We start from the raw sequence: 137,717 nt of genomic DNA on the forward strand, positions 1-137,717 counted from the left end.
TTCAAAATGTGTGCACATTTTGATATTGGTGGAGGTTTCAACCAGGGAACATAACAATAACAGGAAGTGCTTTACCTTCTGGGTATGTTTGTAGAAGGTTCGATTCTCGAGTATGGACAAATTTGGCATATGTTTAAAGACGTCTTATAGAATGTATTATTTTCAATATTTACGTCTGCAGCATCAAATTATGTACCTATTGATGTTTGTCATGTAAAAGCAACACATTTCAATATTCAGGGGGCTTTGTATCTCTCGTGTTTAAGTCCTAGTTGGTCTATGGTGATTGGTTTTCGCATTTTATTATCTTATTAAATTGTTGTATCGTTTCATTAGAACAAGAATATTGTTACCTATGTAAAATAACTAATGACAGCTAGGACAATGAATTTAAATAAATAAAATACTAACCAATACCACCTGCAATTTGTATTCTTAGTTTAACGAACACAAATAAGTATCTACAACTGACAAAGTTTAGTCTGTACTATTTATGTCGGATCTCATCACCCTACTTCCACCCTTCACCACTGATATCCACAGTGCCCAATACAGTTACACAATGCAATTTGTATGTGATCTTTTATTTTAGCCAAGTAGGGATGGGTGACCATTATAAATATTTTGGTAGGTACATGGGTCAATGAAAAATTGGATATCTCAGAAAACAAAAACTAGAATTAAGATCACAAGGAGTGCCTTTCTCAAAATGAGACGCCTCCTTAGCAATCAAGACCTTAAACCTACGTCTGAGACTGTATATAGTTTGTTATTATGTTCTCTCAATTCTTTACTTCAACATGTCAATCAAGGAAAGATCAATGGTAAGCGTAGCAGAGGACGATGCTGCATTTCGTGGCTTAAGAACCTCCGTGATTGGTAAGAGTGTAGCTCCACTGAACTGTTCCGGGTAGCAGATGACAAAGCTAAGATCGCCTTGATGGTGACCGACATCCACTAGGGGATGGCATAATAGAAGAGAGATGGGTACATGTTATGTTTACATAAAGAGGTCAACCCAAATCCAATTCCAATAAAAGAAGATGCCATGAGGTATATCGAGGACCAAAGAAGCTATTTTATTAGAATGTATGACGTACAACACTAAATCAATTGATAATATTGGAAGAGTATATTTATATATAATATAAAAACAAGTTATGCTAGTGCTAGTAACCAGGGGTTGGCAAACTTTTGAACCAAAGGAGCCAAATATGAGTGGCACAACGGTTAAAAAAATTTCGACAGCCATACGTATATTTTTTATAAATACGATTTATTTAAATGAATTGATTACATTTTATAAGTGTTTATTTATGAAGCGAAGATTTCCCAAATAAAACTAACGTAAATATATGTTTTTATTGTTGAAATTATAAATATAATTTTTACAGAATATGAATTACATACAATTTTCACACATTCCTTAAAACTAATGTGAACAATGACCTACTTTCCTTGCATTCCTTTGGAGAGTTTCTGTACGTTTGGTATGCAACTTTTAATTTCAGGCGCGACTCGAAATTCTCATCGGTTATTTGGCTTCTCTAAATGCTATTTATATTGTTCATGTTTGAAAATGATTGTTCACATACACATTATGTAGACTCGAATATGAGTTAGGAAAGCTATTTCATGTATTAAAAATCGTAGTATCTACCTTATGTCGATCTTTTAGAGCGCTCCACTTGTGTTGTGAAATAAAATTGCATTTTTCTCTCTCCAAATACTCAATTTTAGTGGCAAGACCTACAAATTTGGAGCTCCAAACCTCTTTGCTTGTTAAATCCACCAATAAAATTGTATTTCAAAAGTGCTTGTGTCAATATCAAATGGAGAAAAATTTTATTTGTCGGCTTCTACAATGGATGGATTTAAAACAACAATCATACCTTCTTGCATCAACCATCACGGAGGAAAAATTAGTCTCGCGATAATGTCATTATAAATAATAAGTGTAATAAATCCATGATAAAAAATAAAAATTGTGAATTTTGCAAAAGTTTTTGTAAAAATTGTGAATTGGGAATTTGGCAAAGAGCCGCACGCCAATACCCAAAGAGCCGCATGTGGCACGCGAGCCGCGGTGTGTGACCACTGCACTAAACCAATTGAAATTCTCTCCATTAACATTTTATTTTTAAATCAGGGTTTCACTGTGGATGCCTCATATTATAGTTACCTCCGTCGAGCATCAATTAAAAGAAAAAATAATATTCCATAGTAAGTAAGCGATTTCAGAAATAAAACTACACTTTTTTTCGAAACATATTTTATTTTTACATGAAAATGGAATGATAACATTTAAAAACTCGTCTGATATCAAACCTTATCGTAATCAACAATAATTTGGAGCCGCAACATTGACAGCAGTAGTATGATGATCAAAAAGTCTTGTAGTCAATTACATCTTCATTCTTACAAATTATAATATTATCTTGTATATCTATCTAGAACTATCATTAACTTCATTGATTGGATAAACACAATGTTTAATATAATGAGAATTAAATTGAAAAAAAATAACTTAAGACAATACAATAACGCATTTAAATAAAATCTTATTAATTATAAAGACTGTTTTATTTTAATAAAACTGAAAATGGTTAAAAATAGAGTACACTTTTGTAGATACTATGTAATAAACTGCCAACAAAGTATAATGGGTAGTTGAAAAATACACAAGATCTTTGCAATATAAAATATTATACTCAAAATTCCAATGAAATCTCACACATTCAATTTGACATCTGCCATAGTCAATATTTCAATCAACGTTTCATATTAAGAACCTTTTATCATGTGAAATAATATTTTAAATGCATTTTAAGCACAATGTTTTCACCATATAATATTATTTAGGTCATTAATCATAATATGGAGAAAAAGAATAAACAAGTGACCATAGCAATAGCGGTAATTTTACCAAACGCAATAACAAGTGGCATCGTGAATTTTGTTGACACCGCGTCGATGCATTGAGTAGCATACTGAGGTAAATGAATATCAACTGCGTTAAATGGATAACATTGGAGAATTTTGTCTATGTTGATTAATCGTTGTTATAGAAACAAGTAAATTTATATTTTCACTCCTAAGCGGACCAAATGATTCTCCGCAGAGTTGAGGTTACATTAACTGATTAAAACTTTGGACACTGAAGAAGCACTTGGCGCATAATGACCAGGCGGCCGATCGATGTAATTAACGTACATTTTAAAGGTGGTAATTAAAAAATCATTATCTAGTCGGCAGCGAATGAGTTAACAGATGTTTATAATGAGAAATAGTTGGGATCTTTTATTTGAACACACACATTAAAAAAAACATGTAATTTATGCTAATGCAGATCCGAAACCGCATTCACAGCTTGCATTAATTACACCACCATGGGGCTACTCGAGAGTCAAGCCTCATAAAAGCAAAGTAAAGTTAGTTAAATAGAGTCAGAAATGATTTTTATCCCTACTACTGAAAAAATTCAAAAACAATTTTAAATAAGAATTAATTAATTTACTAGAATAATAATAAATCACTTTTAATATTTGAATGAATAGATACGTAGTAATAATAATATAAAGACGAGAAAATGTTAAAAATTAATAGTTTGTAAGATTTACATACACAGCAATAAGAACCAACCATACAAGTTCAAAATTTTATGATAATAGTAACCAACGTATTTTTTTATATTTTTCACACATACAATACATAATTATAGCATACCTATTGCTTTTACATACACACCCTAATAATTAGCAATCATATTGTAGAAATGCAATTATCATTAATTGTAAATCAGTATAAAAAATAGAATCTCTTCTACGCTAGTGCTAATCTATTTCTTTACATATGATGAGAATTAAAAACACAATACTTGAGGTTTATATTAATTTTAATAATATTATAAAAGTAGATAAAAGCACTTTGAAGATGAATAATTATAAATTAAATTTCTGATATCCCATTTAGTTTATTACAAAGTAGTCTTTGTGTTGACAATTCCAGAAATAATAAATAAATATTTAAATTAAGTCTGGGACAATATTATTTCATACTACTAATATAAATACAAAATAAACAAGTTGTGATTATTTTGTGCGTATATAATAATTGTTGTTGTACAATTCTACATCTACAATAATATATTATTTCTGTTTGTTTGTGCACATTTATATACGAATATTATTATTTAATGCAAAGAATAGTCTATTGACACCGTCGAAAGATAAACAAATTAGTCAATTTCCAATATGTGTCTGTGGGTCTATTCTATAAACAAAGCGGCAATCAACGGCTAAAGTGATAGATATTATCACTTAATCATATTTATGTATTGAGGTATTATAATTATTACAATAAGTTAGCCATCTAAACTGTCAAAACTGTCTATCTCGCTCTAAAAGTTAACACAGCCAAGAGAAGGGATGTTAAAACATAGCACTTTTTGACGGTTTCATTTAGACAGTTAAATTATTGTAACAATTAACTGCCTCAATATATAAATATGATAAACTAACGCCGATAGCCGTATTGTGTATAGAATAGCTTCGCTGGTATCGCCACGAATATGAAATAAAGATCGTTATTATCGCGCATTTATTAATTTAATTTTAAAATATTTCACATCTTGATGAAAAATTGTTCAAAAGGTTTAGAGATTGGATTTTAGGTTTAGCAGTTGTTCGATATATAGATGATACGGATATATCGGAAAATGAAAGATTATTAAATATAAATTATTAGCTGTGTCTTTACAAAGAAATAAAAGATTCTTAAACATGTGTAATATGATATTACGTAAATGCAATTAGCACAAGCTTGTCTATTTATTTAACAATCAGAAGGACAAGGCATCATTTAAATATCAATTTACAACAATCATACATAACAAAAGAAATTACCAGACCACTGACAAAAAACATATCAAATTATTTAATTTGCCTTCATTGTTGCAACATGTTTGGCCATTAAAGAATAGAGCTGTTCGGAATACAGCCTAGGGCTAATCGACAAGACAACAAAAAACTGACAAGAAAAACCAAATCTTCAGTCATTAATTTTTCTAATTCAAAAAAATTATAATATAACACGAGAGTTGATTTTAAAACTGTTCTGTGTGTCGATGAAATACTTAGTGGATACAAAGATCATTAAGAATATTATTATTTGATGTGAACAGCGCGCTGCATAACACCTCAGTTACACAACAAACTCAACCATATCATGCATGAGATATCGAACAAGTTTGTCCATAAGAGATTCTTGGTCAAATAACATTTTTAAAAATAAAAATGAAAGGAATTAATAAAGCCTTTTAAAACTTTTTAACCAAGTACGTTCAAGTACAAGTACGGCGACAAAATCGACCCAAGATTGATAATAATTAGGTACTGTGGAAGTGCATTGCACAGTACCAGTCAGAATGATGTTACTCAGTATCAGTAGCGAGATAGGCTGTGGAGGTTCGACATAAATAGTGCACACTAAACTTTGTCAGACATATTTTTTTTTATTCATTGAACTAAGAATAAAAATTTCAGATGGTTTTTGAAATTCAGTTAAACCCTTCCTAAGCAAACCATAATAGACGAAAAATATTCTTCTAACTATAAAATATCTAAAATTATGTATGATTTAATGACATAATTTTAGATACTTAATAGATAGACGAATATTTTTTGGCCGTTATCTATTACGGCTTGGTGTACGCAGAGTTTAATTGAATTTTAAAAACTAACCAATAATATCGTCAATTTGTATTCTTAGTTCAATGAAAATAAATAAGGCTGATTTTCCAGTCACGCTTTCCTAATAAAACTGATTGCTAGCATCAGCGCCCACCGTACGTGACGCGCGTCATCCTCGCTGACTGTCAGCGCTGACAGTCAGGGTGACTGGAAAATGAGCCTAAGTATGACTGACAAAGTTTAGTGAGCACTATTTATGTCGGATCTTCACAGTCTACTTTCGCAACTGCCCAGTGTCAACAGTATTAAAAAAAACAACAGAAGAATAATATTATATTACATCCACGCTGAGCCAAAGCAGACTAAGGCAGTAGAAGAGGAATTCAGAGAACATGAAGATATATATTATAATTGTCATGGCAAATTATATAAAACTACCCTAAATATTAAAGCAATAATTTAAATGACTGACATGCAAATTAAAACGTCAATAAAAATAATAAAAAAATACCTTAATCGAAATAATAATGATTATCCATTGAAATTCATTATAGTTCATTGAGTATAATATATAAAAATTATTCATAATCATAATATCTAAATAAATGACATTATAAGGCAGTGATATGCATGTATTCAAAGTTGAAATAATTATATAAATTAAATATAAGAAGAATATAAACAAAGAATACAATAACTAACTCTATACCTCGGTTAAAACATAATAAAAGTAATGTAATTAATACATATTGATCCATCGATAACTAAAGTAAACTTCTAAAAAAAGAGATGCTTAAATTTCAATTCTGGCAATATTATTGCAATATCATAAATTGACATTAAATATATTTATACAAATTCTAAACTGACATCCAATAGCCGGCTAAATATAAATAAAATTTGGTTCATGGAAATCCCATTTTTTATAGAAATATTATTATAAAAGATGTCAACTTCAATTTCATTGTATTTCTATGTAGAAAGCTATTAATTATTGCAGTAAAAGAAAGCTTTATGCCATAATAAACTGATCATTACCACAAAACCATCAATGACATAAAGGCCTTAGTAGCAACCATCTTTTTTATAAGCCGTGGAAATTAGTTTGTACCAACGCATCATAATACAGTGAAACCTCAATAATTTTAATTTGGCCATGTAAGTGGTGCATATGTGCATTCCCTTTTTATAAACACGGCTGCAGTATACAAGGTGGTCAAGTTTATAAAACGCAGTTTAACGGGCAATCTTTTATTTTTTTAACTTTTATGGTTGCATTTTTTATTCTTATTGTTTATTACATAATTTTTCCGTTTTGTTTGTTAAGTAAGTTAAATTGTTTTGTTTTATTGATTTTTTTTTATATCATCATCATCATCATCAGCCTGAATCTATCCACTGCTGGATGAAGGCCTCTTCAAGTTGCTTCCACTTCTCTCGGTCCTGTGCATTGCGTTGCCACGTACTTCCGCAGAACTTTATCATTTCATCGATCCAGCGGCCTCTAGGTCTACCTTGTGGACGTTTTGTACTTCTTGGATACCACTGGATGACTAGATTTGTCCAACGATTGTCTCTTCTTCGAGCTATGTGTCCAGCCCATCTCCATTTAAGGCTTTTAATAAAATCTATTACATCGCAAACCCTTGTCTGCTTCCTTATCCACTCATTCCTCTTTTTGTCCTTTCGCGTTATGCCCAGCATGCACCTCTCCATACCACGTTGTGCTACTCTAAGTTTCTGGATCTCTCTTTTACTTAGGGTCCATGTTTCACACGCATATGTCATCACGGGAAGCACACACTGGTTGAACACTTTGCGTTTTAGGCACAGTGGAAGGTCACTTTTGAAGACATTATTCAAGCGGCCAAAAGCACTCCAGCCTAGCTTTACTCTGCGAACAATTTCATCAAATATACATCCATCTATAGATACTTGTTGTCCCAGATAGATGTAGCTTTTCACCTGTTCGAGCTGAGTGCCATTGATGAGGATCTCTTTTTGGCCTGCAAAGCAGTTGAACATGACTTTCGTCGTATATAAACAAGCCAAAAAGATCCACCAAACCAGGTTGAATGTGTTTTTAATAAAAAAATAAGTTATATCTTTAAATCTTGTTTTTTGTTAGTCCCTTCAAAAACGTTGTCAGGGTTTTACTGTATTAACAACCCTACAGTCCCTTATTAGAGCAATAATTTACTGTTTACTGTTAAATAATAATTAGGGTAAATTGTGTTGAAAAATCATACATACAATTATTAATAAAATTACTGACTAAGTAGAAGTACAATTCAATACTAAACAAACATCAACACAACAAAGATTAATATTGATTCCAGTGTTGTTTTTCCTATCTAAAAATTATCTTTTACATCCTAATCTACGATTGTAAAAATTGTTTCAGTACAAAATTGTAAATTCGCATATCAAAATTGACTTTAACGTACGTACACAATAGACGCGTGTAACTTATTAATTATATCGTTTATTATAAAATTGGAAATTTATTAACTCATGTAAAGTACCTACATACTAAAGGAATTAATTGCTACATTCAAAACTAATGTAAAAAATCACAATTTCAAATGAAATAAGTGACTTCACATATTTGACAATGTATAAATAATACAGTATATCTTCTCTAGTAAGAAGATATTTAATTATCAATACATTGCCAAGTTTCTTGTTTCACTGTCTCGGAAGTGAAACGAAATAATACTATGTATGTCAAGACATAATACAAAATTGAGTTTCTATTAAATTTAAAATCATATACAAATACGAGAAGATGCTAAACTTTAATCATAATTCGTGTCTCATTCAAATCAGTCATATTTATTTTTAAAAATCTACCACAGAATGCATACTTATTAAAACAATAGTTTCTGGGATAATAAACGCCACATGACCGATATCAAAACAGAACATGGATGATGATGATTATTATTGTTTACTTAATTGGTCACATCTATCGAAACTGTTAGGTTTAAATTACAACATCCCCCAGACACCATTGCTTTTAAAAAGAGTCGAACAAAATCGAAAACCAGCGGCATATGCTCCGTCGAAGGTTACCAATCATCAGAACCTTTGAACACGCCGCTTCTCCGACCCTCACCCGGTTATCGGTGGATCGTCACTGTCCAGCTTTTTACTCAACTCCGAAACAACTTCGGTATATATCAGAGGATCCATATTTCTACCGAGCATGTAGAGAATCCACCAGTCTCCGACATCTGTCTTCTTCGAGATGGCTTCGGCCATGTCCTTCGTGATCATGCGGTTCCTCGCTCTTAACAATCTCGGTCTGACTTCCGGCAGAAATATTATCATTCCTCTGTACACGAGCAATATGCAAAGCACGACGGCGAGAATGATATACCAGAACCATAAAAAGATGTAAGTCTTTTCGTTGACGATATTCAGCGGCAGTATGCACAAGCTGTCATGCTTTTGTATTGATCCTGACGCACCATACTTGTGGAATATACATTTTGTGACGCGAGGGAATATGTATATCATCGGGTCGATCCGATCTTCTTGCGGTTCTTCCGTCAGGTGCATAACGCGGAGTCCGTACGACATGAATTCCCCATTGAAGAAGCTGTCCATCATCCACAGCTGCAGAATTATATTGATGAGGCACAGCGCTTCGCAGGCCCAGTAGCGGAACGCGTACATCTTGTGGCGCTGGAAATTGAGAGAAAAACATTGATTAGTAATGATGTGACTTAAATAAAACAGAGACAGAAAAAAAAGATTTAAATATAATCAAGAATCTCTATGGTTCAATCATATAATACGACTCATGTGGTTGGTGGTTGGTGATCACAACCTTTGTCTTGTGGATCAGCCTACATAATATTATCTCTGTGATTGTGATTCACAGGATTCTAACCACATCCTTCGAGATTCCTGAAATATGAATCAAGAGTGTAAGACTATTCAAGTCGGTTCAACAAGCTGTTATTACAGTGTCCAACATGATTTTTTTGGAAGGTAAACTAAAAAAGGTGTCATCCTCGGTCCGGTGGAATTCTTTTTAATATTAGGCTTAGGCATAAAGCCCACCAAAACAGCGCTCGACGCGCTCACTACTGAGTAGGCCCCCTCCCACCCGCGCATTACCCTTCACCTATGTAATAAGGGGCCCAAGAAGCACAAAATAATTATTATTACAGCGTCTCTCATAACAAAGCAATAAAAATATTATATTATTTCTCGGGGCTTGTAATTAAAATTGGACACGCAATAACTAAACAAAGAGTACACTGTTCTTATATCATGGCTTCTCACCCGTCTTATCGACGACGCTTCGAGGAGCGTGATTTTGCTTGATGTGTTCAATGAATGGACTACGTTGTATTTTCGTTATTTCGTATCGCTGAGAAGCGAAAAACGGTGACTCATGGGGCAGGCGGGCACAAGGCGTCGTCAAATCCAGTGTGCGCTGGCGTATTTGATTACGTTGTATTTCCGATGATTTACGCGCCACTTGTAGAAATTTTTCGCGAGCGCCCCACTCGCTGCGTCAATGGGCTTTATGCCTTAGGCGTAAAACATCGATTTGGGTTAAAAAAAAAAATGGGATGAAAGTTTGAAAAAGAAGGTCTTGACTTTCCGAAAAAGTAAAAAATCATGGGGAATATATTATTATTATATTCGCACAATAAAATATACTTGTATTGCACCACTGGAGAGTGAATAGGTGTATGTATCTACGGAAAATACATTTTGCCTTCTTTGCTGTTAAATTAGGTAGATATAGGTAAGAATATTTTAACATGAGTATACTTAATATTGTACATATTCTCATTCAAAAAAATGATTAGTTTGATGAAAGGTTATAATTATCATGTACCTAGTCATTTTTAAGGTTAACTAGGCAAAAACCAATATTTTCTCTAATATCACAATGACACACTGTTAGAAAAAATTTTCAGTGATAAAACATTATAATGGATCGCATCGTTTATTAGTTCATATCTAATTTTGACATATATACCTACTTAATAATGTCCAATGATAAAATTAGATAAGTACAATAAATTATTGTCATCAATTATTCATATTCGTTTTTATTGATATGTCGACAATTTCTTTAGTAATGTCATACTTTACTTGACAGATCTGAAATACGTGACAATAATAGTCGACCATAGAAACATCAGCCACAAGTAAAGATTATTATTTGCTTTTTGAAAATAAATATTGTTTCGCTTTGTGAATTTTGTCCTTTTTCCATGTGACTAGTCTCAAAACTAAGTTTACATTATATTTTTAAATTGTGGTACGTTACTTATGTTTGGTATTATTTAGTTTATGTGAAAACTATTTTCTTAATGTTTGAATATTTGCTGTTGGTGTGAATTTTGACTAACTTGATGTGTGATTAATTCCCACAAAAAAATTGGAAAGAAGCTGCGCAAATGGAAAAATATTCTCGCGAAAAAATCAATGCTGAATAATAAAAATAAAATCGATAAATACGGAGTAGGTAATAGGGGCAGAACAATATAGGATATGGATATTAATCGGACATAGATCAACTATCAGAAACACAATCACGACAACCACAATCTGCAAAAATAATTAGGAGTAGGTATGTACATAAAAAAAACTAACAATTCGCGCGATAAAAATGAAACATAATGAGAAATACACATTATGATTGTTTTTAAATATACATTTCAATGTTATACTGACAATTATTATCACTATTTTACATTTCGGTTCTTTACCACAAAGGTAATCCGGTTAATTGATGGTAAAGTAGACCATGGCAAAACTGAATGAATGGGTTTTTTATGATCATTCGTAAATATTATGTTCTATTTATTTTTACATAAAATATGTAGGTGCATTTGTCAAAAGTCCTGAAAAAATGACAAAATCGAAAAGAGACTAGATTATTAGGAAAATACTTATTTTCAACCAAAGTTTGCATTACCAACTATTTTTAGCCTGTTTTGACGTTTTGTAGTTATGTAGGTATCTACGTGTGACATCTGCGATTTTTTTGGGATTGTTCATTTAATGTGAGTGTTTGATATTGCCACTGATAAGGACTGTGACAGAATACGAAATTTACAATCGGTACTGCGGCCAAACCGAAGTTAGATTCAATAATATAGAGATTTTAGAATTAAATAGAATACATGAAAACTATTAATAGGTATGTAGAGGTAGACGTGGGCCATTATCGGACACTCGGCAATCTTCGGCATTGTTGGCTGAACCGTTGATTTTGTTCATCCATCTTTTCGTTAAGATATTTCACGGGCAGTTTGTATAACTATCATAAATCGCCAGGTGTTCGAATTTAGAACTAAGCTCATCACATTATAAAAAGTATTGATTGATTATGTCAAAAAATACATAGATATTAGCATGCGGTGCCGTCACTCAGCGGATAACTTATACTTGTGGATCTATACACGGGCAGCATCCCTGCGTTCCCCCCCCCCCCCCCCCCCCCCCCCCCCCGAATTACCACCTTACCCCAGTGGCAAAGGGTGACTTTTGGAAAGAGGCAGGCTGTGGAGATCTGATAAAAAGAACACACTTGTCAGTTATACTTACGAGAAATAAGAGGATAATACGATATTACTACTAATGAATAGGTAGGTACTTTCTTCTTAAGTAAGTTCTTTTTTATTTTAAAAAACAGTCTATATTTATTAATACTTTGGACGCTGAAGACGCACATGCGTGTAATGACCAGGCGGCCGATCGATGTAATTAACGTGCATTTTAAAGGTGCTAATTAAAAAATCATTATCTACTCAGCAGCGAATGCGTTAATATTCGATTAAACCATAAAAAATATTTTTTTTAAATTATCCGATTATTAATTAATTTAGTTTTAGGCTCTGCGATCGGAGCTTACCTTAGTTCATACAATTCGATAGACTGGGCGGGGCTACGTGACGTAAAGTCCATATGAAAAAATTTGAGAATTATTTGAAACATAATCCGACCTTTAATTACGTCAAGACAGGTGGCGCGCTGTGGTATATTTTTTAAAACCTTTGCAGATTGTTTTGTAATTATCTGTGTAATACATTTCTACACATACGGCATCACTCGTTGGCTAAATAATTTATTTTATAGAATATATAATCAAGTGATCATATAAATAAGTCAATATGCAATTAAAAAATATTTTTCTTAAAAAGGTAGGCTTAAAATAATCGCCTAGTATGGAGTCTTGGCCACTGCCTTACCCATCGAAAACTTCCGAAAGTTTACAAATTCAGCATATCAACGAACATAACCGAGTCATATTAGTATTACTAAAAACTACTGGTTTACCTAACCTAGCACTGCACTTCACCTTGAAGAAAAAATAAATTAATTATGCTGGGTTGCTACCAAATTTTTAAATACCTTCAACTATGTAATAATGTTGTATTGTCATTCTTCTACTTTCAATATACCAAATTATTGTTATAAAATATAGATAATAATTTATTCAGTACAACAAGGGCCTTGGTCTATGGGGTTTAGTTAACCTTACCACTGTAAATCAATAATAAATTAGTAATTATCCTTGAAAAGTTCACACGAAAGTTAATTTAAACAAAATAATTGAATTGTATTGTACTTGTACAACTATATACATTTTCCGAAGGCTAATTCTCAAGAATATAACATCAGTGGTGGATTCGTTATATCAATTGTATAATTCATGATTCATATTTTCATATAGTTAAATATAAGTATATGAAAATATTAATCTACAGTAAATTCGAGATATACATATATTATAATATAATATATATACCAGTGGCGAAGGGTGGAGGTAGGCTGTTAAGATCCGCCATAAATAGTGCACGCTAAACTTTGTCAGTCATACGTAGGTACTTGTTTTCATTGAAATAAGAGTACACTATACAGATGGTGTTGTTTAGTTTTTAAAATTCAATTAAACCCTGCCACAATACATAATAGATAATAGTAAAAAAAATACTCGTCTATCTATAAAATATGTAAAATTATGCAATTAAATCGTACATAACTATGGATATTTTATATATAGAAGAATATTATGTTGTATGTATTATAGTTTGGTTTATTCAGAGCTTAATGAATTTAAATAAAAAAATAACCAACAATGTGTGTAATAAATGAATTCTTTATCCAACGAAAACAAATAAGTATGAATAAAAAAGTGTGCACAATTTTGTCGTATCGCCCAAAGTAAGTATACCAAAAATATTATGGTTTCGTTTAGGCAGAGTTCAATTGATTTTTAAAACCTAACCAACACCATCTGAAAATTATAGTTTTAGTTCAATAAAAACAAATACGTACGACTAACAAAGTTTAATGTGCACTATTTATGGCGGAACGGCCTACCTCCACCCTTCGCAACTGATATACTATACCTAAACTTAGAACAATATATAAGGAAACAGTCGATAATATGCTATCATGGTTTCTTAAAAAACTCTAATAGAAAAGGTCAGGACACAGATCGAATACGATAGTCGCTGGACAAATCCAGTATATAGTAGGTACCCATGAAGAATAAAATGTCCGGGTACCAGAGTACCTATACGCAGAGACCGCCGGATCGACAAGAGAGTCAAGTGCCTGGCAACGCAATGCATATCACCGAGAGAAATAGAATCCTATTGGAGAGCCCTTCAACCAACAGTGGAATCGCCGCTTGTACGGTGATAATTTGAAAACAAAATATGCATTTTTAGTATTTTTTTTTAAAATTATTTTGTACAAAATTTCATATTCAACCCAACTGCAGAAAGGGCTCGCCTTGTTCCATCAGGATCAGGGCCGTATTAAGAAGACAGACCCCCACATTTTTCGGTGTTCGGACACACACCTACTATAAAACCTCAATTTTGCCAAAGCCATAAACACGAATTTTCAATATCCAATTGCAATTTAGGTGGATTTCAACATTCATCTATGTATATGTTTACGAAATAATGGAATCAAGATAAGATGACCCAGATATCTCTCCTGGGGTTACATGTAAATTGTACGTATGTATTATATTTCACCGTAGCATAGTTCACCGTGAGCTGTATTACCGGAAAAAGATGACCTTATGGCATTGAGGTCAAAAAAATATGCATTGTACCTGGTGCATGGCAAACAGAAATTGAAGACCTGAGAATGAGAACTGGACAAAGACCAAATAATAGTGAATTTTACAGGAGAGCCTATAAACTGATTTTAAAAATATGAGTGATTCTATCATTCAAAAAGCGAATGTAACATGATAGTTAAAGTGGTTTTGAACAGTGGTTTTTTTTTAAATATGAAATTACCGAAAAACCAAAGAGATTGGACTCACTCTTTGCGAAAAACCGTTTTTAGACTTTTTGGTTTTTGTCCTGTTCTCATAATTATTGTTCCAATTTTATTAGCTTCAATAAGAACATACATTTTATATTGATTTGTATCAAATATCTGCTGTCATTTTTACTAGTAGTATATAGGTACGACTTAATACTTACGAGCTCCAAACCAGAGTTTTATATAAATTATACGATATGATTGTAATTCCGATTTACGTACCTACATATTTCCTTCTGTCTTTCCCCAGTATTCCGCTGGTATATAATATATTATATTATGTAGTTTGTAACTATATTAAATATACATGAATTGAATGAATATGAATACTATACGGCCATCTATTTCCGATACAACAACGCACGGTCAACTACCCATTTACGTGCAAATTTTTATTCTTCCCTCGCTGCGACATTCGAAACCAATGGCATGGGACCACTTTTTAGTGGAGGACCAAGTAACGGTCAATCGTGACAATATCTTTGCAACCCTCTATCATATTCGGAAGTTTTTTCGTTCGCATTACGTAGTCCGAAATCCACCACTGTAAATAACAACACATGCTGTTATTAATAAAGAAGAAAAACAACGATAATACAGTAAATTGCACGAATGTGTTTAATTCAGTCACACATGCGCGATGTAGAAAGGAAACGGAGCGACCACGTGGTCTGCGCATACAGCAACAATAGCAGACGTGCGCACGCCACACCGGAAACGGCTAATTCTCTTTGTTATTTTATTATTAGACAGATATATCTGACAACATCATAATATCCAATACCGACGGTTTGATTGAGCAGAGTAAAAACCTTGGTGGAATGATAATCCAGCGTCGAAAACTCCTTAATAAAATAATCGCTAATATTTACATCCTAACTAAAAAATGAATTTTATATCACATTATATACAGGCACGCACTCATAAAAATGATGTGAGGGAGGTCTGGGAAACTCGGTTAATAAAATCTAATAGTCGCCTTTGTTTTCCACATTTACCCCGCCTACTACTTATATCTTCAGGTCGCTTCAACCGCGAACCGCAGCATTTTTTCATGTACATTCTCCATAATCAGACACTCCGTACTGACAGTCTAACATCAATAAACATCTGAACTATACCTATAACTGAAAGTGCTCACCAGGATATTGCGAACTGTCGCATTCACACAGCGTAAAATTTACGAACCGGAGCGCACGTCAATTTTCTGAAAATATTGACATATGTAGTTATCTAATTCTATGTGCGTTTTATAAAAATAACTGTGTTAGATTATTTTGTTATATGACCTATCTAGCTCAAATGGTAAAATTGTTTTTTCTACGAGACGGAGCGATCATGTTGCCGATTTCGCGAACCGGACCGGCGCTCCGGTCCATTACGAGCCCTGCATCCACAAGTAGTTATTAAATGCGCATGGCCTAACGGTCGTAATTATTAGGATCGTTAGTGTCCGGGTGCGAGTCATGGACGCTAAATGTGAAAGCAGCTGAAATGGTGGATTGCTTTGAGAGAAAGATTCTTAGGCGGATATCCGAATGAATGAATGATGGTGGGAGTGGAGAATTAGGGACAACACGGAACTATACCGCTTATACGAAGATTCAAAACTCTCCAACTTCATAAAACTCCAGAGGTTAAACTGGGCAGGCCATGTCCAGCGCATGCCTGAGTCACGGATACCGAAGAAGATCCTCGAAGGAAACCCAGGGGCGAAAAGGCCAGTGGGAAAGCCACGTACACGATGGGGTGACAACATTACAAAAGATGCCAACCAGCTGCTAAAAATCATGAACTGGAAAAGACGTGCGGAGGACCGTTCCGGCTGGAGGACGGCGGTGGAGGAGGCCAGAGCTCGACTTGAGCTGTAGCGCTATCGAAGAAGAAGAGGTGTCCGTTTGTGTCGTCTGCGCTGTTTTGTCATTCAGACAAACCGCATCAGAATATTCAAGCAAACATTAGATTCCTCAGATGGTTGCACTAATTAATGCCACGGGTCTTCCAGTGGCCACCATCGTAGAATGCCGAAGGGATTAGGACAAACTCGTTGAGAAGGCTTTTCGACGACCAAATAACTTGGGTCACGATCCACAGTCATGAGGTCCCGACGAAAAAGAAGTAATATTCCATTTACCTTATTAATTTGTATTTTCCCCCCGTTCCAGGTGGGGGTACGGACGTGTGCGCGTATGCTTTGAGGTTACTGGCATCTCAAAACTATGAGATGTCACACCAAATCATCCAAATGTAACTAGCCCACAACAGACGCGATCAAGAATTTAGCGCCAGTCGGCAAATAAATGAAATGATAAGTATTTTCCGAAGCACGTTTCATTAAAATTAAAATAGTTTAGCAAATAAATTCAGACACCACATGTGGTGTCTACATAGCAGACATTTTCAAGCATTTTACTTCAATGGAAGGCATTGAAAGTGTGTGTTGTGAATAAGACAGATTCGTATGCTTCGATGGCTGTTCTATTTAGGGCTTAGGCTATAATGATATTATGTAATGAACTACATATTTTTCCCTTATTGCAAACATTATTTACTGAGTCGAAATCGAATATGACTTCCAAACGGCCAATCACCGATCTACACCTTTCAAAAAAACTGTCGAATCGAACGCAATTCTAAAGCGACAATATTCAATTGACAACTCAGAAAATTTAAAGAAGGCAGTCATATGATTCTGAAGAGGTTTTTTTTTAAGATATCGAAGAACTCTTTCCTAAACAAAATAATTCCAACAAATCTTGCTAACAATGCGTAGGTACGTACGAAGTGAGCAGAAAAATCAGAGAAGTTTAATATGTACCATTGATATAGGTACCTTCCTACTTGAAAAGTAGGTATACTAAGTATATAATATATAAATAAATTAAATTCGCTGTTTTATATAGTAAATAGAATAATTGATTAAGTGAATTTTAAATTTAGCCGAATCCATTCAAATTATTAAATTAAATGCACTTGCACCCCATAATTCCAATATCACATTGGATAACTCGGTAAAACATCGGAATAGCGTGGGGAAGGTTCAAGGTTCGATTCCGATTTACGATCGACCTATTTTCATGCGTCAATGTTATGAATCAATAAAAATGATTATCATTGTCTTAGACTCAGAATTAAATGGAACCAGATTATATTATATTAGTGTAGGATAATGTTTCCCAAAGTGTGGTACGCGTACCCCCTGGGGGGTATGGGAAGAGTTTGGTGGGGGTACGCGCAGCACCGGGCGTTGGCTATCAATACAACATCCATGCTGGAAGGTTTATCGCACGCGGAAGAAGAGCAATTGTTGGAATTAGCTTCAGACGGATTCTTGAAAAATAAATATAAGGAATACTTAAACAATTTAACATCATTCTGGTTGCAAATGCAACATGTATATCCAGTTTTAACAGATAAAGTACTGAAATACATCTTGCCTTTTCCAACTTCATATATACCTATGTGAAGTTGCTTTTTCATCATTTGTAGACATTAAGGCAAAAAAGGAACAGGCTTTTGGATGTGGAACCGCATCTCAGATTAAAATTAACAACTAGGGAACCAAATTATGATGATCTGTCTCAACATAAACAATTTCATTCTTCTCATTGATTATATTGAATGTTATTTATAATATAACTTTTATTTGTATTTTATTGTGAATGAACTTTATTTTTCGTTTATTATTATTTTATTTTTGTACTTTCTAAAAATGGATAAAATAAATATACTTTGATTGTTTAATAAAGTAGGTAGGTATATGCATTTATTTTTTTTTGACGAGGGGTACTCAGTGTTACGAAAATTATAGAAGGGTTACACAGATGTCGAATAATTGGGACGTGGGTAATGAACGCAACCGTCCCTTGTAAGGAGAGCCTTACGTAGTGTTCATATAAATAGTGTTATAATAAAATGATGTATTTCCAAAGGAGGCATGATGTCCAAAAAAAATCTCAAATCATCGTAGCGATAAACGAATCCAATAAAACACGGGCAGGACATCCACCTCTCTCGCTTGAAGACTCCGAAGCACTTTTACGGCCGAGTCGTTCAACCTGTCAAGCGAAAAAAAATGTACGATGGATACAGAGTTGTGGGTAGTTGGTCTGTCTGTACAGAGCAGCGGAAATCTCCGAAGTCACGATTCGCGAGTCGCGACCGCCGAGCAGTGGAAAAAAATATAATCAGATCTGTAATAACGTCACTTGGATAATAAATAATATAAAGTTGGGGTTCGAAAAACCCCGGCGAAATGCGGCGTGACGACAAGACGACTATCAGTGGTGGTAGATCTTTTAGGGCAATACTAATATCCACTGAAATATCATCGTAACCAGTACGTAAAAATAATCATTCTGTTCCATTATTGTGCAGTAATTCCTAGCCTTTTTTGTATGTCGAAACCATAGAGGTATTAAATTAAAAGAGGTGCAAGGAATCGGCTTTCTCATGCAGCTGAATGCAGCAGGCCAACAATAGCCGACAACTTACAAGAAATAGCAACTCGATAGAAAAAATTCAGGGCATCACAGAGGATTTACTTTGGTCATTACAACGTACTCATATAATATAATGTTAACGTTCAAATTTTGCCACAAATTGATTACCAGCCCACCTCACCATACTTTTTCACCATACTAGCCTGTTTCACCATACTTTCATATAACCTACCGCCCCTGGGGCGAAACCCTTGAGACATTTTAGAAAATCTCAGTGAACTGAATATCTACCTAACTGGCACACAGTGGCGAAGAGTGGAGGTAGCGTGTTAAGATCCGACATAAATAGTGCACATTAAACTTTGTTAATCATACGTATTTGTTTTTATTGAATTAAGACTACAATTTACAGAAGGTGTTGGTCAGTTTTTAAAATTCGATTAAATCCTGTCTAAATCGAACCATAATAGTTTAGGTATGCTATGGGCGATCCGACAAAAATAGTGCACACGTTTTCAGTCATATCTGTTTGTTTTCGTTGAATTAAGAATACATATTACTGTTGATTAGTATTTTAAAAATAAATAAGCCCTGCCTAAACCAAGCAGCAATCTATAAAAAATATTCGTATATCTATAAAATATCTAAAATTATGTATGGTTTAGTGGCACAATGCTAGATATTTTATGGATAAACGAATATTTTTTTCACTGTTATCTACTATGGCTTGGATTTGTCAGGGATTATTTGTATTTTAAAACTAACGAACACTATCTACACATTGAAGTCTTAGTTAAATGAAAACAAATAATACGTTTGACTGAAAAAGTTTAGTGTGCAGTATTTATGTCAGATCTTAACAGCCTACCTCAGCCCTTCGCCACCGCAGTGGCACATACCTAACTACCAACAACCAGCAGCTATACCTATTCCAATAAGTTAACTCCATAACATCTTTTCGTTGTTTCTTAATTCGAGATAACTCTGATAACGTCTGAATCAATACTGCATAAAGTTCAAGGCGGTTATCTAAATTTCAGTGAACACATCACTTAACACCTACTGCGCGTGCGTACACTGACATTTGTTTTATTAAGTGCCTTCGTCACTTTGACGCTTGATTAACCAAAAAGAATATCGATCAAATTGGGATTATGTATACCTACGCTATATCGTGGCAAGACTGGTTAGCGACCATTGTTGCACTATTTTAATATGAATAATATAATATCACGTTTATGATATATTATGTAATTACATTGGAAGCTAGCGATGGTGATACGGCCGCGATTTGAGTTTTCATTTTCCAAATCGCCGCAACTCAAGATATAATTGTTGTCCTTTCTGTTGTCCCATAGAATAAAAGAAATCCATGATGTTTAATCATAAATGGATATAACTGTAGTATCTAAAAGACAAGAAAGCGAGGTCTACACAAACAGACGTTATCGAACAAAATAATTTCGACTATTAGACCATGCGCATTTGATAACCACTCGTGGATGCGACATGTCGCAATAACTCGTAGATGAGCACCCGTAGTTATAGCTGCAGGGTATTTTTTATTAAACTCAGTGCGGTATGTTTGGGCATGGGTAATTAGTTGTAGGCGGGGTTAATGTCAGTGACACCAACTAGATTTTATTAATCCTGCCCCCTCCAGTCGCATTAAAAATCAATACTAAATTATTATGAATAATTTTTTCGAAATGGTACCCTACATCATTTGTAGTGTGCGCGCCTGCGCTATAATTTGTCAAAATTATGACAAATTTAATGACGATATTAATTTAGTTAGTTTGGACCTTATTGTTGATAATTAATTATAATATTACTTTGGGTTTAGACTTTTTCAATAGTTTCCAGTTCCATGAACGTTATGTTGCATACAGCACACGCAGATAGTCGCGCGTTGATGTCCCTTTGTGTACGGCAAAATACTCCTACAATAAAATTACAACCGCGAAATCGCTTTTTAAAATATGTATGTATAAGCAAAAATATTTCTTCAAATCGTTGTGTATCGTTTGTGGCTTTGTGATGAGTGAGATGACTGATGACTGATGAGACAGATGACCGGTGACAAACTACAGAGGGCAATTACGACAAGCATACATTGACCCATTCGAATCAAAAAGCGATATGCACAATTTACATTGTTTATCATAAATACAACTTACAAATAGAAATAGCCAGCATCTAGGCACCTCTATTATTTAGACCTGTCTGTAAGCCCTCAATAATTTTCAGTGATATCCTTAAGCAAAGTGCCGCCCTTAGGCAGACTTAGAATAATACCCTTTCAATTTTAGTTTCAAATATAATTCACCAATATATATTTTGTTTAATTGACATACTTACACACTATTGGAGAATTTCCGTAAAACCTACTCTCAAACTATAGTGGTGACGCGGAGATCTGCCCTGGCAGGTTTGGAAGCACCCTTGTGAAAATTCTGTGTGATAAACCGCATTTACAATAATATGTAGGTGTTACAATACGACAATATTATATAGGTACCTAATATAAGTTATGTTGTCAGGATTTTATGCTTTGACTACATATATTTTAAACTAACATAGCAATACTTTCTAATAAAGTGACAGCATCGTCTACTTCATCGAAAACCAAAAGTTGTAATATTTGTATCCGTTCCTTCATTCAGCGCCCATTATAACGTGCCGCCTCTTAGCAACGCATAATCTGCCTACCCACACGGGACGTAATTGATAATTTGAGAGAATAATCGAAAGTTGGTTATTAAGCGATGTATGCAGGTAAAGCTCTCACCCAATACACATTGTGTAGAGACTTTACAATATAAGAAAAATTCGCAAACCCTTACATAGATACAATGTATGTAGGTATGTACGCATCAAATATTATGGCGCGTCGAAGAACAATGGTCGCGCGATAATATTCGCTGCGTGTGAAACGGTGGTAACACAATAAATGACAGTAATATGTTCCGTGATGAATGATGATTGACTTCGCGAGAATATTGACGTGAGAACTCCGGTCTCGGGTTAAGAAGGGCTGGCCAATGTCTCTTAGTTATTCCGTCATATTATTATGAAACCATTAAACTGTCAGCAAGAATCGAATACCTAAATATTGAAAAAAACACAATTTTGAAAAACCTCATAACCATGCAATTACAAAAAAATCTAGGGGAAGACGTGAGTTCGAGTCCTACATGGTTAATCTTTTTTCAAGAATTATGTTTCTTGCCTGGTCCACACCGAAAACAAGTCGCGCGACAACTCGTTAAATTTTACGATAAGCATGATAATTATCGTAAAATTTACCGAGTGTCGCGCGACTTGTTGCCGGTGTGGCCGCACTTTTGGTTTTTCAACATTATGAAACGTTATGTATATTCAGTATTGAATTAAAAAAACATACAAGTATATAATAATGACTATGGCCTCAATGATGTATACCGATGCCAATAGGTATACCTCTAAAAAATGTTGAGACGCCACTGTCCAAGAAAGTCAGCAAATCCTATCTCTAGCCTCCGCGTGGCGTCCCCCGGGCAATGCAGATAATGTGCTGTATAACGCAACATAATATCTGTAGCTAATAGAGAAGGGTGCAAGGCGAAACTCTGGCGCCTTAAAACGAGAGACCTTTGGCTACGGGAAGGATCACCCAGACAGAAAAACCACACACCAACCCGTCTGGACAGCGTGGTGTGTTATGTCCAAAACCTTCATATGAAAACAAAAACTTCTAGAACCCGGCCCTCATTCTCCGGAGGCCAACCTGATACTGATCACGGCAGCGATCAGCGAAGGAAGGCAGAGGGTGCTAAAAATCCCCGGAGACCCGGAAAAGGCTGCCAACAGATGACCATTGCTACATATAACGCAAGAACATTGTCCAGCGATGCCAAACTTGTAGAGTTTCAAGAAGAGCTCCGGAATATCCACTGGGATGTTGTCGGACTCAGCGAAGTAAGGCGTAAAGGTGAGAGTATTATTACTTTACAAAGCGGACATGTGCTGTACTCCAAAGGAACCGATGAAGGACGCACGAGCGGTGTTGGATTTGTTGTCAACAAAGCCTGGAGGGACCGCATAGTCGAGTTCAACTGCATTTCTGACAGGGTCGCAAGCGTGATACTTAAAATCAATGCTAGGTACCGCATTCAGATTTTGCAAGTATATGCTCCGACACAGAGCTATCCTGATGAAAAAGTGGAAGAGTTTTACGAGGAAATAACATCCTTGAAAAATAAAAGTAAATGCCACTTCAACATCATAATGGGAGATTTCAATGCACGTATTGGATCATACCAAAGAGATGACGTAGCGGTCGGACATTTCGGACATGGCTCAAGGGATGGTAGAGGGGACATGCTTGTGGAGTTTGCTGAAACCAACAATCTTCACATCATGAATTCCTTTTTTCAACATAAACCTACACGTAAATGGACGTGGAGAAGCCCGACAGGAAGGACCAGCGAAATCGATTACATCCTCACTGACAGAAAATATACATTTTTAAACTGTAAGGTGATCAATCAGTTTAACACCGGCAGTGATCACCGGATGGTGAGATGTAAGATAAGATTGAACGTCAAATCAGAAAGATCCAAACTGCAGAAGAAGTCAAATGCTCGCGTATACCTGCAGAACAATACTGAATTCCAAAATGAACTCAAAAATGCACTATCGGCTTTCTTAGATGAGAACGAAACCGTTTCCCTATCCAACGCGGAGGATATAACGAATATTATTCTACAATGTGCAGAAAAAACAGGCGTAAAAAGCTCAGAAGTTACACCTTCCACCAAGCTTTCGAAGGCAACATTGAATCTTATGGAGCAGAGAAGGAAAACCAAGAGCGATAGACAGGCGCAAAACGATATGGAGTTTTCATCACTTTGCAAAACCCTCCGAAGGAAGATTAGAGAAGACCTTCGTAAATTCAATGTAAACCTCATACAAGCAATTGTGAAAGCAGGCAGAAGTTTAAACAAAAACAAGCAATGCTTGTCGATAGGAAAACGTCAAATCACAGCACTAAAAGCAAAAGATGGTTCTATCGTCAGAAATTGGGAACACTTGTTAAGCCGAGTTGAAGAGTTCTACAGCGATCTCTACAGTGATGACACTGACAATACGACTATAGACTTAGATCTTCAGAGAAATGGAAATTCGGAAGACCATACTCCCGAAATTACATCCTGGGAAGTAACCCATGCTTTAAATTACATGAAAAGTGGGAAAGCCCCCGGGGAAGACGGTTTAACGATAGATATCCTCAAAAAAGCAGGAAAGGATGCAAATGAAGTACTTGCACAATTGTTCACAGCCTGCATATGCAAAGAGGATGTCCCAGAGGTATGGAAAAATGCCAGCATTGTCATTCTTCACAAAAAAGGTGACAGAGAAGACCTAGCAAATTATCGTCCAATAAGTCTACTCCCTATTCTCTACAAGACGTTCACAAAAATTCTCTCAAACCGTCTGCAAAATGTACTAGACGAGAACCAACCGAGAGAACAAGCCGGATTTAGAGGAGGATACAGCACTATGGACCATATCCAAGTCGTCAGAGAAATCATAGAGCGGTACCAGGAATACAAACTGCCACTATGCATGGGTTTTATAGACTATGAGAAGGCGTTTGATTCGATAAAGAAATGTTCAATACTCGACGCACTCAGAAAACAAGGAATCCCTGGACGCTATATAAATATTTTCAATAATATATACAGTAGCGCAACAGCATCTGTAAATCTCCATAAACCATCGCGCAGATTTCCTATCAGCAAAGGAGTCCGACAAGGTGATACAATCTCACCTAAACTATTTACAGCTACCCTTGAAGACTTATTCAGGCAACTTGACTGGAATGACAAAGGGATCCCCATAAATGGAGAATACCTGAGTCATCTGCGCTTTGCCGATGACATAGTAATTTTCTCGCAAGACTCAGAAGACCTCCAAAGCAGAATGCAGGAACTCGCTGAAGTAAGCAACAAAGTAGGTTTGAAAATAAATGTAACAAAGACGAAAGTCATGTTCAACTGCTTTGCAGGCCAAAAAGAGATCCTCATCAATGGCACTCAGCTCGAACAGGTGAAAAGCTACATCTATCTGGGACAACAAGTATCTATAGATGGATGTATATTTGATGAAATTGTTCGCAGAGTAAAGCTAGGCTGGAGTGCTTTTGGCCGCCTGAATAATGTCTTCAAAAGTGACCTTCCACTGTGCCTAAAGCGCAAAGTGTTCAACCAGTGTGTGCTTCCCGTGATGACATATGCGTGTGAAACATGGACCCTAAGTAAAAGAGAGATCCAGAAACTTAGAGTAGCACAACGTGGTATGGAGAGGTGCATGCTGGGCATAACGCGAAAGGACAAAAAGAGGAATGAGTGGATAAGGAAGCAGACAAGGGTTTGCGATGTAATAGAGTTTATTAAAAGCCTTAAATGGAGATGGGCTGGACACATAGCTCGAAGAAGAGACAATCGTTGGACAAATCTAGTCATCCAGTGGTATCCAAGAAGTACAAAACGTCCACAAGGTAGACCTAGAGGCCGCTGGATCGATGAAATGATAAAGTTCTGCGGAAGTACGTGGCAACGCAATGCACAGGACCGAGAGAAGTGGAAGCAACTTGAAGAGGCCTTCATCCAGCAGTGGATAGATTCAGGCTGATGATGATGATGATGATATTGATTTAAATTCTCATTGCATTGGATCGGACTTTTGATTCAAATTAGTTTTAACAGTGTCAGAATTCGATCGATTTCAACTTTCGCTTTTTTCCCTTCATTTAATCATGAAAAAACTTTCGTGTTGGGTTTTTTAATTCTTACGACTTGGGACTTTGGGACTCTTAGGAATCGGAGTCGGGGTCGAATTTGGAGTTGGAGTCATATTTTTTTGAAATGACTCCTCCAGCCCTGAACAAAAAACCAAAACTTAAATCTGTTCGACTTGTTCGTTTTGTCATTTCCGGCACGTGCACGGACAGTTCAGTTTCCCAGAAACCAAGTCAATGTACGATGATAATAAAATTCTACTTGGGGCTTTGTACCCGCGCGTCAACTCGGTGTCGAACGAAGTATCATTCGATTTTTTGCACAAAAGTGGGTATTTTTGGTGCGAGTGAGGCGTGCAAGTCACGCTCGAGCGATCGGCCGATAGCCGCGCGACTATATTGCGTGTGTAAACGCCAAGTAATGCAGGAATTTTCATCAAAAAATGATAAAATAACTGTACGTGGTTTATTTTTTTATATGTAAACCATTATGTAAGGTGCGATGGTGATACAATGAGTTCTAACTGTAAAGAAAGGACATGGTGACGTTTACATTTTTTTGTCTCGATAACCTAATGGAGTGTCATGGACACTGGACGAGTAATTGACCAACAATGCCTAATATGTGTAATTTGTTTATATTTAATCCCGAAGTCTGTGCTACTACTACGTGCTACTACTAGAATCAACCAACCGATGCTTCTGCTTTCCGATAGTTAATCTATGTGAGATTCCTAGCTCGGCCGTTATCAGCCCGGTCTGCCATTAAGCCAACCTGATTCCGTAATCCCGAAAGGCCATTAAATACCATACAAAGGTTGTAAAATATATGGAAAAGCTAGGGAATTCTCTGAGACAGGTTATTCGAGGGGACAAGAGAGTTCGGTAATTTATTTCGTTATACGGGTACACGCAAGAGGTCTTGGGCAGAAGGCGAATATCGTGGCTACATAATCTACATAAGAGCGCAACCTCGTTGTTCGAGTTAACAGTCTCAAAAAATGTAGAATATCGCGCTGGTCACACGAGGAGGTGATACTTAAAGAATAAGGGTTTGTGATCAAACCAATACTGAATGCAGTATAATTTTCACATAGAAACCTCTAATAGTGTTTAAAAAAATACCATTTTTATTAATTCTGCAATCCGGAATAAATCTTGAGTGTCTCGAAGAAATTATTATTGTTCATTTAGTCAACATATGTCATATATCTAGGCATATGTATGTTCAAGATCCAAATACACATGTGAATTTCCCAGACGCGCGATTCGATCCCACCCCCCAGCTTCGCCTAGGGCGGCGGGCGCCTACTCTTTGCCACATTGACTCTAGAAATGTTACTATTTAATTTAGAGATATGATAATTCTTTGTCGATAGGTTTGAATCCTGAGGCTGGCAATATGACATTTTTTTTTTTGATGAGCCTGAAAATGTTGGCAGGACAATTTTTAAGTTGGAGAAGGAAAACATTTCTTTTACCACGGGAACAACTCGGCTATAAATCGGAGTTATCAGTTTTCAATGAATACGACAAAATATTCATCAGAATCACCACCGCCTTGCGCTAAAAAGAATTTTCCAGGTTTTTTGCAAGGCGGTTTCATAGGCCCTGGCCGAATTCAAATTAGCAATACCCGATGCGGGTAGAAGAATAGTTTTCAATAAGGAATATTTCTCAGCCGGCACAATTTTCATTTGTCTAGCATCAAGTAGAGTAGTTTGCGTGCCAAAGTCCCGAATGAAACCTCGATAGTACCTATATGGGACGTATCCATAAAGGCATATATAGAAAAAAAATATGACATATTGTTTATCAATGTATGTTTCGAATCAGAGTACCTATGGACTCAACATGTTGAGCAAATGGCAAACATCCACCCATATGATCGTCTTAGGATCGAACATGTTCAAAAAAAGACGTTGTGGAAGCTATCAATATGCAACTCTAGTTATTGTATTTTAACCATCCTCAAAGTGAAGAAAACTAGAATACATCGCATCGTAAATTTAAAATCAACTACAATTAAATTAATGTTACTTCTTGTGAATATAATATGCACAGTGAAACGCAAGTAATGATGGCGATCTGGGTAGATATAATATTATTTCATTTATAGGTTTGACACACATAAAACATTGAGTGGGTGTTTACTTATAATAGTAGCATTTATAGCGGGCTTACCTTGACATGCCTGAGAAGATAGTCGATGAGAACCTCTTTCTTTTCGTTCTTCTCCTTCTCCTGGCACAGTCCCATGTTCAACCCCATCACTATTGTCCTCATCAGCCCGCCTTCCGAGGCGTCCCAAAGGAACTTGGGCGTGTAGCACATGATCGCCTACGGGAAAAATAAACTCAGTTAAATACTATAAGAAAAAGTATAATTACATTGCACATTCTAAATGACTTTAAATTCTTTTCAAATATAATACTTATATAGATGTGTTTAAATCTAATCTTCAGATATATGGAAAATTATTTGAAACGTAGAGCTTGATAATTTTCATAAAATACCAACATAATATTTGTCTAATTTTAAATATATTTTATAAAAATGAGTGTATTAGATTTTTGTTACAATATGGCCTATTGGCCTACCTAGTTCAGTCGGTCAAATTATTTTTTCCACGAGACGGAGCGATAATCTATGGGGCGATCATGAACCGGTGCTGGCCTCCGTTCCATTTCGAGCCCTGAACAAAATATCATAAGTTCGCATCGAAATATCAAAGAAATAAAAGCAATAATCGTCTGTTTTTTTATATCTTATATTTAACTCTTATTGATATACCTAGTTCTTTATCTCTTGTATTTTACGATTCACGTCGAAATTATATCGATAATATAATATGTACATCAAACATAATTGCATTATTCTGGGACAAAGTATATGCATACAAAGAATTGCATAAGCCTCTGCCTACCTATTTATCCATATTTCGCTGTTTCCGGCTGTGAAGCTCGATGGAGCATAGGCGCCGGATATCAAATCTACAGCAATTTATTTCACGCGTTTAATTCCAGTTGTATATAATAAATGCATTAGGCAAAAATTAAGATTTAACAAACTATATTATTATATTGTGCATTTAACGGCAGTCGAGTATTCCACCGCGGACGATTCGGATGAATTTGCGACTATTGCAGTAGGTATCTGACACACAAACTATACTACTAATGAATACTAAAAGAATTTGAATTTCCATGCAACTGTCAATTACCTACGTGGTCGCCATGATCTATTCTGGGTCGGGACTGTTTCCTCGTGCCAAGCCTATCAGGCACCATTAGCGAGGGGTGCAAAACAAAAAGACATAGACATTTTCAGTGACGTAGGTACTGTGTATTTTGTTTTCGAAATTTAATTTTACTGTATAAACTTGTAAGTATGTATACTTATGTGTTTTCTGTCTTGTGAGGGTAATATTTGTTAGAATGTAAATTTCAAGTTGTGAACGTCTTGGATTTAGCATTATTATGTCCACAATGTTTTGTTTTCTTAATAAATAAATGCTCATTATGTGCTGGGTGATAAAAAAAAAGTTACAGTGGAAAATTTCCGTCAACCGTTAGACACCCCACCCCGTCTTGTAAAAACCCTGAAATTCTTTGTAGCGATCAAGTCAAAAGTTGTACATGGACAAAAAATGATATAGACAATCACTTCGAAACCGATGGAAAGGGTGGGTACAAGGTACAATATACCTATATCAAAATAAAGATTTATTGAGAATTCCGTCGTAAGCTTACGCCGCGTTACTCAGCCGAAAGGACAACGTATGTAAGTAAACTCTAGTGTTATTTATAAGAGGATTAAAGTTCCCTATATGTATCCTTCGCGCCAGACCACACGGTAATCGTGATCCACGATAACACGACATACTCCTTGAAATTCCTTTAAAAAGCTGTTTGCGGCGAGACGCGGCGGTTTCCTTCCATCGCCGGTTGCCGTCGAACCGAAATCTCCATAACTGCTAAACCGGTCGGTTAACTTTAACTACCCCTTAACTTAACTCATTCGGCCCAGGAATGTAACAATAATTATCATTTTACCAGTCTCCGCCCCGGGCATAATTGCAGTTGAAGAGATTCGGGAAAAAAATCTCACCCGAAATCTTCAGCTCGTTCTACAATCTAAAAGTTTGCAGTCGATTTATTGTAACAGATTTATAATGTGGTCGTGGATGCTGTTTCTATACCTACTGCGTTATATTGTGGCAGTAAATTAAATAAACCACGTAGACATAACTTTATTATACTAATAGTTTGCTATATCTATAAAACAAAATCGAACAGACCACTACCATTGGAAAATAATTATGCTGTAACAAAAATAATACTAACTGCCAAATTCATGCAATCCGATAACTTACTGTGCGTGGTGTTTTGGTGATACTTTTCCAACAACTTTGTATTCTTTGGGGGTCTCTAAGAATGGATAAGGTCAGCAGAATAATATAGACGCAAAACAGTTGTATTTATAAGGTTTTCAAAAAAAAAAGTGATAAAGTGAAATCAGTTAATTTTAATTGTGATTGCAAGATAACCAGGTACATTTTTCCGCAATAAACCGAACTAATTGAAAAAAATCTTTACCATATAATGTGATATAATCGGTTTCCACTATTTCATTGAATATAATATATTACTTAAGACGGTACTTCAGTGAAACGGCAAATAATTTTCATAGGCGCGACGAAATTTAGGACTCGCTGGCAATCGGAGAGCGAACGTCGAGCTGTGAACACGTCAATTTGTTTCGTGATTGCAACAGGGGGGAGGTATTAATTCTTAAATCGTGTAAAGATGACTAAAAAACGTTACCCATTTACTTGAAAAAGAAAACAAGTCAATGAATATATTATTGTTATTGTTACTAATAGAACAATAAACAGAACATTAAATGGACGCATGTTGGATTTATATGACAGATTATATTTCGTTGCCATGCCTCAACTGAGGTATAGCAATTGCAAACTAGATTCATTGTATCCATAATTTAAATAAAACTAATATGTAATATAATAAATATTGCTCGAAGAATGAGTTCATGGCCTTTTTTTATATATCATATCGACCATATCCGATCCTAATATGATCATATTATGGGCCTCCACAGAATGGAGGTTTTTGTATTAACAGATTTTTGTTTTTACGAGAAATGGATGTTAGCCACTTGCTCAACCTATTAGATTCATACTCTGACTATACACAAATTTAAAAACAATACGTGTACTTGCCAGACCCAGGGTTCGAACCTGGGACCCACGACGTTATAGGCCTTTTTTACAAGTAGATTATTGTAAGTATTACAAACTATAGTATACAGGCGGCCCTCAACTTTCGTACGTAATTGGTTCCTGAAAATGTGTACGAATCAAAAACTCTTAAGACTCTTCGATCTGTTCATTTGTTGGGCTTAACTAGCTTAATTTGAAAGTATGCATCGTTGTTGTGAGTTCTAGCTCCTTCTTCATTCTTGGCAACAAATATCTTTCCCAGAATCATTGTATAATCTCTTTCGTATCTGTTATGTTTTTAAAACCAATAATGTAACAGTTCATAATGTTATTATAACTTATACGATTACGTCGATCGGGTTAAACTTCTACCAGCAACAAGTATACCCGAAAACCTGGAAACAGTGGACGAGATTGTATATCTGGGATCGACCATTAGTGAAAAGTGAAGCAGAGGTAAGAAGGCGCAAACAGTTGCGAAAAATGCGATGACACGTATTGCCACTATATGGAAGAATCGGGGAATTTCAATTGCCACAAAAAAGATGCTTGCGCAAGCATAAGTGTTCTCCAAATGTCATGCATTCAAAATGCAAGAGAGTGGAAGGCAATTGATGCCTTCGAAATGTGTATTTCTTAGGTCTTAGATTCTTATACCCTGTTCATGCAATATTTTCGAATGCGATTTTACGCCAGATAGCGTGCAAAACGTATAATTCCGTTCATGGAAATTTTGTACATAAGCATCTCGCCGAACCCGAACACCTAATGCCCCTCTACCATAAGTTTAGCGAACCGATTGCTAAATTCGGCAGAGTCCATTTTTGACAGATCGCAACTGACAGCCCGCGTTTGTTGATAATTGTCATAGGTACTTGTTTTCTTCCGTATTTCATTATGATTCAGTGAATTATTTTGATTATTGTCTAATGGTATTATCTATTTTACAATTGATTCTATAATTGGTGCTTCATTTTATTCAATCATGAATGCTTTATTTATAGGTACTAAACATTGCTTTCGTAGATAAAGCTAATCTACAATGCCGCAAATTTCGTAAAAGCGGCGACGCTTTCAAATTTAAAAGTCTCGTTAGTAAATACACATCAGACGCAGATTCATGAAAATCAAATAAATATAAGTAATATAATATTTTGAACAACTCAATTCACATGATTATGCTGGAATCGATGTATGCATAATAATTATATAGTAGGTAGGTATACTATCACGATAACCATTTACAAACGTGCATGTACAAACACCGTTATTTGAATGGAGCATACTGGAACACGGCGGCACCCGTATATACAAATTCGCAGACAAGTGGGTGAACACTCGATAAGTTTTATTAGGCAATAAACGGTTCCGGCGTAAGGTAAGACCGTCATAAACGATTCGGTTCGGCTTATTTCCATGGATACCCTATTAGACAGAGCATATTATAACGAACCGGTCAATCATCCAGAGACTGCAGATAAAGGAACGGCCCTCGACAATACATCCGAGATGCATTCTGCAGTTGTTGGACAATTATTGTTGACATTGAGCGGCGTGCGCAACTCAAACGTATAAACGTGTGTGAAAATGTTCGTAGATAATGTCTTTTTTGGTTATACGTTTGGGTTGCGCACGCTGCTCAACGCTACGCCGAACGCGTCCACACTGGCCGGGGCCGAAGAGACTGGTGGTTTCGGGTGTTGGCGCGCTTGAGCGACCAAGTGAAGGACCTAACTGGGGGAAGCATTCACTCTGCCCCGAGAGAATCAGAGGATCGAAAAGAGTGGTAAGTCTAAGTCGCTCAAAAAATGACAACATTTGATATGGGAACGACCAAGAAGAGTATAATATTATGTAGGTACTTATAATAATGAATGTCTTTATTTATTATTGATTTTAATAAAATTAATACACATCCTCTAAACCAGAACAAATTTTAATATAAATCTATATTTGAATTACCTACCTAGGAGAGCGAGCATACAAAATGTTTTTTTTTTTTTTATATTTACTATTATGCGCTATCTCGTAGCTTCTTGTAAATTTATTATCTGGCCTGTTACATTCCTCTGGCGATTGCAGACGGGTCATTTCGTTCCCTGTCAGACTCGCCAGTACAGGCGAGGCAGGCTACTTCGAAAACGATACCTTGTACGGAAAAGTCGAGACACGAGTCTACTTTTTGCCTTTATCTTGCTCTGGAATAATTTTTACTCGCCTCGCAGATACGAGTCCAGTTGTTTGAACTGTACCATGCACTTTTGGCACAGATCATTATTATCACTCGATCAGATCGGCCGTGAGTTGTCAGTCTTGTTTTTGGCAAACTTTATGTGCACGACAAGGATTGGTCCAAACGATTGCAACGTGATTTTTAATTTGAGAAAAAAACTTATTAAATTATTTATTACTTACATAACAATGTCATATTATCAATATTATCGAATATATTTATTTATATAATAACAAAAGTAGAAAACGTCAATACCTATAACTTATATTGATAATAATAAGTACCTAATATGGACCTTTAGCTTATATTGATAATGGTATAAAAATAATTACAAGATAAAAAGAACTTTTTATAGGTATTCAACGTTTTAAATTTTCTGTTGAATTATTATGCTCAATATGCTCAAACTTGTACATGATATGAAGTAAATAAAAAACAAACAAACAAACAAACAAACAAACAAATATAGAATACTGAAATGTCATTTTGACATTTCATTTTGATGTCCATAGTAACGCACGTATATATTAATAATTTAATTGCTAGGACCCCCCCATTAGCAACCAATAATAGTATTTTACTTTTTAAGGATTTTTCTGAAATAAATTTCCATACTAAACAGAATTTACTGAAAATGAATTCAATTCTGCTTAAAGATGGCTAAAAGTATTAAAAGAATGCATTGGCATCGTGTTCTGGTATATTCCAAAAGTTTCAAATGTCTAGCTAGTCGGGAAGTTAGTTAAAAATCGAATGCAAGATTTGCACTGGACAAACAAGAATACGAGCTAATAAAAACGTTGTAATAAATTCGTTTTAAAAACTTTATTCACATCAAAACAAGATAATAAATATGAGAACAAAATGACAAGTTGCATCAATTAACTGCTGGTAATGTCTAAAATGAGAATTCTGAAGCAGGTCCACTCCAACAGCCTCAGCTGCCCCTGTATTTATTTTTAAAGAATATTCTCTAATATTTACAAATTTTATTTGGAACGAAATAAAGAGTGTATTAATAATTATAGTCCCTAGGGTTCCGCGAAATACCAGTTGTGGAACGCTGCTGTAGAACATGCCTGGGGCCCCGTGTCAGGATGCACGTAGTCTATGAAAATAACATTCAGCAAATGTCAAACAGTCACAGTTACAATTACATTGAATAAGATAAAGATGACGAGACTTGGAGTAGAAGTTGGTACTGACCTGGAAGAAGAGCACGAAGCAGACCCATTGGTAGTAGGTGTAGTACTTCTTCGCATCCTCGTCGTCGAAGTCATTATCGATTCCTGGGTGCGGTACGTGCTTGCCCGGAACGTACTGTTGAGAAAAACGATAAAAATTAATTAACAAATGTATTTTTAAAGATTGCAACAAAGGGTAATAAACACTAGCTGAGCTGATTCGGTATTTGCCAAACAAAAAGAGTACCTACCTAATAATAGTGCATTTAGTATCAACATACACAGTTAAGTATAAACTGAGGCCCGTTTCAGACGGGACACCAATGTCGCACTCGTATATAATAAGGAGGCCTTCGTATTAGAATAAAGGGGCCTTTGTATTATGTTTATGAACGCCCCATAGCTAATGAGTCAACGCTTGTCCGGTACACTTTTCCGTCGGCCACTACATTTTCAAGCCGCCGATACACTTGTTTTTATTACCGCAGCCAGTTTTATGTTCTAATTTATAACGCAAAATTATGCGTTGACTCATTAGCTCTGGGGCGTTCATAAACATAATACAAAGGCCGTTTTATTCGAATACAAATACCTCCTATCGAGCGCGACACCAGTGTACCGTCTGAAACGGGCCTAAATCACTATATAGGGGGCATATTATACAATAGTCGAATCGGGCGGTTTGTAGATAGATGTACGGTCATTAAATTAAATCCATCCAAACGGGACCTAGACCTAGCGTATGCGGATGGGTTAATTAAAAATGTCAGAGCACTCAGCACATCGAAATTCTTTGTAGTATATTAGAATATCACTCTTCCACGACCGTTGACCATTGACAGCATCGCATACTCTTTGAATCAAATGTATAACTCAAACAATTAATAACATAGATACCAATATTATTATTACTTGCTAGTAATCGAACCCGGAACCTACGACCAGCCAGTGTAATGAGTTGCGGAACAAGCGACATAATCTATACCGTATAAATATGATAATGCACTACTGTTATTATCTAGTACAGTGACGCGCAACTCAGTGTGCCATGTATTGTCATTGCCTATTGATAAAATTATTAAAGTTGCGAAAAAAAGTTCAAATAATTGAAATAATTACCTTGGTCCCACACCAAGTTTTCAGTGAAACATGGCAAAATGTTATTACCCACAGTTTATTAGTTTATTGTCATACAACGCATGGCATTGATGTACGGCGATGTCCATATATTGACCCAAGCTATAATAGCATGTAGTCTCAGCGATCTCACTAGCGCTGACACTAGGTTTTGTAAATATTTACGCAATGGGTATTCCAGGCCAAAATACATATGTTCGTGAACAAATGGGCAATGTAATTTTACTTACGTGCAGAAAAGTGCATACAGTGGCACATTGCGATAGCGTTAATGCGGATGCCCACAGTGCCAGATGAATCCATTGTCGATGCAAAGATCGACATATTAAATTTGCCTTTGGCTACCGCAATCCGCGAAGAGCATACATCATACATAAGTGAAACGGCAAATAATTTTCAACAGTAGGTGGGTCGAAATTTCGCACTCGTCGCCAATCGGAGACCGACAGCCGAGGTGTGAGCACGTAAATTTGTTTTGTGATGGCGTCGGAGGAATACGTGTAAAGATGACTAAAAAACGTTACCCATGTAGGAACTTTAAAAAGAAAACATGTCAATGAATATACTATTATTATTACTAATACAATAATAAACATAACATTAAATGAACGTATGTTGAATTTTTATGACAAATTATATTTCGTTCGCCTCTCGTCATGTTCACAATCTGCGCATCGCCTAGTCGCGATATTTTTAGGCCATGCCTCAGCTGAAGTACCTATAGCCTTAACGTCGCCACCACACAACTGATTAATACGATACGAAAGTCTCTCGCCCCATGGACCAAGGCTTTGAAGCTAATTTCGGTTTACGACTTAATGGCGGTCAGGTCATAAAACGCAAGAAATAAAAATCCCGACCGAATGTTCTCAAATATCACCAATGCGCGTTGCGTCTACGTGACAAACTTTAATACATATTATTATACAGATGTAACTATTGAATTTAACGTGTTCTTTAACACTTGTTTAAGTTTATCGCACATGTCACCAGTGCGAGAATTAAATCTAGTCACAGGGTCACAGCCTCGCCAGAACGTTAATCCCTGGCCGCCAGTCTACCGCGGCTCTATGTCCACATTTGTTTGTATTCCGCCGAATATTGACAAGATGCTTTAATCTAGATTAGGCATAATTAATAGTGTAGAGAAGTGAGAGTATATTATTATCCGCGACACCTTTGCCCTGTGTGGTCCGTGAACAAAATAGAAAATTGATTAAGCACTGATTAAAAGGTTGGGAATCACTAGATCAATTAAATTAATCATTGGTACGTCTAGCGTAAAACGTGGAGTGAGTAATAAAATTGATTTACATACAAATTTATGTATAAAATGTGTCATGTATGTATTGACACGTTAGTCACTATTAGTTAGGTACATCTTGTGTGCATATTAATAATAATATTCATGATTTATCTCTTATTATTTCTAAAAAGTTCTCGACAAACATTTATCACGTTAACACGTGCTTAATTTATGTTACGTTATCATATCGAGCCTGCGTCCATTACAATGAGTAGGTACAACACGCAGTGCGCATAGAGTTGGTTTTCGAGATTTTCTATCCCGAATCTCGAAAACAGAAATTTTTAACATTTCGGGAAATCTCGGATCTCGAGAATGTTTTCTCGGGTTTCGGGATTTCTTTATTATCAAATATTAATTGAAAAAACTTTTTTTAATTGAAATAAATTAACAAACTTTGAGTTTGAATTCGATTCTGACTGTCGTCTAGTATTATAGTCGTGCTTCGCTTGAGTTTTACCCAACATTTATCATGGACGTCACTTAACGGAGAACGATGCAGCCACCGTGTTTGAAGCCTCTGATCGTTCCAGTTTGGGTATTTTAAAACTATTATTTGATTCACTATTTTTCCAAGTATATAAATTGCTCTTTGATTTATTGTTCCCACTTTATTCCACACTGTTAAATGATTATAATCTTTCACGTTCTCAAGATCGTGTGGCGTCCAGGACTTTATTGTGTACATCCTAAATCATAGATTGCACGTGCCTTCAGCCGTGTAATCCCTTCTTGTTTTCTAATCCAATTTTACAGTTGTCAGTTGCGAGGTTGCAGAAGTAATTATTGTTCGGCTTGAAAAAGATCAGGTAATCCACGGCCCTTGCTTATGTCTCATGCTCTCTTTGCTTTTAACTATACTTTATACTTTACTTTATTCTATTCCTATTAAGAAACTCCTTTTATTTTGTAATTGTGACGACAAAGATCACAACTACAAAATACTAATATATCATTAGTGCGATGGTGTGATTTTAGTTCAACACAATTAAGCCAACGTCGACTCAAAATGAGCGCAATTTTTCAACATCAGGAAATTTTGTGTCTTAAAAGCGTACGCGATTGTCAGACGCAGCCATTGACATGTGTTTTCTGAAATTCTATTTTAATAAGTAATGTTTTGAATTATTTTTGTTTTCCTACTATTTGTTTTTCTTCTTACTTTAAATAAAACATTATTTTTTTGGAATTTGTCTGTTTTTACATTGATTTTAGGATTTTTTATAGGTTTTTTTTTTAATTTTCTCGGTATCTTAGAATATTATGTATATTTTTGTTTGGAAATCCCGAATCTCGATATTGAGATTTTCTCGGGAAATACCCAACTCTAAGTGCGCATAATGTGTACTGTCTGGGTACGAGAGAGAAACCGGGCTAAAGCGGAGGTACCACTATTATTCATATCGTATGTTGTTTTTCAATGTGTGTTTGGATGAAGAGCATGTACCTAGAGCAAACCAATTTACGCATAAACATTCGCCTATTCTCATCCGCGATTCCCTACCGTATTTGTCCGGAACAAGGTAAACAGAATAAAAATAAAATAAATACATTTTTTCTTATCAAACAAGAATACCCAATACAGTACCTACTTATTTCGTGAAAAGCAGTGGAAGAAGAGATTCTTTAGCAGGTATCTCAAAGACCATTGATCGACGTATGTGACAATCGGACGCTTGATCTGATACGCAATTATGTAACAGTCATCGTCGTGCGTCACGTCATGGAGTAAGGTGCATCTATTTCTATTATATTATTCATTTTCATTTAAAGCTAATTTTATTGCGTCAACTTTGTAATGAGTTTCACAGTTCACACTACAGCTGTCCGTAGACCGCATCCTCGTTGTGGGATGCCATAGAAATTATTTCTTGGTAGGTAATTTTCGGCTCATTTGAAAGCTAATACTAAATTAAACTTAATATGGTGACCAAACATCCTTTATCTTAGAAATTTACTTTAGGATTCTGCAGTAATCCTTTATTTTTCGTTTGTCACATCACTTTTGAGTGAATTTTTGTCAGTAGGTGCACCTAGCTTGTGGCGTTTTTGCTAGCGTTTTTTGATACCACCACCTCCAACAGCTTTTACATATCGTCTCTGTTCTGGCAGAACACACTAACTGGAGAATACTAGTTTTGATTAATTTGACTTTGAAGTTGTTAAAATGTTTGAAATGGTCTATCATGTGAGTTTATTAAGTAATCGTAAAAAGGTTGACTTTAAAATAAAGATTGTTTATTTATGAAGAAGGTTTCCGGACGGTAAAGTTTGAAATAAGGAACATTTTGGTATAACTAACTCAATATGTATTTTTTTCGAATTAGTGTCTTCTGCCAGAACAGTGACGATATGCTGAAAACATGTTAGATAATTAGTTTATCCACAGACCATCATTTATACGTACTTAACTAATGTAGGTCGGTACATGAGAAATAAAACAACATACTTAATATAATACTGTCATTTTAACTGTAATTCGTATATTATAGTATAGTGCAGTACCTATTGAATGTATACAGATAATAGGATAGAATGGGATTTTTTTGTGATTTTTTAGATAAGTTTCTGGGAAAATATAGTGTGAATTTTTGCCGTAGGCATGGCCAATTATTTTTCATATTTTTATCTTTTCTCAATAGGCGAAAAAAGATATTGATTTCGTTTTTGGTATAAAAAATCATTTTCACAAAATCTAGCGTTTTTCCTGCCAAATAGCTTGTTTTCGTACCCCGTCTGGCATGTTAGTTGGTAACACTGAATAGGTCTGAAATCTTTTGATAGTGTAAAAAAAACATGGTAGAAAATGAATTTCCCAAACACAATTGTTGTATGTCAGCATACATCGCATTTAGTTGATTTTTCACCAATATTTGTTTCAATTTTTTTAAGTAGCAAAACCTATATTTCGTATGCGCAGACATCGCATACAATATGATATGCATTTTTTAAATGGTGAAAATACTGAATTATGTGGCAGCTTTTATCGCATTAAAAATATTGTTTCTTCACCAGGTGAATCGCATTTATCGATTGATCGCAAGAAGTCATCGTATATCCAGATATTATTGCATTTAAATTTAAATGACTCTTGGCTAAAATGTGTCACTATAATATTTTTAAAGTGGTCAAACATTATGATTTTATGTCAGCATACATTGCGTTTAATTGTTTCTTCGCCAGAAAAAGTCGTACGCATCAATCAACTAATGTAATTTTAATAAAGATAAAAAAGATTAAGTATATTACAGTGGCGAAGGGTGACTTTTGGAAAGAGGTAGGCTGTGGAGAAAGCACACTTGTTGGATATATTTACCGGAAATAAGAAGATAACCCGACATTACTACTGATGGATAGGTACACAAAAATCGATGAAATTTCAAAAGTTCACTGATGGTATAAAATTAAGCAATTAATTTGAATTATGTATTTTCCTAAACATTTATAAACGCAAGATTGTAATGTAATAAATTGCAATATATTGTCATCTTTAAAAAAATCCGTTGTTGTGTAGGTATCTGTTCCATAATAAATTATAAATAAAAAATACGAGATTAATTATTTTATATTTTTAACAACAATCAATATTTATATGTGATTAAATCCCATAGAGATTATTTTTTTTAAATCATTATATTAATTATTTTGATTAAATATGCATTTACGTAATACGTAAGCGCTCCTTGAATAGCTTACCGATTTGTATGGGCCGCCGCAGACGTCTTGAAATTATGATATAATATAATATAAAAAAAACTTTCGATTCACGCGAACATAATCCATACAATATGTGAAGCGAAACAAGATGTCGCTTATTTTTTTTAAACTTTCGAGACATGCCATAAATGGTGCTTATTGAAATAAGGGAAGATCGTAAAATTATTATGACAATTATACGATAGATGTCGTTGGGCATATTGAATATAATATTATTATGTGAGTATAAAATTAAGAAAATATTTTTCTTAAGAAGGTAGGCTTTAAATAATCGCCTAGTATGGAGTCTTCGCTACTGGTATAATTATTCCAGAAGAAAGATGAAAATAATTTATACAAAATATATTTTTTTCTAATGAATCTTTGTTGGTTAGTTCTTTATTTTTTGCGGAAAAATATGGTCACCGTAACTAACTATAGGTAGGTACCACAGAAAAGAAATTTTTTTAAATATTTCTGAGTTCCCTGGTAGGTACCAAAAGTAATTTTATTTTCACCCGATATATTGAGAAAGATGAGTCCATGAAATTGTTAGAAATCGACATCCTACGATCAATAAAAGATTGAGTCATAAAAAAAATAACAGTCATGTTAAATACAATATTGCGAAGGTTACACAAAACTGAAACTCATTGTTACCATTATTATAATTATTATATTTTTATTTTTTTAAATACCGAGAAAACAGACAAGAGGGTCTATGTTGATGATGACAAATTTAAAATAAACATTATAAGGACATCATTATCTAATTTTACGACCATCACGAAAACGAACAGTAAATTCAACTCCTCGCAATTTCAGAAAAAAATGGTATTTTGAGGTCGCCGACAAAACAAGTTTATTCGACATGAAATGTTAAAAAGATGGTTCCATGCACCGAATTATGGATGCACACTGCATAGATTTAGGAGTGACGAGAGACCAGGTCCTGTTATGGATGGACGGCATGATATTATACTTACTATGTAATAAATACTCATATGATCTGTATCTTTGATTGGAGGGGGGCTAATGAGGATAGTGCTTGTGTGAATCTTGTAAACATTGTATTTTGAATAATATAGTAAAGTTATAGTAATTACCTACCATGCCTTTCAAGTAAAATTTAATAAATAAGGACATATTTGACTGATCTATCTTCATTTGTTTTCACACAGTATTCTACCACCATACGATGACTGTAATTCCAAAGGGCAGTATCTAGTGTTAAGGATGAAAGCGGGGGTCAGGATGGAGATGTGTACCTAAAAGAGCGGAGGAATATGTAGTCGCTTCTAGATTACCGCTACGACATACGCACTCAAGATTATAGAGCCAAGTTTTATATACCCACCTACTTAGTAAACTTATCAAACGTGATTCATTGAAAAGCGATTATTAAACAAAGGAATTCAATTAGAATATATTAAACAAAGACAATACATATATATTATAATTATATGACGATAGTAAAAAAATAACATAGCATCGGACGCAGACGTATTCCACGAAGCTGACTGCTATTGCAGCTATAATGGATAAATAAAATCCAATTGGAGATTATAATCGGATGCATTTGGAATCAAGTAAGACCTGCGTCGACGCAAAGAAATTAGTGTCATGACGTGTCTCAGCCCTAAATGCGAAACTATTGTTGCAATGTGAAAATAAATATCCAATGCAGTTATTTTCAAATACGAATTCTCAAGCACTGGCTTGAATTGGGTCTCCATGCGACGTAGATCAAAAACTAAAGACTAAATATCCCACCATATATATTACATAGGTATATTCTAGAACATTGGTTCTTAAGCTGGTTCGATCGAACCCCAGGGGTTCGGTGAGTCAGTCTCAGGGGTTCGGCGGAGATCAAGACACACACCCGACTCATATGATTCGTGATGACACGCCACGAAGAACTGAAGCAAGCAATTGCCACGCACTTAGATGAGCTTGCAAAGTCTCTCGACGGATACTTCCCTACAAGAGAGTCATATCCAGCATGGGTGAGATAGCCGTTCACGTTTAGTGTTGAGACAACAGATGTCAATGATGAATACCTCGATGAAATCATTGAAAGAGCCAGGTTCAACAGCAACTCTTCAGAACAACAACGCTCTCAACGTTTTGGTGTCAACAAATAGTAACATACCCTGTTATTGCTAAGAAAGCTCTGGAGATTTTCATACCGTTTGTTACAACATATCTTTGCGAGCAATCCTTTTCGAGGATGCTGGACATAAAAACGAAGAAAAGGAACAGATTTTGTTGCGAAAATGACATGAGAGTGGCACTTGCCAAGGTGAAGCTGCGCAATTCTGAACTGGTCTCTGAAAGACAGCAGCAGAAGTCACACTGATTTGCAGTAAATATTCATTATTATGTTTTTGTTTTTGTGTGAAAATCATGTTTTAATGGTTTTGTTCTTTGAACACAGTGATGTTGATGCACGGTTCATTTTGTGCACCTATGTTTTGAATTTTAAAAAAATCATATTTTATTTTTCCAATTAAGAAGGGTTCGGTGAATGCGCATATGAAACTGGTGGGGGTCAGTACCTCCAACAAGATTAAGAACCACTGTTTTAGAATCAGAATTATCTAGATATTCTCACGGTGACTCTTGTCCATTGGTATATCGCAAGTAACAACAGATCCCTGTGCAGTATTCAATCTATGTAGTCGTAGTCAATGTAGGATGATGTTTGTACTAACTCCTTAGCGCTATGTTATTTTAAATGCCTGATTTACAAATTGCCAATAAATTTAATCCCATAAAGTATTTTAATAAGATAAACTCGTTAAATACTAATTTTGGATAATTATAGCAGCCTGGTTAAACCGTGCTACGACATGACGATGTACAATTATGCAGTATTGCTATTTGTTTAGTTACAGCCACTGAACAAAACAACGAGCCAATAGATCATGTCATAAAAAAGTCGAAAGTGGTGAAATTAGGCCGCATGCTCAGGCATATTTCCAATCTTGTTCATTGATATCGATGGTCGATCAATAATGCCACTTGACTGCGTCACTTGTAGAAAATCAAATTCAATTAAATGACAATATCGAAAATATTAGCATAATCTGCACGAGTCGCGTTAGAAAAATGCCGCGATCCAAGTGTCGATAAAATGTTGCGAACCCCGACCATCGTTATTCAACCGGTGGTACGCAAGAGAACTGAGTTTCGGGTACCTAGTCGATTTGATCGAGCCTCGAGCACAAAATTCATGACTTTTTAAAACAATTTGCGAGAGAATGGCTCTCCAAAAGACGCGTTTTAACATGCCTATTTGAACTGAGCAAAATAAAATCTTACTGCATATCCACTAACTAACTACTATAAACAAACGTAATCTCCAACGACAATGATACAACCATAGATAAAGTAAATACACAAATGGAGTGTTTTTTTTTAAATAGAGAAATCTTGAAATATTTAGCAAAGAAATTTAAACTAATTCGAGTCGCTGAGAATGACGTACACGTCATCGTGGTATTTTTTCAATAACAGTCGATTCATCACACCACTACTGACCATCGCCATGCTAAAACTAGCTTCATTTTCAATCGATCTTGATACAACAGTATTGTTTTCAAGACAAGCAGTAAAGTAAAAGTTTAATTAAAATACTAAATTATAAATTAATTATTATCATGGCATTGGCATTTTCCGAATCATAACGAATAGTGGATTTCCTGTGAGAGTATATACTTACCATGTCACGTGATGCATCTTGGGGAAGAGGCCAATTTTACAAAACGTTCAAAATAATTATCACATATTACGACGAGTAGTAAAATATCGTCGGTACCTATTAAAAAAGTCAGATCTGAAATTTTGTCATTTACGGATTATTACGTAAAAGTTATTTAAACACTTTAAACATTTATACCACAATCACAGTTTTTTTACTTTGTTTGAAAAATTTCGAGATACTCAAGTTAAAAATGACGGATCTACCGAGAGTGTCCGAATAACAATGTCGGTTCTTACCAACCGACATTGTTGGCTGGGCGTGGGTGAGCAAGATGCGTCGGATCTGACAGTTGCTGCTATGTTCACCGGACAGACGGATGTTTTTATAAACGTTTAGAAAAGTTTCTATAACCCGTATTTTTATTCATTATGGCAAGCAATAGGTCACAAAGGATATTTGATGAAACATCTTTGATTGCTCGTACTGAAAAATAGCATTTTGCAGATCCGACTTTTTTAATAGGGACTGACGATATAGTAGACGTCAAATAGGGGTACAAAATAACGTTTTTTTGGGAAGGACGAACAAAAAAGGTTGAATAACGCTGTTGTAAAGAGATGTTGACTAGTAAGGTTTGATTATAATATATTATATTCATAGTATTAATATTAATTATTACTTATATATTATACTACATACCTACACTGTATATTTTTGCAATATTTCATATAATTAGCAATACAAATTAGCATTGCAAGTGAAGTTATTCATGTACGAAATAGTTGAGCGAACACCGAAACAATGTTGTTGTTGTTACCCATCTACCAATCTCGGATCATAAGACATTTGCAGTTAAAACTTAAGTTTTAACTAAAAGCGAGAATAAGGGAAGGATGGGCTAAATTTACTGAATCGCAAAAACCACTGCAACTCGAAACCTACTTCGGGCCATTGAGTAAAAAGTAAAGCATACTATCAGTAGAGCAAATAGCAGCCTATCCTCATGTGCTTTAAGGGAGGTAGTGGTCTACACTCTAAGTCTACGGGGTGAAAAATAGAGAATAACAGTATCGGTAAACTTGACTTGTTAAATGTAAGCATATTATGGTAAATATCGTTGGCAGAAATAAGGCGATCGAATCAGTTTAATCCATAATATGAGTAGATTAAATTGATGGATTGATGAACTGAATCGCTTTGATTTTCGAGATCCAAGATCCACGATCCAGATTGAACGTATACTAACTGCCATATTAAAGATATTTGTGTAAATATAATTCCCCATTTTTTAGATAACTGAGCATATTGATCATACTATAAAATACTCGTAGGCCAATTCGATCTAAAATTTAGAATACATCTTTATTTCAGTACTTGACTACGGCTACGTTGTACATCCGTAGATATTAGAGTATTTTGAAATCATTTTATTTTAAACCCGTGCATCATACATATAAATAATTTAATTTCAATGTAATATGGCTATGATATTTAATGTACATCCTATTAGGTAAAACTTTTTAGTGGAGTTTGTAATTGACTTGAATTCAAAGAACTATAGGTACCTGCGTCATGTTAACCACGATGGTCTTGTATATAAACTCTATTCTTTAAGATTGAATTTCTTCTCTTCTTTTTGTGCCATATCTGTTATCGGATGTCGGCGATGAATTCATCTATTATTCTGTCACTGATCTAAATGAGGATGGAATGCTGAGATAAAACAAGTCTTTAAGATTCTTGAACAAGTACGCTTTTCTTCTTCTAGTGCCTCGCTTACCGGATATATTCTCTTGAATGATAATATGCTGAGGTAACTATCTTTCGGGATGCTGCATTAAATCCCCAAAGAATGCCAACATTTTGGTTTTTATTTATCTTGATGATTTCTTTGATATTTTTCATGCTCAACATACGTAACTGTCTTTCCTGTTGATACGAAGCATACAATATTCTGTCAGTGACAAAGACTCCATACCAGCCGATCATGTAAAGCCTACGATTTCCAAGCGTTGTGACCACGCCTCCGCTCCATATAATAGGACTGTAACGACATAAGCATTTAACCAAACTCATTCTGAGTCCCAGGTATATATGTCGTGGCTACATTGTATTTTCATCATAAAAGGCAGGCCTGATCTTCTCGATTCAATAAATGGTAAAAATAATAAAAGAAAGGTGATTTTTATACCAGAAAATGTAATTTTAAAATGGCCCGTCCGCATTCCAGTCGCCGACTTTAAAATGCAAAATTGCAATCCGAGAGAAGCAGAGATGCTTCATTAATCATCATACCAACTTCAAGTTATTATCCATTTAATAAGTATCTTTGTATGCAGAACTATGATGCTAATGTCTCGTCGGCTGTCCCAATTCCATGGCGACATTCCCGCGGAAGACTTGACGTGCGAGATGATGATGATGATGAGGCCCGAGAGGTCACCGAGATATCCACATCACATGACTGATTTATGCGCAAGTGAAACAAATTGCCAGAATACAATTTGACGACGCTTGCGCAATTGCGGGAGCATCATTATTCCATCGCCGGCATTGCTGTGTATTCAAAGATGGGAGCTGATGATGAGCAGGGATGCCACGAAATAGAATATCACGGGATGCATTCAGCACTGAGCAGTTTTTGCCTCCAATGTTAAGTAGTTGAGAACAAGTTCCTTCTAACTTTCCAATTGTGTGTGTCATTATAAACTCATCTGACCAGAAAAGATATTTTGTTCATAGATAAATGTACTCGTCTAATTATTATGCCGTAAAGGGTGCCTACTTAAACGGGTACCTAATTATTTTAATGTAAATTACACAATTCTTACCCAATTTTGGTGCTTTATCCCATGAAGTACCCAGGCCAACCGATTACAACAATATATATTTCACAAAATAAATCTGTTTTTCTGCAACGATTTTATCTTTAGTTTATCAAAGAACAATTCAAAAATATATTTTCCACAAAATTTCTATTTCCAATTTTTTGCAAGTATGCGAACGTACACGTTAGCCCAGTCTCACATTAAAAATAGTCTAGACCGGAATATAGTCAAAATTCAAAACTGGGCGCAATGTTGCAACTTTCTTCAATGCGTATAGGCGAGGCCATGCCGGGGCAGTGACGCCACGCCCCTCGCTAGCCGAAACGAATGAAAAAGCAGGTCATTCACATGTATCAATGCGAGATTTTAGATTTATATCTGCACCCCATGGCGAGTGAAATTTGTTGCTTGTGACACCAGCTGTTTTTTTTTAACCAAAATGTCGCTAGGGTGTATGTTTTATAGATGGAGTCGCATCATCAAGAAAGTGACTGAATTAAGACTGACTGAAGCAACACGATCAGCGCAGGATCGCTCCAGATGGAATGAGACTGTTGGCAACGCATATAATTTCAATTCTATTTCCTTCGGTCGATAGTATTAATAGCAAATAATTTCATTGATTAACATCATCAGTAATGAGGTAAAGGAATATGAAGAATAAGACTCGGTCGTATGTTCAGGGTCTGGACCCAACACAGAAAGCAAAATCTCAGTGCAAATATCAACAATCAATCCATTTTTTAAAACTTGTCCACTATCAGTAAAACGAATCTCCCACACAAACTTACAATATCATGTGGTGAGTTAAATAATTATTTTCCATATACTAAATTCAAAGTAAGCGATTTTTATCGTTATTTTCGTGATAGGAGAAAATAAATCGAATGCTGAAATAACTGAACTACTTAGTTAACTATATGACATAAATTTAGAACGTAAAAGGGGCCACTGAGTTTTGGCACCAGACATTGTGTCTGGATTGTATACTTAAGATTAACATTGGATATTAGGGAAGCAAACCCAGAAGATTACAATGAAATCGACTGTCATACCTAGATCGCAGCAATGTGCATCTTCTAACAAATAATAAAATAAACCACGCGACCTCTGCCACGTATCGCCCAATTACTGTCAATCTTATCTTCCATTCCTGGCCCGCCCCGGAATAAAATGAAATTGACTCCAGTTTGCTTGTTCTGCGTCTATGGAATTACTTTTAATATTATAGTATTATACTAACATATTACGTTGTCCGCTGTTTGAATTTTGGTAGTGAGCTTAACACAGTAATAATTACAAGATAAAAATAACTTTTTATATACAACGCTTTTAAATTTTCTGTTGAATCATATAAACTTGACTTGACTAGCTTAAACGATCAAAAAAAATGTACTTGATAGAAATAATACTGAAATGTCATATTGATTTCCATAGTAACGCACGTATGTATTAACATTAATAATTAAGTTGCTAGGACCCACTTAGCAACCAATAATAGTTTTACTTTTTACGGATTTCTTCCGAAATAACTTTTCATACAAAACAGAATTAACTGAAAATGAAATCAATTCTACTTAAAGATGGCTAAAAGTATTAAAAGAATGCATTGGCATCGTGTTCTGATATATTCTAAAAGTTTCAAATGCCTAGCTAGTCGGGAAGTTAGTTAAAAATCGATTGCAAGATTTGTACTGGACAAACAATCACCGGACAAACAAGAATACGAGCTAAGAAAAACGTTTTAAAATAATACAGAATGATAATGCCATTTTTTAGAGTGTAGCCGTCTTCACTCTGTGCACAACTTGTCACCGTTCTTTGCGACAGCCCTGATTCATAATTCATAATTGACCGAATATGCCAAATCACGCGTTGGGCCAACAAACGCCTGACTAAAAAGAATATTAATTCTCTCTCACGTTAGTAATTCTGATACAATGGCTAAATAATTTAATTGAGTAGATCTATTACACTGCTCGACTGAATTTAATAATAAAAATCTCGTGTTAATCAAATTAGTGGGAAGAATTTACTATAACCATACCAGGGGTAGTCAACCTAGTCCCTACCGCCCACTAGTGGGCGTTCCGGCTTTCATGGTGAGCGGTAGAGAGTAGTATGTTTTGAAATCTAAGGTATGACTGGATGAAAAATCCTTTTACCGCACATATTGAAGAAGCTTATTAATAAAGCGACTTGCCAAGAAGAACTGTTAGAAATTAGATATGATGAAGAAATTAAACATAAAATCGATAGTGGTGGATATGAAAACCTATGGTAAAATTTAAAAAAAAATGCCTGTCTTATATCCAAATATATGGAAAACGATATTCAGTTTATTGACAGATACTTTATAAATGTTATAAAGTAAAGTTAACTTCCCTACTTTATATATCACTATTACTGTGGAACCGGTGGGCGGTTAGAAAATTTTAATACTAACAGAGATACAAAAATGGGCGGTAGGTATAAAAAGGTTGACTACCCCGGAACTATACAGTGATTAAAAGATTTGCGGCCTCAAAAATATACATAAATACCAGCTGATCAAATTTGGTTATTGTTATCGATAAATTATTGAACATAGGTCCTAGATATTCCGCTACCGATCCAACCAAAGCCGACTATTATAGTCAGGCAGGGGCGAGTTACGATGGTACCTATCTTCGAATGAAATGCAGTAACCCGTTCGCAGTTAATAAAATCTTCGATTGAACATTTCGTTCAAATTAATTAATGTATTAACATTTCACAACATTCATCATTTTCTACAAACAGTTTACCATATTGCAAGTTTAACAACTAGCACTACGACCGAAATTTGCAGCTTCGTAGGTACGATTTTTTTGACAAGTAAATATAAATACACAGGGAATCGAACCGGAACTGAACCGAAAACCGTAAAAACCGTTATTTTTGTCGGAACGAAAACCGGAGCCGAACCGAAAAAAAAATCCGGTTTTTTCGGTTCGGTACATGTAGGTATGTTTAAACACGCGCGTTAACATGATTTTATACCCCGTTTACACGTGCATGGATTTACTGCTAACAGTGCGTATAATCGCGGCCATAACAGGAAAATGCACGTGTAAATATGTATTATCCTGCAAGTTGCAAGATTGCATGCATGAATCAAACAAGTTGGAAGCTTCTGAATTTTCACGTGACAGTTGGGATTTGTTCGATATCTGCGTCTGCGTAGTAGAACGATAGTAGCGAACCTGCCGGGAAAAAAACGAACAACACACACTCATTTTTTTTGAGGTTAACCGATTTTCACAAATATAGTACCATAAAATGACAAAATCGCGTCTCGCTTACTCTTAAAGAATGAGATTGGTGAGACAGTCAGCACTTTTATGTGTAAACAGTTATTATTGCGATAGTTTAAAATACACACTATCGGTGCAAGTAAATCTATGCACGTGTACAAGCGCTATTATTCCCCACTTCAGTTGTCGTTTGTCAATGTATGGCTTCCGCCGTGCGGTGCAGCATAATCATTGGTTTCGGAGCATGGCACCGGACAATCATAAAGTACCATAACAATATGTTCTAAATTATGGTATCAATATATTTTTAATAAAAATAAAAACATTTAAAAATTAATTAAGTACTCGGAACTGAACCAAAAACCGTCATTTTTTTCGGAAGAATACCGGAGCTGACCTATATATTTTTTTTTACTTGAAACGGAACGAAAATAATTACAAGATAAAAAGAACTTTTTATATACAACGTTTTTAAATTTTCTGTTGAATCATATAAACTTGACTTGACTAGCTCAAAAGATCAAAAAAATTTGTACTTGATAGAAATAATACTGAAATGTCATTTTGACATGTCATATTGATTTCCATAGTAACGCACGTATATATTAATAATTCAGTTCCTAGGACCCCAGACCAGCAACCAATAATGGTGTCGAAATAACTTTTCATACAAAACAGAATTAACTGAAAATAAATTCAATTCTACTTAAAGATGGCTAAAAGTGAGTATTAAAAAAATGCATTGGCATCGTGTTCTGATGTATTCCAAAAGTTTGGTGGAAGTGGAAGTTAGTTAAAAATCGATTGCAAGATTTGTACCGGAAAAAATAACGGTCCGAAGCCCTGTGAAAATATACGAATGAAAATATTAACATGACGCTGGAGTGTGTTTCCGCGGTAGGTACGTGAATTTATTCAATTAACCACTGATAGAGCAATCATTAAATTGTTGAAAGCTATCAAGTACAACTAATATAATATTTATAATATTGTCCTGTTTTTATACTTTTACTATTATATAAAAAAAATATTTCAATAGTTACTTACCGATCAAACAAAATTGAAAAAAAAATGATAACAATTGGTGCAAAGATTTCAGAACGCGACGTAACGTTACCTCACTAATTAAGATTTTTAGTCATTATATTATTATACTTGGATACAGGACGTGTGTGTGGAATTTGGAAGTTATATCGATTTAACGTAACTCAGCATTCTATGCATATCGGCGTTATATTTTTCTAGTTACTACAAGAACATAATTTGATCAATGCACTTTTAAAATCGTGCAAGAAACACAATAAGACGTACTTCATTCACCTTGAAGAATAAAGAAACAAAAAAAAATACATCACAGGACACAGTACAATGTATTATAACAGGAATTTATGATATTTATATTGGTTATTTCATTATACGTAATTCAACATTAATTTATTGTTTGTAATGAATAAATCAACAGGTTAAGTACCTATTAATATTATTGCATTTAAGAAGGTATGCATTTAGTTTACATAATATTAATTACCTACAATGCGCCTGGGCTACATGTCATCCCACTACTAAAACATGATTAAAACGAAAGGTACTATTTTAACCCAAGGCCATCAAGTTTTACACCTACTTACATAGCATACCGCAAAGGAGAATTATCGATACTCATATAACTGCTTTTAAAAGTGCATCCGTGGCTAATGAAAATAGCCAATGGATGACATAACAACGCAGTCAAGTCAATGCAATCATAGTTTTAATATTATATAATTATCTTGGACCAGTGACGGGCTTTACAATCTACACGGTGCAGGAAGGTTGCATCTCTGTAATATTTATGTAAAATTTGATTATTTATTTTTAATTAAAATCGAGTCTCAATGAGGAAAAAATGTTGCATGTCATTTGTTCAAATACACGCAGACGGCAGAAGCGCTTCGAGACCACAATAAGCCGGGTACTCATTAGCGAGCCGTAACTGTAACCGTTGCAGATACTGTAACCAATTCTAGGTGCGAAATAATTATTTTTATTATGCTTGCAAATTTATTATTTGGCGTCCATACTAGTTACTGTATCTGCAACGGTTACAGTTACGCTCGCCAATGAGTACCCGGCTTTACATGTACAATATCTGATAATAATAGATAAGTAGGTTAAATAATATCTACTTATTTACCTACATTAAAATTATTCAGAATTATTCATGCATGTACCTACTTATAAGATATTTGGATCAGTTTTTAACAATCTTACGTTGAAACTATATAAATTTATAGGTACGATATTATTGTATTTCTAACTTACCGATTTGATTGTCATTCTCTTGAATTTCAGTAGTCTTTTATTACGTTGAAAAGGTGTTACAAATATTACATATTTATTGTGTTATAATATTATGTAAATAAAAATTAATGATTTTTTTTTAGAAACCATTGGTACAGTATTCTGTCATTATGTGTTGAAAATGACACAAATGCCTATGTACAAACAAAGAACATCTCAAAAATTCGGAGAAGATGAATAAATCTAAAAAATGATCCCAATGACCACCAAAGAATTTTGGTGGTGATTATTTTAAACGAGGTACGCTACATGATAATCGCTTACTCTGCAAGTATACAAGTGGTCGCGATCTTGTCGATCTTACTGCACGATTTTAACAAAGAATAAGGGTATCTGGGCATTTTCGCCAAAGTTTGTACATTGCGTTTTTGGCATGTCCCATGACTTTGATTGATTTTTTCATAGTTATTATATTATAAAATGTTGGAAAGTTATGTACTTTTAACATGCAAATTTATTAATTTACTCTATTCAATCAGTTAAATACAACTATCTGACCTGTATATATTTTTAATTGATTATTTAGATCGAAAGGTAGTGCGTTTTTACCATGTCCCACCCATAAATTCAAATAAACAAAGTCTGATTTCGTCATTAATTTTGAGTGTGTAAAATTAAATTCGTAGTGTTTTCAACAGCTTACATTATATATTTTTGGAAAATATATAGTTTTTTCGTAAATTTGTACCAATATTGAAAAAAAATCACGTTTAAAGTGTGTCCCAGGATATTTGAAAAAGTGGAACTCCACATTCCGTTACCACGATTTTAGCATGAAGGCGAAAAATTTTCACTATAAATATGTTTTTTTTTAATGTAGCAACATTTTTGTATAACACTGATCGCCATGTACACTTTAAATTGTTGGTGTGTGTCGGTATAGCTATCGGAACAGGTTGCTTTCTGGGTTGGTCATTTAAGAAGTTCCACTACTGTTACCACAATTTATAAGGTAAGAAAACACATATTTCTATTTCACATACTACACATATGGAGCTTATCTTTCATACTACAGATATAATAAAACATATCGCAGGTTTAACAATAAAACTAAGCTAAATTTTGGCTTCAAACACTTCTGAAACAGAATCCGTTACTTCCACTCCGAAACTATATTGGTGGTAACGTATATGTGGAATGTAAAAGTAACGAAATGGCATGCATAAAGTTGGGTTTACAGTGTGTGTTTAGTTCTTCATAGATTATAAAAAAAATTATTTTGTCTGTTCGTATGAAAAACAAAAATATTTTCATTAAAAAATATAAAAAATAACCTGACTATAATATAATAATATAATAAAGATTAAAAAAGTATGTGATATGTCTGAATACGCAAAAATAGCGCACATAAAAGTATGGAGATAAAAAAAAACAACAGAAGGAAAAGAAAAAACACCAGACTGAAATAATTGCGAGACAGGCACTGGCTCTGTCATACTCTTTCTGTTATACGCCACCAAAATTTTAAAACTTCTCCATACATTTTAGGCATAGAAATTTATAAAAATGTATGAAAAAGTATTTTTTTGTCACGTTTAACAGAAATGTGTACTCGATTAGATTTAATACCTAGAACTGTAGGTATTCACGAAATGTCAGAAAAGTACGTCTTGATTACAATCAACCTGTATAGCTACATTTTATGTTGATGAATACAATTAAATTTCAAGAAAACATAAAGTCGAACTTGGTTATTACGAGGAAGATGGGACCGACTGAATTTGCTTGTTATAAGCGTTACTCGTTATATCAGAGAATAGGTATTTTTAAATGAGCATGTCACATTACACAAAAAGCCGAAAATAAAAAATTTGGAAACCATCGTAAAAATCCCCGAAACGAGCATGGCATTCATAAACTACAAAAGAAGTTGTTTATTGTAATTAACGCTGGTAGGTACCTACGGACTTCACAAACCTTGGATTTTTCAACCATATGCGTGGATACTTTTTTATTATTGTCGGTGAAACACCAATAAGGTAGGTACTTAGACACTTTACTAGTGTCATAAACGTAATCCGACCCCGGCGGCATCCTGTCCAATCGGATTTTATTGCTTAGGGTCGAAATGTTTTAAAACGGTCGACACATTAACAGTATTTTAGCTCGGTATATCCGATAAGTTGCTCGTTATAACAGTGAAAGAATTAAATGTATGGCGAAAATCATAAACCAATTGTCAACAAATGTTTCGTTATTACATCCGAGATCTCGCTATGTCAGAGATCGTAATAACCGAGTTTGACTATAATTATTTTCGTAAAAGTTATATACTCCGTGCCGCGCTAGGAACTCGCGTCTGAATCCCTTGCTGATTTTTTTTTTCATATATTGTTAATTTGCTTAAAAATATTTTTTATCTGAGTTACAAATAATATAAATGCCAAATAAAGTTATGGTAATGTATAGTGTGTCAAAATTATTACCTACCTTATTTTACAAGTATTGTGAAATTTATTATAAAATATGTCTATTTTAGTGATTAAGTTTGATTTGTTTTGTTATTTTGACGCACGTTGAATATTTATCTGTCTATCAAAAAATTCAAATAAATTTCATAAAACAAAAATTTGTTTTTATGGTAACATGTAACTTAAGCTTTACAAATTACACTCCGTTACCATTTCGTTCCATTCCGAAAATGTCCCCAAAAAAGTTGAACGTTAACTATTTTTCATTTGATTATTAAATAACGAAACTTATTTATTTTTCCAATAAAATTTAGTAAAAGTGATTATTGTCTTTAAAAAAATAGCAGAACGAACATTGATTGGTTTTTTCAAATACTAAAGGAAAAATGCTCTGCCATTATAGACATAGGGTAACGGAGGGGAACGAAATGTGCCCAAGAATTAAAATTCAATAATATTTTTTGACTATTTGTAGTTTTATTTTGAAGTGTATGGTTTTTTTAATCTAATAGAGCTCTTTTAAGTGATAAAAAGTGTTTCATTCATGTTTTAAAAGCTAAGTTTCGTAGTCACGGAACGGAAACTTATTATGCCCAATTTCATAATAAAAATGATATAAATATTGTATTAATCAATATTTTGCTGAAAAATTGCTATCACCAATTCAGCAATAGAACAAGGAATCTGCTAGCTATATAAAAATGGTTAATTTGAGTGAAAAAATAATATTACCCAAATTTCAAACATGTACAAACTTTGGCGAAAATGCCCATCTATAGGTTTTCATTTAATACATCTATGGTTTTAATGATATGAATGGGTCCCGCACGGCTATTCTAAATAGATAACACGGAAAAACGTTTCTGTCATTTTTATTGCTCCAAAATAACACAGATATCACTCGAGCAATTCCATAAAGAAGGCGGTTTTCTACAATTGTTATCACAATTAACACGTCTTACTTGGGTAAAAAAAGTGTTATCAGTGTTAGTTCGCGGTTAACGCGGTCGGTCATATGCGGCCATGTTAAAAAATATCACGTTTGACAGTTAACTAACTTCCTGGGATAATTAAGTGACTGAATATGATATTATCAATAGTATCATAATATTATAATAACATAATATTATCATATTTATCACTTTTTTATTGGTTTTGGGTTAAGTGATATGTTAGATGTGAGAATAGCCCCGCTGATTAACTTTTACGATGAGGAAGAAAGAGGCAATCAGTTACTACACTGTAGTATTATTATGATTAATTTACATTAATCAATCAATCAATAATTATTACATAATAAAGACAGTGCAAAACTATGTCAATTTGACCCATGAACAATGTAATCAATATGGTAAGCAATCTAATATGGAGGCGAACCCATTCAAATCAGAGAATTACCAACCTGTCTCTTGAAGGCGTCCGGCATCGTGAAGGTGGACGTAATCCAGCAGAAGGTGTTGACGACATGCGTGGGCAGGCCGCTGACGATGCACTGGATCGGCCTGCCCACGTACTGCGTCGCCGTGATAATGATCGAGCACGTCAGCAGAAGAACCGTCGTGAAGATGTTGTGCAACCGAAACACAGCGTTGTCCGTACGGATGTCCTGCCACTTGAAGTACACCTGGAGACCTCCCAGCAACTTATACATCTTGAAGCCGTTGCTTTGCTCTCAATTACAAACTTTCTTCCCTCTTTCGTATTATTAATATAGTGAAATTTTATTAATTAGTTTAGACTTCAGTCTCAAAAATTCTTTGTTGCGTTTGAGTTTTGCCATGAACTCATCGATATGCGCAAATATTTGAGCTTACTATTTAATCTTCAACTTATTCAGTCTATGACGATTCTTCAATTATTTATATTGTCGTTAACGTGTAACGTTTTTCTTTCTGAAGTCTTAAAAATGGTGTATAACTGTATATTATCAAAAAAGTTAAAAATAAATCAGACTTATTATTTTCTTGTGATAATAAATTATCATTAATACAGTATTGCAGTATATTTTGAGTTGTTTTTTATGGAATGAATCGTTATCTATTACTAACAATGCTTTGTGCTATAATTACTTCAAGTATTTAATTTTCTTTAGCTATAATCATATAACAATTACAGCTAATGTAACGTTTACATAAAGTGGACGGAACTGTTGGTCATATTAACTAATAAAGAACACTGCGGATCCACGAACGTAGTAGATATAACATAAAATCGAATAATCGACCTATATTTTTTCTCGAAATTCTTTTTCACAATTGAGTCGATAAAAAAAACACAATAGAAAATGTTTTCACCTTTACAGCGTCGATTCACCACGCTTTATTGAAACTGGTGCCGCAGTTTCTAAAATACTTGTGTATAAAAACGTCCTACAGCAAATCGGTGACCACGATCACGCTCAGTCAAACAATTCTCGAGGTCCAACAGACTGCAATCGAAATTTCGCTGCATCGGTTCGGTCAAGTTTCGTTTTCTCTTCTTCGTCCCGCCGTCACGGGTCGATTTTCAGAAGCCTCTCAACTTTATAAATACTACGTCGCGGAAGATTTCTCTTGTGCATTTGATATTGAGGTGACTGTGGCGAGGCCGCACGATAATGACATGTTCAATTTTTTTCACTCCTGCGTCACTGGCGCGTGAAATTCTCGGCGCGTCCCCCGTATCTGAAACAATAGACGAAAATAATTGAACGCTTTGTTGAATAATAGGAGAAGATTACATTAATTTAATAATGTTAAAAAATAAAGTAAGTGGTTAGCATAACGAAGCAAAACTTTCATTTTAAGTCTGTAGGTAACATTACCTACTTACAAAAACATGTTAATACCTAATATTTTCATTCGTATTATCGATCTATAGCAAAAGCATGTCCAACTTTAACCACTGGAATCTACTATCCAGAATTAAAACCGACAGTGACCTCCCATATTCTCCCACTATCATTCGTCAACTAGATGTTTTAGTCAGAAATGGAAAATTTTACAAACCGGAGCGCTCAGTAATTTTACGAAAATATTAACACGTTCACCTAATTTTATGTGTACTATATAAAAAAAATATGTGTGTTGGATTTTTTGTATAGCTCAGATGGTCAAATATTTTTTCCACGAGACGGAGCGATAATTCGGAACGGCGCTCCTGTGCGCTCAGTTTTATTCTGGGAACTCACTGCACTCATCAAAAATCAAGCCATGCCCAGAGAGAGATAAATAATCGCCAACAATGGCGTCCTAGGGTGGAAAGAAACACCTACTTATAATTCTCTCAAGGATGAAATGTTATGTTATGAAAAGTTTTTCATTAACTAATGAATTTGAAGAGTGACACATGTAGATTAATTCTAAATGCCCATTACGCTGTCTCGTGGTTGCGTTTTTATGTATTTATGATCGTCCATTCCTCGCGCGGGATATCGCGCCGACCGGCTTCCACATTGCTTACAGCAAAGGGTTGACATGCGAATGGGGGGGTCACATGCTGCGTTCGGCAGTTCATGTTTACCATATTTTACGAGCCAGACGACCGGTGATTAAGGATAATAAACATTGTTATCCTTAGCTACCCTACCAGGGAATGGGACGATTTGGCACCGCGAACTGGCCTCCGCCGATTGGCCTCCGGTAATTGGCCGCCGGTACAATCGGACGCCGGCCCAATTGGACGCCGACCCAATTCGACGCCGACCCAATTGGCCTCCGGGAGGATTGGACGCCGCACAGTTGAATTAAATGCGCAAAGGAATAGACGTACGTTACGATTTGTTGGAGTAAATAAGCAAGTCAGTTTAATATGCTTCTATCTTCTCAGTAGTTGTACCTTATAAATTTCGCGCTTGACACATTTTTAATATAGATTAAGAATAATTATTATGCCTTATGATGTTTATTAAAAGAAAATAATTCTTGCCTCGCTAAAACTTAAAGATGTGCATAATCAATTAATTTATTGTCTATTCATGGGTACTTATTTATATTTACAACAAATATTAAAAATAATGTTAGATGTTAGAATGAAAATTACATTATATTTCAGCGTTTTATCGACTTAATATTATAATAAAGCTTAAACATGTATATTATTATGCATACATGCGTATTTTAAGATAGTATGAAATTACAAACAAAATATTAAGTAAGTTATCTGCTAAGTATAAATGTTTCAGTAGTTTGATTGATAAACAATTTAGGTACTGGGTGCCCGACGAAATCCCGAAGGCCAAAATCCCGAATGGCCGAAATCCCGAAAAATAAAAAAATGCAAACATCAATAATTGCGCAATTTTTGCAAAAGAGACAAAAACCCATTTTTTGTGGAAATATAAAAAAATGTAAAATACAAACATCAATAATTGCGCAATCGTGAGCGCAATTTTTGTAAGAGAGACAAATCCCATTTTTGCGGAAAATGGGTTTTTCCGATTGCGCAATTTTTTTCAGGAGAGACCATTTTGTAGAACGAATGAATTTTGTGTCTCTTGCAAAAATTGCGCAATTCACGATTGCGCAATTATTAATGTTTGTATTTTACATTTTTTTTATATTTCCACAAAAAATTGCGCAATTATTGATGTTTGTATTTTTTTTATTTTTCGGGATTTCGGCCTTCGGGATTTCGTCCGGCACCCAGTACCTAAGTAGTTTTTTAATCAAACTACTGAAACATTTATACTTAGCAGATAACTTACTTAATATTTTGTTTGTAATTTCATACTATCTTAAAATACGCATTTATGCATAATAATATACATGTTCAAGCTTTATTATAATATTAAGTCGATAAAACGCTGAAATATAATGTAATTTTCATTCTAACATCTAACATTATTTTTAATATTTGTTGTAAATATAAATAAGTACCCATGAATAGACAATAAATTAATTGATTATGCACATCTTTAAGTTTTAGCGAGGCAAGAATTATTTTCTTTTAATAAACATCATAAGGCTTAATAATTATTCTCAAACTATATTAAAAATGTGTCAAGCGCGAAATGTATAAGGTACAACTACTGAGAAGATAGAAGCATATTAAACGGCGTGTATTTTTGAAGGAAGTATTAATAGACAGTTTTGAAAAGTTTTTAAATCCCAAGTGTCAGAATTTTTAATCATTGGTAAGTATTTATTTTGAAGTGTCAGAATAAGGACGCCAGTTTTAGTGTGGAGGGTAAAATAATGTTTGAGGAAGTAATAATATTAAAAAATCGGTTGTAAAACTAAATAATCATTATTTAAATTACGCGTGTCAGTACATAAAACATATATCCATTATTATTATGATAATTTGACAAGTAAACAATTGTATATGGGACGCATAGCAATTTAGGGTTACCATCTCGCACGTAAGGGATATTTGTCTATGCTCGCACGCCAAATTCATGAATATTCGGTACAAATGACCATTATTGTGATTATTAAAAGAAGACCAACTAAAAAGTAATGGAAGGTGCACCAAAAGAGCGATAATTATATGAGCACATCACACAGATGACAGAAGATAACCTCAATTCCGATAACTTTAAACCCAAATTATAATAATTTAGTGATATTTGACGGTTTATAAATATTATGGAAATTAAAAATATACCTATTAAACTATTATTATCTAATTGAAATAACCTGTTTCATAAATTAATTCTATTGAAACGATTATGAATAATGTGTCTTCAATTGAAATTACGTGCAAAATAACTAATTAGCTTAAAGTTAAGTGATAGTTAATGGACTATTTCAACCTATATCTAATATACTTACTTACATATTTTTAAAGAAAATAATAATGAAAAATAATACCTCATTTTAAGGTTAAATTTGATTAAAAATGTTATATTGTGAAATATTATTCATTCAACCAAATTTTTCATACATTTTGAATGAGATTAAAATACCTAATATGATTGATCGAACTAATAAATCGATAATCGAATGAGTTTATGTGATATTAGTATTAATTCAAATAAAATAGCTACCTACTTTCTGGTTTTCATGTCGATTATAAAACAATTTATATTAGTATAAATCTTTTAGATAACGAACCTTTTAATGTCGAGACAATTGAAACATATCTATTACTTATCCCATATAATATCAAAATTACGGATATCGATAAATTATACTAAATAATTTTATTTACAAAATAAAAGGAATGTTATTGATCGACAATGGCTAGGCATTTTTTGCTGTGGGGAAAATATTGATATATTTTTATAAAATTTACAATAACCTGGTCACACCGTTCACCGTTGACATGACAAGCCAAGCGACCCTTCAAGTTGCCATGTATTTTTTTTTGTAAACAACTGAAGTCTGCCTTATTCTTTATTTTTTATGTCAAAAATAAACCTATAATAGACACATCTGGTGTACCTACCTATCTGTTTTCTTATTTTTTTAAATGTTAAAAATATATTATAATACACACTAGTCATACAACATAATTCTATAATGGAGCATGTATTTTCAATGGTCATTAGCCCAGTGTAGATACCTACTGAAAACAGTTTCTAATTCTTTCTAATTGATTACAAACTAATTCTGTTGTACCCAGAGCATAGAACCAACAGTTACAGCTGATGGCTAGAACGAATTTCTTAAGAAACCTGCTCAGAAGATCCACATTGAATTGTGGAGCCATTTTTTTAGATACATTCATTATAATAGAAAGAAAAGATACTTTTCTAGATTTCTAGTGCTGAGGAAGTCAACTGTCATCTGTCAAGGTACAGCATAACCATAGACGATTATGGTATTAGTCTATGATACAACTAACTCGAATATTAGTCTATGTTATAACCCTGGTTGGAATGACAGAGAAGAATACTATCTTAGAAAATTTAAAAAAGCGGCCAATTAAATTATTTCTGCCCAAATTTTAATCTATTCTGACACACAAATATTTATACTTGACATTAAACATTTTAATAATTCCCTGTGCTTGTTTAAATACTTTCCCATATATTATTTGAATACTTACCATTGAGCATTTTTTACTTCCTGCTGATTTTAAATTATTCCCTAAGATTAATAAAATACTTTTATTAAGATACTTCCTATTTTTGAATATTTATACTTACCGAATAATTAGAAGCCATATTAAACTGACTTGCTTATTTACTCCAACAAATCGTAACGTACGTCTATTCCTTTGCGCATTTAATTCAACTGTGCGGCCTCCAATCCTCCCGGAGGCCAATTGGGTCGGCGTCGAATTGGGTCGGCGTCCAATTGGGCCGGCGTCCGATTGTACCGGCGGCCAATTACCGGAGGCCAATCGGCGGAGGCCAGTTCGCGGTGCCAAATCGTCCTAGACACACCCTACCAGTCTATTATTAATCAATGTACATACAAATATAGATATAAGTACCTATATAAATAGGTACCTATATGGTATGTGTATATTTTTTTAACACTACAACAGGTTATGAGGCCCAATGATAGTAGTGTATTATTAATAGAAGTGGAACAATCACAAACACCCAGGCTTTTAGAAAATCACAAATATTTTGTGACCTCGCCGAGAATTGAACCCGGAGCCCCCGTAGTAAAGGCCAACGTCTTACACACTAGCCTACGAGGACCTTTATACTGTCTAGGTATGGAGTGCGGGGTAAAGCGGAAATAATAAGGTGAGGTGAGATAAAGGGTGATCACTGATCACTGTGCGTCGACAACAGCTGGTCGTTGGCCCACCGACCGCCCGTCAATAGACCATTGCGTCGACTTGCACTGGCCAGAATTACATAATAATATGCAACGTGCCTACATTCGATCGTGTACCTAATAGGTAGATATACTACGGAATTTCTAATTCCCATATAAAATACTTCATATGTACCTACTTCGGATTAGCGGCCAGCAATTGATTATGGTCGAAAGCACGGAATAAAAGATTGGAAGAAGTACAGATGGAAATCAAATTATGGAATAGAAGCAATAATGTATTGTTTAGGAAAATATTTTTTTTAAAGACTGGGTACATACAAATTTTATTAGCGGTCATATTTAATATTATGACCGCTAATGCGGAAGCCGAAATATACAACACCGCGCAGTTAACGTGCAGTAATTGATTATTCGGATGTAGAGCTCATAAAGTCATAATCTTCATGATCATCATCATGTCAATCAGCATTATCTTCCGGCCAGGCCTGGCCGAATAATGATTGTTTTAATTATCATTATTGTTAGAACGGACTAGAATAATTGCTGAACCTTGCTGAACCATACAAATTTTAAATGCTGTTCACACGAGAAGACCTAGGCAGGCAGTAGGCTTAAGGCTATACTTCAGTTGAGGCACGGTCTAAAAATATCGTGGCTTGTGCAAATGACACGTGCCGAACGAAATATAATTTGTCATAAAAATCCATCATGCGTCCATTTAATGTTATGTTTATTGTTATATTACTAATAATAATAGTATATTCATTGTCATGTTTTCTTTTTTAAGTACATACGTAAAGTTTTGTAGTCATCTTTACACGATTTAAGAATATTTTAATCCGACGCCATGACAAAACCACCTCGACTGTCGGTCTCCGATTGGCGACTAATGAGAAATTTCGTCGCACCTACTGTTGAAAATTATTTGCCGTTTCACTGAAGTACGCTCTTAATATTTATGACATTAATACATAATACATAGGTACATAAAAAAGATTTTGAACTTTAGAAAATGAGTCAGTACATATTATTTTTACTTCGGTATTAATTGTATTGCAAAGCGAAAGTTTAGTAACCTTATTATATACTTACCTACCTACTTATATAGGTATTTAATTAATTTATTATAAACCCTTAACTTTTCCGTACTGTGTGATCCATATGAGCCATAAAATTAAAGCAAACTCTAAGAATCAAAAAAGTTTAACACACCAGAACAACAAGTAGCTGGTCATGGTGCTATTTTTTGATAATGACTAATTTCTCATATGACTCAGTGAATGGATGCAAATGGCATACGAAAAGTTCGTATATTATAAACGATCTATGCTCGGCACTTGCATGGCGTATTAAGTTTCGGCTGTTACTACGATAGGTATGTCATATTTCATTCTAATTTGTAGACAGTAAGTATCTAGGGGCGGCAGGTTATATGAAAGTATGGTATAGCCGGCTAGTATGGCGAAAAAGTATGGTGGGGCGGGCTGGTAATCAATTTGTGGCAAAATTTGAATGTTAACATTATAATATGGGTACATTATAATGACCAAAGTAAATCCTCTGTGATGCCCTGAATTTTTTTATCGCGTCTCTATTTTTCGTATGTTATCGGCTATTGTTGGCCTGCTCCATTCAGCTGTATGAGAAAGCCGATTCTTTGCCCCTCTTTTAATTTAATACCTCTATGGTAAGTATAGACGAGTTTTTTGATCATTTAACGGTGGAATTTTTTGATAAATTGGTATCTTGACTTAAATATTAAGTACAATATTATTAGGTAGGTATGTCAAGTCGACACTAGTGCAATGCGTAAAGAAATAATCCTCGACTATTATAAAAAATGACAATGATGCATTTGTAATGGATTGATGATTAGGTACTTTACGTTTAAAATGTATCCTAGCCTTGATTGAACGTATACTCGGATCGTAATCGTTAATCGTACCTATTAATGGATATTAAGGTATAGTGTAGGTACACACTGAAAATTAAATTAAAATTAATAACTATTGCGAATAGCTAGGTACGAGGGTGGGTCAATAATTCCTTAGAAAAAAGCATTAAAACAGTTTTTATTTTTGTATTTTTTTTTTATTTCTCAACATAATCTCCTTGGAGCTCAATACACTTGGTTAGACGTTTCTCAATATTTTTTAAACCGTCAGAAAAATAAGTTTTCGGAAGGTCTAATATGTTTAATAACAGCTCTAAACTCAATTTTCTCCATTTTCCATTTTTCCATTTTCCACAAGCAATTTTTTTTTTAAATGTACGAGAAACACACAACAACCCGACCAATCTGATTGATACTTCGCAGCATACTGAATCGGTAGTGCCGCTGCACGAAAACAAACCGCTTACAGTACTAGTCGCGCCACCTGTCGGCTTTTCTAAGGACTTATTGACCCACCCTCGTATATTCGTAGTTCGCACAATAATTCAATTAAATTATGTGATCCCTGTTTCCTTCTTATTCTCCATCTTATTTACTAAAACCAACCTTTCAAATTTTACATGATCTTTCAACCATTTAACCATGCCACATCATATACTGAGCGATTTCCCCTGTAACAAATAATTAACGAAAAACAAAATGTAAATAAAAACATCAGTAGCCTGATGCTGAGTACCTTGCTACACGGAAGTACATTGGAACATGTATATGTTTTACCCAGTCTCTCAAAAGGTTACTGACCACTGATATAGACAGTGTTTGTTACTTTTTAAAATTCAATTAAATCCTAAATCCAAGTCATATTAGATAATAGTAAAAAAAAATTTCATTTATTTATTAAATATCTAAAATTATGCCATTAAACCATACACAATTTTAGATATTTTATAAATAGAAGAATATTTTTTATCGTCAATTGGTTTAGTCTAGTGACACGAACACGTTTAGTGTGCCACTGAGAGGACGCTCCCATAAGAAGTGGTACCATCCAACCGCTCGATCTGATCAAAATAGTCAATGTACCACCGGTTATAAAGTAATAAGCTTGCGACCCTCGACGAAGACGAGCCATATATGATGTATGAGTAAGTCCTACAGTTGCCCCGCAGGCCCCACTGCTCCTCAGGGTGAACTGTAGATGAGATAAGTCGGTCATAAGGACCATGAAGAGTGGTGGTAAGAATGTAAATAACGACGGAGTAATAATAAGGTAGTAATTAAAATTCAATTAATAAGATGCAGTACGAAGATTATGTGTCCTAATTAAGATGGTAGCAATAGGTATATAATGTTAGTAATAGATATTTCACCATGTTAAATAAATAATTGATAGGTATATAAATATTAAATTAGCATAATACTGTATTGGACTTCGAGTAGATATAATAATGTAATTAAAATAAATGGATCTAATATTGTATAATTGCGATGATTAGGTATTTGTCAGCGTGTGTAATTGTAAACCGACATTAATATATAAATCTGTACCTATAATTAGAGTATAATGTTGACATAGTTCGATCCACGAAATTAAGCTAGATAGTAATTAATCAATATTTTAATTAATTTAATTAGACGAGAATCGATCTAGACCTGAGCTCCATACGTAGCATCCACATAGCATCTAAAAACATTCGCGAGGTACCGAATACCTCTGACTTCTAATTTTCATCACTTCCATATTAAATATCACGCGCGGAATCGACGAATCTCGCGCGCGGACACCCGCGGATTTTCTCGCGGGTCACATGTAACATATGAGGAGCGGCTCTTGGAGCTGCGTTCGCCAGTCGGTAACCGGACAGTTGTCTCCCTCGCACAACTGGATCAATTCCCTATCCCGACCGCGACCGCAGCCTACTCGCTCATGTGTGGAGCCCCATCCTTGTTACGCAATCTGTGACGGCCGCGAGATCTCCATACAAACACATTATTAATGATAGCTGGAGCTGCGCGTGTCCGATCAACATAAAATTTGAAATGGCGTACGCGTCTACGGACCGCGGAGACTTCAGTTATTCCATAGTGCGCGTAACCATAAAGGTTCGCGAGATATAGAGCTCAGGACAAGATTAATTTTACCGCTTTAATTATAAGTTGATTCGATATAACCTTTATATGTATACATAGAGAATAAGACCTAGTATTTTAATAATTTTAATTTTTATCATAAATGTACACGTAGCGCGTGGGCGGCCCACTCATAGGTCCGAACTTGTGGCTCCCGCCACTCAGCCAGGGCGAGGCTTACATCGCAGGGTGTATACTCATATGCTAGCTAGAACGGTGACGAGCAGATTGAGGTATCACACTCTTCGATGCGTTGAGTTTTCGCTTGGTTAATTAAAATCTAAAAGTACAATACAAGCTAAAAAACGCATTCATTGTAGGGAGAGCTAAGCGAAATATCACTCTCAGCGGGATGCCGCGAAGGAGGATTTATACCGGCGGCCCGCGCCTATCGAATACCGTTGATAGCTCTCTCGCGACTTGCGGTTTCGCGGGGCAATCAATTTAGTCCAAATCTCATAGTGAAAATGACATGCGGATTTTTGACCCGTAAAACGCTCGTCCCAGGGGATGAAATCTCCCGATTCGAATAAAAACCCAGGATTTTCGAATTCTGTATCCAGTTTCCTACTGCTTCCAGGACCGGGCCCACGTCGGGTGTCGGTCTGATTTACTATACAAATTCATACAATTGTGCAAGTCTGCACAGGAGTTTGGGACCACCCAACTCCCCCTTTTCCTCCTGCGGGTAAAATTACCTAAAGTTGGACTTAGTCGTTTCGGCGCGAGTATTCGTTTATAAATACCTAACCCCGACTTAGAAAAATTTCGCGAATAATTTTTCGAATATAAATACCTATCTGGTACTTTAAAAATTTTCGAGTGAAAAGTATAATTTCGTACAGCGGTTCTTCAACGGAGGCCCTAAATCTTTTTCGACTTTTATCTGCTATTCATCGGGTCGTGTGTACCTGACTGTCAACTTAAGTTCAGTAGTAGTAATCTTTTAATACTTTGAATAATTGTGGAACTTTTCTTCGAATTAATATTTCTTCGTTGCGAGTGTTAATGAACTTTATCATCTGACGGATGACCGTATACCGTGCTTGAACATTTATGTGAATAACATTAACTTTCTGAACATTAATAATTATAATATGACGAACCATTGTGAACTTTGTGAACTTTTTGTGAACTTGAACAATATATGGACCATCTACCAACTATGAGTTTTTATTCTGACTTCCAACCATACGAAGACCTTGGCCTGTGACTCCTCTTGGCATTGACAACCTTCACTTCCATACCCTTGGAACTAGCCGCGGCAGTGGAGGGCCCCGTCACTAGTATTCACTTATTAACGTATAGTTGGTTAAAAATATAAGAAAAAATGCGATTAAACGACCACACCACCGCGAATTAGTTCTCGGTACACCGGTCACTAGTGCGAAAATTCGCAATACATTCGAATGTTTTGCATTGCACATCTCCCATTATGACGGCCAGTCAGTGCAACTCGACTCAACGGCCGATGGGTGAGCATAACCAAAAGCATGTGGATTGTATACTCAATACTGTCTGGGTATAAAGAGAGATGATGCGGGGTAAAGTGAGGGGATGTGGAATTGTCGCACGGGAGTAAAAAGCAATCACTGTGCGTCGAGTTGCACCAACTGGCCGTCGTAATAGGCGGAGGCTCTTATGGACATGATTGATGTTGAAAATGATGGCAAAATTATCATAATATTTAATATGTCAACTGAATATTAAATAATATGACGCAAGTATGTACATTTTTAGGCCAAATATCATTTAAAATGCACTTTTCTAACTGCATAATAGTATAGGTATATGATTCAGAGAGTTACCGATAGTGAGATTTTCGTAGCCGTCGAAAATCGTTGTTTCAGATAAGAGATGAATAATTAAAACATCAAAATTCATCATCATTGATATAATTTGTCAGCAATTTTCTTTTGAATATTAAAGGTGAGAATAATAAAATTGTCCTTTTATAATCTATAAATTCGTCAACAAAAGTGACACGCCCATGTGATGTTGCATACATTCGAAATTCGCTTTGGGTTATTTTTTGTGTCAGCGGTCACAGTGCGAATGAATAATAATTATTATTGGTTTGTACAATCCTTTATTTTGTAGTTGGCACAATAATTCAATTGGCATTATTGACAGCAGCATGCAGTCACAACTCACAACCTCACAACGTTTTCAAACCATAAAACTGAGTAAAAAAATGAAGGCCTATAAAAACGAATACAATGCGAGTCGCTATTAAAAACGAATAATCAGTATAATGCGAAATTACGATTAGCGACTGGGTAATATGCTAGCCGGTTTAGCGAAATGTGTCAATGCAGTAATAAACTATGCAGCAGCAACTAATAAAATACCTATCGCAAATAATTGTATTTTTTTTGTTGATAAGTACAGTAAGTATCACCAGATAATGAACACAATATTAAATACGACCAGAGTGTTATTTTATTAAGAGCGTACATAAGTGAAACGGCAAATAATTTTCAACAGTACCTATGTGGAACGAAATTTGGCAGTCGTCGCCAATCGGAGACTGATAGTCGAGGTGTGAGCACGTCAATTTGTTTTGTGATGGCGTCGGAGGAATATATTCTTAAATCGTGTAAAGATGACTAAAAAACGTTCCGCATGTACTTGAAAAAGAAAACATGTCAATGAATATAGTTACTACTTATTATTATTACGAATATAATAAACATAATATTAAAAGGACGTATGTTGAATTTTTATGACAAATTATATTTCGTTCGGCTCGCGTCATTTGCACAATCCACGCATCGCCTAGTGACGATCTTTGCAGACCATGCCTCAGCTGAAGTATATAGTCTTAAGACTCTTAACCATAGTTCAGATCAGTGATCGCCAAACGGTCGCTCGCGACGGCATTTTCTTGTTGGACATGCCTGGACTAAAAATTACAAATAAACATTATAAACAGAGTCAACGCTTTTCGCGTGCATACTGATGGTGGTGCTCTACTATATTGAGTGATGGCACCTTGGAAGGCTGAGAGCAACCAACGAAATACGATGAGCTCTAAAAGCAGGTGCTTGCGACGGATAATCGATGCTAGGTGGTATGAGTTTCAAAAAAAAAAACGAAAAGATAAAAGATCAGACGATACAGTCTTTCAGTACGTACATTTAATGTGTAGATGAGACGTTAATAATAAACGAATAATGTCGTATTTTACAGAATCATTGTGTGTGGCGTTTACTTGATAGATCAAAACCTTAGCCTTATGGTACGTTTACATTTGACACTAATATCGTCATATTTATGTATGACACCATATTCACTTAAGTGTAAACAGTAAGTATATTTGTATCTGCCACTTATTTTGCGTGTGTCGACTCTCACCTGCCACTTATTCAATCTACTTATATACGCAAATGTAAACACCGCGTATTCGACAAGTTCGAACTTGGAGCGATATATCACCGAAGTTGGACCACCGTCTACTTTTATGTCAAGTACCTGACACATTATTCGTAGTTTGACAGGTACCTAGTGAATTGCATATGTATATTTCTAAAACAACGGACAATCAATTATCATAGGTACACCATGAATGTATGCCCAACGTTTACGTTAATAAATGTACTGTAGCGATCTGTCAAAAATCATAGACAATGAGAAATAAATCGGATGTGCCGTGTTCTATGGATTTTGTTCGAAAATAAAATATCGCTTGTTCTCGGCACATACGATTAATTCTGATGCACTCTGTGAAGAAAAAATGCGCTTCAAATGGTATTACCTAATTCATTTTGGCCCACACCTGCACTCGTATTAGGTACGATAATATTATATTGAATATGCAATGACGATCAATGACGTTAATCGTTCTTCTACACATTTCTGAATTGTGTGTCTTTTTTTTTGGCAAAAGGTCCAATCTTGCAAACTAAAGTTCACAAATTGAGTTGGATCTTCGATTTTAAACTCTGACATTAAACGGAAGGCACCTAGTTCTTCTCGTCGCTGAATCCATTCCCGCATCCATCTAGACCATTTTTTCCTCCTTTTTGTTGCCAAAAGACTTATAGAAAGATAGAAAATAATAACACTCGCTGCTTTCTTTTTTAACATTCCCATATTGACAACTGACATAACGTTTTTGAGAAGTATACGAAATAAGTGTCCGAATAAGTTACAATACCATATGTAAACACCGCATATATTTATTCCAAATGTTGCCATTGAATAAAGTGTCGAGACTTTATTTCAACGAGAAGTATACGAGCATTTTATGTCAGATCCATGCAGGTGTAAACAGTAAGTGAATTTTTATGTCAGACACATAAAATAAGTATAACGGTATAAGTGTCAGATGTAAACGTACCATTAGACTATGATCAAAACACTCAAATTCTACCCCTCTCGACATAGGTACAGCGGCATTCAGAACCGGTGCCAGTAGAAAACCCGTATGGAACTCTTGATTTTATCCATAGATATGGCTCACCCTCATCTCCGTTCACTTCAACCTGATTAAATTTGCGATTACCTATCACTGGCAAATCAAGCAGACGAACATTGTCTTCAAGGATATGGACACGTTGCCAGACATGTTAAATAGGTACGTAAATAGGTGTCAAACCAAATAGATTCATGCTGCTGAACAACACAAAGTACTCGCTAATATATCTATCAACGCCTTCAGTTATCCATGAAAGATTTTACTAACGGATTCTAACCCCAATATGTACATACGGCCTGGAAACATCCGCCTGATAACATTTTTCCTCGATTAGATATCTAATTCGCAGATGCCAGCCTAATATTCGCTAATCTTATTTGTCAACTCCGCTCGGTGTGCTGTGATAGATTTTACAAACTTTTACCATCAAATTTAAGCTTTAAATATGCATTCGGCCTGGAAACATCTGCCTGATAAAATTTTTAACACGATTAAATATCTACTACGCAAATGGCAACCTTGTCAAATGTCAAATAGCGTACTGACATCGTATTTTTAATGCGGAGCAAGCTACGCCTTCGGTAGGTAAGTAGGTAATAAAGACGATTTGCACTTGGTTTACGATGCTTCTTTCGGATGCACAGGGTTCATTCCCCATAGGAACAGATGGTTTGAAATCAGTACTGAGCTCCCTGTCAAGACAATAAGACTCGTTTTTCACTAAATACTTTCCCCCGCGCACGCATTGTGTACCTACATAAAAACATTATACTTCTAATTTCTACTGAACCGAAATAAATCTGTTTTGCATTATCAGTTTTATTCCTGAAACAACGTCATTAAAATCATTACACACCTTCGCTTCCGTGACTCCATCCCTATTCGTCTGGAGTCTGGACCCACGAGGACGGTTTATTAGTACCATCCTAAATCATAATATTATTTTTTTACCATGTACGATCCTAACAGTATCATATGGTATAAGATTACCCAAACCTGGTTCCGGCCTAATTCCCGAAAAATAATCAAAATAGTGGATGTCACAATATAAGTAGGTACTTATGTGTATATAGGTACAATAGTATAATATCTATTTAAAAATACATAATTTATGTTAGTATAACCTGCGTTTACAGATATATACGTACTTATGTTTCCAACAATATTATATTATGACAGGGGGGCAAACTGCGGCCCGCGGGCCGCATGTGACCCGCTGGGTATTTTTTTGCGGCCCGTATCATTAATTGTATTTCTGATTACGAATAACTTTTTTATAATTTTTTTAAAAATATTGACAATTGATTAAAATTTGAAGAATTTGTTGTTTCATAAATGTATTATTTCAGTATGTCTTCCTTGCTCTCGTCTAACACTATGTAACCACTATTTTCTACGTTGAACATCGTGACACATTTAAATACTTTTAATTCCGCGTTGCAAGGAAAAAAATATATGCCCATGATATGGTTAAAAGTTTGAATGGATTTCAATTAAAACTTAAGTTATTCCTTCGACAAATATAATATATATATACATATAAGCGTGGAACACTTTCCAACTTTGAAGTTGCTGAATATATCAGAATATAAATTTGAAGAATATGGTAAAATTATTAAAGCTCTGAATAACGATTTTTCACAAAGATTTGGTGACTTCCTAAAAATTGATACAAGTTTAGCAATAATACGCGATCCATTTTTAATAGATATTAATAGTATACCGACAGAGCTACAACTTAAGATTATTGATCTGCAGTGTGACACTGATTTAAGAGAATTGCATCGTCGTGAAGAAATCTCCAAATTTACAATGCCCTTAATTCAGAGAAATTCGACCAACTTAAAGATTATGCAAGAAAAATGTTCGTTATTTTTGGATCAATCTATATAATGTGAACAAACATTTTCGATCATGAACCTCAATAGAAATTCTTTACGATCAAATATCTCCGATGCCCATTTACAAGCAGTTTTGAGAATATCAACTACAAAATTAACACCTGAATTTAAAAAAATATGTTAAAAAATGTACAACAGTTTCATTCTTCTCATTAATTTTTTGTAATGTTTATTTTTCGTGATAATAAATAGTGTATATCTAAAAATTGTATTTTACTTGCGGCCCGCCGCTCATTTTTAATTCTTGATTTGGCCCTCCATCCAAAAAGTTTGCCCCCCCTGTATTATGATGTAGATTGTAGGTACATGTACTTCAGATATAGATGCATAATATTATACATATATTTTACCTATCCTAAGAAGATCACATAGTGGAGGTTGTATTAACAGGTTTTTGTTTTTACGAGAAATGGATGTTAGTCACTTGCTCAAACAAGTAGGTTCGTACCTACTCTGGCTCCAAACACAAATAGAAAAAACAATGTGAATTTGCCAGATGCAGAATTTGAACCTGGAACTCATGATATTATAAATATAAGCCGCTCGGCCATCTTGGGCGTTCAAAAATCATAATATTACGCATAAAAAAGTGAGGTACACACGCGGTATCTTTGTACTAAGTGAGTAGAGTGAGTGGGATCCACGACGACTTCCTGAGTTGGCAAAATGACTTTTTGTGTATAATATCAACTCAGGTAAATGAATCACAAAATAAACTCTCATAAATATTATAACATACGAAACCGATACGTGCCCACGGTGCTCTATCGGTACCAAATTACGGAGGTAAGGAGTGGGAGCCACGACCACTTCCAGGGGTGGCATCATGACTTTTCGTGTATCTGTATGCTATCGTGTCAGGTAGACGAAATACAAAAGAAACTGCGTCCGTCATACTGTGTATACTTAACTCCACGATTAACTTGAACTATTCATATTAATATCAACTACCTCAAGAAACCTTCGTATCGGATACACCTAATTGATTAACCGAGTAAATTAATAAATAATGATCAGCTTCAATGCACACAACCTGCACATGCAAAAAATGAAATTATATGTTTTTTAATGAAATGGGTTATCGGTATTGGTTACATATTATTAAATAATTTGCGGTGAATACCAAGAGATAACCCACTACATAAATTCACAAAATTATCAATACTAAGTAAACACCGCTGAATCTCTTGAAAAAAATATTTATTACTTCAGGAAGTTTGGCCGGAAGGATGTGGACGCATTAACAAAAACATCTTGATTCGATTCTCAGATTCGTAAGGAACTGGAAAAATATCTACTTCCTGGTAACCAAGATTGAAATATACCATAAATTATGAACATATAATACCATAATATAATGTGTATTTTATGTATCTACCACAAGTACATACCTATACTACGGTGTAATCAAGGGAAACTGTGGTGAAATAACCTAGGAAGTATTAAGTACTTAATAATTAATTTAAATATTTAACGTAAGTATACCTAATAGGTATATTAATAATTTGAACAATAATACTCAATCGATATTTTTGCGGTAGATCTTGATTCACAAAGTGTTTCAAACCGTGGGCACAAATAGAAAATAATAACCATAGTCACTCAGTCACATAGCTTGCCATGCATCCGGATTTCAAACAAGGCTTCCTGCGTGTATAGATTTTCGTCCGCACTTCATTTCGGTAACTTCCAGTTCAAACTCAGCTCAAGCCTCAAACTCATCACACAGTCATCACGGTCTGGGCCGCGGTCAAATGCAGGTTTTGGTAGTGGTGAAAATGTACAAAATATATATAAACTCAATTAAAAACAAAGTGAAATACGCCCTATGTCATTGTTTAAAAGCTCTTTCACAGAAAGTACAGAGTAAGTAACAAAGTAAGGAGTTGTAGGCATAACATCAGCAGCTTTATTTAAATCTGCTGCGAGTATTCCGAATCGTGACTGTTCCGCGACAAATGATATCTTTATTCCACCCATCTTCGAATCGAGGAAGTTTCTCGCAAATGATTTCGCGGCCGGGACCTCTGTAGGCCAATACAATTTCTTCTTGTCATCTTACCGTCCATACAGAAATCGTATTAATTACACATTATTATAACTATTATAAGTATTGTAAATATGTTTAAAATTTACGTTTCCAAACGATTCTTGTCATGAAGATTTCGGATAGAATTATTTTTCATTTGTTTTAAACTTTGCAATATTTTTTTCTTGTCGATATATAATGTCAAAAGGTTCAAGCAAGTGATTTAATTTTCATACAATAACAATAATATCGTTTCATCAAAAATACCTTTCTGACTGATATCCTAGACCTAGGGATAATAAATAATATTATGTAAAAGTAATAATATAATCCTAGTAAATCATGCGTCGTCTGCATTGCGTCTGTAAACCCATTGAATTATTTATTTTGAAGAAAATAGTTACATATTATTATTTACCTGCGATTAATCAATGACATTTCGTATTCTCTTGTGCTCGTTCGCGTCTCAAAACGTAATAAATAATTTATTAAAATGCGCTTGTGGAAGAAAATTTTGCCAGGAATATTAGAGAAGTTGCGCAACCAATTTACCCTGTCGCACGAACCGTGGATCATCCCACGATACACCATCAGGTGTTTTTAAACATTTAAACCAATGACATTATTAGTGGACAACGCACTCAATGCAATAGCTAGCAAGTAAATTCGCGTATAGCGACATTCGCACATGTAATAGGTAGACGTCACGCAATTTCCATTATGCGATATCACGCATCGGGAATTTATAGCAATTTCAACTTTATTGTAATGGCGTTAGAACAGTGTTTCTAGTGTCAATGTTCATTTGAGCGAACCCGTTCGAACCGAACCATTCGGCAGACCCGACAAAAAGCATCGGGAATTTATAGCAACATCACCTTTATTGTAATGGTGTTAGGACAGATTATACCATTCGGCAGACCCGACAAAAAAGTGAGTGTCATTTTTTTCCAGATGCTTCGTCCATATATTAATGTCATTGATTTAAAGTTTAAACGATCGGTTTTGGTATCCAATCAGTCTCCGTTTCCGTCGAGCTGTCAGTTAAACTGACGTGTAAATTCAAAACTGAAGCGGCCGACTGAAACCAAAACGGAGACGGGACAGGATGAATTTTCTATCAGTTATCGTAGGTATCTATATCTTTAAATATAGGTAGGTACTGCATTACACCAACCAATATTATGTTTAGAAAGTACAATTATAAACATAATATTCATTATTTAATTACGTTGTCTTGAATAATGATTCAAGGAAGTAGGAACATTGCATTAGAATTTTATTGTCCTAATTTTATTATCCGAATCAATCTGAGGTTTTCCTCTTGTGCAGTTGGTTCCAACGAATTTTTATTTGTCATTTTATGGTTAATAAGTGGCATCCGCACCCACAATATTTATCTTCAAAATAAATTATTTATCTATAAAAATACCACTATTTTGTCGCTCCATAAGTAATCTAATGACAAATGAATGTCTTTCTTACAATTACGAATATTTTTGGAGCACGATAATACTACATAAATCGTCCAATTAATTACTTACTAAGTAAGTAAGTAATAGATATGTGCAGTTTTTTTCTGAGAAAAGTAAATTCGCTTTCCTCAAACTTAACCGACACACCTACTTCAGGTAAATTGGTGTACTTAAATATTTTTAGAATATACCAATTCAATTAAATTAAATTGCATCCACGATGCTTAGTCATGAATCGCGGGTTATAGATTTCTGGTAAAAATGCATGGCGTTTGTTCAATGTGTGTGATTAATTTAATGAAAGTAGTATGGGTAGGCGTTCGATTCCATAAAGAAATTTTCAATACTCGATGCAATCAGAAATCAAGGAATCCCCGGGCGGTAGGTACTTATACAAATATTTTAAATAATATCTATATACCTACTAGTATATACAGTAGCGCAACAGCATCTGTCAATCTCCATAAACCATCGTGCAAATTTCCTATCAGCAAAGGAATCCGACAAGGTGATACAATATCACTTAAACTATTTACAGCTACCCTTGAACACTTATTCAGGGAACGTGACTGAAATGACCAAGGGATCCCCATAAATGGAGAATACCTGAGTCGTCTGCGCTTTGCCGATGACATAGTAATTTTCTCGCAAGACTCGGAAAACCTCCAAAGCAGAATGCAGGAACTCGCTGAAATAAGCAACAAAGAAGGCTTGAAAATAAATGTATCAAAGACGAAAGTCATGTTCAACTGCTTTGCGGGCCAAAAAGAGATCCTAATATAGTATAGATAATAGTACTCAGCTCGAATAAGTGAAAAACTACATCTATCTGGGACAATAAGTGTCTATAGACGGATGTATATTTAATGAAATTGTTCGTAGAGTAAAGACTAGTAAAGAGTAAAGCTAGGCTGGAGTGCTTTCGGCCGCCTGAATAATGTCGTTAAAAGTGACCTCCCACTGTGCCTAAAGCGCAAAGTGTTCAACGAGTGTCCTTCCCGTAATCACATATGCATGTGAAACATAGAACCTAAGTAAAAGAGAGGTCCAGAAACTTAGAGTAGCACAGCGTGGTATGGAGAGGTGCATGCTGGGCATAACGCGAAAGGACAAAAAGAGGAATGAGTGGATAAGGAAACAGACAAGGAATCGCGATGTAATTGAGTTTGCTAAAAGCCTCAAATGGAAATGGGTGGACACATAGCTCGAAGAAAGGACAATCGTTGGACAAATTTAGTCATCTAGTGGTATCTAAGAGGTACAAAACGTCCGCAAGGTAGACCTATGGGCCGCTGGATCGATGAAATGATAAAGTTCTGCGAAAGTACGTGGCAACGCAACGCACAGGACCGAGAGGAGTGGAATCAGCTTGGAGAAGCCTTCATCCAGCAGTGGATAGATTCAGACCGATTACGATGACTCCAATGGATCGATCGGTCGAACCTGTAGATAGATAGGGCGCATAGTACAACGATCATTGACAGATTCCTAGAAACTAGGTAAAAAAAAATATTATTACAAACTCCCTTAAGACGATACTTCAGTGAAACGGCAAATAATTTTCAACTATAGGTGCGACGAAATTTTGGACCCGCTGGCAATCGGAGAGCTAACGTCAAGGAGTGGGCACGTCAATTTGTTTCGTAATGGCGGCGGGGGTATTAATTCTTAAATCGTGTAAAGATGACTAAAAACTTTACCAATTTAGGCTTGAAAAAGAAAACATGTCAATGAATATATTATTATTGTTACTAATAGAACAATAAACAGAACATTAAATGGACGCATGTTGGATTTATATGATAAATTATGTTTTGTTCTGCGCGCGTCGTTTGCACATTCTTCGCGTCGCGCAGTCACGATCGTTTTAGACCGTGCCCCAACTGAAGTATAGCCTTAAGAAACAAGTATTTAAGACAGTTGCGCGGAAAGCAAGTAATAAATAAGTATCTACTAATAACAGTTTAACCTTTTCGCTACTACGATCTTTTTCAAAACCCCAGCGAGAAATCCTACAATTTATAAATATTGAGGATTGCATGATTAGGTATGTACCTAAAAGCTTATCTACTATATTCCCAGTTCACACATTATTACTTATGCTGTTTTTATAATTTGTCGCACACGCATTTTTCTTTGCTCGACTTAGAAAGCTTCTTCGAAGGTCATTCTACAGTTTTGACAACGGAATCCAATAGAGTTGAAAATAAATTACTGGGAGAATAATTATGACTTTTACGTTAATTAGCTATTTGCCAACAACCACTGATTATTGACTTAATTACACAATAATAATAATAATAGGTATATCGTAAAATTGATGACCCCTAATGGCCCTAATGATCCATTAACTGCACATAATAATTGTATCGTTTAAATGTCAATTAGAAGTTTTAACACGACGTACGTACGTAGGTACATGGATTTCAACTTTTATAAATAACTTTAATTTAGAATTAATCTAATCCGGAAAAGAAATATAAATAAAAATAATTATCAAGTATATATAGGTATATGCAAAGCGAACCTAATAAAAGCCGGTTTGATAATGGCACAATACAAAATTCCGAAAATAATTTACCATTTTAAGCATTGTTATATCAACACGATCGTGGTTAGCAATTAGCATTCTAAGCCAGCTCTCACATATAAACTCGCCTCGTCTGCCGCACATCCATAAATCAAACCTTCCAAGAACGTCGATCCAGTGTTGCATAGTATGATGACCGCGCAGATCTACCTAGCGACAGTCGCACGTGACCTTCGAAACGTATAGATATTTGAATGCGGCGATCGGCGAGCCGGTATAGGAATGACCAATTCGTAGGTGTTTGTATTCGTCCTGGCGTCTTCGACTAGCAGCCCGAGAAGCATGTGACTTATCGATTGCAACAGCAGATGTTTTTTTTTCAAACTAAACTGTCGCATTCGACCAATCTGCGGAGCTCCATTTAGCAACGTGTGTTTTGTGAATAATGATGACGTCACATCGACGTATTCGACACGTTGCAGGCGGAAGAATTTTGATGTGAGAGCAGTGTTGCCATGTCTACTGAATTTTGGTCAGGAAAAGAAGAAATTATGATATTTGTGATGAATAAAAGTCACTTTTTACATGATTTTTTAAGACTCTTGTGAGATTATGTCTATATGCACGCTTTCACTACACACAATCCTTGAATTTCATACATTTTTGTCAATCTACTGATATTTTGAAGAAAAAATCAAAAAATCTACTGAATTTTGAAAATTTTGGTTGGCAACCTGTGTGAGAGCCGGCTAAGACTTAAATTAAACAGTTAAATAGTCGTACAAGTCTTTGTATTTGTGAAAAGCTCTAGTGCCACGCACATTGACTAATGCCTTGTTCGGACTGTGCCAGTGATTTAGTAAAGTAGCGAGTGATTTGGTAAAAAACCGTGTCTGAACAGAAAAATTTAGTCGAGTAGTTTAGTAAAATGGTCAGTCAATCCGATCCATTTTATTCTATTATTTCGGGCGAGTAGCGATCCCCACCACCTCTCACTATATACTAAACAAGCCACAACACAAGTCTGAACAGGCGAGCGCATTAGTTGTCGACTGCCGTAGGAATGGCACAGCGTTGAAACAAAGATTACTACTCGAAAAAATATAACTTAGGTACCTACTTGTATTATTATAAATCAATGCGACAAAAAGTCGCGAACGTGTGTTGATAGATCCGCAGATAAATGGCGATATTTCACAGAAAGCTTGTTGATATTGAGGATAGGTAAAGAGGTACACATTATCTTATAATTATTATAGGTATATATTATATTAATATATATAATTATTATATTCATTTATTATATTCATTTATTATTCCGTTTAGGTACATTGTAGTGTGGATAATTTGTTGATTAAAACTCTGATAAATAATGGAAATATTTCACAGAAAACTTGTTGTTATTGAAAGTAGGTAAAGACGTAGGTAGGTAGGTACACAGTTTCCTAGTGTTCATTAGAATAATTATAATTTATAATTATTCATTTATCATTCTGTTTATATTTTATAGTCAGTAAGGACAATGGAGCATAACATCAGGGGCGGATCAAGTCAAGCGGAGGCCCTGAGCGGTAAAAATTTCGGGGCCCCCAAATTCAAGTTAGAAAAAAAGTTTTATACATAAAAACACTCATTAATTTATTAACATAAAATATAACATAGGTAATAGAAATAAAATAAAAAAACATGTTTTAAATAAATTTTCGTCTTGCAAATTCGTCAATTATTTTGGCAGTGTCAATTCGGTTTAAAATTTCTTGTTCTATATACAAAATTAAATCTTTTTCTCCCATAGTACTTCTCAAATAATTTTTTGCACGCTTTAAAACAGAAACGATCTTTCACCTGATGCATTAGATAAGGGGATTGTTAAAAAAATATTTCTACATTTGGGAATGTGTAAGACATTTCTTTGGCGGTTCGATAGATGTCTGGTGTGGTTTTAATATTGTGCATAAAGTACCTATTTATTACCTAAACAAACTACAAAAATACATGGGTAAGCATACAAAAATGTATGCAACCACAAAAATATAATAGGTAGGTATCCTATGTAAATTAGTATTCATCAATAGGAATTTGGAGCATAAATGATTTAATTCAACAACGCCGTTTTTGCATAGTGTCATTTGAATTATTTTTGAAGTTACGATAGACGGCAGCACTGCACTCTCGTGTCGCGCGAATGGTGTCCGTTTTGAAATATCCGTCGCTCTCGACGCTCTGTTTATTTTGATGCGTCACTCACTAATGAACTGTGTTCGGACACTTTTCAGTTGCTAATTCACTAAATCACTCGCCACTCTACTAAATCACTCGCCCCGTCCGGACCAGCCTTAAGCCAGCTCCATAGTTAGAGATAATAATATATAATATGCGGTGAGGTTGAAAGGCAGAGAAAGGACGTGTAGGTATGCTCAATTATTGATGAATCCACTTAGTTATGGAAAAATTAAGATTTGTTGGGCATTTTGATTCCACTATAGTTGGCTATGTTTGAATGGCCTCTTCTCATGAAATCGCATCTTGTGCTGCTAATTTGGGTACATATTTCATAAATTAAGAACTTGAAGGTATTGTCAGAAAACCACATGAAGAGGTAGGTATATAGTGTTCCTTGGATCTTGGTACTTTTTCATTCTATAATAATCTCTAGATTCAGTGAACAAAGCAGGATTCACTCACCCTAATTGTACACGCATGCATTGACAGCCCTGCATCAAACAGAAAGTAAAATGTAGGGCGCAAAACAACAATCATCAAAATTGCATCGCCATTCCTTTCTATTATATTCCTCCACATATTCCCAGCTTGCAGTTTAGACATCTGCCATAATCACGAATAAAAATAACATCGTCATTATGTTTACGACTTCTATCACGCACCTAACACCTGGATAATTTTTACTACGCACAATAATATGTTGAATCAACCATTAAAGAGTGTCCTGGTACCTACATGCACATGCACTATAAACAGTATAAAACGAGCTTTCAATAATTTATTTACTAAAACAATATGGACAAGCAAATCAAAGTATAGTGTAAAATTTTCACCATTTAGGGATGTCATCGATGATTTGCGTAAAACATAATAATATGATTCCAACCAATCCTAAACCAGTGCACTACTGCACGACCACAATGACAATTAATTCGTTCATATCGCTACGCCAGGTAAAAATAGTTTCGAAAAGCGTATTTATTAACGGCCCACGTGCTCGTCGTAGGTCAAAATTGAGTTTTTATTGTATTTTCAAACCATGATCCTGGACACTCCTTAAACGTTGTAGATAATCTATTTATATAATTTTGAAGCCATATTATCCTTTATAGTTATTTTAAACCTCTCGCTCTAATGTTTTAGAATATAGTCATATTTCGGTACATAACTGTGCAGTGGTGTTAAGATTTTTTACGTTTCTTAATTTTTAAACGCATTTATGAAACCATTAGTATAATTTATTACGAGATAATTTTTGTAAAATATTCACGATAAAAAATTATATTGATAATCTCTGTGATCCCAAATTTGACAAGAATTAGGCATTTTATTATTCAAAAAATCGGCAAGATTAACACATTTGAAGATAATTCTAAAGATACTTATTATAAGCTATGTCTTTGACCATTCAAGTGTGATAAACATCTTATGAATAATGATTGCTTTATAATAATTATTGACCTAAGAATAAGGTAGTGTTTTTTTGAAATACGCCATTTCTTTTGTCATTCCCTAGTGGTTAAGCTACAACATACGGCCGTAGCCATAAATTGACAAACTATAATTAAAGTACGGAGTAAAATTATGTTAACGCGCGTGTTTGAACATGTACCTAACCGAATTTTTTTTATTTTTTTTTAAACGGTACATGTTCAAATAAAGGACTTTCTCTGCACTCTTGCTAAAGCTGTTTATTTGTTTTCTTGTTAAGAAATTTCACAAAATTTATTAGCACAAGTACTTACTTAAATCTTGAAAGTCGAGATCTTGAGAAATATCAGTAAGTAAGTATCAATAAACCAATCTCAAATTCTGGAAAAAAGTTGAGATTTTACAAGATCTCGTTGTTCGTGGATTGCCTTCTCATACTCGCAAAAATGATATAGGTACTTAAAACAAAATTAATCCCAATTATCTCCTCTCATTTCATCAATAGCAATACATATTTCATCATTTTATCCGTAGTTACACAATAGTACAGTGACACACATATTTCATCATTCTATCTGCAGTCCCAAAAGTATGGTGACCTGGTGGTAGTTATGATGTAACTCGTCTCTTCCTAACATCATCATAAATAATTAAAAACTACACATATGGGTAATCCGACAGAAGGTATCAAAGAGTAGGTACTTAGCATATATTTTATACATGAAAAATAAATAGTCTTGACTAGCGAATTGACAACTCAATTATTTATTCAAAGTGATATGTAAACAATGTTGATTATTAATATTATTTTAAAATGCACCTAAGTACCTAAATATTTATTTCCATTTAGTAATTTGTAAGAGTAGGTACCTACAGATAAATAAATACTAACCAAGTTATAATGATGCCCTTCGATAATGTTGACATCGTTCGAAACTTGTACGATCAATAAATTTAGCAATTACTTAATTAAATCATTTTTCAGGTGTACCTACATCGAATAATTTTCTATCGCATTAGAAATCAACAGGGGAAAATATTATACTATTGTAACGTATGAACGGATCTTTGGAAGTTGATTTATCAACTCCATAGTGGGTTTCTATGCTTGAAAGAACTAGCCCGAAGCCACGACCAAACGATTACAATGCATAAGACGAGAAACCACAGCTTTGTGAAACTGTTAAATATTATAGATAGACATATTATTTTTCTCGGTGAATACGATACTGTCGATACCGAGCAGCCAGTCGCACATTGAAAATCGACCGACTGGGATATAATATTATTATGTACGAGTACCTAGTCATAAAACAAAACTGGGCGCAATGTTGCAACTTTCTTCCGTGCGCATAGGCGATGCGAGATATTGATGTTATGGTCCCACCAAACCACACCCGGTCTTAATCGGGCGTATCGCGGGACCAGCATCTTTTTTATGACTGGGAATGTCTCAGGAGCAGTTACCCAATTACTGAGGTCGCCATACACTCAAATGTGCTTTGACTGAATTTACACAACTTATGAGTACCCATAGGAGAGAGGAGCACGTAGAAGCAAAACTAAAAATTGTAGTAAGTAACAAAAGCTAATAAGCGAACAATCTAAGTGAGATCTTCACGTTGGCAATATGACGCCGGATTTTTTTTTAAATGGAACAAAATTGACCTTTGTGGCGACCAGGTCGGACGATCCGATGAGCCAAACAGCTTGTTGAACCAACTTGAGCAGCTCTTTCCTTTCCGTATACATTTTAGGACATTCCTAGATGCTTTGGTTTGCATCCTGTATTTTCCGCCACATGAACATGTGTAACAAGACCAAGCTCATAGAGCCTGCCAACGAAGGCACCATGTCCAGTCAAGAATGGCTGGTGTAATGAACTGGAGTCAAAGCGGTCATGCCAGAACAATGACGTCACGCGGCTAGCCAAAATGAAAGACGAAACGCGACATTTTGGTGTTATACCTGCGCCCCCTGGGTTAAGTGAAATTTATTGCTTACGATACCAGCTATAGAAAACCCAAAGAAATAGTAGGTCATGTGTTGCTTGCGGGTGATAAATCACAGAAAGAATGTGAGTCCGTGGAGTTGATAAATTTTTCACCTGCACCAACGTGTATAAGATTTTCTTTATATCTCTGGGAGAATCCGTTTATAATTTAGGTTAGCGAAATACTGTTGTAGAAGTAATTAGATACAATTTGACATTTAAATAGTGTTGGGCGACGTTTTAAACTGTACAGCTATATCTAGTGCAAATATTTAATGTAATATGTTGAGAATCCACGTGGGAAATGATTGGCTCATCCATCCTACTAATTGGTATTTTTAGAACGCCGTAAAAAACTCTAAACACGAAGGACGAAGTTTGAAATACACTGCATTAGGCGACTATTTAAAACAAGCTAACCTTTCAAAATAGTTAATACCTAGATGAGGTTTAAACCTTAATCTACAAAAAAATAATCAATTATTAAAAAAAATATGGTGCCATCGCGAAACTTAGTTGGGAATCACCGATCTACGCCGCGGAGCCACTCTATCCTAGAGATGAGCTGACGCAATACTGCCTACTGTACTGACACCAGAGTTTCATTAGGTATTATTACAGTATAATTGCATCAGTGAGACTGAGAACTTTTATGAAAAGAACTTTAAGATACCTAACCAGAGAACACAAAAATACTGAAAAGATTACTTATTACTGGATTACCTTCTGGGTGTGACTGAAGCAAGGTTTAATTCTAGAGTATGGGGAAATATGGGATAAACTTAAACACGTGTTTAAGAATATGATATTTACAACAGTAACTTAGGTATACGTCTATCTATATTATGATATGCATTAAAGGTTATCACATAAACGAAACGCGCATTCAAGCATATATTGCTAATACTGTGGACATTCCAGAGGTATTTCTTGAGATTTGTGGCCTGACCGTCACCGTCACTAACTTTCCTTATAAACCAAATTTCGCTTCAAATTCTTCATTTATATATGCCCTATCTATGGCAACGGGGTTCGCATTTCTGTGTATTATGTAATCTGTTCTTATAGGTGACATAATATGTCACTATTATTTGGCGGTTTAAGTATGTAGGTTGGTAGGTAATTAATAATTATAATAAAAAAAACTTTATATTCGACAGTCCATTTGAAAAAATCGTAGTAGTTTAATAAAGTAAATCGATATAAAGGACATCTTGGCCTTAATTAATTACGGATGCCTTCGATTGACAGTAGGAGATTAAATTTGTGATTTCCTTCAATTGGGTCAGGTGTCGCGACTGACGAAATTCATTCATGTATTGCAGTTAGATTTTTTGGCATCTTGTCTGCTGATAGTTTTCATAATTTCACTTCAGTGTGCAGTGACGTCCCATGAGGGCAGGCCGGTCATGTGTTGCTTAAGGGCGGCAAATAAAGGAACGAATACGAATAGATATTATAACTTTACTGTTGAGAATAGTGGCGGTTGTAAGCGGACGATGCGGTCGCTTTGATAGAAAGAAAAGATATTAGTTAAACGACATGGAAGCATAGAAATTCCTGGTAATTTTCACAAGGCGTCCTCCAAACATGTCAGTGCATGAAACCTCTACGTACCTCAAAACACTGCATATTGAGAGTAAGTTTCAAGGAAATGCTCTTATCGTCAGTAGATTATGAGTACTTGTCATTTTTTAAATTTGTCTTTAAAATAATAAAAAAAATTTAAGTCTGCCCAAGGGTGGCACTTAGTCTTGGGGCGTCACTGTCAGTGGAAATCATATTGACAAAATACCAAAGTATTAGCGTTGAACCAAATTACTGACAGTATGTTCTTGGCAGTAACAATTACATTTTCCTAATTAAATAATATTTGAAACGTCTATGACTGCATACAGATCAGCAAATCAACTCATAATTATATCGTGGCACATTGTATTGGATAACTACGGCAATGCTTTCATTCACGATTTCATCTTTCTGTGTGAGTATTTGTATTGAAAAATAACGAAAATCTTGGGTTCTAAGATTCTAACACAAAATTATTCATACATACCTGAACGCCATGTACGTCATGGATTATAATATTATTATTATTATGAATCGCCTTTGATTCATTGTGCAAATAGATTTATATAGTATAGACTATAGATACCTACTTACTAAAAGTACAACTTACTGTATTGTTAATGTTTAGAGTGGGAAAATATTTCTCCACTACAAACGATAAGAAAAAACATTTCTTATTACATATTATTAAGACACGTACTAAATTATTGATTTATGGAACTAACAAATACTATAAAATTACCCCTACAAGATAGAGAAACATTACCTTTTTATCGAATCCAAATTGAAAACAAGCAATGTCGACAGTGTGTGGTTCATCCATAAACGTCAAAAGACATTATTTGACCGACCACAGATTTGACGTAAAAATCACAACACAATAATCACACAAAAAATAAGTTAAGTTAAAACATATATATTTTAATTAGCAGCAAATTAGACCAAACAACCGCGAAAATGACACAGGATCTAATAAACTATCACGTGTGTTGCACAGGTAAATTTATTGTAAACAAACCAATATGTCAAAAACGGTTCGTTGACATTTGCGATCAAATTTTATCACTTCCGACAATAATGTTTTGTTTTGTAAAAGTCAATAAGACGGCGATAACGACAGCTTTTGCCGAAAGACGGGCGGACCACCTGATATACAAATTTAGAGTAGTTTTACGCGCGGACCCGGTGCGTAGCCCAGCCGCATGTACTTCTTGATACGAATTTTGTATTGAAGTCCTGGCTGTGTATTCGTTGAAATACTATAGCGGCCATATTGTTTATTTAGTTACACCGAATGCCGCTCAAAACGCGCTGCTGTTGGTGCATAGTAATATTTACTTATACATCAGTATGATTTGTACTTCAGAAATAAATTCAAAACCACATTTTTCTCAGTAAAACTTGATCATTTTTTTACAATAAAGATACCAATTCACCATATTTGTCAACTGATAACTGATAGCATAATATATTATTAAGTTATAGTGGATAGATGTTTATATTCAGCATAATTTTGTTTGTTTTAGAGTTTTAGACTGTACCTTGGTCTGTTTGGTATACCTACCAAGTATATTAATATTATGAATTTGTGTATAGCGTACCGTTAATATAAAGAAAGACGGATAAAGTTTTACACAAACAGATTACTATGTCCGTCAATCACCTCTGTGACGTTGTCAAGGTGGCATTTTCGACAAAATTGATTATGATTACAAGCCATCCAACGAACAATTTATTTTTGTTTCTTGTTTCTATGTTTCGCATTTCTTTACTAAACGGATTGAACATGCAGGTACTAGATAGCCGTCATAGCGTATCGACATAATGCCGTGTCCACACTGGCAACCTCATTAAATTTTACGATAATTACCATAATTTGTTTGAATAAAAATTATTTTAATCGAAATTTAATGAGGTTGCCAGCAACTTGTTGCCAATGTGGACGGTCTCTAATGTTTGCTCAATTATGTGTTCGAAATCGAAAAATTATATTAAAGATCTACCATCGTAAGTTGGCAGCCGGTCGAATTTGAAACTAAAATTGTCTATCGAGGATAAATTTGTTACAAATGCCATTCAATTTTACAACATGTTTCTCGAATTATGGATTGCATAATATTTGTACAGAAATCTACTACTTACCAATAAAAAAATATAAATTACCATTTTTTTGTTAGTTATGGTAATATTCTCAATGTCATACTAGCGCCCTCGCTGAAATGCCAATTTATGATGGTAGATCTATAGTATCAGTTATCATTAACCGCTCGGCTGTTAACAATTACTCCATATTGCAAAAAATAAACGTTATTCAGTTTTTTTTATTTGTATAGGCATTTGTCCCATGTTATTGTATAAAATTAATACCTATATATTTATGAAAAGCATCTCACTCTTTTTCCCACCTGCGAATAATGGTTAGGTTATTCATATTCTTAATCAAGCGATAAATAAAGTATATAAGTAAGTATATTTTTTTTTCTCATCAAAATTATTACCTATTATCGTTGTCAATGATGTTTACTAGGATTACGTATTAGAATAAGTGACATAATTCGGCAGATAGTAAAAAATATACGATTTTTTACTATAAAACCCACATCATATTATAGTTTTTATGTTACCTATTAATTTTGTTATAATGCTGTTACGATGTTTAAGTTTGGTGACGTTAAATTACATTGTAGTGTAATGATGTGATCGTAGCAATCCCCACCATTATAAAGGCGGGAATAGTTTGAATGGTCCTCTGCCAATAAACGAAAATTATTATAAAAACCACGGCTTTCTATTGAAGCACGATTCAATATTACCAAAAGTACCTAACCTTGCGTTGATAAAATGATTACACAGTTTTAGTACATACCACGTATAATTTATTTTTATATTGGGACTAACATCAAACAGAAATTTTCGTAAAAGTAGTTTTCCTAATTATTCTACTTACTTACCTACAATGTATATTTGTATAATAATTTCTATTATCACCCATACAGTGGATGCCAATGATATTTTTACTTCATCATCAAATCATCTAAATATTAGTAGTTAATTAGGTACTATTATAATATAAAAAAATAATAACTCAGTAAAGCTACAATGTCTCAAAAATACTAGACAGTAAAGTTGTGTGGAATTGTTGTATTGGCTCTATTTTAGGTTGCGTATGTTTATACAGTCGTACCTAGTTACTATTTTTTGGATTTAACTATTCAGTTTCATAGGAACAGCTGCAAGGCGGTACTTTTTTCAAAGGATCTGTGTAGCTACGCGATGTTGCCAGATTTATCACGTATTCATGATTAGAATTATAGGAGTAAGTAGGTCAAATAGTGGGTCAACCACAGAACAGGCGAAAACCATTCGCCGTAGCACAAGACTTTGAAGCCAGCTTATGATTTAATGACGGCCAGGCGATAAAACTTAAGAAACACAAAGCCTCAGGAACATCTACAATTATCTATGTTTTATTTACGTGATAAACTTTAAAGCATATTATACAGATGCAACTATTGTAAATAGCATAGGTATAACACGTTAAGTTTATCTCACATTTTCACACTAGAGGATTGTACTTTCTTATAGACATACCTATCCAGAAGATAACCCACTTCCCTTATTTTTGTTTTACCTGTGGTCACCGTTCGGCCCTCGTGGCCCAGATTTTTATAAAAATATAAATCTGTATAACTTGAAATCCTTTTTATTTATATGAAAAATTATGTAGGTATGGTCCCAATATTGAAACTTGATTTGATATCAATAAAAGGGATTTCAAGTTATACACATTTATATGTTTATAAAAATCGATGTGATCCTTTAACAAATTCACATTTTATATAAAAATATACAATTAAGTACTTAAGTAGGTACCTACTAATCGTAAGTTTATCTTTGACTTAAAATAAAAAAAATATTTTTCTTTTTAATGTTTTCAGATGCCTACTTACATATTTATTAATTAATACAGTTTAAATTGTAAATTATTAAAAACATGTCTCAAATTGCAAGCTTCGTATTTTTCCGCTAGGTGTCTCTGGTAGGCAAAGACATCGCCTTAAAGAAAATTTGAAAGAATTATTTCATTACCATCAAAATATAGGTATACAGTCAACGGTTCCCAAAGTGTGAATATTCTAATATTTTCACTAAACCGTATAAAGCTCCATAGATTTGCGCATATTATAACGCATTACAGACTCAAATAATTAATTACTTACCAAAAAACAAACCCAGACGCGTCCCCATATATTTTGAGTCAAACGAGCGAAATTCAACGTTTATATCAAATTTAAATAATTCAATATAATTTTGGCCACATGTTATGTCAAAATGGGTAAGTACCTACTTAACTATTAATTATTAAATGTGCCGCAAAAAATGCAGGTCTAGACAGTCGGTTACCAACTCCTGTGGGTCTATTCTATACTAATCGACTGCTAAAGTGGTAAAGTGAAATATCATAAAATTTAGGGTAGGTTTGTATCAAAGTATTAGCACTTATTTTAACAATGACAATGAGATGTTTGTAATTTTATTATTGCAATAAATGCTACATTGTAACAGCACCTCTCATGCAATAACCGACAACTTACGAGGAATAGCGATGCGTTAAAAAAAGCAGGGCATGACGGAGAATTTACTTTGGTTATTATAACGCACCCATATAATATAATGTTAACGTGGAAATTTTGCCGCAAATTGATTACCAGCCTGCCTCACCATACTTTTTCACCATACTTTCCTGGTTCACCATACTTTCATATAACCTGCCGCCCCTAGATCTTATTGTAATAATTGTTAAAATAAGTGCTAATACTTCGATACAAACCTACCCTAAATTTGATAATATTTATCACTTTAGCAGTCGATAAAAGTATAGAATAGACCCACAGGGACATGTTAGAGGTGATGTAGGTACCTGAATTTTTAACACAATTTTACTGTTGGCCCGCGCCGTAATTAATGATTTTTGACGCATTTTTTGAAAGCTTTACTTATTCTAATGGCTGTTAAGTGGTTTATTAAGTTAAACACGACGAGAACTGCATTTACGAGACAAAATAGATGCTAAACAAGTGAAAAACGTTTTCGTAGAAGTGATTTGTCTTCTTTCAAAGACGACAGCACTACTTTACACTTCGCCACTGTTTTCTTAATAACAATCGGGAAAATTCTAAGCTAATAGAATCTCAGAATAAGTCACCTAAGTCCTAAATTAAGATTAAAAGATGCACTTCAAATTTTATTCAACGTAATCACGTCGTTATTGGCATATATGGGGAGAGGTATCTATAACGAATCTCAAATATCTAGGACCTAGATAGATCTCAGTAGGTACCAGGCAAGAAAGCAACATATTTGTAATTACTTACATTGTAAACATAAAACACAGCTATATTCAGAAATCAATTATATTCAGCGAACCTAAAAGTAAATTGCGTTGGTACTTGTGAATTTGGCGGGGCCACTCGACTAATTGCGTAAAAACAAAATATCTATAATAGGTAATATTAATATGATTCATTGGTTCGCGTGAACAACAAAAAACGGTGGCAACACTGGGCAATAGCTATTATACTTACTAATTATAATTAATAATTATACAAATTGAACATATTATATTATAATATGATACAATTTAGCCCCGCCTATTTACTTACAAAGTAGTATCTACGCATTATAATCGCATTGTAATTGCAAAACACACCTTACTTTTAATAATGAAATATTTAAGTACTTGGCTTACGAGAGATGATTTAAAATCGCTCATTGACTTTTTTAAACAATGTTATATATGTTATCCTTCACTGTTTTATATTTAATACAATACAGAAATCGTATTATCTGGATCAAGAATTCAATGACAAAAAATCTAAAGTAGGTACTTAATTAATCGTATTAATAAGCTTGATTTTATTTATGTGCGCTTTCGAAAATGGCAATGATATCTACTTACCTACATTGTAAGTTTTCGCGTAACAAATTGATTTGTATGACAAAAAGGTATAGTTTAGACCACAAGCTCTCAAACTTATTTTGACCACTGAGATTTAAAAAAATCTATAATATTTAAACATGCATTATTATATGGTTAGGATAGATAGGGTGTGACCCATCCTATTTATGAGATCAAAGAATGTTTCAATGAGAGGAAATAAAACTCATACTTAATCATATTTAGAAGTATTTTTATTAACAAGGCTTTGAATTTAAAACTAATCTAAAGTGAAGGATGAATCTGATGCATTTCGACGAGTTTGTTAATATCAGGCTCGAATTCATTGCCATCAGAAATCGTTAAACAGATTTTTATAGATAAAATTTGTCTACCGTCGCCCGTTCCTTAATGTCCCCTAATTTTCTTTGAGCCTTACACTGCCCCCTGACAGCCTCCAGCGCCCACAAGGGGGCGTTATCGCCCACTTTGAGAAAGACTGGTTTAGACTTTAGACTCTTTAGATCTAATGTAGAGTTAAGACATGTTGTTTTTTTTTTGTAATTCGTGTGAAAACACCTTGGACAATCAGTGGAATGACTAGACGAGAGGACGTGAACTTTGTTGTCACTGTATCGACAAATATTATTAATTTAAAAGATAATTGATACATCTGTATATTAATTTAACTTATTATTGTGAAACTATTTCACATGCAATATGTATTAAATTAATATAACGTATGCACCTGCTGCTAGGTGCTAGGTGCTTATTTTAACGATGTATGGTTGTCTTCAACTTGTGCACAACCAATTACATAATATTTTTATGCACACAAAAAATAAAAGACTAATATTATAATGCGGCAACAGTATTATCTTCAATAAGACTTATTTTTAGATACCGGTGATATCTACTAGGAAAGAGATAACATCGATATTTTCTCTAGGTACGTTGATAGTTGCAATTTATGGTTTTTATTTTATTTTTCGTTGTGGGGACCTCAAAAGCAATCAATGCACTAAAACCAGCCACTGAAGCGGGTCTAGGACAATTCGTTACCGGGACAACTGGGCGCCATACAATCGAATGAAATTCGTTCGTGAATTATAGGTAGGTAGGTACTTTTAAAATAAATATTTAATAAGTATCATTATTTATATTTAAATTATTATATTATTAATTAATATTAGATTTAGGTACCTACGTACTTTATTGCGTCCTCATGCAAAAAAATCATCTCTGTGAAACGTTCGTACGGGTCTACGACGATTCGGTGCTACGCAATATAACGAAATTCGAAAATAAATGAACGCTCGTGAATAGGTACTTAAATCGGGACTGTGATAATCTCTAATTTTGCATTTTTACAGCATGAAATATATGACAAAACATTCTAGAGTCTGCTTCTAAATGATTTTGATTTTAAATCAATGACGACAGTGAAAATTGATCCTTGCAATTTAAACCATTGTGTGGGGTCGTCAAATCCACCACAAACGTACAGCTCACTTTCTTCGTTGATTTTTGCAAATGTGGGAGCATTTTTGCGAATAAATTTAACAAGCTGTAATTTATTTTGAGGGCTCACAAATTTTTTTTTGCAGTTAATCCAAGGGAAAATCTCCAATGCTTACATATTATAAGTATTTAGACTGTTTAAGGGCCTCAGCACAAGTTCCTATTGATTTCCTACAACTTGACTATGAGTTTGTTACGAGAAAATAATTTGTATCCAAGACAAATGACGAATAAACCTCTACCAAATTATTTAGTTAAACCATGCAAATGTAATTCTAACTGCCGTACATTATCATGTAGTTATAAGAAATCGGCTTTGACATGTATATCATTGTGCAACTTTGTAAGTGGTGTTTGCAAAAACTGTGATCATGATACCTAAAGCAGTTTGAACACTTGGACTTGTTGTTTCTTTTTTTAAATATATGTGTACTTAGTGTGGTTAGTGGTTATTGTGATTTCATTTATTCACCTACCTATATATTATACAACCTACACTGTTTCTGGATTAACCATAATACTAAAACTAATGTCATATGCATAGATATAGTAAAGAAATCAATCTGGGTGATTCTATACAAAAATGCTACTAAATAAAATAATTTAAGCCAAGGAGGGTCCTAATATAATAGGGTCCGATAATTTTGAACACATTGCACTACCCGCTATTTTTATTTTTTCAAACGGGACGAACCGTTCTACGACCATGCCGATGGCATGGTACAATTATTACATTTTCAATCAATCCTTGATTCGGTCTTGATTTTATTGAAGAACTCAGAACAATTTTTGGTGGGTAATAAGAAAAAAAATTAAAACCTCAATAAAAAAAATTTACCACTAATATCGCCTGGCAACATCGACATTATATAATATATTTGTGACCCCTAGAACCTATTCCAATTGTCAGAATGCGTTTATGAAAGTATATGGAATCCTGCACAACAACGAGAAAAAAGTTATTTTATTTTTTATATAAATCCACAGTCATAATAATTCTCAATCAGCAATAATAAACATCATGTTAAGAGCAAAATGAATTAAAGGTACCAAGTAGTAGATGGAAACTGATTAAAATCCCTCGTCTACTTTATGTATAAAATCGTAACGAAGGAACATCTATTTATTTCATTCGACAGTGCAGCGCCCAATTTGTACTTATTATAATTAAACAGCAGGCGGAAGTTTGACATTAGATTATTTTTAGAGCATTTCTTAAAAATTATAAGAATTATGAAGAATAATATGCATAACATATTTTTTCTATAAAATGTTACATCACCTACGTCGATAAGCGATAAGGGCCATTCTGAGCCCTCACATGTATCAATATTCCAATTCCTTCTTCGAGTAAACGGCTAGCATTCCTGGGAAGAAAAGGGCACGCTGCCGAAGTCACGTACACCCTATGGGCCTATTGGAATTTTCGTAAGGTGAAGCTCTTCGTGCACGTATGTACCTACGCCAATCAGGAAATACAAAAAATAATCTGTTCTGTGATGCCAACAAACTTAACGTTAAAGTCACTATTGATTGGTACAATATTTATTTAATCTATGATAGGTACATATTATGAAAAGCCTTTAAAATGCATAATCATTTGTAAGACGGAGCATATGGTCATCACACTGTAGGGCTATACACACTGTGACAACCAGTATTATAAGTAACCTGGTACCTATATTCATAGATTAACTAAATAAATAGTAATATTCATATTTATCCAGACCAAAGCACGCTTATTAAAAAAAATCGCGTGAATACAAAAAAAAACTGTCGTTATTTTTAATTAAGTAGTTAGAAAACTGATAAGTTAAAATATACCTTACTCATACATAGATAACTGAGCTGGGAAAAAAGATTTATGGGTTAGTGATTAGTCAGTCCAATTTCGAAATGATTGTCGGAATATGTTTTTTCTTTTTTACGGAGCTCGATTTTTTGCATCCTGACATTTCGATTAATTGACGTATTGTTTGTCCAGCTTATTGAATAATATATAAAATTTTGTTAAATAAATATCTATTTTCACCTTACCAGATCGAAATATTGATAAATGGATTTTATGAAAAGTGTGGTTGGGAGATAGTGATTACGATTTTTGAAAAACAGCAATTCTGCACTGTTTTATTTAGCATTCAAAATCACTATTCGCTACTTGTAAATAATGTGGATTTGGAATACACACTCCATTTATTATTAGTTATACTACGGTTATCTCATCACATCAGTTATCAGTGTTATCACGCCTTTATCAGTAGGTATGGTATATCTTTTTGGATTTTACTGGATTTTGTCTCTAAAATCGTGGGAATTAGGGTGTTAGTGGGATGTGCAAATAAAGTATCAGCATAGGTCATTGGTGGCGAACCTTTTTATGCTCAGATGCTAAAAAACTAGAAATTGTTTTTAATAATGGAAGCGTGCAATGTTCCCTGTAAGGTGTGCGCATGTGCGCGCGCACACCTACCAAAATGTGTCCGCACACATGTTTTCATTCCCCGCACAGTCCTCACATAAAATATCGTAAAAGAAAGTTTCCTTTGCCAGATTTTCGAATGCACGAAACCATCACATGCACATTTTTTCGACTCATTTCTCACTCACTCAAAACGTGACACAACCCTAGTTACGCCACTACTCAGATGAGTTGATGATCCGCACACACAATAGAAAAATTAGAGGGAACGTTGGTAGCGTGCTAATTATGATTTTAAGAAAAAGGTAAAAACAGCATAACCCATTTTATAAGCTTCTTCCGAACGCGTTTCCATTTAAAAAACCCTCGCGATTCAGAGTCAAGACCTTTTTTTAGTTTTTCATTTAAAACATTTTTTCGTTGCTATCAGATTTTACGTCGCAAATAAATCGTCAACTATTATTTAGTTTCCAGCTCGTTCCTCGTGTCGATTTCCCTTACAGGTTCTTATTTTTTTTAAAGTCCCAGTGGATTTCTCCGCGTGCCAAATGTGGCAATAGAAAATGTCACAAAGATTTGTAGGTACCAACTACGGATAAAACAGTGTACGAAAGTGATGATTGTCACTGTTTTCATGTTTTCTTTTGTATCGGGTGAGTAGGTAGAAGTGGCGAAAGGTGGAGGTAGGCCAGGGCTCGAAATGGACCGGAACGCACCGGAGCGCCGTTCCGGTTCATAAAATCCACAAAATTATCGCTCCGTCTCGTGGAAATATTAATTTGACCGTCTGAGCTAGATATTTCATATAAAAAAAAAATAACACGCTTATTTTTATAAATCACATTTACAATTAATGTAGTATAGTATAATATAGTTGATATTTTCGTAAAATTATTGAGCGCTCCGGTTCGTAAAATTTACATTTCGAGCGCTGAGGTAGGCTGTTAAAATCCGCCATAAGCGGTGCACATTAAACTTTGTCAGACATACTTACGTATTTGTTTTCATTGAAATAAAACTACAATTTACAGATGGAATTCAATTGGTTAGTTTAGTTTTTAAATTCAATTAAACCTTGCGAAAACCAAGCCATAATAGATAATAGTAAAAAAATAGTCGTCATTCTAAAATTATGCAATTTAATAATACGTAACTTTGAATATTTTATAGATAGAATAATATTTGTTATCTATTATAGCTTGGTTTAGGCAGGGCTTGAGAATTTAAATAAATGAACCAACAAAATGTGTAATACCTATGTATTCTTAATTCAACGAAAACAAATAAGTATGAATGAATGATAAAGTGTGTACAATTTTTTCGTATCGCCCAAAATATACCAAACCTATTATGGTTTGGTTTAGACCATTCTGTACATTGTAGTATTATTTCAATGAAAACAAATACGTATGACTAACAAAGTGTAATGTGCACTATTTATCGCGGATCTTAAGAGCCTACCTCCACCCTTCACTACTGGTAGGTAGTGACATCCCCTTTTTATGATGGCGGCCATATTATTAATGCAATTCAAGTCCCGCTGTTGCTCGGAAAGCCGATTCATCACAATATAGGTATTATGTTTTTTTTTTTTTTAGAATAATTAATAACCATGTCCTTGCTTTTTCGTACAAGGTGGTTGTTAGTAATTTTGAACAATCACAAACACCCAGGCTTTGAGAAAAACACATAAATGTTTTTGTCATGACCGGGAATCGAACCCAGAACTCTCGGGTGGAAGGTCAGCGCCTTACCCACTGCACCACGAGAGCCGCCTTTATGTTATGCAAGGTTAAGGGGCGGCTGAAGAGCTCCGTATTCAAATATAATTTAGTATGAAATCGACCTCGGCGTCGTACGCACGTTAATTTAAATCGATCTTTTGACAAAAATCACTAATCATCGGAGATTTTATTTAAAAAAAAAACATTATTATTAGTATTACTACTATTGTCGACCTTCTACATTATTATTATTGTGGACAATCTTACATTATTATTTGATAAACACCACCTGCACGTGTCCGCTGATCAGAAAACAGGGCTGTCAAAATAATATAATATTTGTAAAATGTTAATTTCATCATAGTTTTTAATCAAACCTGTGCAAGTACATACTGATAACTTGGGTGGATATCGTGGCAAACATACTATTGATATATCTACGGGTATATTATTATTATAACCCAATTCAAATTGAACATAGGTTGATACTCAAATACTATTATAGTATCTTTATGATTTCGAGAAAATAATACGATAGAATATATTATATAATCCATTTTGGTTGCCAGTTTTTACTGCGATGAATCACTGTGTTCCTTACTGTCTTTTTTTATTCTTAGGTTTGTTTACTATGTACACCGAGAAATTTCCATTAATAATATCGGAAATGAGTTGGAATATAATGCAACCAAAACTGGAAAAATTCTATTATGGGTGTTTACTTTTTGAATTAGTTGACCCCAGAAAAACAGGTACATGCCACTACGTGAACCACAGTGGATATTATGCCGGGTCCAAATTGGCAACATGTTGCCGGCAACCTCGTTATATTTTACGATAAGTATGATAATTATCGTAAAATTTTTTAAGCCATTATGATAATTATCGTAAAATTTATCGAGGTTGTCGCGCGACATTGTTTTGCGCCAGTGTGGACCCGGCATTAGATGCACAAAACTTAAATAAAATATATTATAAATTAAATTTAAAAAGTACAATATAATTAATTGCGTCGGCAGCCCTGTCAGACACTTTTTCTAGGACAGTCATTTTTTATAGTCATTTTTTATATGCCCGCCAGTCCGATGGATTAATAAAAAAATAATGTGTCTAGTGACTGTATGTTAATAATTATTTTTAGGCACTCTTAATATAATATATAATTTCGCCCATTGGCTTTACCTACCACTTGTTTCACTAGTATAAAAGTGAAGTTGCGCAGGCAATAAAAAGTCACTTTCTTTTTATAGGCAGACAGTAAATTCTACGTTTTAAAAAATATGCATTAGAATTAAACAATACCTATTATTTTTAATATGTAGGTCCTAAACATTACAAATAAGCACTATTCATTAGTAATGTTTTTTGGATAGCACATGAAATAAAAATGTAGGTTGATATGTATGTCAACATCCTTCGTATGTTTAGTTGTCGGACAATTTCAGGTTAAAAAGTTATTAATATATTATTAAGTTTATATCGTGGCCAACACATAATCAAAAAAGTTATCATATCCATCATATCAGTTGCAATACTTCCCACCAAAGAACTGATAAACATATTGAATTTAGTAACATTAAATGTTATTAGTAAATTTATTAGAAAATAAATTTTATTAGAAAGTACTATTTTTTGGTCACCCCATAGCTTCACTTCACAAGCTTCACTTGTAGGGAGTTTATTGAGACAAACATTGGCGGCAACCTTTTTATATTAACTAGTAGACCAGTTATTATGGACCACATGTAAAAAAATCATATTTTCAATTCTCAAGGCCGATTCTGTAGAGCGTCCTCTTAAGACACGTCGTATAATGGAAAAAGACGAACGACGTCACGAATTTTAGATTGTATTGGTGAACCATTTTATATTAATTTATACTGTGTCAATAAATCTGTCTTACCATAAGTGTTCATCCTGAAACAACCCCTTCTCACGAAAAACGTTTCACCTGATACCTGCGATTCTCTATCGAATATTTCCGGAGCCAGAGGGCAGTAAGTGGTTGATTTCATAATTGGGTTCTCTAATTATTTGGGTGTAAAACCGGATTTCCGGCACATCTGATACGGTGTCATATTAAAATAGTAGGTAAGTATTGCAAGAACAAAATTAATACTACACGCAGGTAATAGATACCCATACCTATATGGGTTTTTAGTTTACGTGCCGACAATAATATTATATTATAATAGGTAGATACCTAGGTACTCTAGTTATTTATTACCAACCAAATATACCTATCGCATTATATACACAATTTACAAAGTTATTTATTTACCTGATTCAAATAAACCGTTTTTTTTTATCTTATTGTTATTCTTATTACCTTCGCCTTATGCCAGTGATTAATAACCTTTTTTGTTTGGCGGAATCCACATTTTTAAATCTCACGGAACCGTTTTCTTGATGACATTATTATTGGAGCAGATGTAAATTTTAAAATATAGTCAAAATAGAGGTTTTAGTCGCAAATTGTATTATTACTACATGATAAATCTTTGAAATGCTGATATATATATACATTGCAGTAAGTAGGTACTATAAACACTCAGTCTCTATTAAAATGTATAATCTGCAGGAAAGTTAGTTTTATTCGTATTCGTTTATTAATTTGCTGCCTATAAGCAATGCATGATCTGCATGCACACAAATTATGTCACTGCTATTAGGATGAGTAAACTATTAATAAGTGAACTATGAGTCACAAAAACATTAAAACACTATTTATTGCCAAAATATTTTTTTACATTGTCCAAACCATAGAATTATAGAAATATGTGAAAGCCAATCGATATTGACCAAGACTTTGACGACAGTTTTGGTTTTATGAGCAAGATATACAGAGCCCCCTGAATGTCCTCAAATGTTAGCAATATTAAATACGCGTTTCGTTCACGTGACAGACAAACTTTAATTCGTAATAATTCTTAGACACGTGTTCGCCTATTCCATATTTCCCCACACTTGAGAATCGTACGTTAGTACAGCTGTACCCAGAACGTATTGCACTAATTACCTTATATTTGTATTCCCTCTGACCAAACCTAATGTCAGGCAAACCCACTTGAAGCGCAATGAAAGTGAATTTTATGGTTCTTCAAAAATTCATTACGCAACATGTCTGCTGGTATCTGGGAAAACAAACTTAAAGCCGCGTTGACACGGTCTAAGTACGATCCAAGTGACAGCTCCATACTATTTATTCCTATCCAAGTTAACTTGGATGAGTAGGACGCGGTCCAAGTAGCTTGGATAGGAATAATTAGTATGAAGATGTCACATACGAGTGCACTTGGATAGGAATAAATAGTAGGAAGCTGTCACTTGGATGAGACATCTTCATACTAATTATTCCTATCCAAGTAGACTTGGATCGTACTTGGACCGTGTCAACGCGGCTTAATGGAAACTGGCTTTCCCTACCGGGTGTAGTAGCAGTTTTGAAGCTGAGTTGGCTTTATTACTTTAATTAGGCCATAAAAATATTTTGATAAATCGGTAAATAAGCAAAAACAAAAATGAGTGTTAGTAAAATGGTTTTACATATTAATGAGCAATTATTAATATTAAAAAATCTCACATAATAATATTAAGTAAGTATTGTCAACTTGAATTAAATAGGTATGTAGAATATTATGTCAATCGGTTACGTCCTGTTTCCCAACCTTTTCTACCGGATAACTTTGAAACCGATACATGTCGGGTAGGTAGATAGATAGTGGAAAGTATCAAATTTGCGTTATACCTATCCATTGTAATTTATAGTAAACCAATGGCGTTCGAATATACATTAATGGTGAATACTTTTTTAACCGATCCAACTTGACGTGGATTTTTAATACCTGACACTAATGAAAAAATGATTTAAATAAATACTTATGAACATATAAAGAAATAAAGTAAGTACTTACTTAATTAATGTCTATTATTGTGTTAACACTGTTAACTATCAATTCTTGATGGAAAGGCAGTGTATTGATTAATAAAATATATTTATTTAATCTATGATTACCTACCTAAATATAATACTTATTCCATATAGGTACATATATAATTTAATAACGATCAGAACCGGCTTCGTCAACTTAAATCCGTTAAAATTAATGAGAATTTCCTATTAAAGCGAACGAAATCGCTATTAAATTATATTGAATAAGTACTTACTTATTATTTATATTGTGATCTGAGCGGAATGCAGAAACATTGGTCATAACTAAAATTTCCTTAGCAGAAAACACTATGCAGAAGCATTGTCCTTTGTTAAGATCATGTTGTCTATGGTTCATCTCGTCTTAAAGCTTCGTTCGTTTTTTCTATTGAAAATAATAACATATTTAAAAATTCTCTTTCCTATAGTTAAGGTAAATTATTTTATAATTGTTAAACGATGACAAAAATATGACAACTGCACTTTATAAATGCAATAACTATAAATACATAGTGATATTTAATTATAATACTCTTATGTTTCCGTTATCAGTCATTCATTATACGTGATTCCACAGGCACCGCAAGATATTTTTTTAACATGGTAACACGTCAAGTGTCATTCTGTCTGGCATCTTGTATTTCTGCGGGCTGGCGTATAAAAAGTAAAATATTCTGCAAGTACATGCCAAACGAATTAATGCTATCAATATCCATATTGAGATAAATTGTTAAATGAATTTGAGTGTATGGGCTGTTTTAAAGACACGCGAATTTATGTTGACAGTAGCTGTCAGTGGTAAACGGTAATACAGAAGTGGGCGTGTTCATAACAAAAGTAGTAAGTATATGGTTAAGGATTCCTTAACTCTATAGTCAGTATAGTCTATAGCAGGGGAGGGCAAACTGCGGCCCGCGGGCCGCATGTGGCCCGCCGGGTATTTTTTTGCGGCCCGCCATCATTAATTGTACTTCTGATTACGAATAACTTTTTTATATTTTTTTAAAAAATATTGACAATAGATTAAAATTTGAAGAATTTGTTGTTTCTCGTCTCACACTATGTAACCACTATTTTCTATGTTGAACATGGTGACACATTTAAATACTTTTAACTCTGCGTTGCAAGGAAAAAAAATATATGCCCACGATATGGTGAACAGTTTGAGTGGATTTCAATTAAAACCAATGACATTAATATGGACGAATCATCTGGAAAAGAAAATGACACTCACTTTATTGTCGGGTCTGCCGAATGGCATAATCTGTTCTAACGCCATTACAATAAAGGTGATATTGCTATAAATTCTTGATGCTTTTTGTTGGTCTGCCAAATGGTTTGGTTCGAACGGGTTCGCTCAAATGAACATTGACATTAGAAACACTGCTCTAACGCCATTACAATAAAGGTCATATTGCTATAAATTCCCGATGCGTGATATCGCATAATGGAAATTGCGTGACGTCTACCTATACATGCGAATTTACTTGCTAGCTACTGTATTGAGTGCGTCGTCCATTAATAATGTCATTGATTAAAACTCAAGTTGTTCCTTCAACAAATATCGAATAAGAACGTGGACCACTTTCCAACTATGAAGTTGCTGAATATATCAGAATATAAATTTGAAGAATATGGTAAAATTATTAAAGCTCTGAATGACGATTTTTTACAAAGATTTGGTGACTTCCGAAAAATTGAGACAAGTTTAGCAACAGTACGCGATCCATTTTCAATAGATATTGATAGTGTACTGACAGAGCTACAACTTGAGATTATTGGTCTGCAGTGTGACACTGATTTAAGAGAATTGCATCGTCGTGAAGATATATCCAAATTTTACAATGCCCTTAATTCAGACAAATTCGAACAACTTAAAGATTATGCAAGAAAAATGTTCGTTGTTTTTGGATCAACCTATATATGTGAACAAACATTTTCGATCATGATCCTCAATAAAAATTCTTTACGATCAAATATCTCCGATGCCCATTTACAAGCAGTTTTGAAAATATCAACCACAAAATTAACACCTGAATTTGAAAAAATCACTTTCATTCTTCAAACACTTTCATTCTTCTCATTAATTTTTTTGTAATGTTTATTTTTCGTGATAATAAATAGTGTATATCTAAAAATGGTATTTTACTTGCGGCCCGCCGCTCATTTTGAATTCTTGAATTTGGCCCTCCATCCAAAAAGTTTGCCCGTCCCTGGTCTATAGTTAAGTCATCCTTTTCGGCAACTTATCCTTAAGATCTAAATATTGGATTCTGCATTCCGCTGTACTTATCTATTTTAACTACTAATGTACTAATCATCATTAGGAGATGACGATAAACCACGTTATTAAAATGATAAATTATTGTACAAGTCAATCATCAATCCTTTCCCAAGACACAACGGCTACGCGAAAAATACACCTGGCACAGTGGAAGAAAATTTAATAGACATGCATGCGTCTTGGAATGGAATAACGACCTGCCCGAGCCTTATTTTCTGAGCTAGAGTTGTCAGCTCTTTGGATTTGGTTTAGGTGTCAATATCATCGATTAGCTACTATATCTAGCCATTGAGCCATAAAATGTATGTTGTAGTTTATATTAACTAGTTTTCGTTTGTTGAAATTAAATTTAAAAAATACGTGAATAATTACAGAATTAGGTGTTCGTTTATCAGTTTATCTAATGTTGATACACGTTTTGACATGATTCTTTCTCAAAATCAATTGCATCCTTCTCACGAATAAAAATATTTGATGAAGCGATATACCTACTTAGGTGGGTACTTACTTAATGTTATTGTTAAGTAAGTTCTTACCTATCTGTTTTTTTATTCAAATTACCTACCTATATTTTTATTTTGGATTCCATAAAACAAACTCCCCTTTATCGGTGTGCTGTCAGGTAAATCAGTTTGGCACACATCGGGTTAATAGAATATACGTTACCTAGTACCCGTGCGTAGAGTTGGGTATTTCCCGAGAAAATCTCAATCTCGAGATTTCGGATAAAAGAATTCTTGAGATATAGGGAAATTTAAAAAAAAACATGTAAAAATACTAAAATCAGCGAAAAAACAGACAAATTCGAAAAAAATATGATTTTATGTAAGAAGACAAACAAAATAGATGTTGGAAAACAAAAATAATTCAAAACATTAATAGGTAGTACATATTAAAATAGAATTTCAAAAAACACAGACTGTCAATCGCTGCGTCTGACAATCGTGTACGCTTTTGGGACACAAAATTCCCTGACGTTGCAAAAATTGCGCTCATTTTGAGTCGACGTTGGCTTAATTGTGTTAAATGCCCGTATCAGTCATCGAACGTTTTGTGTTTTCTGTCCACTTTTTTCATATTGAAAATCGTTTTTTCAATTAATATTTTATAATAAAGAAATCCCGAATCCCGAGAAAAGATTTTCGAGATCCGGGATTTCCCGAAATGTTAAAACTTTCAATTCTCGAGATTCGGGATTTCAAAATTTCTCGAGAATTCCCGTCGGGAAATTCCCGAAACCCAACTCTACCCGTGCGATATTATAGAGTTTGCTAAAAACCGTATATGAAATGTGCTAGAAACATATCTCAAAGAAGTGAGTCGCTGGACCAACTAGTCATCCAATAATATCCAAGAAGTAGTGTCAAGAAAGTGTCCGAAAGGTAGCTAGCGGCTACAACCAGATCGACGAGATAGTGAAGCAACGCAATACCTACACATGATAGAAAGTAATTGAATTAGCTCGAAGACGACTTTAACTAAACAGTGAATCGATTCAGATTGGTGATGATGAAAATTTATAATACCAAGAATAGATATACTTACTTACATACTTAGATATATAGATTTATACCTAGATTATTCAGCTATAAATCAAAATATTGCAGATAATTTTGATCAGCGGGTCCGCCCACTGCAATTTGCATTTACTATTTCATAGGAAATATTCTCGCAAAATTAGAAAGTCATAGATTTAAAAATTCGCACGTAGGCAGTAAAGTAAGAAAACTAGGCGCCAAATAAAACAACAAAAAAAATTATACCACCATGTCTCTGCATATATAATTATTTTTAAAAAATGCCGATAATATAACGTTACCTCTTACACAACCATGAAACTCAGAAATGAGCGAAGAAATGTCAACAATCTTACATCTTTCAACTATGTTCAAACATGCGCGTGATCTTACTCCCTACTTCATTTATCGTTTGTCAATTTATGGCTACGGCCGTATGTTATAGCTTAGTCACTGGGAAATGCCAAAAGAAATGGTGTATTTCAAAAAAATACTACCTTATTCTTAGGTCAATAATTATTATAAAGCAAACATTATTCGTAGAATGTTTATTACGTTTGAATGGTCAAATACATAGCTTATAATCAGTATCTTTAAAAGTATATTTAAATGTGTAAATCTTGCCCATTTTTTGAATAATAAAATGCCTAATTCTTGTCAAATTTGGGATCACAGAGATTATCAATATAATTTTTTATTGTAAATATTTCACTACTTATAATAATGTCGACATAAATTTTACTAATGCTTTTATTAATGCTTTTAAAAATTAATAAACATAAAAAATCTTAACACCACTTCACATGGACGTACTGAAATATGACTATATTCTAAAACATTAGAGCGATAGGTTTAAAAGAATACTATTTTATGTAATAAAAATACTTTATGCAGTCATAAAATGTATAAAATAAATAAGTATAAAGGATAATAAGGCTTCAAAATTATGTAAATAGATTATCTACAACGTTTAAGGAATGTCCAGGATCATGTTTTAAAAATAGCATAAAAGCTCCATTTTTAAGTACGCTGAGCATGTCCCCCTTAAGTTATGACTATTTTTTAGCAGATGGAGATTTTTTTGAGAATATTTCTGTATAGGTACTTACTCAAAATCGTGTTTTTTTACTTCTTATGACTCTATTTTATCGGATGTGCGATATATTACTTACTTATACGTATCTACTCATTTTCTTAATTTATACAGTGTCAATAAATCAGTTCACCAAAACAGTGTTCATCCTGGAGCAACTCCTCCCACCAATTACATTCAACTCCAGTGATTCCTCCTCGTATTCGTCTGGAGCCAAAAGGCAAGTAATGTTAGTAGGTAAGTATTTATTATACATGAATTTGAAAGAAAGACGCGGACCCTCGATAGATTATCTTTCGTCTCTATGCAGTGTTGTCATATTTTTCTATGCTGATTATATTACAAAGGTCTAAAAATTTTAGTAGGTACCTACCTATTTCTGAAAAAAAAAAAACTACAAAAGTACTTACATAGTATGTACTATAAATCTATAATAATTCATTATAGTTCGGTTGGCAAAATGGATAAACACGTTCTTATGCAATATTCTAAAAATTAAATGATATTTCGCCATGGCTAGACATGACTTAGGAGCCATACCGGAGACATGGTGATACAGACGGAAAATAAAACATCCGCTTTTTGTGTTCAGAATTGCAAAGGTTTGCATCATGCAAAAAAATCAATAGGGTTATGTTGTGTAAAAATGCTGGAGTCAAGTTGCATGAATTGTAATAAACTAATAAATAAGTGTTAGGTACCTACCACCGTTTAATTTACTCGGTTCATGTAGAATTAATTTTTTGTAGATTATAATATAGTATTACTTATGTATAATTTTATAATGAAGCGTTTCCTAAATGGGTTCCATGTAACCCATCCGTTTATATCTGGCAGACGAGACTATCATATTTGGACCAGATCACTTTTACTGCACAGCCTATGTGCTAAACTGCATTTGTAAATAAAGTGATCGCAGCATGGTTATAGTTATACGCATTGTATGGACACGCGTGTACATTAATAATTATTCAATATTTGTATTCAAATATCCGCTTTCTAAAAAATCATTTCTTTCAAGTCATTTTCAGAATCCGTGTGACTACAAGTTCTGTAGACGACCAGCAGCAGTTTAATAATAATATGTATGCAAAGTCTAAGTGTATTCTGTATAGAATGTAGATAAATCATTCTACAGTAAGGGTTTCAAAATGTCCCGGTTTGACTGAAATTAGACCCTTGTCCAGGATCACGGTTGGAGCTTACCCGGGATGCCGAACCCCCTCCCTATTGTGTAGGCGCGTAGTGTAAAAAATAATTATAACACAGACCTACAAACTTATATGGATAATGGGCAAAAATGGAACTACGAACTACCATAGGACGCCATATTGAAAAACGTCATTCAAATGTCAGATTTTGCCAGTTACGAGTCGTGATTGGGTAGTTTTCGACAGCGGCTCCCCCACCTCATTCTCCAGATAAGTTTGTAGGTCTGTAGCAATGTTCCCTGTAAGGCAGTGGTCTCCAACCTTTATGTTACTACGCCTCCCTTTAAAAAAAATCTAATCTTGGCGCCTCCCCCCCCCTTTATTTCATTAAATAATACAGACACTTTTTTAACACACGAGTTTTTACTACTTACTTATATTAAATTCATTTTTTAATAAAAAAATTTTTCATGCGACGAATGAGCTTGTTTATTACCACAATCAATTTTAATAGAAGTCAACCAAATTCATCATCGTTCATTGACAAAAATTAATGGATTCTATCATGGGCTCCACATACTGAATAGGGCCCACAGGCCAGGATCTTCCACCCATATATTTAAAATATTTAATAGCCCTGAAACAAAGCAGCGCCGCAGGCGACTTTTTTTACTAATAATAAAATAATATGAAAAATGCATTAGCAAACTAACCAAGAACTCAGGAAATAGATTTTTGTTTGCTTCAATATATCTGGCGTAGAAATCATTTAAAAGTGGAGACATGTATTATTGTTATATTATATTAAAGAAATCACGTCAAAAACAATTAAAAAAAACAATATCACACCCTGCCTACACGCTTCAGTTGACACTTTAGCTACGAGTGACATTTAAATTTGAGGTTATTGTTTTCATGCAACCAGCGGTCGTTTTGTGCATTACCGAAACAGAGCGTTTGCAAAAGCGCCATTTTTAAATTTCTCCGCTCCAAATATTTTTTAATAGGATTTAAATATATGTATTATGTATTATATATTAAAATAAACATTCATGCACTGAATTTTCACTGTTACGTTAAGATATGAAGTTTTATTTATTTGTAGATATTATGGTATAAAAAATAATTTATTAAAAAATTTTGGCGCCTCCCCTGGCAATAGATCGCGCCTCCCCTGGGAGGCGCGCCTCCCAGGTTGGAAACCGCTGCTGTAAGGTGTGCGCATGTGCGCGCGCACACCTCCCAAAATATGTCCGCACACATGTTTCATCCACCGCACAGTCCTCACACAAAAATATTGTAAAAGAAAGTTTCCTTTGCCAGATTTTAGTTTTGCTCGAATGTGCGAAACCATCACATGTAAAAAAGTGAAATTTTACGTCGAGTGGAATCACTATACACTACACACAGATGCGTATTTAGCAAGCTAAATGCCTATCAACAGAATTCTAGATCTGACAATATGTGTGATTCAAAATCCATAGCTCAGGCGAAACAGTTGATTCCAGTACATCCTACGGTGTAAATGTAAATGAATTTCGCGAATTTTGCTGGTAGGTATATAATTATAAAGGCTGTGTGTTTATGGCGTCGCAACAGTGAAATCATTGTGAAATCTTCCAATAAAAGATTCTTTTGTTTGAACCAATAACATTTTATATTTAATTATTTTGAAAAATAACCCGGGAGACACATAAAATATACATGTTCATTGTTTGCAAAAAACAGTAAGTACATAAATAACGCGTCTGACGTGTGTAACTTTTTTGGTGTACTGTGTACGTAATAAATAATATTAACGTTTTTCGTCGCGCCAAAATATAAATAATTTATTATGTTAGCAGTCACATTATGCATTTTTCAGAAACCGTTATTTTGTATCATAAACTGGCATATTCAATGATGTCATTCAATAGATCCAGTATAATAGTAGGTACATACCTACACTCATGCCTCCCACAAGGGGGGGGGGGGGGGGTAACAGGGCTCTAGCCTGGGGGCCCGGGCTCTGGGGGGGCCCGTCGTGACGGGTTGACAAAATACGATCAGAAATTTCCCGTAACGGATAAAAAGTCTCCCGGTGCTCTTTTGTTTGTAGAGTCTTAACATTTTAAAGTTTATAGTTGTGTGATGCAATTTTTGAATACCGTGTGTCGATATTCGACAACTCCATAATTCAAGTGGGCTTATTCAACAATTCAAAAAATTGCTAAAAATATACCTAATACCACCCTTAATTTTACCTGAAACAACATTATTTATCTAACGGTTCTGTAAAGCGTCCCACTGCCTTTAACCCTAGCGATGGGTAGGGGGACCCGCCAAAGATTCTGGCCTTGGGGCCCGCTTCAAGATGTGGGGGGCATGCCTACACTATTTAGGGGGCCAACGCATATTTTATTTGTTTACCTGTAACTACTGAGCCTACATAAACAAAAACAGAAAAATACTAATAATAGCTATTACATAATATTATAGGTAGGTATTTATTTACTATTATAACAGAATTATTCTGTTCTGTGATTATACATATTATGTGTTATCTATAATCTAAGGCAGGGCCGCATGTGGCCCGCCGGGTATTTTTTTGCGGCCCGCCATCATTAATTGTACTTCTGATTACGAATAACTTTTTTATATTTTTTAAAAAAATATTGACAATAGATAAAAATTTGAAGAATTTGTTGTTTCGTTAATGTATTATCTCAGTACGTCTTCCTTGCGTCTCGTCTCACACTATGTAACCACTATTTTCTATGTTGAACATCGTGACACATTTAACTACTTTTAACTCTGCGTTGCAAGGAAAAAAATATATGCCCACGATATGGTGAAGAGTTTGAATGGATTTCAATTAAAACTCAAGTTGTTCTTTCGACAAATATCGAATAAGAACGTGGACCACTTTCCAACTATGAAGTTGCTGAATATACCAGAATATAAATTTGAAGAATATGGTAAAATTATTAAAGCTCTGAATGACGATTTTTTACAAAGTTGGTGACTTCCGAAAAATTGAGACAAGCTTAGCAACAGTACGCGATCCATTTTCAATAGATATTGATTGTGTACTGACAGAGCTACAACTTGAGATTATTGGTCTGCAGTGTGACACTGATTTAAGAGAATTGCATCGTCGTGAAGATATATCCAAATTTTACAATGCCCTTAATTCAGACAAATTCGAACAACTTAAAGATTATGCAAGAAAAATGTTCGTTGTTTTTGGATCAACCTATATATGTGAACAAACATTTTCGATCATGAACCTCAATAAAAATTCTTTACGATCAAAATATCTCCGATGCCCATTTACAAGTAGTTTTGAAAATATCAACCACTAAATTAACACCTGAATTTGAAAACATGTACAACACTTTCATTCTTCTCATTATTTTTTTTGTAATGTTTATTTTTCGTGATAATAAATAGTGTATATGTAAAAATGGTATTTTACTTGCGGCCCACCGCTCATTTTGAACTCTTGAATTTGGCCCTCCATCCAAAAAGTTTGCCCGCCCCTGATCTAAGGTGTTAAGATAATATTTGAATGGTCAAAAAGAAGTAGGGTGGTAAGTACGTATACCTAGGTACTTATCGTTTTCCTCAACAGTATTGTAACACGACAAAAATTAACATATTACATAAAATATAAGTATGTAAGTACCTACTTACAAATAATTTAAAAATATACTATCTACTATATACTACTTACCTCTATAAATAAGAGTGCTCAGGACCTTTTCTATCGTCGTTGTCGTTGTATATTAACACCAACATAAAATACCGTTTAAATATCTATGATAATATAATATAAATTTGATGGCCCAAACATTGTCACCTAATCTTTACCCCGGCGGCTTTATAAAACTCGTAACTAAAATCCCTTGGAAAATCGTCAATCTATCTTTCTATTTCAGTTTAAGTCCTCGCCCTGTGTATGCACTGGTGTACACTAGGTGGGAAGAATTTGGGAAGAAATTGAAACAAGTATGCGAGGTGACGAATGGAGTCAATAGATTAAGAAAATATTTAAATTGTTTAATTATGTTTTCAAATAATATGGTATGTACATAGCACGTAAGTTTTAAATAAATAAATATCTTATTAATAATTATGTATACTCGTATGTGAGGAAGATGTAAAATTGATATACTATAAAGGAGATGAATGCCGGAGAGAATGAGAACTACGATAAATAAATATAAGCATTCATTAAAATATAATAATATGTATAGCAAAATTACCGAAGAGGGTTACTATTAAACTCAGTAGTTTTGTTTTGTATAATTAAATTCAGTAGCTGCATTTTATAATTTAAAATAAATAACGTGTTTAAATAAAATCTGTAAATTTAAAATAATACACGCACTGCACTGCGTATTCTGTCAATCACTCGATATGCGTGAATCGGGACTATTTTGATAGTGCGTGTGCACCGCTCACACCGATTCTGTGCAAAGAAAGAAAATTTTTCGGCGGGAGATCCCTATATAAATTTTTTCTTCGCAATGTTTTTATAATTTGGAAATTGAAATAACTTCTTAAATACTTAACTTCCTGCGTAGCTTTCTTCCGTAATTATGTTTTAAATAATTTTACCTAGTTGTTTATAGATTAGAATAAGAGTTTATAACAAATTAAATGTTAAGGAATAATACGCGCGATCGCACTGCTAATTAGGTGGTGCCTCTGAAGGGGGACAGGCTTTAAAAAATAGGTCCTCTCCCGAAATAGAAGTAGTGTGATCAGTTCGATTCTGTCCTTCTAATAAGATAGTAATGTAGTTCGATTCGGCTCCTCTAGGAATATAGTATAAAACCCACGCTCCTTTATGGCGTGCAAGTTAATAACTAAATAAATAAAAATTATCAATTGAATATCAAAAAATAAGTTCCTAAATAAATAATCCGTTTTATATAGAGTTAATAAAAAAATTAAATGTAGTAACCCTGTAATGTTTGAAATGATAAAAAAACCGTGTTTATAAGAAAATAAATAAAGAAACAAATTTTTAATACTTTCTTCGAGACTTTAATTTACATTATATCCATTTACTATAAACTACAAACATTTATAACCACCCTATGGTACGTGCACTAAGAAGTGAGCTAGCCGGATTTGTGTCGTGCTATTGAGGGTGTGTTAATATGTATATTGAAATATCTCCTATGTGGTGATTTTGATGAAAACGAGTTATCACGTGATACCCGTGTCGTTGCATTGGATTGTTGTTCCTGTTGCTAGAACACTTAAATAAAAAGTAATAACTCGTCATATTATAGTATGCATATTTGGCACACAGACGGAGCGGGTCTGGTCATATTTCATATTATAATATTGGAAATGTTTCGATTATTTGCGTCTGACAAGCCAACTTTCATTTTCCATTCATTTGGAAGGCTGGGGGAAACCTGTACTTAACTAAATAAATAAATGATTAAGCTTAAACATTGGAATATTATCAGGATTCATCAGAATCGTGACATTCGAGACACTGAATAAATTATTGAAAATAAATAATAATTTTAAAAGATCGTTGAAGCATCGTTATCGCGGAAACATTAAACTATGAAATAATCAAAAATCGTTACAGTACATACGTACCTACTAATAGAGAAGACATAATAATTTTAATTTTAATAATAAATGACCATAAAATAATACATACGGAATAAATAATAATATGAGATCATTATTTTAACGAATTCATATTTTTTTTAATTGCAAGTTTATCTTCTTCTATTTTTAGATAAGTAGGTACTTACCTACGTAATTAATAAATAAAACACGTTTAAAATGTTAATTATCAAAAAAATGTCTCAAATTGCAAGCTTCGTATTTTTTTCGCCAGGTTCATGTGCTGGGCAATAAGAGATGTTCTTACTTTTTAAAATGGAGAGATAGGTACAAAATGTCTTTTCAAATCACAACTCTAAGTTATGGCTAAAGAGGAGTGACGCAATATTAAGAAACAGCTGTTTTGTTTATCATTGTAAAAAAGTAAGCATGCTGAATTCTTCGTGAAAACTGTAAGCCTTGGTTTTTATCGTACTGATCATTTTAATTGGAATGATCTTAAAAATACGAATACGACCACGATCCACTTGTTGGCAATACTTGATAATATCTAGTTACTTAATTGTAAGTCATACCTACTGTTTTAATAAATCTTTTTATTGTTGCGAACGTTTATGTTTATATTGTACCTTACCCAACGCCATCTTTAGATTAACGCATTCGCTGCTGACTATATAATGAGATTTTAATTGCCCCCTTTAAAATGCACGTTAATTACATCGATCGGCCGCCTGGTCATTACGCGCCGTGTGCGTCTTCCGCGTCCAAAGTATTAATAAAGCCTGAGCATATCTTTTTGCACAAGCAACGAGTGGTCCACTGTTCAGCTGTCAAAATCAGATCCCTTGACACATTGATTCACCCTTTCTCGTTTCAAATTGAATTACTTATAAAAAATTCTCAAATCAAATATATTATTAACTATCAGTGTTATTTATAAATAATATACATTCCTGTTATTCATCAGCTGTCAAAGTCAGACTGGTCCTTCACACAAAAACCGGTGATAATATCGATTTCCAAAAAATATGTAGCATGATCTATGCATTACATGTGTAGAAGATGTGTTAATGCTAGTGTATTATTTATCATGTAACTCATCTATCCAAATCAAACCATTCCCTGTGTGAACACGACAGACGCGTCGGTATGAGCACTCTATAGAACAATGACAGGCAATGACGGGTCATCCATAGACAGCAACGGGAGGGGCAGAAAAGATAGGACCAGTCGTTGTGAATGTATCGGCTTTCTACTTGAGTCGGCAATGCCCTTACCACAATATTGTGAATAATTGGCTGTAGGTATGTTTAAAGATAGATAATAATATAGATAGAAAGTGTAATAATCGAATACGTAACTATCTATTAATTATTCAATTATTTCAGTTGTATTATAATATAAATTATACTAAGTAACTAAATTATAATTCGGCTGGTAAAAGGGTTAAGTACGTAGTACTATTATTTGGTCATCTATTTTCAAACTAGCTCTTAATTTGTTACCCTTGAAATGTTTTCTCTTAACACTAAATTAAGGAAATAGATATTAATATCATAAATACATTTATTAATTAACGGTCATTGTGATTCTGGCGCATCAAGAATAATAATTAAAACTAAACTTAAGTAACCTATACTTAATAAATAGTTATTATTTATTTCTACGGTAGTTACTTACCTATTTAATTTCATTAATTTAACCTTCCTTCTTAAAATTTCTACGACACTTATGCCATTTATAATTTACAATTTCTAAATATTAATCGTAGGTATATTATCGAAACCATCTACCTACTCGTTGAGGAAATAATAACATTTTTGACATATATTTTCTTTTCACAATCGTCCTTTTGGTTTAGTATAGTACCTACATACCTATCTACATTTGAAATTTAGATGATCAAGTAACGCCCATGAGCCACGTTACCAGATGAAAGTATAATAGTTTTACGAATTGAGGACAAATAATTACAAGATAAAAAGAACTTTTTATATACCTACAACGTTTTTAAATTTTCTGTTGAATCATATAAACTTGACTTGACTAGCTTAAACGATCAAAAAAATTTCTACTTGATTGAAATAATACTGAAATGTCATATTGATTTCTATGATATATATTAATATTAACAATTTAGTTGCTAGGACCACCCACTTAGCAACCAATAATAGTTTTACCTATTACGGATTTCTTCCGAAATAACGTTTCATACAAAACAGAATTAACTGAAAATGAAATCAATTCTACTTGTCTTAAAGATGGCTAAAAGTATTTAAAAAATGCATTGGCATCGTGTTATGATATATTCTAAAAGTTTCAAATGTCTAGCTAGTCGGTAAGTTAGTTAAAAATCGATTGCAAGATTTGTACCGGACAAACAACCACTGGAATACGAGCTAAGAAAAACGTTTTAAAAATGGCATGGAATGGGGGGACGTTATGATAGATTTGAATTGAAAAGTAATCAACGTTTATTTTATCTTAATAAATAATATTATCTTCTTCTCGTGCCTTCCCCTATCAGGCAGATCTTCATTCTTTCATCTGCTATTCGGAACTGTTCGATAAGCCGGGTCTACACTCGGGATTTTTCCATACGTCTCACGAATTGAACTCAGGGCATGCGTCGTCGACCTTGAAATCGGTTTGAAAATGGCCGCCATTTTGTGATGAAAGTACTAACCCACTGCGATCCGACCGGCTTGGATTTCTGTTCAACACCCCAGCAGCTTCGTATTTTTTCGGTAAGATTCGGGTCGTTCGTGCATTTGGCTGTCAGTTGCGTTGTCGATAAATGTATTTATTTGAGTCTATTTGATCATATTGGATGCATTTTAGTATTGGAATATTACGATTTTTTGCAAAATGTCGACTGAAATGATTGCAATGGATTTTATTGAGAGTAAGGGCACATTGCGCATTATGGGATATAACCATAAAGACTATACGAACAAACTGAAGCGCAATGATGAATAGGTACATAGTATTGGCAGGAAAATTTGGAATGTCAGTTTTAGGGGTAAAAATAAAATGTTTACGGTTCTACTTTTCCAAGGAGTACCATAAAACAAAGGAAACTAAGAGTGGCGCTGGGGCTGACAACAAGCATGAACCCTCGTGGTTTGCATATGAGTCAAATGGCATGTCGATAATAGGGGTTACAAATAAAATTGAGAGCTTGAGTTCGTATTTTTCAAAGGAGCTCCACAAGACTAAGGAAACAACAAGGAGTGGAGCTGGGGCTACAGCAAAAATGAACCCTCGTGGTTCTCATACGAGTCACTGTTGTGTTGTATCGAATATAATATTATCTAGTTACGAGGGTGGGTCAATAATTCCTTAGAAAAAAGCATTAAAACAGTTTTTATTTTTGTATTTTTTTTTTATTTCTCAACATAATCTCCTTGGAGCTCAATACACTTGGTTAGACGTTTCTCAATTTTTTTTAAACCGTCAGAAAAATAAGTTTTCGGAAGGTCCTCAAAATAAGCATTTGTCCGATCGATGACTTCTTCATTTGAAAAAAAACGTTGTCCACTTAGCCATTTTTTTAAGTTTGGGAAAAGGAAAAAGTCACTGGGGGCTAAATCTGGCGAATACGGTGGGTGGTCGACCAATTCGAACTTCAATTCTTCAATTTTAGCCATTGATCGTAAACATGTGTGAACATGGGCATTGTCCTGATGAAAGAGGATTTTTTTCCTGTTTAAATGAGGCCGTTTTTCTTCAATTTTGTTTTTTAGCTGGTCCAATAAAGATGCATAATAATCCCCTGTTATTGTTTTTCCTTTTTCCAAATAGTCAACGAAAATAATTCCACGTGCATCCCAAAATACAGTAGCCATAACCTTACCAGCTGATTTTACGGTTTTCGCCTTCTTTGGACATGGTTCGCCTTTCGCAATCCACTGCTTTGACTGTTCTTTCGTCTCGGGAGTATAGTGGTGTATCCATGTTTCATCTACAGTCACAAAGCGACGAAAAAATTCATCCGGATTGCGTTGCATGAGCGACAACAGGGCTTTAGAGGCCACCACCCTATTGCGTTTATTGTCGACTGTGAGCAAACGCGGCACCCATCTTGCAGAATTTTTTTTCATGCCCAATTTGTCATGTAAAATAGAAATGACGCTACCTTTTGAGATCCCTGTAACCTCAATTATCTCACTCAACTTTAATCTTCGGTCACTTAACACCATGTCGTGGATTTTATTGATCATTTCTGGTGTAGTCACCTCTACAGGACGTCCTGAGCGTGGTTCATCCTTTGTTGATGTACGACCACGTTTAAATTCATTTAACCAGTTATAAATAGTTGCAAGTGAAGGAGCAGATATGCCGTGAACTAAATCCAACTAATTTTTTATTTCCTTTGCTGTTAACCCTTTTATATTAAAATGTTTAATAACAGCTCTAAACTCAATTTTCTCCATTTTCCATTTTTCCATTTTCCACAAGCAATTTTTTTTTTAAATGTACGAGAAACACACAACAACCCGACCAATCTGATTGAAACTTCGCAGCATACTGAATCGGTAGTGCCGCTGCATGAAAACAAACCGCTTACAGTACTAGTCGCGCCACCTGTCGGCTTTTGTAAGGACTTATTGACCCACCCTCGTATTTATAGTAGGTAGGTATTCAATGACATATTGTAGTATTGATGTGTCGTATTATGTATAACGCCCACGGTGGCCGCGCGGCTTAGCATTGGACTATTATGCCGTGGGTCCCAGGTTCAAATCCTGGGTCTGGCAAGTACACATATTGTTTTTCAATTTGTTTGTGAGTCAGGGTTAGATCTAATAGTTTGAGCAAGTGGCTGACATCCATTCTGCCTTTGACATCCGTGCAGTGCTCGAAATGGAAAATTTCACGAACAGGAACGCTGTATAATTTTCCGAAACTAAGTACTTATGCTAATCCTTTCTTTACGTACGTACGTACTTTTGATATAAAAATGCAACAATAAACTTTAAACTTCTTACGTGGATCTATATTGGGCAGGTTGGTAAGGATTGTCAGCGCCGCAGGCGAAATAATCTTGTTTTAACAAAGTATACCGTCAAAAATTGTATTATTCTTTATTTTTACTTTATCTACCACTATAACCAGTGCATGATACCTCTACCACCACTCGTCATTGATTATAACTTACTGTCTCATTTGGGATAGATATAGATAAGTTTGTAATTAATTAGCCATAACAAACAACATATCCACATAAGTACCTTATAGATTCAAATTAAAAAAATATTTACGTACTTATAGAAAATTTTACAAATTCCATTTAAATATGAGCACAGAATATCAAACATCAAGAAATAGTATTAAAATAGTGTTTAAAAAATAAAGAAATAGTATTAGAAAAAACAGTAAGTGCCTACCTATACCAAGAATTTATAAAATAGCGTTCACATAAACTCGTTCTCACGCAGGTGGAATATACGATTATCCGAAGCGATTTGGTTGAACATAGTTATTTCCTGCCCAATTATCATTAGCAATTATTGCACCTTGGCAGAACAAACAACTTAGATTATCAAGAAAGTTATAAAATAATATATAATAAAATCAATACTAAGTACCAATAATGGCAGAGTTCTCATTTGTACTGGGTAGATATAAGTTGGAAAAAGTACGTAGCCTAAATACCTAGCTCTCTTTTTAACTTTCAGAATACAGTATGTAAGCATACGTCTTGAGAAATCAATCGGATAAAACCATGGATAGTATCCACTATCCACACAGCTTTAAAGGATTCTCAAAGATTTATTTTGAACCTTCTCCACTATAAGGGGCATAAGGCCGTACCTACATCTAATAAAAGTTTCAAGTCATCCAAACAACGTAAACATAGCATTATTTGTAATTAAATTACCAATGGTGTGTCATTTTCATTTATATAAGATAAAACATGACTGAAGGTGAAACTCAGGTTGCTAAGCGCGATTCTTATAGAATAATATAAAATTGTCATTAATTAGTACCTACTATATTCAACATTATAAGGACTAATATTGTATTGTATGCATGTTATGTTACAATGGTGATGCTTTGGTTACCATTATTGTAATATACATCTACCACCGTATTTATTTAATAATCTATGACTAACACCACCTAAGATAATTAGATGTGCGCACTGGACACATAGGTACCTAATTTGTTAGTACCTACTTATTCTAAACGATTCAATCTATGTTGTTTGTCCTTCCCTACTCACATTATTATTGCCATGGAAATGATAATAGGTACCTACATACAATACAGATATTATGATAGTCGTACATTTTTATTAAAGGATATTCCTATATTTTTTTTAAACAAATTTACAAACAAAAATTAAGTAAAAGTTCTCTCCACACTACCTATGTATTATTTCTATTATTTTTAAAGTCACAAGCTACAATGCATGTAATAATAATTGTAATACAATAGGAACGTCCCAAATAAATAAACTCTGCAGAAGGCTATTCAATATTTTCTGCCCAAACCATCAATGGCCCAAACACATTTTTGTAGAAAAAATCATTCATTATTCATTGTGAAAATTGGGGTTTACGACTTATCATAAATATTTTTTTAACACAAGTCAAGTTGTTGAGATGATAATAATTATTGAATCACAGAACAGATGTTGCCACTGTATTGTCCACCGGAAAGAATTCCTAATGTTTTAGCAGATTTACACGAAGTACCTACTACGTAATTAAGCCTTCATTATTTTTATAAATATCCACAAAATTATCAAATTGTGCGTGTGGCCAGAATTATCTTAAATCAGTTTGGATACCAGCGACAATAGTATATAGGTATAATATATGTAATAATATAATTATGTAAAAATGGCGAATTTGTATCCCACAGGAAAGTACTTATTAAAAACGATAATTGTAAGGGTGATTACCCACTTAGTGTTACGAAGAAAAAGCGAATTTAACATAATAGACTTTTTAAAATATTATATTATAAAGCCTATTATAAGGAAAGTATTCATCCACAGGTAATTAATAAATAAATGTCAAAGGTTAAAAATTCTCCTCCTGTAATAGTATTTTGGTTAATTCGCCATTTTTACAATACACCGACGATATAAAGGTATTCGTATCGCCTGCTGAGAATTTTAACTAACTTTAAAGAGAAAAAATTGTTATTAAAAAATATGTTCAACACAAAGTTAAAATTAAAACACAAAACTTACCAGAAGCAACAAAATTCACTTACAAAAAAGTATACACATCATGACCTATGGCAAATAAATGAATGAATGTAGTAGTTATATCACAAGATTTATTGTACTATAGTCGCAATTCAACAATAATGTAAATTACAAAACAAATGTAAACATCGTAAAAAGAGGGGTTTACGACACGTCATAAGCTTTTTTTAACAAAAGTTAATTGTTGAGATGAATACAATCTGTTGCCACTTCAATGGTTATTGGAGTGAATTCCTAATGTAATGTAATGTGGTTTTAGCAGATTTACACGAATTACCTACTACTTTATTATACCTTCATTATTTTTATAAATAACCACTCAATATCATTTTTTAAATGATCAAATTGTGTAGGTATGTGGCCAGCGTTACGTTACTTGCGACAAAATATTTTTCAATAGTTTCGGTTAACACGTTTCGCCTGATGACATTTTTGACCAACTTTTAGAACAATTTTTTATTAAAAAATCAAGTTAAACACACAGTTAAAATTAAAACACAAAACTTACTAGAATGTAGCAAAAAAACACCAAACTAATAATATAAACAATTTTATTTAGAAACGTATTTATATCTTAAATAATACAAAATATTTTAAAAGGCAACTAATAGGAATATTATAGCGGATTGCACGAGTCAAATTATCAAACTTTTTTGTACTAATTTAACCATCGAAAACACAATTCATTCACCCGAAAATAAATGGCGAAGTAATAATTTTTGTCACTCCGAATAAAATAATATAATAAATTAGTAGGTAAGTAAATTAACAATGCGTAAGTCAAAGGCAAGATTGTATTGAGATTTGAAATGTTTCATCCTTTAGAAATTATTAAACAATGTATACTTTATTTTTTAAGAGTTTTCAAATAGTGTCAGCAAGGCACATTTTTTTGGGTAATAAAGTAATTTACGCTTGCAGCTGGTTGTTTCTTGTTATTTAGACAATGCATTTAGGCATGGACATATCGACACAAAATAAGAAGGTTGAAAGAAATTTAGGGATGTCATAATTTTTATTTTTAACCCTTGCACGCCCGGCATAACATAACTTCGTTAATTTTTAATTTTGAGAAAAACTTTAAAAGATACATTCATATATAATTATCTCAATCTAACGAACCGCAACGCAATTTTAAATGAATCCACGAGCCGGAACGGTATATTTTGGAATTCCACGAACCACAACGGCGCTCCGGTGCGTTCCTGTTGTCACCGACAGGTTTTTCCGCCCCTGTGGGGGGCGCTCCCATAAGGAGTAGTGCCACCCAGCCGCTCGGTCTGACCCTGGTAGTCAATGCGCCACCGATGAAATGATGATGACCCTTGGCAAAGCTGAACAAAATATGTCATATGTTAAGTCCCGCAGTTTGCTCTGACAGGCCCCACGGCTTCTCAGAGTGAACTGTGGATGGTTAAGTCGGTCGCCACTGACCATGTAAATATAGGTAATAGGTAATATAGTATAAGATTGAATTTTGTTTGTCGAATATAATATGGTAAAGGGTAATTAAATTAAATATGATTTGTTTGTAATGATAATGTATAGTATAAATTGTAATATAATATTCATATATAATGCAAAGGATTAAACGGTAATAAAGGGGGACTTATAGATGGGCGTTGATGGTATGTAAAATAAAATAATTAAGATGTACGTAATGATAAGGGCATATAGATCGATGTCGCTACGCGTCGCACGTACACGGCACAGTAATTGTTAACATATGCTCATAGGCCTGTTGCGAAGGCTCCCATTTGCACGTATGTGCAATCACAAAGCATAGCAACACCTAGGCAATCATCGATCCGATTATAATCACGATCCCGCGTAATTAATTTGCACATCAATTCCGATCATTAATATCCGCGGTCATTCCGCGCGCGGCGTTTCCGAATCGGTATTCTGGCAGCTTTCCTGCTCTCACATACGACGGCGTCTCTGTCGTATGTGTAGAAACCGATTTCGAGATACAAATTTGCTCGCTTTGCAGTGACAGAGCCCCTCTCGCTCGCGTGTATGACGGCATCACGCTCACGCGCGACGGGAGAATCGGATCAATGATTTTGGTCGATCAAGGAGACCACGTACTGGAATAAAGTGCGGGTAATCTTTGATCGGCTAGGTATGAGTATGTACTAAGCAATTATTACTGCCTATATGTTTGGTTGACGGAATGACATCCGTCAACTAGTCGTAAGTATGTGCCCGTGGCGACACCGAGCTATATTAGTTGTTAACGTGAGAAAGATTGCGCGACCAATACATTTATATATTAGAATCAAGTAACTTCCCCGCTTGATATTGTTTTATATTAAGCTTTTATTTTGTAGTTAAATTACCAATCTACCGAGTTCATATTCTTAGACCAACGTCAAGTAGGTATTCAGGCCGTCGGGGCGCCTCAAAGTTGAGCCCCCCAACGGTAGTTGGCCGAAGGATTGGTATGCGCTGTCGAAGGCCTGGTGCCACAAATATGCCAAGTTAACCACTGGCATATGACGCCTTATCATCCAGGCTAACTTTGTAGTACTCTTGTTTCTGGGTGAGAGGTACCTTCGCGCCGCTAGGGCCCGTAAAGCCGGCCGCCGCGGGAACGCCCCTCCCTCAGCCATGAAGAGCGCCACCACGCGGGGGGTGTGCTGTATCGATAGGTAATTCAACCACAAATCCGTCGATGCCTCGCACGTCTTCGTAGGTGCGTTTTTCGTGGGGCTGGCCCAGAAACACTGCGGTACTGCTACATCAATTACACGCTCTCGGTACTCCTAGGTACTCGAAGGACGTACGTGACGAGTGAGCGACGCCGCCCACCGGCGAGCGTCGACTCGCGCCCATAATTTTACTTAGTCGGCCCTTACGTAGATGTCGCGGGTAATTAGTCATTGTACAATTTCCGCCACTCTCGTAAGGAAACCGTTAATTAATTTTGTCACCCGAAAAACGTTGAGCTAAGGGATGAAATCGGCTAGATTTGCATATAAACCCACTATTTTTAATTTCAATATCAGTCTTCGCTCTCGTTTACGACCCTGAACCTGCGAAGGTCAGCGGCGTAATTTTATCCGAATTTTTACATACAAGTCGCTGAGACTTGGGAAGAAGTATTCGCCAGGGTACAAATACCTATTGGTCGGTACTCGTACGTCGGTACTTACGCGAAGTGTCAGTCAGCGACTTAGTCGTTTTTGTGCATAATTTTCATTTCTCGTTACCGGACCCGGTCCTCAACCTTTTCCGGACAGTGACCCGCGCTCGCGCAATCTCGCTCGCGACTTATAATAAATAATTCTTAATAAATAAATAATTAGTTTCTATAATAATATTACATAATAATTTAGTTTCTCTTATAATAATTTGTGGTTCTGAACTTTCGTAATTTGAACTTTTGTTTATTTTTATGTGATTGTGGGACTTAATAAATTGTTTTAATATCGTGAAATTTCTTTTACTGGACTATAACAAGTGCCTACCTGTTCTTCCTACATCTGAATGTACCTCCACTCCAGGCCCACACTTATAAAAATTTTTGTGAAAATTCAAAACACTTGTAAAATTTTTCGGATTAAAAAAAAAAACACTTATAAAAAATTTTTGTGAAAATCCAAAAACACTTGTAAAATTTTTCGGATTAAAAAAAACACTTATAAAAATTTTGCGAAAATCCAAAACACTTGTAAAATTTTTCGGATTAAAAAACACTTATAAAAAAAAAATTTTGTGAAAATCCAAAAACACTTGTAAAATTTTTCGGATTAAAAAAAAAAAAAAAAAAACACTTATAAAAGTTTTGCGAAAATCCAAAACACTTGTAAAATTTTTCGGATTAAAAAAAGTACTTATAAAAAAAAAAAAAAAAATTTGTGCTAAAATAAAAACACAACGTAAGTTCTAAAAAGGCTCGCATGTACACGCGGTCCAAAGCGCGCCGAGCATACTCAACCGACAGTGACAGCGACATCACAACCATGCCTCGCCCAGCTGAGGAACCCACTGTCAGCGGACCATCAGACATCTTCGGCGTGCCTGAGTTTCAGGACGGCCAGATCTTCCCAGAGGACAGTCCACGGACAGATATTACGGTCGAGAGTGGACGGCCGAGACGAGAAGTACCTGAGGATGACGGCAGGAGGCCGTACGCCCCGAAACCGGAGCTAAAGACTACGTTCACGGGGGACCCGCGACAACGGTTCGCGACGTTCATTGAAGACTGCGAGGACTATTTTAAAGAATCAAAGTGTCCTCAGAACTGCCGCGTCAAAGAGGCCATAAGCCGCCTAGAAGGAGAGGCGAAGGCGTGGGGACGAGAGTTCGACCCCGCCGATTCCTGGGAGGCCTTTAAGGAGGATGGCATCCTCCACTTTGAGTCTTTTGCCCGTCGTCAGAGGCAACGGATAGACCTGCTGGTAAGGCGCCAGAGGCCGGAGATGACGCCATACCGGTTCCTCCGTCAGTAGGCGGAACTGGCAGCAGTACTCATGCCCGATATGAAGCCGGAGGTGATGGGGCAGACGTTTCACTTCCTGCTGACGGGGGCCGATCAAATACGTGTGGATCGCATCCAATGGAGGACGATGGCACAGCTCGTTGCTGCTGCCAAAACCCTCAACTTGCTGCCCGACGAGCCTACTGGAGGCCGTCAGTCATATCAATCGACGTCGAAGCAGCCGCCGCCGCCATGCATATTGTGTGGTGGCTGCAACACGGAGACGAAGAGGCCACCCAACAACGAAAATTGGAGGGACCGGCCGCAGACCGGACAGAAGGCAGCAGCGCGACAAGATGACAGGGGAGAAGAGGAGGCGCCAAGGCGCCAGGGGCCCACCAACCGTGGCGGGTACCAAGGCGGACGAGGCAGAGGCGGTGGCAACCGTGGCGATCGCCGCGCAGCCAGCGTCCAGCGTCAGGCGGCACCGGAGGAGCGCCGTCAGGAGCAGTCCCGCCCCGAATGAGGACGCACCCTGACGCCGGCGACCCATTGTCGGCTCCAAGAAGGACGTCGGTCCGACGGGCCCCGACAACGAGTGAGAGTGAGCAGTGTCAAGTGTAGAGACGACCACCATACGCCTACGCAAGACATTGTTCACGACTTGCGAGCACTGGCGGTGATAAACAATGACCGTGCCGGTGTGATTAATAGTTTAAGGACAGCGAAAGCTAAGCAATTCAAACCCAAGGACAATTCGATTGCCGAGGTGCCGCGTAAGACTGAATCTGGTCGCGGTAGTATTAATTTTTGTATGTATAATAAACATGTTGATGTTCCAGTGGCCCGGAGGGACGCGCGATCAAATGTCAATTATGCCCCTACGCATCGTCGCTATAGGTTTTGTTTCCCGAATAGACCAAATGTCAATTTTACAGGAGACGAAAAACAAACTTCATTGTCGTATATTTTAATATCAGTAGATGTATCAATCATTCTTTCTACACTATATGATTGCGACATTATCTAAAAATAGATTCCAAGAATAATATACTGGTATAAATCATTAAATTCACAGAAAATGCGTTTTATTTACAAGTACTCACTCTGGATATTCGGGAAATTTTTAGCGCTCTCTCAGAATAGCGGATATTCGGGACAAAACATGGATATTCGGGATTTAAGACCGTAGCGTAATGCGGCACGACCGACGGAGTACTGAGTGGTCAAAAAATACGAACCTCAAATGTTATATTTATTTACACGATAAATGTTAATAATTACTTTTACTACTTATATAAATACCTAATTATGTTATATGAAGGATCCTAATCACCTAATTTAATAGGTAATAATAATATGCGGTATTCGCTATGTTCGGTTTATTTCGGAATAAATAATTAAATACTTAGTTATAAAATAATCCATCGACTAAAAATGTATATTTTCAATTGTTTTAGGCTTTTCACCGGGATGCATAGGTACCACAGCATTACCCCTATTTCGCTATATTATAATAGTTTAGTGAAATTATTTTCCTAGCTATTACTCTCATTACCGCAAATATTGAATTTATTATTTATTACCTACCTAGTTTTGCAATGACGTATTACCTGCTGATAATTATCTGCCTATCTATTACCTACCATACGAGTCTATCGTTTATTCCGCTCCCCACCTGAGTACTTCTCAGTACCACAACCATTATGTTTACAGCAAATGCTATCTTCTTTCAAGTATTTTGAGCAATATAATCGTTGAGCAACACTGACAATCTTTGTATCGCATATTTATTAGAACCATGAGCGGTGATTAGTACTTACTAAAAAAACCAAGAGCCGTTGAAAAATGAAAAATAATAATTGCCTTACCCAAAAGGGCGTCGCATGCGGATTTTGCCTAAGGTTTTGAGCCCCATGGACTACCGGACTGCAAGTAGGGTTGCCAACCATCCCGGATTGGCCGAAATTTCCCGGAATCGGAATCGCTGTCCCAGATCCCGGATGAATACTCAATTGTCCCGGAAATTTATAAATTGCTAAAAAACGAGAAGAATGATTTCATATCTGATATTAATTGTTTTCTTACGAGATGTATCACATATTTGAAAGAAAATTATTTATTTAACGAAAGTAATATTTTTAACAAAATAAAATGTCTTTCTTTAAAGAAAAATAAAGAATTTTCTGAATTGACATGGGAGCAATTATCCGTTTTCCCAAATATATTACAAATCAAAATTGTCATCGATGCGTTATAGGCACATTTTTTACGGTATTTTTAATGTTTCAAAAGCAATTAGGTGAAACAATGTTCGCGCTTAGGTACATACTACAAGCTAATTTTCCTGCATCATCTCATAGGAAAAGATATATCCTGGAAAACCATCGCGTTTAATATATGCCTTGAGTTATATTACCATGTCTTCAAGTGAACGTGAAAGTGAATTTTCGAAAATGAATCTAATTTTTACCCCAATAAGAGTTTCATTGAAGACCAAAAAAGGTTCGGCAGTTTTGTTTATCAAACTCGCCTGACCATCTTTGACACTTCTCGATCCTTCAAAATACGTTGATCGGTGGTTACTCAGTGTAAGACATTCGGCCATAGACTCGTAACGCTAAGAAAAGGAATCGAGACGATTTGCCAGACGAGAATTGGACTGAACTTTTAAAATACCATGGCCCCCAAAACGAGAGGGCTGACAGGGCTCTAGCCTGGGGAATCGCCCAGATAAGTGAGATAAACGCACATCACAAATTTGCTCTAAACGTAAAAAAATCGCTTGCGGAGCTTCTTTCCTTTAGGCGTATTTACATTTTAAAATAAATGTTGTGGAATTGCATTTTTTGGTTAATGTTTATGATACACTGAATACCCTTAATTTTACCTCGAACACCATTTGAAAAACGCTACTATAGAGGGTCACACTGCCTTTAATCTTAGTGTAATATGTGTGTATAGGTAAGGGTCCGCCAAAGATCCTGGACTGGGGGCCCGCTTCAGGATATGGGGTATATGGAAAGCACCACATTATATGTTTCATTCAAATATATGTTTTTACAATATTATTTTTTACAACTTTAGTTGTTTATGTGTACCTATTTGTTTGTTTGTTTAATTTTTTATGCGCTTCCTGGCATAGAAAAGGTTGCTTTAAATTATATTTGAATGTAATTTTCTTTAGAAGGTAAGAAGTTTGGCAAGAAGTGAGTTCCGGCACCTTTGTTTAAAAAAAGCTCTGTATAGGTATATGTAATTAAGTTGCACATAAAAAGTTTCCTCAGAAAATTAGGTAATGGCTGACTGATGGTGATGTTCAGTTTTGAGATATTTGTCCCGTAATCGTCACAGGAAAAGTTGGCAACCCTAACTGCTAGGCACTTGCGCTTGCTCGATCGAAAACAGAGGGGAAAAACCGCGTGGCAACTTACGTTCGTCGCGCGGGCCATAGTTTTGAAACTTCATAATTCTTGTATAAATCAAAAAAACAAGTATTTAGTCCTTTTTCTATTAAACAACATAATATACTTCACACTGGAAAGCACAAGGCCTCTTCAATTATGTAATACAAATACGACAATTAATACTTACAGATATAGAGAAATAGAAATTCAATACAGAATAAAATAGAGAGGGTTCAGTAAACAAAAATAATAATATGTATAAGTAAAGTAAATAGTTAAACAAGTGAACAGAAAAAAATATAGCAAAATAGTGAAACCAACAAAGATAATTGAAGTGCATTGTACTTCATTCATAGTTTTTGAAACTCTCGACGAGCGCATAGTGCGCATTAAAAATCATTGGTTCTAGACAGAAGAATTTTTCACAATGATATAAATAATATTCCAATATTATCACGTAGGTACCTGAGTGATTAAAATATTAAAAAAAAACATGCTACACCGAAACCAGATCGTGTAAACCGATTAGCTGTCGCGACAAAACGTGTAAAGGAAATTGATGTACCTTCAGACAACATTTTTATTGATAGCGAATAAATTTCTTCAATAAAAATATAGTTTATTTAAACAACAAGATATATCTATGTACGTATACAACATATAATTATAATACTTTATTTACCGTACGTGATTAGGTAAAACAATAAATTGGTAGGTACCTTTTTTGCAGTCGCGAAAAATATCGACGTTTTTATTAAAATCGCAATATCTCTTTAATGCGTCGACATATTGACATGGAATTTTCAGGATTCGTCAAAAATGTATCGATAATTAAATAAATATTTGTATTTATTAATGATTTAATGTTTTTCAAACTATGGTTTATAGTTTCCGAAGAGTAGGTACATACGATTTTCATACAGTTAGTTGATAATTTATTTTGATCACCCCAATCTTTGTCAAATAAGTATTCATACAAAAAATAAGAAAACTAACAGTACACATTTTAGATTATAATAATTATATAAATAGAAAAATAAATATGGTTCAAACTAACCATGAAACTTAACACCTTGTTTCAAATACCCACATTTAAACAATGATCTTTTGTTATATTTGCCAGAATTAGTCATTGATACCGAGTCTAGACTCTTGAGTCGCCACATAAATATGTCACATAAACATGAGTGCAAATTACATGCAATGGATAAAAATTATTTACGCACGACTCAGAGGCTCTCAATCCATAGAAATAAAAGTTTTTACTTCGACAAGTAAACGGTTTTGGACAATTTGTGCCTATAATAAATTCGTTGACAGATTTGAATCATAAACAATAATCTAAATTTTTAAAATCATTTAAAATTAATCATTTTTTACCCATTATAATATTGCAATACACTTATACAAATAAGTCTACTTATAATAAATTACAAAAAAAAAGACCATGGTCAAGTGGAGTCACATAGAAAATGTAGTCATAAACATGTTTTAAAACGTTTAGTTTATGCACTAGGATTACATTTAGCATTTTTTACAAAAAGCATAAAATTTTACAAAGACATATCGGTACATAATTAATAAAAATAAGTGAATGAGTATTTGGTTAATAGACGGGATCATTAAAAATGTCGCCTGGTAACGTTGATCTATGCTAATCTTAGGTCTAAAAACATTTGTCTAAATCGAATTAGGAAAAAGTCCTTTATCGCTTAATCCTAAAATAGCTTTATAATATGTGACATCAATGTCTGGCATGTATGGAAACATTGCTATCAAATCTTTCACTTTTTTCTCGGTCAATTTCGTGATATTAGTGGACATCCTTCGAATTGTAGGAAAACTTATTTCCTTGTTAGACGGTGTACGGTTAACTTTCTTATAAATATTAACTGTTATGAAATCTGAGGCAAATGATATTTTATATTCTACTAAATCAATTTGGTCGAGGTTATAACGAATATGTTTAATTTTTGTGTACGGAATTTGTGCGTACAATAGTTTTACCGCTGCATTCCCATAATCAAGACTATCACCTGCCATCATTTGTAATACGACAAATTTATTTTTAACGCTACGAATTTTTAAAAATTGGCGAACTAATCCCAATGGGCTATATATTTCGATGTTTCTTAATGATTTTTCTATGACACTGTGTGCTGAATCGATCTCTTGAATGTTTCCATGACCTGGCTCAGAAAATTTTTGCTCTACGACTTTAATTGTTTTTATCTCCTGATTCAATAAAAAGTTTTTTATGGCGGTGCTCATGAAAGAGTTTTTATTTTGTGGGACGCAACTATCCGACCATAATATTAAATGTTGGACATCCGGATTGTCCGAAGCGATAGCTTTTAATATTTTAATAAGCGCACTTGCAATATCGTTACCTGAGCGACCACTATATCCTTCGTGCCAAATTGCGTTATATATATGACTATTGCAATGACCGGTTAAATTATACATATTAATTTTGCTTCTATAATAAAAATTGGAAACATTAGCTTTGGGCAAACTAAAAACATTTTGTAAATCAAATGTTACCACAGCAGAAACATGAGTAACATTATTAACATTGGTATTAATTATAATACCTCTGTCTTTGGTTCTTTCTTCAGCGCCTTCAACTTTTCTTTGGATATGTTTGTCGTTGTCCATAATTTCGTCAGCAGTTGGATTTTTCAGGTATTTAAATTTTTCACACGAATCACACCGATCTTTTTTTGGATGTTGAAATGCCAGGCTAAAATCTCGTTTAAATACTTCACGGTAAATGTTTATTTTGACCGGGTTTTCCGTTTGTGAAAAATACAAGTCGTACATTTTCTGTACGTTCAATGATGCTTCAAGATATTTCATGGTTGTGCTCTTCCGACAGTAGTGCGATTCAACAGCCGGAAACGATTGAATGTGAGACCGGACAATATCTAAATCAGTAGTGCTTGTACACCTCTTCACATATTTCCCTTTTGTCGGGGTTCTAGGCACATTTGTCACACTATTTTGCACCTTCTCGTGAAAATAATACACTCTACTATCACAGATGTCTAAAGTGCTGCAAAAAAATTTTTGGCACACCTTAATTTTTTCGGCAAGCAGTTCAAAATAATAAGTATATGAGAAGCGTTTCCGACTTGTTTCTTTCTTTGTCCGTTTTCTTGTTGGTATTGACCTCGTTGTATATTTGCTGAAATAATGGTTTTTTTTATCATCACTTAACTTATAAAATTGAGAGTGGATAATTTTTCTTTCGTCTTCCGTAAATTTACTCATACATTTTAGATGACATGTTGGGAAACATGTGCTTTTCACAATTTTTGCTGGATGTGTTTTCTTTATAATATCGACGTATTCTTCGCCATGTTCCCTTTTATTTTTCCGGACATTTCGTGTCCACTCCGTTGGATTAATTTTTCTTTTAACGCCACAGGAATTTTGAGAAGAGGAACATATTATGGACATCTCATTCTCTTCGCCTTGGGTTTGGTTTGGTGACTGGGCTTCTATACAGTCTCTGAAGGTACTGGAAAAAGGTAAATTTAAATAAAACACAAAATAAAATAAGCAAATTAAATAAAAGGAAGCTGTTTTCATATAATACAAACCCTAAAAATGACGTAGTCAAAATTTCATTAAGCAATTCGAGATTAGGACCAAAGTAAAATTTAAGTTTTAATACAATCAATTTCTATATTTTCTTTCCATATTGTAACATTTTTATATGATATTCTTATTGACAGAAAAATAATGCGTCATTATGGTCTTCAATCGAACTTGTTAGTTTTATTACAAACCACCAAATAAATATTATATATTTATTATTGTAAGGAATAAGAACTATGTGAGCATGTATAAATTATTAACCATTAGCTGATAATATTAGATTAGTACATATTATATCGTAAGTGTATAATATTAACTAAATAAAATATTACTAGGTAACGTAAATAATAAATTAAATTAACTATTAACGCATTCTAAAATAAATAATATCACCGTCTTTATTTTCACAGAAATAGGTACCTACGTTAAAAGTAAAATAAAGACAAACCATGTTTGATGAAGAAATAATAATTAATTCTTTACGTTACGGTAGTTACCGGGTCACACTGTAGAAATGCTGTATAATTCATATGACCGTTGGGTTTTGTCGCTATTCATCGATACAAAATACAGTTATTTAGGTTAAAATACTCACTTCCATAACTCTGTTGTAAGTTCAGGGCGAACTGGTGACGTATCAGCCATGATTTATCTCTTCAAATTTGTTGAACTCACTATTAAAACAATGGTAACTTTAAAAACAATACTTAACAGCTCGAACTTTGAAAGATGAATCCGGAGGGCCAAAAAGTATGATTGCGGGCGTGATTGTTTTAGAGCTAGACAGCGTGAATGTGGGAGCGAGATGCACGAGATCAGCGCGGTTTGATTGGCTTAAGTGATATTCGGGAAATAAAAACTCAGCCAGCGGTATATTTTGACACAAATTAACTTGGATATTCAGGAACGGATAGTTGGACGTTCGGGAGAAAAGCACGGAATAATTGTTGCTTAATATGGCCTATTCGGGTTTTTTTTTTAAATATCTCTATTTCTAGATAAAAATATATTGTTTTTATAAATGATTTCGATAGAGTTCGGTAAAAGAAATCGAACTGCATTAAAATGTCGATTTCGACTAAAATGGATATTCGGGAAACAAATCCTATAGCGACGGCATGTGAGCACGCCACTACCAGGTGCGGGCAACATTCATGTGAGGGCTGAAGTGAACGCGTCGGATGCCAACCCTGGAACCATGGGCCATCTGGTTCGAGCCGTAAGAAGCCCGAACCCCAAGACCTTCGGGTCTGACCAGTGGGAGGCATTGCCCCCTGGTCACGATGATGGCCACATCGACACAGTATATTTTTATAATAAAATCGCATTATTAGAATTAGGATATGTTAGCAGCACAGAGTGGGACGATGGGCACGGTAAGTATCGTATGCCCATCCCGAGCGAACGCGGCCGGCGAGACTCCAGTACCACACGAGCCAACCAGAGTTCGACCGGAACGGCAAGTAGCTCGGGTCGCGTCAAAGTTGACGGCGGCCCCTTTGTGTTGTTTAACCCCAGTAATTGTAGCGCCGACGCTGGCACCCCTTGTTTAACCCGCACTAAAATTTACAAGGCTGAGGCTGGCCAACTAAAAACTAAAATCGGTAGCAATAACATTGTATATAATAACCCCATGCACAGTAGCCGAATAAACGCCGAACCATCCGTTACCGCCTCCACACCGATCGATCCGAACATCGCGACACCCCTCGATAGGTGTGCGAATGATGACGAAAAGTATGGAATAAATTGTGTCAAATGTGTTGTAATTAATGATGTGTATTATAATAAGTGTGAATTAACTAGTGTAAGTGTAGATAATGAGAAGGTGATAAATAATGTTAGTGTTAAAAATAATATAAATAGTGTTAATAATGTACATATCCCTACCGACGTGGAAGTGGAGCTATTCGATGGCGAGTCAGCAGTGCGGAACGCCACCGTAGTCGACGACGAGGCTTCAGCGGGGGTATATAGTGTCTGGGGGGCCACTCCGGAATTAAAGGGAGGGCACCTCCTCACACTACCCTTCCGCATAGGAGAGAACGAACAGGAGTATGAAGCCGTCATTGACACGGGAGCTACGCACACTTTGCTGCGTAGCGATCTGTATCCCCATAAAATAGTGCCGTGCGGGAAACCGCAAACTTTAGTAACGGCCGGGGGCGGATCGCTGCGTACCGAAGGGGTCGTTACCGTAAAGGGCTACCTTAGGGATAGCCCGATAGTGGTGCAGGCCCTTCTGGTCAGAGACCTACATGTCCCATTTTTGATGGGACTGGACTGGCTGGAGGCGCAGCAGGCAGTGGTAGACATGAAGCGCCGCTGCATCCACTATGGTGACGACCTGCGACAGACGCTGTATAGCAGGACGCTTCGGAAGCCCTTGCCGGGAGGTCCGATCCAGACCGCGGAACTAGCGCCCGGAATTCCCGATTCGGCCCGCATCGCCTTGACGAAAGTCTTGGAGGACTTCGCGGACCGTTTCGCCGAGACCGGTCCCTTGTGCCGTACAACGGAAGTGAGGGTTTTCCTGAAGAACCCTACTCCGTTCCGTCTCGGTCCCTTCCGTCAGTCGGAGCAAAAGAAGCGACAGATTCAGCAGGACGTTGAGCAGATGATGGCAGACAGGGTCATTGAACCGAGCTCCAGTCCATATCTGAGCCCAGTGGTACTGGTACCGAAGAAGGACGGGTCCACAAGGTTTTGTGTGGATTATCGGCGGCTGAATTCGCAGACGGAGGATGAAGCGACCACGCTACCGTTAATCCTAGAGACCTTGAAGGACCTAGGAACCGCTAAGGTATTCAGTTCACTGGATCTCCGCCATGGTTACTGGCAGCTCAAGTTACACCCGGAAACCAAACCTTTGACGGCCTTTGCGACAGCTGATGGAGGCTGCTACCAGTTTCGTGTTCTCCCTTTTGGGTTGAAGCAGGCTGTGGGAGCTTTTCAGCGGTTGATGTCGCAGGAGGTCCTGATCGGTTTGGTCAACAAGATCTGTCTCGTCTACCTCGACGATATAATTGTCTATAGTCGCGACTGGGAAGAACACGCGCAGCATTTGAGGCTCGTGTTCGAAAGACTGCAATTCCACGAATTGCGAGTCGCCCCAAAGAAATGCCAGATTGGGAGGCAGGCTGTGGATTACCTGGGACACCATATCACGGAGACGGGTAATGAGCCCCAGGAACACCACCTTGCCGAAGTGGAATCGGCTGCGGTGCCAAAAACGAGGCGAGATGTGCGCGCTTTTCTGGGCCTGTGTAACTGGCTCAGAGAATACGTGCCGCATTTTGCTGAGATGGCGGTGCCTCTGACGAGACTACTTCGCTCAACTGTGCGATTTCAATGGGGAGACGAAGCGGAGGTCGCCTTTCGTCGAATAAAGGACGCGTTAAAGCAGCCTTTGAGATTGGCTAGACCCGATTTTGAGAGGCCCTTCTGCCTCCAGACGGACGCCAGTGGGCATGGCATCGCGGCCGTATTGTTCCAACCACGGGACGATGGCGGGCGCGATGTCATCTCCTACGCGAGCAAGCGCGTCAACGAAACGGAAGCTCGTTATCATATTAACGAACTGGAAGCCATGGCCGCCGTATGGGGTATAACCAAATACCGCGGCTACTTGGAAGACAGGAAGTTCAAATTGATAACGGACAACCAGGCGTTGACGTGGTTGAACACCGCCAAGAACCAGAAGGGTAAACTCGCTAGGTGGGCGATTCTGCTCTCGGAATAAAATTTCGAGACAGAACACTGCCCCGGCAGTGAGAACCACTTAGCGGATCACCTCTCGAGATTTCCGCAAGGACCAGCGGGTGCAACTCTTAGTCCGGAAGAGGAATGCGCCCGTATTGAAGCACCGACGAGACGACCGGAAGCTACGGCGATGTTGCTTATCATGGTAAACATCCGGGAGGAAGTAATTGAGAAGCAGAAGACCGACCCACGCATTATGGCGACAGTCGCGCTTTTCAATTCTCCCGACAATGCGGGAAGACGACCCGCCGGACTAGCCGTAAGGGACGGAATGCTGGTAAGGATTAGCAGTTGGATGGATCCGCAGCTAGTCGTACCAGCCGGCACAAGGGAGGATGTAATGAGGATATACCACGACCAGAGCGGGCATCCAGGTGCCGCGGAAACCGACCGCTCTATTAAGGAGTGGTATCACTGGAAGAAGAGACGGCGTGACGTCGAAAGGTACGTCCGTAGTTGCGAGGTGTGCGCCACTCGGAAGAGGGCTGCCCCGCAACCTCCGGCACCTCAGACTTCGCATATGGAAGCGGTGAGGCCATGGGAGATCCTGGCGTTAGATTTGATGGGACCATACCCAACGACCAGTCGTCGCAACAAGTATTTACTTGTGATGACTGACATGTTCTCCCGATGGGTGGAAGCCTTCGTGATGCGATCCGCGACGGTGTCGGCGATCTTACCATTTGTGGAAAACCAGATCCTGAAACGTTATGGTTATCCGCGAGCGATTCTGACGGATAACGGGACTCAATTTGATCATCCTAGGTGGCGGATGGCTTTGGAAAAATGGGGAATCAAACATTGGACGACGGCGATTTATATGCCGCGCTGTAACCCCACCGAACGCCGAAACCAGGAGATCAAAAAGGGTCTCCGTGTCCGTCTAGCGAGCGATGACCATGACAAATGGGATCTGCACGTTCCAGACATTATGTACGATCTCCGATGCCGGAGGAACGCCGCGACTGGGTTTTCGCCCGCGGAAGTGCTATGGGGGTTCCCGATCTGCCGACCGGGACACTTCAGAAACCCACTGCGGACAGAACTCGATGATGAGGTCCGGTTAGATAGGGAAGAGATGAACGCGGCGGTATCGGCCAACCAAGCGGCGTACTTCAGAAGGCGAGGTACCGAGCCGACCACCGGTCCGCTGACGTTCGAGACAGGTGACCAGGTGTACACGAAAGAACACCCGAAGAAGAGGCCAGGCGCATGCGCCGGCCTAGATGCAAAGTGGAGTGGTCCTCACACTATATTAATGAAAGTCGGACGAACT

General features: G+C 35.1%; 1 protein-coding gene across 1 annotated transcript; it reads right to left on the reverse strand.

Moving 5' to 3' along the window:
* Positions 1 to 7,726: 7,726 nt before the first annotated feature.
* Positions 7,727 to 88,090, reverse strand: ogre (optic ganglion reduced). The gene is made up of 5 exons (XM_085946661.1): positions 87,627 to 88,090; positions 57,007 to 58,267; positions 34,925 to 35,038; positions 28,428 to 28,583; positions 7,727 to 9,380 (listed from the first exon to the last, which is right to left on the reverse strand). Exons 2-5 carry the CDS (start codon positions 57,253 to 57,255, stop codon positions 8,805 to 8,807), a joined length of 1,095 nt encoding a protein of 364 aa, XP_085802787.1. The 5' UTR covers positions 57,256 to 58,267; positions 87,627 to 88,090; the 3' UTR covers positions 7,727 to 8,804.
* Between the last annotated feature and the right edge of the window lie 49,627 nt (positions 88,091 to 137,717).

The sequence above is a fragment of the Rhyacophila brunnea genome, unplaced genomic scaffold (genome assembly GCF_057557595.1).
Source record: "Rhyacophila brunnea isolate RB1 unplaced genomic scaffold, BYU_Rbru_1.0 scaffold_2, whole genome shotgun sequence".
Taxonomy (NCBI): Eukaryota; Metazoa; Arthropoda; class Insecta; order Trichoptera; family Rhyacophilidae; genus Rhyacophila; species Rhyacophila brunnea.

What these genes read in the sequence shown, in the direction of transcription:
- ogre (XM_085946661.1), bottom strand. Translation starts at nt 57,255, where the DNA reads ATGTATAAGTTGCTGGGAGGTCTCCAGGTGTACTTCAAGTGGCAGGAC. An exon ending in GCTTCGTGCTCTTCTTCCAG is followed by an intron (nt 28,584 to 34,924) that starts GTCAGTACCAAC and finishes TTTTTCCCGTAG; the next exon opens with GCGATCATGTGCTACACGCC. An exon ending in ATCTTCTCAGGCATGTCAAG is followed by an intron (nt 9,381 to 28,427) that starts GTAAGCCCGCTA and finishes CTCAATTTCCAG; the next exon opens with CGCCACAAGATGTACGCGTT.